The sequence below is a fragment of the Aythya marila genome (genome assembly GCF_965140915.1).
Source record: "Aythya marila genome assembly, chromosome: 9".
NCBI lineage: Eukaryota > Metazoa > Chordata > Aves > Anseriformes > Anatidae > Aythya > Aythya marila.
The window spans coordinates 23102961-23247139 of NC_139050.1; the positions used below are offsets into that span (position 1 = coordinate 23102961).

General features: G+C 37.3%; 1 protein-coding gene across 3 annotated transcripts; it reads left to right on the forward strand.

Annotated features, from left to right (window-relative positions):
* The first annotated feature begins 3677 nt into the window (after positions 1–3677).
* Positions 3678–57297, forward strand: BCHE (butyrylcholinesterase). 3 transcript variants are annotated; one of them, XM_082767405.1, is made up of 5 exons: positions 24740–25000; positions 28236–29757; positions 49029–49195; positions 51360–51487; positions 55391–55521. In XM_082767405.1, the coding sequence occupies exons 2-4, from the start codon at positions 28241–28243 to the stop codon at positions 51482–51484; spliced, it is 1809 nt and encodes a 602-aa protein (XP_082623531.1). In that variant the 5' UTR covers positions 24740–25000; positions 28236–28240; the 3' UTR covers positions 51485–51487; positions 55391–55521. The 3 variants fall into 3 exon arrangements, with proteins under 3 accessions (XP_082623530.1, XP_082623531.1, XP_082623529.1); XM_082767404.1 differs by lacking the exons at positions 24740–25000; positions 51360–51487 and adding an exon at positions 3678–3804 and having other exon boundaries at positions 55391–57297; XM_082767403.1 differs by lacking the exon at positions 51360–51487 and having other exon boundaries at positions 55391–57297.
* Positions 57298–144179: the final 86882 nt, after the last annotated feature.

The window sequence follows — 144179 nt, forward strand, 5'->3', positions numbered from 1 at the left end:
TCCACCAATTCACTTTGCAAAAAAGTGCAATGCAAAAACATTAAAAAAGAAAATGTAAAGAACTGGGATTCAGTTTCTTCCATTTCCCAATCTTTGTATTTTACTTTCCAGTTCTATACCAAATGTAAGAAGCAAAGAAAAAGTTTTGATGACAAATAAGGAAGTTTTTTGTTTGTTTGTTTTTCCTTTCATTTTTAAGGAGACAAATTAAAATATAGGTACATAGTTATAAACTTAGGAAATGCAAATTCTATCTTGGTATAAATAATCATAAATTCAATCATTTCAAGATCAGTATGAAAATCTACAGCAATAGAGGATATATACTATATCTATCTCAGCATTTGTTAATGTATAAACTCTTTTACTCACACTGGTATTAATTCTCAGTAGTCATAGGAAACATTAATGCACAATTTGTAGATTTAACACACTACTACAGTTTACAAAAAACACACTGAAAACTTGCTTCTAGTCAGTTTGGACAGGAACCCATCTTAATTTGATGATATCGTTACCAAAGTTTAAGAAAATAATGTAAAAGTAATAGGGGATTAAAAAAAATATATCTGGTGAATGCTTGCCAGGGGTAAGCATAAATAAAATTTCAATATAAAAAACATTTTATATATTTTTACTATAAACAAACATTGACAAATTTATGTATCTAAGCCTAGAAAATCAAATTGTCCTGTACTGCAAGAAGCTAGGATCAGATAAGCTGAATATAAAGCCCTAGTACAACACTTGGAGGCCTAAGTGCACATCAGAAAACAGGAAAGCAGTGGTATTTGTCCATGTAGTAGTGGTGAGACAGTTATTGGAACAGTCTGTTTAATTCTTCAGTCCAATTTCCAAACTGATATTGGAAATATTCAGAAAAGGATATGAAGAGGTCTGGAAAACCTATTTTCTACGGAAAAAATTAAGAAACTAAATCTATTTAATTATCCAAATACAGTTCTAAAGATTACTTTCATTAACTTGAAGTCAAGGAAGTACTGATATGAAAAATCATCTGCTGGTATGTTATTAAAACCAATAAATCTTCTGATCCATATATAAACTATGATAGTATCAATGACATTAGTGGAACCACACTATTGTGCAAATCAGATTACTTAAGTGCTTGTAGTTTATCCTCAGGTAAATTCGGTCAGTGACTGTAGTGCTTGTCTAAAACAAACAGAAAAACCAACAAAAACAACATATTCAGATTAGTCCCAGTTTAGAGCAGAATCAAAAAATTCAGGCTTGGATATGTGGACATATGTGGATATATGTGGACATAAATACCTGAAATTAATCAGATTAACAACTCTGGTCGGCTGGTAAAGGCTGGTTAAGATAAAAAATCAGCTTAAATTGCGTGAAAAAAAATACCACCACAAACTGTGAAATATTCTGACATTCTTCAAAACTGAAATTCTGTGTTTCTGCACGTTTGTATTATGTATTTAAAATAATGATCATGTTTTATTCCTTGCCGGATTTGTTTTTCTACTTGGAAAACATTTATTCTGTTTCTTGTTTACAGGGAATTTAGAATTAATGTGGTTGTTTTGGTTGAACAAAACAACCTTGACTTGTAATACACCTCATTTTATCATACCAGAAATATACAGTGTAAAAAAATGTACCATTAAGTTTGTTTATATTACTTAAAGAATTAAGTTATTTGATAAAAGAATTAAGTTAGCTGATAATTACCACATAAACAGATCAAGGATCAAAACTACCAGTGAAGTCTTATGAAGTGTGGGAAGATTATATTTCCAAGTTATAATACTGAAAGGCAGAACTATTTTAATGTATAGAGAAAAATAAACCTAATATCTATATGTGAAATATCATAGTCTCAGTGAATGTTTTTCACAAAGTAATAATCATAATTAGAAACTCAGCAGTCCAGATCAGTCAAGTAACACACATTTACCTCACATTAGTGAAATTAGTGAAGACGTCTTGGGTGCAAGGATGTTTATTTACATAAATCAAGCCATGTTTTTATTAAATACTGTAGAAATAAACAAAAATCCCAATGTAAAAAACAAAAAAACAAAACAACAACAACAACAAAAAAACTCTGCCTGGTTTCCTCTTGAGCTGGCACCATTTTTCTGTGCCAGCTTTCTTTGCAGAACGTGCTCACCTATTTGCTTATCAATCACATGCCTGCTGCACTCAGCTTCTCACAGGACTCCACTTATCACACTTTTGGTGTCCCCTAGCTGTTTTAAGAGCGGTATTACAGAAAGCTAAAAATGCATCTGTTATTTTCACGTCCTAAATTTAAATACCTTTAAATAAAAAACCCTGACTAAATCTGCTGGCACAGAACAGAATCATTCTTGAGCAGCAAATATCTGACTGAGTATAGCCAGATCTTGAGCAGGGAAACACTGCATGGAAGACTCAGGTCAGCAGCTCCTTTGGCTACAGCAAGGAACAAACTTGCAACAGGGATTAGACCTGTCCGAGCAGCACAGAGTCCTAGAATAAGGGACGGCAAGGAAGACTTGTCAGCATAGCTCTAAAACTGGAAAACATCCTGGTAAGAGCTAGAAGATCTCAGCATCACCCTTCCTGAGAAGTCTCGGAGTCTGAGTCGCCACCAATATTCCTTGTGTTATTTGTTAATCATTAGCCAAATTAGCTAACAGTGCTGGTGTGGCTGTACCTACTTCTGCTGCAAACACACTTTTATAATTTACCATGGAATGAATGATGTTTATGTTGTACTTAATCGATTTCAAAGCATCATAGCAGCCTGGGAACGATCATGTGAGCGTCTGGAGTGAGTCAGACATTATCTCCAGGTTAAGTGCCCGGTGTTGCTTTAGACGGTCAAAACTCAGGACATAAAAGTCTCAGGTTTAGGAGTTTATAAAGCATATGGCAAATACAGACAGGACAGAAGATACAATCTAGTGACAGCATGAGATTTACAACATTGCAGACTGGCAAAAGCTGAACAGTAGAAACTCTTCAACTTGAATTATTTTTCAGATATTTATTTTTAGAGTAAGATTTGATTTTTGATTCAATAAACATACAGAAACATGTGGTGTTTTTTTTTTTTTGTTTAGATTTGTTTTTGTTTTTGTTTTTGTTTTTGTTTTTAAAGATTGTTTTGTATGCCACAGCAGTTAGCTGACTGGGGCACTAGCAGAAAGACTCATTTCTCAGTCCCAGGTACTGAATTGACATCCCACATTCATACAGACGTGGAAGAACAAATATGAAAATTGAATAAACGAGTTTGATGACTAACCCAATATTATGTTAGATTCTTATACTTCTAAATTTCTAATTAAAGCAAGGTGGAATCTATCATATTCAGCTCAGATGGCAAATCTACTCTGTGAATTAAAACCGTGAAGTGCTTAAGGGGAGAAAAAAAAAAAAAAAGAATAGATCTACATGTCCTCATCCCAGTTCCTGGAAAAATGTTCAAAACGAGAAAAAAACTGCCTTCATATCAGCAGCTATAAAAGTACACTGTCACAGGCAAAGGTCTCAGCAAAGTAGGGAAGGCACAAATGTGTGATCAAAGCTGCGCAGAAATACACGTGTTTCCTTCAGTTGTTTGGCAATGTGTCGTTATTTAAGTAAATTATTTACATATAAGAAGTAGCATATCCTCTGAGTCACGTAATGCTCCTGGCTCCTTAAACTTGCTGCTTATCTGACAGCAGGGCAGTCGCAGATATAAGGAGCTCAACTAGTTGGCAGTCCTTGATTGGTCTGAGAATGCTCTTTGCTGAAGGAAAGAAGCAGTGAGACGGAAAATCAGCTCTCGAGGTTTGTCTTTTCTGCTTTGGTTTCAGGTAAAAGTGTTTAAAGCTGTGGAGGTGGAAGTTCTGATATTGTAAGGGGCAGAAGAGGGCAGTGATAGGAGCCTGGGCCTGTTTCTCCCACAGCCTAGGAGCTGGCTGCTGATCCTGCCAGGGCAGCCTCTGGCACCAGACCAGGCCTGCTCATACCTGGTGCTGTGCCTTAAGCTGTGCATGGCAATGGACAAAAGATATTAAGTTGGAAGCTGGGGGTCCTCTGCTGCAGGAGCAATTAAGTAATTACTAATGGCTAAAAATGTCATGTTGGTCCTTTCCATGTATTTGGTGTTGGAAATGAAAAGTGTGCTCTAGGAGAACAAAGAGCCAGTTAATTGCATGGTTTTACCTTACTAGAGTAGCCCTGCAATATTTCTGAATACATCTGGTTTTGGACAACCAAAAAAGGTTATATAGATAATTCTGTCTCACACTGTGAGGATGCAGGGTGACTCTGCAATGCATACAGACACACGAAAATGAGTTCTGAGGTAGTTTGTACCCAGTTTATGGGGGGTCACCCTGATTTAAATGGGTCTGTTGTGGGACTTAACAGTGCTGCAGAGGAAAAGACAACTCCTAAATTGGTTATGGTTAAAAAAAAATAAACATCAACCTTAAAACTGCACAGGAATATTAGAGTGAGAATTGGTATTAGGCTGAGTAAACCAAGTCAGAGGAACATTATGCATCAGTGTGGAATGAAACTGCATGTACTCTTTTCTCTTTAAAGTGTTAGCAGGACATCAAGGTGGAATTAAAATGTTTTAAATGTCAGATGCTTGCTTCTCGTAGCTCCCACCAGGAATTTTCCAATCATCAAAAATCCAGCCATAATAAATGCACTTACACTGCAGTTTGCAGCTATTTCTTTCTAGCTGATAATGCTGTCAGACAGCCTTTGTGCAACAGAAGAAATAGAGCAAACACTTCTCAGCTGATTTCCTGCTACTCCATTGGCATATAAGTGTTGGCAATAAGGGTGAGATGTATAATAAGGCTTCAGATTTAGTTTTCTTTGCTCTGCAGTCATGCCATGAGATAGCAAACCTCAGACCTTAGAGTTCTCCATTAGTTGATGGTGGCTTTGCTAGGTGCTGCACCTCTCTGCTAGGCTGGGGAAGACCTGTGATAGGAGGCTACTTGGAGCTCATCCTCAAGCACAGCTCATCAAAACGCTGCTGATATGCTGGAGATCTCAGAGTTAAAACTTACAGCAATTAATGCAATGCATCTAACATTTCACTGCTTGAAGTGAAGCACCAAGAAATGGCTATTCCTCCTTCACCACACAGGAGTTTCTTTCTTCTCAATATTTCCTTTCTCCCCTCCCATTTCTCCCAGCTGACCCCAAGTCCATCCACAGTCCTTCAAAAAGCACACGATGGGCTCAGACTTAGCTGTAGCAGGGGTGAAGTTAATCACCAATTAATGTAGTGCTGAGGTCAGTGCTGTAGGTAATGAGGCTGATTAACACACATGATCCCACAGCAGTGGTTAGCTAAATCTTTGCTTTCTTCCTTCTGGGATTAATCTCAGTTTATACATTTGCTCCTGGTCAGCCAGTGTTTGGATCCTAGATATATCAGGCTGGTCTGTCAGACAGCTTCAGGCTCCCTGGGATCTTCATCTTTTAAATCTTTGCAGAAATATTTCCGTACTTATACCACAACAGGTATTTTTAAGCCAGCATACTTGTTTTAGTGAGAACGAGCAGCAAATCTGCATTTCTATGGGTTCTGAAAAATGATGTTTCTAGGTTTTCCCAGCTGTAAAACTCTTAGAAAGGCTTTTCTTCCTTCTCTATGCCTGTTTTTCTCTGGCAGAAGTTTGATTGCAATTTTCTTTCCATGTTTTTAAAGTGACTGACTTTAATTTGGATGTATTTTTCCCCTGAAAATCCTTTCAGTCATTGTGGAATTATACAAAGCAGCTTTCTGCACAGGAAAAAAAAAAATCACAAAAAGCATCTGAGACTGTTTCTGCTGGGGGTTGTGTGTGTGTTTATGTGGGTGCACACTGTTCATGGGGAATGCTGCTGCTTTCTGTGCCGAGGCAAAGCAGTTTGCTTCCTACCAGGTGAAAGGGATACCGCAACACTGCAGTGAGATGGAAATCAGGCAGAAGGGTGAGATGAGAGGCTGGGTACCAATCCCTCTTGCCTCCTTTCCATGCAAAGACGGCATATTAGCAGACAGTCTGGTGATGGTGCTGTAACACCAATAATGCACAAATTAGGTCTTGATGCTCCTGGCCCACTCCAGGTCATTCAAGCCCTATTTGGCAGTACCTATCCTGCTTTTGCTTCCTCTGCTTCTTTGTTCCTGTTCCCAGAGTTTCTCCCGTGCAAGAAATGCTCTTCCCTCATTTCTCTTACCAGACTGCGAAAACAGCTGCAAAATAGATGGGGCTGCTGAGCCTGGAGGGAAGAATGGTCACTGGGGGCCCTGTAAACCAAGCAAGGAAGGCCAGAGGAATAATTCTAAGCAGTGCATTTGCACGTAGAAAAATAACTTTTCAAAAAGTAGGGGGTAGGGTGCTATTTGATTTCTTGTTTGTTTTTAACATCTTGGCTCCACTGCTTTTGATGGGCTGCTCTCTATCAGCCTGGTTTCAAAGAAACAAGATGAAATTTTAGGATTGTGAAGAAAAAATATAGATTTTATTTTCAACTAAGTATGTTACTCTACAATGCCAAACCCACTGTGGATTTGCTTTCTTTTTCAAATAAGAATGTAATAATACAGCAGCATGCAACTTACTGTTGTTGATGACTTCAAGACCTGCAAAACTGAGCCCTGTGCAAGTTCAGAGCAGCCAAGGAAATGTGGTAGAGCAGTCAGAAAGCAAAATTGTATCTCAGAGAATTTGCCCGTATCTCTGCACCTGTGTTCATCTCAAACTATCATACAAGCTTATTTTGTTTTGTAATGTCAAATCAAACAAAGTCACGTACTTGAGGACAAACAGTAACATTCAACAGCTCTTGTTAATTTAGGATAGATTGAGTGGAATAGTACAGAAATAAGGCATGAAATATAAGATATTGATGTACTTTCCAGTAATGATGCATATCTTTCTGATTCCTCTGTTTCAATAATGATGCTTTCCAGTAAGGTCAGAATGGACAAGGCTTATCAGGGTGGTGAGGAGAAAGTAAATTCTTTCCCCCCCCCCACCCTCCAAATCTGGTAGGCTGAAACAAGTTGACTCAGCTTAGAAAAAGGATGTAGATGATGCAGATGTCTCCTTCTTATAAATTTTACAGCAAATAAATATGCAGGAGGAGAAAAAGAAATATTGACATAAGAGAAAAGTGGTAACACTCAATAAAAATAGTTGCATATACATTTAGTCTGGAAATGAGAGTAATTTCTAATCTAGTGACTTAGATTGTCAAATGTTAAGAGCAGAGTAGGCAAGAAACTACAAGATTATATTTAATCATACAATGAGTGAAAAAATATATAATGATTTCTTATAACTGTAGAGGTCTGGATATGATGGACAGGAAGTCTTGAGAAATTTTGCTGTGGAAAATAACATTGACTTTTGCTAAAAACCATTTTCAGAAGGGGGAAAGAAAAGGCGAGCAAAAGCTATCAGTTTGCTCCAGCAAATGCATGCTTTTGAGATTATTACAGTTAGTAGGCCTTGAAGTTTAATTAAAGTATTCTTAACAGCTAAATAACACTAAAGGCAATGGACAAACTAAATTTCTAACAAAAAAAAAGCAGAATCCTCAGCCTTACCTTCATCAATGTATTTGAAAGTAAGAGAAAAGGAGATATTGAAGTTTTAAAAAAAAAATTGTCAACATATACATATATACAATTTTGTAGATGTCTCCATCAATACCAATAAAGATCATGGGTAGAATCTGAATTCCTTTCTAGGTAGAAATCAACTGTTGATATCCATCTGTTCCCCTGCAGGGACCCTCAGGACTCAGAACTGCTAATCTTGCATTGTGAATAAAAGGCAAATACTTTGCATGTGCCACACACAACATGAAATAAAATACAATTATTGACTTCAGCTCTACATTATTCTGAAAAGGGTAAATGTACTGTGTACGATGGGAAGCCTTCCAAGAACATTTTTAGAAAAATTAGATATTTTAGTTGGCCTACAGTAGGCAACGTTATTTGTAATGAAAACGTTACCTATTCGCATTCATCAATATGCATTGGCATAAGGGAACTGATTTTCTGAGATCATTGCTTCATCAGCTGACAATGAGAATGAAATGTTTGACTTTGCTTTCTGCCAATTCCCCCTGCCATGATGCCTTAATATGAAATATACCACAAAGCCAACTTTTTGGCTGAACATGAATCAATTCATGTTCTGAATCATGAGTATTCATTGTAGTTAGTATTTTTATCTTGATATATGTGCGTTGGATAATTGAGCCAGATTTCTCTAAATCAGTGTGGCCATAGCAATTTTTCAGCTTTTTTAGATGCTGCACAGTTGAAAGACTTTTGCTGGTTTTGCTGGTCAGAAAGGACAAAAATTGGGTGTAAAACTGTTTTAACACTTTTTAAAGATCTTGTTGCCTAGAAGGCATTTCTGGTTTGTTTCTTCTGAATGTTTTCTATGTTTTCTGTGATGTGGTTTAAACTCGATTCAGGATCAAGGGCATGTGAAACAACAGCAAACTTTTATTGGGTTTATCCTTCTGCTACTAGTAATCTGCAACACATTAGCCATTTTGGGTCACTTTTAAAGAATAAGCAGACACTGAGTTGTTGTTTAGACTTTTGTTTTGAGAATTAAACAGCCGTCACTGAATCCATTAATATCTGTACTGATAGATTAATAAATGTTCACCTGCATGAATCTTCAACTACCATTTTTTCCTAATTGGCTATATTTACTGGAAAAGTGAGTTTTATGCCATTTACTTCCATGTTGAAAGTCTGCCTAAATCCATGGTATGACTTAAACCTTTAGGTTTAAGACAGAGTTGACCTGGTATTTAAATAATCTCTGATGCTAAATACCATTCATTCAGATGCACTAGCAAATTCTTCCACAGCAGCAGCATGGACCCCACTTTTTTTTTTTTTTTTTTTTTTCAGTGTAAAAGGGGAAAAAATATTTTATCTGTTTTGCAGAGCTTCAGACTCACTGAATGATTTGAAAGAAAATTGTCTTTGTTCTGATTTATGAGCAATCACAAGTAACACAGATTCTTCCCTTGGGACATTTCTACTGAAGTGTAACCACAACGAGATTAAGCTTCCTCTTTGCATGCCCTGATAGTCTTGCGGGTACTATTACCAGTTAAGACATACAGACTCATGAGCATGATCTAAAACAAGCAAGTACAAGTATTCATTGCAATAGAGAAGCACATAAAAATTGCTGAGTAAGCTGGTACCACTTTTTACATTATGCTTGGGATTTAAAATGACAAAAATCGGTCCCAGCAGCAAGCCTTGGGGCACTCCCTTATTAACCTCTCTGTATGTCAAGAATTAGCTATTTTTTTCTTCTCCTTTGTTTTTCCTATCTCATGAACAGTTTTTAATCCATGGCAGAAAGTTACCTTTTACCCTGTAGTTATCAAATTTCCATAATGGGCTTTGGTGATGGATTGTGTCATAAGTCTTCTAAAGCTACAACTGAATGGTCTCCTCAGGACTTCTTTTATTCTCTATTAACTTTTTTTGCTGGCATTGAACAGATTTGTAGGGAAAGATTTTTAACCTTTCAAAATATGGGAGATTTTTACCTATTTCTTTATTTTCTAAATATCCTGTAATTTTATATTCACATTTATCACTCAGTGTAAGATACTGGGCTTGACGTAGCAGGAGTTACTTCTCAGATCAGAATTTAAAAAGTGGTAAATCTGAAAACCCTCAACATATAGTTACCTCCTTTCTGAATAGAAAGATACGCATTTAAAGTAACCGGATAGAAGCAGGCTACAACATTGCTATTGTGTTTTACCTTAGCTAAGAATCTGTTTGTATTCTTTGGGAGACTGTTTTGGGAGATAAATCAACCTTGTGGCATGTCATCTGCAACTCACATGTGATCCACAAATCAAGGCATTGCCAGCGCCCTGATGGGAACTGAATAACTGAGTTACATTTCTCATGTCTTGTGTTAGAATGAATTGTGCTCCAGCGTATTCCCACAATGAAAGAAGAGGTGTATTTTTCCCTGTTCTTTTTAATCTGACCTAAAAGATGTTTTTCTCTGAGTACTCTGTGGGAAGGCAGAAGGCACTGTCTGCTGCGTCCTTCAAGGAGGAAAGCAGACAGCATGGCAAAACTTCTCCAGCAGCTAGCAAAAAGTTGAAATGTAGCTGAGGAATTATCCTAAAAGATTTGTGAAAGTTAAGACAACACATAGGCAAATGCTTAGGGAGGTGGAATATAAGATTAAACTAAATCATCTCCAAGTGTGACTCTCAGTTATTTTGTCCAGGTTTAAAGACTTGGGTTCCTGGATTTTGTTGTTATGTAGAAAGCATAGGAGATATCATATCCTGATGGTCAAGAGTTATGCTGCTTTTTATATTAGTCTTAGAAGTATGAAATTAATTGTATTATGGGTAAAATTAGCAGGTGGTGGGCTCAGGTATAAACCAATAGGTACAGTTTTTCATGGCTCATAGTTAACGCTATGGATCTTTGAGCAACCTGGTCTAGTGGAAGGTTGCCCATGGTAGAGGGCTTGGAATTACATGATCTTTAAGGTCCCTTCCTACCCAAACCACTCTATGATTCTGTGATCTTGTTGCCAGATGTTCTGGATGCTAGATGTTTACAAGGCTTCAGAAAGTGCTTGAACAATTTCAGTGAAGAAAATTATCTCGGTGGCAATAAGATACAAAAATATCGACTCTCACTGAGACTCATTTTTTTTGCTGGCTGGGAAGTTTTACAAGCATCATTACATCTACTTTGTTCTTCTGCTTTGATTTTCCAGACTTCTCTGTCATTTGATGTTTTACCTTTGGACAGACTCAGCATGGCTATACACATTCTTTTTATGTAAAATTTCTCTTACTGAATGAAAGATGTTATAACTTCTCTACAGTTAACATTTCTTTAGTCACACAGAGTGGAAAAATAATTTTGAATCGCACTATTGTCAGGGTTGATCAGTCCTATAGAAACAAAATATTAAATTGAGTGTTGGGGAACTTGAGAGAAGGTTCTTTGAATACCATCTGTAAGAGATTTGAAATAATTAAATCTGTTTATAAGTTAGCAGGAAAAGAAATAGCTCAGGTATAAAATATCAGGGAGGGTAATCTGAAAAATAGTCTGTAAACAATACGGGCTAATCCAGAATTCAAATGATTAGCCTAATGCAAATAGCAATGCTGCTACCACTGGAAACAGACCTGATGGTCAGCATCTTGGCCAGCATCTGCCTATTTAAGGTGTCACCCAAGCCGTGTCCTCAGTACACTTGTGGTTTTTGAAATAATGTGTAACTGAAAAAACAAAACAGCCTATGTGTGTGTGTGGGGGGGTGGAATGCAGTAGTGAAAGTAATCTGCAATGACAAACATTAAGGAATGGGTTGTTGGAAACTGCACTGAGTGTAACATCAATTCATGGATCAGCTTTGCAGTGTTTGCGTGCTAAGCCTGTGCAGATGGGTTATTTATTTTCATACCTGAATTTCATGGCCAGAAAACACTGCCAGTGGTTTACAGAAAGAGCCAAAGTCCTATGAAATATACTGAGCTGTAAAATCAAGAGGAAAATGAGTCTGAGAGGCTTGTTTTGTTTCTGGTTTTCTAGGATCTGAGGGTCTTCTCAGTCAAATAACAGCTATCAAGCACGGTAGCGTAGCTCTGTGGGTGATGCATACTGCTTAAGGGCAACAGCACAGCCTGGTGGTTTATGGTTATTCTAATGCATCGGATCAGGTATCTACACAGGAAAATGCAGGACTTTCCTTTCCCCTTAAGCCAACTCATTGCCTGTACAGAACTGAAGCTGTTTCTCATTAATTCGTATGTAAGATACTGTTTTACCTCAGGTTTTCAGAATAAATAGAAAAGATGAGACTGCAAGGGTATTGCAAAAAGATGAATTAATAGGTCTCTTCCTTTCCAACATCTATGATTCTGAAACCTCGAGGCATAGTTGTGGCCAGCTAGTACACGTGTTTTTTTGCTGAATGTGTCTGAATTTTTGTTCCAAGATAATAGCCAGAGGCAGATAACTAAAAAAGAAAAGCTTGCAATATGAACTATGCAAAATTTAAAGAAAAAAAATAGACAAAAAAAAAAAAAGTGTGTTCAGGAAAAATAAGAGTTCATCTTGCTGGCTTTTTCTATAACAATATAGCCAAACAAAATAAATAATACATTAACATAAACTGAATATACAAACACCAATAATAATATTCTCTTTCTTCTGTGTCTTCAGAGTATGTGACATTGGTCAGTGTGTACCTTCTGATGTGACAGTGAAATGGAAAGGGTGCCAATAACATTAATTGCATTTGCTATTTTGCTTGATTTTTGAAGAATGGGCTATGTTATTCCTAGGAATGCAGCTGGTACTGTTATAGCTGCTGAACAAAATTCCTGAAAGCAATAGATAATTTTCAGTTCATTTACAGATCTTACTAAGTGGGTCAAAAGCAAATGGCTGTAGCTAGGAGAGCAGTGCCAGTCCAATGTTGGGGCTGGTCCTAAGTGTAGTTTCTTCTTCAGGCTCCTCAGCTGTGCTTAATTTGACAGAAAAACCCCTTGATGCTAGCCTGTATTGCTTTGAGAGAAAATATATCTTAAGAGAGGCTTATGAAGGCACTGAAAGGCTAAAGTGTTTTGAGCCAAGAAGTAGAATTATTTTTAGCAGTAAAGATTCTTACACCATGGTCACCACAAATAAATGTTCAGGTTTCTCTTTGGATACTTTAGTCTGAATGTGGCTGAAGTATGACTTGTAGTGAAGCGCTTTAGGCCGCTTGGTCATACAGTTACTGCATGTAAAGTTTTTTTTAAGCTCACGCTTAGGTTGCATTTATTTTAGTGTTGTAGCTGGAGTTGGGGATACAGAGGATTCAAGACCCACCATACTTCAGTGGAAAAGGAGATATTGGCAGCATACAAAGGGGTTTGAACTGCTTTGGGAGAGGCTGGTGCTGAAGCATAGCTCCTCCTGGCACTGAGTGCAAAAACACAACTTTATTTCTCACATACGTTTCCTTTTCATCACCTGAAAATGATAACACATTGGTTCAGGCACTGCCAAATACTTTGCTTGTTGCTCAGCTCACGCAGTAGGTGACAGGGTTAATTTCTGGACGGAGAGCCTTAAGTCAGCCATTTTGAGCTGAGGCCTCTCCATCAGGCCCTACTGCTGGGTGGTGGCTGGGGCAGCACAGCCACACCAGTGCTGGTGGGATCGTTCCCTCCACTTTGCTTCCCGTGCTATTGGCCAATACGACCCCATATTTTCATTTTACCAAAAGGAATTTGTCAGCAACAACTTAATTTATGGCTTGGGGACATCTGCCAATCTTGACAATTGAGGATCAAACGCCCACTCAGAGAATCAGCATGTACCCAGTATTCATGCTTGGCTATGAGAAAGCTCTTTTTTTCCATGTTAAATGAAGGGAACATTTATTAGTATTAGTTTCACAGTGCCAGTTGTGCCACCAAACTGAATGTTGTATCAGCATTTACAGTACATTTAGAGGGTGAATCATTGCCCTCATAGGCGTAACAATTCTGTAGTACAAATCCACTGTGTTGCCATATGTGTCCACCAAATTCTGTTCTTATTGCTACAAATTTTGTATCAAATCACTTAGGTCAGCTTAAATTTGGAGAGCAACAAAGTAAACACAATTTTTTGGCTGATTAACATGTCTGTGATTGTTGTAAAAGGGTTTGCTTCCTAAACTAAAGTGATGCAAACAGTCTGCCAAGAAAATGAGCTGCAATATTTTTGTTATATTTTTGTAAAGCTGGTTGTAACACTCAGTCATTAACCCAAGAATAGGTGGACACCTGGAAAGTAAAATTCAGATTACTTTTTACATTCATTGGATCTGTCAGACTCAGGCTCGAAATTTCATCATTTTCCTTTGAGCTAAAACGTTTGGTGTGTTTGCCTAATGTTTTTACTATGCAGTGTTGCAGATGTGGGTAGCACACATTGGCACCATTTGTCTTCGGAGCTGTTAGGGCTGGTATATCAATATCCATGATTCAGGGACGCCTAATATCATGCACTGTCAGGATGCAGTGTATCGCATTAAGAGTCATTAATAGCTCTATCCTGTGCACTGATATGATGTAATGTAACAGCTGTCCCATAGAGAAACTCTTAACACATCCTGTCAAAGTCAGACATGCTAATAACTGCGGTAGGCGCTGGCACACCGCATGGTGACAGTGCCAGCGTCCTGCCTACCAGCAGCGCTGCAGCAATGCCAGGCATATTGTATGGAGTGCTAAAAATCCATGCATTAACGGCTCCATTTTTACCGACATTCTCTTGTATGCCCTGCCAGAGACTGATACTAAATGAGATAAGGTAAGCCAAGATCAGACTTGTTTCATGCGACTTTGAGGCACCGTGGGGACAACCGAGCTGGCAGGCACATGCTTGAACTCCAAGCACAAATGACTTGTCCTCACTGCCTGCCCTCAGCCTACCTCTTGTTTTGCCTGCTATTGACATGCCATCTGCCAAAAACTCCAGACATCATTTCTCACTGACCCTATCTCAGGCAAACACCTCTGTTTCTCACTGCATGGGAAGGAGCTTCCCATAAACATTTAACACAACTCTGTTGCCATACATTCTCATGGCTACATGGTGTATGTGCTTGCAAATGTTACTTTGTGGTTTTCAGTGTGTGTATCCCATGTTTCTGCTTCCACCGGATGTCACTTTTCCTAGACTGAAAACTTTTTTTCACTTGGACTGCCCTTACCTGATGTGTTTACATATCCCACTACAATCATAATTGAAACTACAGCCGTGGAGGGAAAACCCAGTACAACTTTCTGCGAGAAAGGTTTCTTCTGTATAAACTTAAAATAAAATGGCCCTATAATAAATTCCAACAGGCCAATGGTAAAGACCTTTATGGCAGTAATAGGAAACACTGATTTCTAAATGCCACAAATCAGTAAATTAGTTGCTCCTTGGGCACCTGCTATGTCAAATGCTGCTTATTGTCACTGGACTGAGTGGTCATTGTGGTGTCACTAGCATCTCCAGCAGATGTGGGGGTTTTTACTATGGTTGGAGAATCTCACACATGTTGTTCAAGTGAGGTTTTTGGATACATCTTTATGGCATCTTTAGATGAAGAGGGAATATGTCTGTCTTTCAGTCACTTTACTGAATAATTACCCACCAAGGCACAGGAAGCACTTTTGTAACCTCTGCTGTTGAATATGCATCTGTAGTGGAAATGGCTAAGCTGGAAAATCGCCACTTAACTATTCATAAATCCTTGGGCTCCTGGCTCATGTTTTGGCTCAAGTGTAGCATACTGGATGGACAATAATATCCTTGTTGAAGTGCCCTTTGATAGCTCATCCCACAGCCAGAGATACCAAAAGAAGAGTTTGAAAATTCCTCCAACTTGTTTAGCAGGGGTTGTCTTCAGATGCTTAACCTGGATTGCTAAAGGGATAAGAAGCTCTTAGTCCACTGAACAGACACCAGCCCATGTAATAGATATTGATATTTCTTATAGATATTGATCCTATTGACTCATTAGTTGATCTTCCAAAACAAATGTTTATTTGTATTCACTCTGGCTCTGATCTGAAGGCTGTTATGTGCTGGCTGTGCACAGTCCCATTTTTTGCTTGCCAAGCAGATGGTCTTCCTGGGCTGGTTTGCAGGGACCAGCTGAACACATATGGACACAGGTATTGGGATAGGGAGGTACCCGTAGACACACCATGGCTGAAATAGCAAGTAGGGCAGACCAGCGGGATCAATGAAACAGCCAGTTATCAGGATGCAGCGGTATACAAACTGCAGGGCTACTTTTTTTTTTTTTTTTTTTTCTTTCTTCCATTTTGGAGAAGCTCAAATCTGATATCACAGACTGAATCCCCATTTCCCATGCTTGTCATGACATAAATCTAGGCACCCATCACTGAAACATCATTCTAAGCTTTGCCTCAAAATCTTTTGCGTGGTGACACAGTGGGATCTAAAAGGACAACAGTTTGTGAAGAATAGAAAAGAGCTGGATCAGTTTATTTACATTCCCTTTGGTCATACATCTTGTTTCCTGTCTGTTCTGGTACAGTTACCTCACAAACATTTCATACCTTGCCCATCTTCTCTTGACATAGCTTCCAGGTTTCTCTATAAAGTGCTCTGACTCTTGCTTTTCCTGTTTGTGCCCCAGTGCTTAATTTTTATACAGATTTATTGATTGTTTTTCTTACTGTTATTTTATTTTGCTGTTTTACTGCTACAATTAATATTTATTAGAAAAAAAAAACTTCTTATACTCTGTGCTTAAGGATGTCGCTGCACATTTTTTGGCAATGATGAGAACAGCTAACTAAAAATTGAGGGTGAGAATAAAAGGAGTAGGAGAGACAAGGCAGCACAAGAGAGTTAACAAATTGCCCTTCACTTTTCACATGGTTAAGTCCTAAACACTGGTAAATGCCCTTTCACTGGGGAGGAGAGTTCATATTTAATATCAGTACAAGTGTGCTTAATCAGAAAGGAAACACCACAGGCATCTGCATTTCTTTGTACGACATTTAAAATCTTAGGTAGTTTTCATCAGCTGCTGACAAGATGTTTTGCATGAACATGAAAGTTAAAATTACTTGAATGTCTTCACTGAGCAAACCTTAGCCATTGTACATCATTTCTCCCATGGCCCTGGGAAATGCGCTGACGTTTTATTAAAGCTATGATGTCCCTGCAGGCTAGGTAATGCTGGAGATGCTGAAAGGCAAACCATGTAAAACCTGCTTAGTGTGGTGAGTGCCTGCCTACCTGTGGGTTGGTGTTGTTTTTTTTTTGTTTTTTTTTTTTTTCCCCCATACAAGCAAGTTGCTGCTTTGGCAAAAATGCAGGCTCTTAATGCCATAATACTCCATCTGTGCCTTTGGAATCCATTTCCAGACCAAATCCTCACTACAACCTTTATTATGATTAATTATTGTGCACAGAAGATTCCCAGCTGCAGCGGTGGCTCCAACAACACGCACTGGCAGCTCCCAGGCAGAGAGCTCAGAAGTGACTGTCCTTCCCCATGGTACATCCACCAGCTGAGGAGCCCTGGAGTAGTTGGCAGGAACTTCTTCTGATCATTGCCTTTGTGACTTTTAGAAAATGCAGCCTCTGAATCCCAAAGGATGAATTCTGTTTACTGTGAAAAATGGATGGAAATGCTGCTCGTATTCAAGATTGCTATTAAAAAAAAAAAAAAAAAATCTTCAATTTTCAGTAATGCTTTGAGAGAAAACCTATAAAACTCAGGGATTTAAAACAAACCAATGGTGATGTTTTAATGCTCTGTGTGTCTGGATGCAGTTCAGTCTTCCTTATGATCTTGGGCACATCTTTTAATTTCCCAGTATCTCTGGACTGATAAATAGAAAGTCCTTCAGGTTGAAGACTGTCTCTGTGCATTTTGTACTGAACCTGCCTTCAGGCAAAAGGGAGAGAATGAACAGAGAATCACAATGTTCCTGTGACTGGTAAAGTGCCTCTTCTGCCAAACCGATGTGCACGGTGCCCGCCTGCGGTGCCACGTTCTACCTGCATGCACTGAGGTTTTCCTTTCCTGTTCTACTTGCTGCAACCCATGCTGAAGGAAAATCCACTTACAGATTGTTTTCAGTGTTAAAATGCTACTGCGTGGTATGTAGGAAGAGACTGGGAAAAGTCACTGTTTCAGGCTTGTATGATTTCTTTGGTGCAAAGATGAGAGGAAGAAAAGAGGAGTTTATCAGACAGGTCAATATACCAGGAAATTGTTTAGGGCAGAATATACTGGCAAGAAACTAATGGATGCTACTGATGAAGAATAATTCTCTCATGAAAAATGATGTTTCATAATAGTGGAACATCATTAGTGTTTCAAGAACACTGTTGGACTCAAAATTTTAATTTGTATCCCTACAAAGATGTAGGTGTGTAACATCATATCATATTGAACCTCATATTACTTTTAAGCTAGTTTCTGTACTTAACATGTAGTCATACAGCAAAACCTGAGGGAGTTTGCTGTACTTCACCCTAAAGCCACCTGCTCTGACAACTCCGTTTTTCAAGCAGATGGTATTGTGATGGATTACCCAATATTCCTGAATCATGGCATGTTCTTGAAAAAAAAAAAAAAAAAAATTGCACAGCTGTTTATAATGAGGGTTTCATGATTACACAATGCTTGCACATCCCCAGGGTGAAGGGGCCTTCTGTTAAAAAGGCACTCGGCCTGAGAAGGTTGCTGCTCTGAGAGGACTAACAGTGCTCAGCAGTGCCTCGGCTTTCAGGAGTGTAATAATCTCTGGACGCGACCCGATGGCAGAGGTCAGTGCGTGCCTATGTGTGTTGTGCCATGGGGTAACAAAATGAGCACAACTTCTTCCAGGGTCATCTGTTTTGCCTGAAGTTATATTTCTTTCGCAGAACACATAGACAAAGAGATCAAATCAGCTGTGAATTATAGGAAGTAAGCAAGAAATAACTCTGGAATATTTTTGAGTTTTGCTCTGATGCATCACAGCGAGGGTAAATCAAACACATGACCTGATGCTGACTAGCATCAGTGCTGCCTTCCCCCTACTTGAGCAGAGCTGTTGGAAAGGCACAGCCCGGCTGCCTTCAATAGGCGGGCTGCAGAAACCTCTCTCACCTCCTCTCCAATGCACTTCAGACCCATGCAGAGCAGTGACAGGTGGATCTGAAGTTTTACCTTGTGACAGACACCAAAGTTATTTCTACTAAAACCCATAGCTGTGGCACATTTGGGTGCCATGAGCCATTTATTGAAGAGTGGGCAAGGGCATGCTGAGCTTGTTTCCTCTATAACTCTCCACCGTCAGGTCCCAGCAGGTCCCAATGTAAGCCTCAGTCCTTTCATTCACATTTTCAGTGTGCTGGATCAAACTGAAATCTGAAAACAGCAGTGGCTTAAGCTAAACCTTTGGACACCAATATGGCTTTTTTCATGAGAGATATGTATCTCATCGTTACTGAAACTGAAAGATGGAAAATCATAGTAGTGAAAAGGCCTAAAATAAAGGGTGATAATTGAGACTTGGGAATAGTTCCTGCCTCCCCCATTCAAATTCTACTTAACAGACCCAAATGAGCTAATTTATGGATCAAAATTCTTAATTATTCACAGAGTTTCAGTCTGGGAGGATGGGTTATCACAGAGTGAACTTCATACTGCTCTTGGTAGGTGATTACCAGTAGCTAGCCTTAGTTTTCAGAGCCACCCATGTGTCATTTCTGCTTTTGAGAGTGGACTGCAAAGACACAACTATTTTAATGTATTTAATAGCTATCAAAAATATTTAATATCTGTTGAATATATTATCACAAGATAACACATAAGATATTTTTTTGTCAGTGAAGGGTCACACGTAAACCAATGTCATGCTTTGCAAAACAGCATGCTCTTTACTTGGGGAAAAAAGCCAGCACTAACCTCTAGCTCAGTCCTTGCAATCTCCAGATTCTTTCTTCTCCCACCAGTACACTGGGTGAGTTGCACCATTTAAGTTGGACCATTTACCTTACCTTTATCTTTTTTTTTTTTTTTTTTTTTTTTTTTTTCTTTTTTTTAACCATTTATCTGATTGAAGTCAGGAGAGGAAAGGCAGACTAATCTGAACTTCCTTGCTTCAAACATACCCACGCCAGCCTTGGTGGTGTAAAACACATTTTTACGTAATTTTAAATAAGTAGAGCATTAGTATCCATAGGAAAGTAAAAATGTAAAATGGTTATAGGCAATTGATTAATCATCTTCAGAAATCTGTGAAACCTAGCATGTAATTCAATTAAACTTACCATGTTCACACAACATTTCAGCTTTTTGTTAACGCTCCAGTTTTACCTGTTTTCTTACAAGCTAAAGAATGGTGCTAATGTTATGCAAGACATGCTGTGTATGCGTTAGTCATTCTTTACTTTCTTTATTGAATCTGATCCCTATATGAGACAAAGTAATGAGTTATGTAAGAATACCATAGGGGATTAAGAGTAAATGAACATTCAAAAGAAATAATAATAACAATAAAGCGTCTATCTTTCCACTGGCTGTATTTTCTCATTGGCTCAGATTTCTCCAAGAATATTCTAAAAGTGCAGACCATAACTGTGCTAATAAAGAGGAAATTATATTAACCTATAATTAGAGTAATAATAAGAAAGTTACAGCAGGTCATAATTGAAACAATAAGAGGAAAATATAATTATGTTAATGGCTTATATGAGTGTTAGTGTCTTCTATATACTTAATAAATTGGTATCCATTTTCATGATATGCATCTAAGACACCTTTCCTAATATTATCAAATTTCCCTTCGAATCAATTGGTTCTCATGACTTTTCTAACTATTTGTTAATAGAAATATTGTTTGAAATTTCTGCTAGTCTCAAACAGCAACTGAAGCCTCCTGAGCAGAGCAGACCTGTGTTGTGTTCACTGGCACAATCTGGAAATGCTCACCCTGGCATTGGGTGATGGCATTTCAGAAGGTTCAGACAGTGGAATAGCAGTCATCTCTGGAAATGCTGAATAGTTCAGGAGATCAGCCATGTGGATGATACCAATCTTCCCAGCAAAAAGCTTATGTTGAGACAAACCCCGGCCTCTCAACGGAGCCTCGATGTAATACCTGGATGGCATTAACTACATCAAGGATATTTTCATCTCTGCTTCATTACTCTCTCAGTTTTGGCAGACGCCTACTCCACCAGGTATTTTGTGCACTTCTATGGTGGCATTCTCATCCTAGAAGCTCCTCTAGAGTGAGACTTCTCTGAATTACCAGAATAATGACAGAATTTCAGACAGGTCTGGTGACCAGCTGCAATCAGTTCTAGCAAGACTCAGTCTCTCAACAGGTGAGAGTGTTATGGTGTCAGTGTTTTACATTAACATGAAAATTTACATATAGAGGTGTCACACGCAGATGAGATTTGCAGAAGAAATACAGGCAGAGCAGGAAGAACTAACTGTCCCAGGGTCACTGTATATGGACAACTACTGTGCAGAGATGCACTGTAAGTAGGGTAAACTCAACTTAAAATCAAAGGCAATTATTTATTTCATAATATGCATAGTCAAATAATGTGACTATAAGCCCCAAAGCTGAACATTAGTGGATCCGTGCTGCTGCTGAGCTCCTGTCTTCTGTTTTTTCACCTGAAGATTTCACAGCTTTTGGCTTCAGTGTTTTTGCCATTGAGTTCTTGAGCTGCTAACTGTCCCCATCTCAGCAATCTTACTCCTGTCTGCAATTTCACCTTTCTTATCTTGTACAGCTTGAGTTTATTTGTTTTCTTCACAGCTTTTTCTCACGACATAGCAGTTTTCTCAGAAGTGCAAGCCAAGGTCATGCAGCTGCTCTATGGGAAAACTCAGCCTGTGATTGGAGACAGACAAGCCCCCCAAGGGAGCTTACCAGAGCTGGAATTTAAACAAAACCTCTTCCTTTATTTTTTTCTTAAAACGGACATTTCATATAGTATAGCTATAATTTGCCTTTCGTTTCTTCTCTCAGCAATTAAAAAAAAAAGAAAAAAGTTTCCTACCTATACATACAATTTGTATATATATATTTTCAAACACTTCATGTGTGATATCTTTTATATTGAAGTGACATTTACAAAGCTTTTCAGCCCGGCTATTCTTATGGGAGCCCAGGTGCTCTTTCTGAGACTGTAAATGGCTTGGAAAGGCAGGGTCAAATCCAGAGCAGGGGACACTTCGCATGTGAACAAACCTTTAAAGCCTAGAGGACATCCTGGGAAAGGGGCCCATGGTTTCTGCTCGGAATAGCTGAGATGCATCATTTTTCAAACAGGTTTTTCCCTCGGAGATTCTCAGCTCTGTTAGGTGACTCCTGAGTATAATCCAAAATGTGCATCACTTGGGGTATTCGTAAAGGTAAACATCTGCTTCTGTCTAGGTAATATCTTGAAGGGCAGTTTAATAATAAACAAAAACATGACAAAACCATTTGATATTTCTATAACACATATTGTTTAAATTCTCTAAGCTTCTTAGGCTATTAAATGTCAATCTTTCCTAGAGCTGGCCTTTGTTTTCATTTCCTAAGAGACCTGGGCACCTCTTCCACCAAAATTCCTGTGTCAGTGTGAGATCTATTTCATATGTATGTGCTGAATGATGAAAAAACTCCTATCTTTGGGGGTGATTTTTTAAGAACTTTGCCTGAAATAAAGATTTGTATGACCTCAAAAAAGTCTGACAGATAGATGGACAGATAGATGGCTAAGGATATTTAAATGTATCATCAGTATATAGATATATATATATGCATATATACATATATAAACATGCTGTTCTATATGTCTGCTGTTTTGTGCCACCTTTCCTTTAAAACTCCCAAAGGAAAGCTGAGAAAATGACCAGTCTACACAGAATTACTAAAGGTATTAAGTGTATTTAATCTCTAATTTTCTCTCAGGTATTTTTAGTAATCTAAGGAATAACTAAAATAAGTGTTTCTTCTCACAGCACATGGTGGTGAAACTTTAATTTATATGTTAATTTTTTAATTAAAGGAAAAATCATAGAAGGGGGGTTACTTTTCTTAAAAAGTATAGCATTATATTTTAACATTGGACTAAAGTGTAGCAGTCAAGAATTATAACAGTCTCCACAGTTGGCCTCAGTGTCCCCATTCCCTGAAGACAGCCAGGTAACCCCAAGGCTGAACTGAGAGCCAAAACCAGCCATCCATTTCCCGCAGGGTCACCTTGTTGGAGCCCATGGGAATGCTCCACATTTTGCATTTAGTAACTGGGCCTGTGTGAGGGTGTGTGGCTGCTCCCAGAGCCTTGGGAAGCAGGGAAGGGGAAAAGAGAGAGAACAAGGTGGTGAAAGCAGATGTGGTACAACATGGCCAACTCTGGAAAAACGATGAAGCCAGAAAGAGAATTTTGTGTATGTCTTCTGCTCATTTTCTACTGCTGAAGACCATGATGAAGATTGAGAAAACAAGTTTGTCATAAGCATCCAAAATACCTTGTTTAAAAGTGGCTTCTAACAAGTTTTGGGGCTTATGATTCATTCCTCTGATGTCATGGAAATGAAGCAAATGTGTGTCACCTGGCAATGTTCCCAACAGAGGCATTTGAGTCAGTGAATGTGTGTGTCAGAGAAAATTGGAAACTGCCTTAAACAGCACAACTTAGTGTTTCCTGCAAGAAACTGCACCTGAAAAGTTTTAATCAGCTGGAGTTGTTTCTAGACTTGATTTCAAATTAACCCTGGTTTGTTATTTAGGATTTATGTTTACATAACTGCAACCAACATCTTGGCTAGGAATTCTGAATTTCAAACTAGCAACTGTATTGGACACTTCCATGCTAAAAATTCTGGGATTTATAATGTGGATTGGGTTTAGAATGGGATATATTCTCTCCAGTGGACAGGTCCCTACAATGCACCCATTGAATGTCTGATTCTGAAGGTAGATCATAAAATTACTGGGAAAGACCAAATGAACATGCTTTCTTGAGCATTTCCCTATTAAAATACTATTTCATATGCTAGCTTCTAAAAATCGTTTGTAGTCTTCATGTTAAGGTCTATAAACTTCATACTTTTTATTTCTGCTTTATTTCTGTTCTACGCTTTGCCAAATATTGCTTTTGTGTAATTGAAACAGAGCTGTAGTTTGATTAAACAGAGGGAAGTTAATTGTCTCGAGCTCCAGCAGGGGTAGCAAAGGCCTTGGTAGCAGCTAACCTTGCAGGGTGGGACAGTTGCTTTACCCAGAGCAGCCTTGTAGAGCGGATGCTGCCCGGGGCCAGGAGCCCTGGCCATCAAGGGATGGCCTTCTAGCATCACACAGTGGCTCAGGGGCATGGCTTTGACAAGACATTTTCTAACTGGGGTGTATATGATTTATTTATTCTCTCCCCTCCCTGTCTCTTTTCTGCCTTCATTTCTACGTCATGACATTTGCACTTTATATAAGCTCTCCGGAGCTGGCTCCGTAGCTTGTAGCAATGCGGGTCCTGCTCCCAGCTGGGGATGGGTCAGGCACAGATTCACAAACACCGTGGGCCCCTGCGCTTTGTGACACGTCCCCAGCTGGGCAGCAGCCCTGACAGCTCTGGCACGCAGTTTAGATTGGGTTGGCATCCCCAGCCTTGATCTCTGACAGAAACAATACTTTGCAGACTCAGGAAAAAGGATTATACTTGTATACTAAAGGAGTATACTCATACATTAAGAAGTAGGATGATTTATTTTTTTAACCCTAAAAAGAGAGAGAAAACTGTGTGTGATGCCATATGGTTACCATTTTTCACCCTAACATCATTATAGGACAACACAGACGTCTACAGTAGTCCTCAGATGGCCAGGAGTCAAGTAGTACCAGTGATGCTTGCCAGTTGTTGACATGTCTGTGCAGTGGACACTCCTCTTTTATCTGCCACAGTTGTTTATAACCAAAATAGTGACTAATGTTACAGTGAAAAGAAAACTGCGATACTTTAACATTGTGCTAATCTTGAGCTGTACATCAGCGAAAAAGAACAGGTAGTGTCAGTGTTCCAGGCATGATGAAGGAAAGAGGCAGGATTTTACTATATTTGTAGATCTGTTTATCTTCCCAGATAAAACTGTTGCCCTGTGCTAAAAACAAATCACTGCCTCTTTCCTTTCCTATAGAAGCTCATGCCTGATTTCCTCCAAAACGGGTTTCTCTCTGTAGCATTTCTCCAATGATACCATTAGCCTTTGAGCAGATGTCAGATACTAAGGAACGGCTGCCTGCAGATCAAGTTGCTGCTGCCAACTCTCGCGAGCTTTGTGTCAGAAACAGTTGATTATAATGTCAGTACTGTCCAATTTACGGGCTTAAAGCAGCAGCTGCATACTGCATTTTCCCTGAAGTATTCAAAGAACCTGACTCTTAAAAACTTTGTAGTTCTTGTAATAGAATTGGGGTAAGTGATTCTCTATTTACACGTCTCTGTCTGCCAGGGTAATTTACAGTTCAGCTTGATTTGCACGGGGATTGTGATCTTTTAAAATGTTATGCTCTGCCCATTTGTTGCTCTCTTGGGAAAACTCACTCCGCTCCGCAAATGGAACGAGTAAGCAGGCGTGTGTATCAGACCTTGGTATTATTCAAGGGATCCTGGGCTAAGTAAATTAAACTGAGCCAGAAATCACTTATTAATTCAACCATCTTTTCTATTTAAATAGTGTCTTTATATTCTTGTGTGTAGATTTTTTGGCTGGGTAAAGATTTGCAGGGAGAAGAAACAATCATTGAAATAAATTGAATTCCCTTGTGGAATAAGAATACAAAAATGTATTTTGTTTAACTTTTGATGGAGAAAACTACTACAGAAGCAGCTTTTTAATGTATGCAAATACATTATATGATATAAGTCTACTCGGTTAAGGTTGATGAGCTAAAGCACTTTTCTGCTCTTTTACTCTCATAGTAATAATCAAGGAATATTTGTTTTTCTCAGTGTGTTTTTCATCGTTGAGTTTGTTTTAATGCAGCATCAGAAACCTTATTAAATGTAATACTAGTCTTACACTGAAGGTGTAATTATAATCCTCTGTCCTTTGCTACTTTTGTCAATATTAGCAGAGTAACTTGAGACCCCTTTCATTCAGTGGTAGAAAACTTCTGCATTTTTCATGCTTGTTCTACTTCAAACTTTTTCTTTAAAATGCCTACTATCCTCTTGCAGAAACCATTAACAAGGTACAGAATTTAATTTGGAGTTAGTCTTTTTTCTCATGTAATTCTTGTGTAAAACTTTATAGGATCAAAAGTTATGCCTGCTACAGTGTTTTCATCCTCTCCCATTCTTTTCTAATTAACAGGGGAGGACATAGCACAATTAATTTTAATTACTATTTAGATAGTAAAAGCTTTAGGAACTGTAACCTCTCTTTTTTCAGTTAGCACTTTTTTTTTTTTCTTCATCTTAATGATGATGTTTGAAACCTCTTACTATTTCCAGCTTGTTGTTATTGTTCGTTCCTAGGCAATGCATTAGAAGTGAATATGGGGGGGGGGGGGGGGGAGAAGGAGGAAAGAAAGTGTCAATGAAACAATAAACATAGAAATTACCTTTCCCATCTGACAGTACTATGTAGTGGGTGCATGCATACCCAGCTAGATTCTACTATTTACCATTTCTGGGCTGACTGTGAAATAGGAGCAAAGAGCTTAATCCTAACCTAATTTTAACATATTTTTTCTCATCCAGCTCTTACAATTTATTTTTTATTTTTTTATTTTTAATCAGAATGAATGAAAAACCAAAAGGACTAGCACACAGTGAGGGGAGCTAAATAGCAGTCAAGGGTACGAGCCTCCCTCACGGGGACTGTGGGCTGCCGGAACAAGCCTCTGCTTAAACCAGCTCTGCGGGAGTTGCTGGACCACGTGGGTCATCCAGATTGACTCTTTACATCTGTAAAGTTTAGCATATATATTAAGCTTAGCATTCACAGGTTTCTAAGCACCAAGCTTACAGCTGGGTGGAGCATTAGACCAACTCTGAAACCTATTACCCCATTAACTGCCTTTTTTTTTTTTTTAATAAAAAGACAAGAAAGTAAGTGTTTATTTTGCTTAATTTTATCTATATTCTATCTATTTTTATGAATGCTAAAAATACCATCTCTGAAGGTTGTTTTCTGCATGTTTGATGCAGTTGGGATGCACAAAATGTTCTTTTTTTTTTTTTTTTTTTTTTTTTTTTTTTTTTTTCCTTGCATTTTCTTAGTTTATTTCTAACAATATGCAAACAAGCAAGAGAAGCTCAGATTAGGCGCACAGCTGTACTTTCCACAGAAATTAGCCTCCTTCCTTTTAAGGACACAAGTGCTTCTCATTAACAAAGAATAGCCTGTTTAAAGTAGCTGGACAGAGTACACTATGTACAACAGGGCAATAAGCAAAAAATAGAAGGAAGCTTTGTTGAGCATTTTCAAATATGTAAGCCATAGAAATTAGTTTATGTAAATGGTATTTTTCTGGCTTTTAACTTTTGAGAGGATGATCCTGTGTGTTTTTTAATAGTATTTGGAAAGGCAGTAGTAAATGGGACCATTAGTATAGGCTATGTAATCAGCATCTGTACCTTTAGCTTTAAGATAGTATTAATCATTACTTTGTAAAGTTCTTAGGAAGCAAAGACAAGAACATAAATTATGAGGAACCACCTATGTATATTAAAAAATCATTTATTTATTTTTTCACATTTGATTTTTCATTCTCTGTCATGGAAATGTGACTGCTTGTCATGATTATGATCGTTATAAACCTGGTTAAGTTGCTTTAGGGAAATAAGATCTCGATGTTTCATTTAGGTCTTGGCGTACCTCTGTATGCAGTTGCCCACAGGAGCTAATGAGCTGGCACTCAATTCAGAGGTACTTCATGTACTCCACTTGGTAAAACACTTTCCGATCTGAAGACGTATTAGTAATGAGTTTACAGCAATGCCATCCTAATGGTTTGCTTCAGCCCAGGCATGCACTATGACGTGAAAGCATAACTCAAAAATTACCTGGACCTGGAAATCCTTGGATTAAAACTTGGTTTCAAGTTCTGTTTCATTGTTTTTCGGATGTGTGGAAAAATCTGTGACTATTGATGTTTATAATCTCCCTCTATTGATCTGAGAATACAAATTGCCAAAGAACCCCCGAAGAATAACAGTTAATTGGGCATGGCCTTTTGTGTCGCAGATCATAAAATATTCTTCTGTTCATCATGCCAGTGAAAATGCAAGTGCTTAAGTCACCTGCTGGTGGTGTGAGACGTTGCTGGTATTTGGGAACAGAAGAGGCAAGCATCAGGCTCAACACATCTCAAAACATCTCCCTGCTCACTGCTGTGGATTTATATCAATAAATGTCATGATATATGACTTATGGCCATGTAGTCAGACTGCTTATTTTCTTTTTTTGGTGTGGTTTCCTCACTTCTATGTTATTTTAGTGACAGACTTTTTCTGAAACACTGTATTAAATACTAGATCCTAAACATAGCTTTTGCAACAAGGCTGACAAAAAGTCATGGTTAAAGACTGCTTGAGTTTTGTGCAGCAGCACTGTCTTATTTTCTGTGCCCTTGGGATGACCTGTATCCTGCTAATACATCAAAATAGTAATCCTGAATTTCTTTTTTTTCCTGTGTTTCAGGCATCATGATTTGGGTAAATGGTACAAATATCCATACCAGATTTCTTATGTGGCTTCTGCTCCTGTATATGTTCATCAGGAAGGTAGTGCCTGAAGACAACATCATTACAACCAAGAATGGCAGAGTAAGAGGGACGAACCTGCAGGTACTTGGGGGGACTGTGACAGCCTTCCTTGGAATACCTTACGGAAAGCCACCCATTGGTAGACTGAGATTTCAAAAACCAGAGCCTCATGAGAAGTGGTCAGATGTTTGGGATGCCACAAAACATGCGAACTCCTGTTATCAGGTTATAGATACAACTTTCCCTGGATTTCCTGGATCAGAGATGTGGAATCCAAAAACTAACCTAAGTGAAGACTGCTTATACCTTAATGTATGGATTCCTTCTCCCAGACCCAAGAATGCAACTGTCATGGTTTGGATATATGGGGGTGGCTTTGAGTCTGGGTCAACTTCCCTGCCTGTCTATGATGGCAAGTTTCTAGCCAGGGTAGAAAGAGTAATTGTAGTTTCCATGAACTACAGGACTGGTGCATTAGGATTTTTGGCTTTGCCGGGAAACCAGGAAGTTCCTGGAAATGCAGGTTTATTTGATCAAAGACTAGCACTTCAATGGGTCCAGGAGAACATAGCAGCTTTTGGAGGCAATCCAAAAAGTGTAACTATATTTGGAGAGAGCGCTGGCTCGGCTTCTGTAAGTTACCATATCCTTTCTCCTAAAAGCCATCCTTTATTCACAAGAGCCATCATGCAAAGTGGATCTGCAAATGCCCCTTGGGCTGCAATAACAGCATCTGAGGCCAGGAACAGAACAGTGGCTTTGGCTAAACAACTCCATTGTCCCACCAGCAATGAGACAGAGCTAATTCTCTGCCTCCAAGACAAGGACCCAAAGGATATATTGGAGAATGAAGTTTATGTCACAAAATATGCCCCTCTTTTACAAATATATTTCTGTCCAACTGTGGATGGTGATTTTCTATTGGACATGCCAGAAAAATTGATTGAAAACGGCATTTTCAAACAAACACAGATCTTGGTTGGTGTTAATAAAGATGAAGGATCGAGTTTTCTAGCATATGGAGTCCCTGGCTTCAGCAAGGACAGTGATGGCTTGATAAACAAAACAGAATTTGAAGCAGCTTTAACTCTGTCCTTTCCAGAAGCAAGCCAACTTGCAATAGAATCAATCATTTTTCAATACACAGATTGGGAAAATGAGCAAAACCCAGAACATTACCGTGATGCCATGGATGATGTTATCGGGGACTACAATATCATATGTCCTGCAATGGAGTTCACCAAAAAATTTGCACAACTAGGACACAATGCATTCTTTTACTTTTTTGAACACCGATCCTCAAAGCTCCCTTGGCCTGAGTGGATGGGGGTAATGCATGGTTATGAGATTGAGTTTGTGTTCGGACTGCCTCTAGAAAGAAGAGTTAATTACACCAAAGCTGAAGAAATCTTAAGCCGGTCCATGTTGAGGTATTGGGCAAGTTTTGCAAAAACTGGGTAAGTTTACAGTACTAAAGTTTGTTTGGTTCAGATGGTTAGATTTTTTTTTTTTTTTTTAATTTCACAGACAGAAAAACCTTAATTGTCTTGATAATGATTTGATGCCTGATGAGAATGATGAGAAAGGATTAACTGTTCAGCTAGCCATAATTCCTACGTTAGTTCCGATAAAAGCATCGTCTTAGTAAAATAAACTGTTGACGTGTAGCTTACCGTATTGAGTGAGCTTAAGAAAGCAATGTTTATCCACCTATGAAAATAAATACAAAACTTTTTTTTTTTTGCCATGGTAGCAGTTGGTACAAATAAGGTAATGGTTTCAAGTTTTAGAAACAAAATATTTTGAATTCTGAAGAAGACCTCAAAAAATACAAGTAGGAGTAAAAATTCCAAGTTGCTTTCAGATGTACTTTGCTCAGAACATGCAGGTATGTAACGTGGAGGTATATTTTATTCACATGATTAAATGATTTGGATTGCTGGATGTTCTCTTCAGAAAGCCTTATGTTCCCATATGTACTGTAAGTATAACCCTGAGTTTCACTGAAGCCAAAAACAAATCACTTGCTATTTCCATTAGGCTCATCTTTAAATGAAATATGTCTTAGCCTGCATAAGAAGCAAATAAACATAGTTCATTTGGACATCTAAAATGGTTTAAATACAGCCCCTCATTCAGTCTATTTATCTGGTGTCTAAGAGAAGAGTAAGACAGCTCTTGCTCTGCGTAGAGGGATTGTGGGGCTCTCTTGATGCAATATTCAGTTTGAAATGAAAACATTTCAGTGTGGTAAGAAAAACGGCAGCTACCCCTGCCATGTACAGAGTCTTAAGGCTGTAAGCCTGGTGCAATGGGCAGCTATCTTTTCTTAGAAGCTCAGTGCGTGTTGTTTCCTAATTATATATATAAACACCTGCATGTGGGAAAATATAGGATCTGAAACTTAATTCATACTTTAGAAATGTTTAATTAACTTTTAAAATCCTGCATTGCTTTGACTTCCATGGTGGGCTTTTCTTTTGATTTGTGAAGGATATGTAGCGTTGTAAAAACTGAAATCAACTTTGGAACAGGATCTCATTATTTTTCTTAATAGATTAAGAGATTAGAAATCAGAAGAGGCCACAGTGCTTGTTTAGTCAATGCTACCTCATACATAAACCAAAACACAGGTAGGACTTAAACATTTCCAGTGATGGAATTTGCAGCACAAATATTGGTAGGTTGTTCTAATGCTTAATTACGCTTAAGCCAGTTGCAGCTATAAAGAGAAGTTTTGTGTCTGGTCTGGACATGCCTATTGTATTTCTCCATTTTCCAGACGCTATATTTTGTTTGACAGTTTCTAAGCTTTACATTGTGATTTGTGTTCCATACAGAGATAATTCTAGGCTCTATTCAAATAACCTTTAATCCTTTTTCTTGTTAAACAAAACAGGTTATACTCCTGAGTCTTTCACTATAATGCATTTTTCCAAGTCCTTAAGTAATAACTGTGCATCTCCTCTGAAACTGTAATTCATCAACACCTTGTTGGAACTTTCTGTGTCTGAATTAAACACTGTCATCCCCCAAAGAGTCCTAATTACAGGTGTCATCTGTCCTCTATTTCAACCTGATATTCCCCTGTTTACTCCTCCAAGGGAAGTGCTATTTTCTTTGACCATGCTGTTATGCTAGGAGCTGCTGTGTGCCTGTGCATGGTGTTTAACTGATCTGCCCCAGTCTCATGGTACCCCCTTCTATGGTGGCTCTGCTTCAGCTCCGAAACACTACACATCATGGCTGGCACCAGCTTGTGGGCAGCTGAGCTGTGGCACCAGCTCCTTGCAACCCCTTTATGTTACATTCTGAGATGAGCTAACGATCTAGTTTTATGTGCATCCTTTTTTTTTTTTTTTTTTTTTTTTTTTTTTTTTTATTATTATTAACAGATTTACTTATGAGAATGATGGATTTTTTATTCAAATAAGTATTTTTATGTATATATATTAGTTACACTAACAAGTTCTATCCCTTTTATGTGTTGGATTTATAATATCCTTTTTTTTTTTTTTACCATAAGTGATAAGCATTTTAAAACTCAGAAAAATGACCATACATATGACTATAGTCATCAGAAGCATAATATTTTAATGCAGATTTTATTCTAATAAAGTCAAATAAAAATAATAAGAATCTAAGAGCTCTTTCTGCTTCTGTCTTAACTTGGAGCCTGATGGCACCACTCTGTATCAATTCAGAGTGAAAGACTAACACAGAGACAAGCATTCAGCAGGGGCATACATTTTGGAAATAAGCTCTGTGGTTGATTTATCAATGCCAAAAATGCATGCGATAGATTCCCAAGATGATGTCTGCACAATGAGATAGGACGAAACTTGCTAACAATTCCCGCATCGTGAAGACATGCTATGACAACACTGCTTTGAGGCTGGTGTCACTGCACCCTCAGCAGAGAGCAAACCGAGAGGCTCCTTTATAACATGCTGCAGCTTTACAGCCTGCAGGACTTTGCAATCAGCATCTTATACCTCCCATCCAAAAACTGCAGACTTTTCCATTAAGCAGAACTATTTATTAGCAGGAAAAGAGAAGTTTAGGGCTACACAAGATTCTGCAACACTATATTTACATCTCTGTGAACTACTACTCCCACTGGATTTTTTCTCTCTCTATTTATATATATAAATCTCAATTACCTGCTGTGCAAAACGGAGTATACTGTCCCTGTCACCCTGGCTTAAATTAGACAACATAAGGTACATTCAGGTTTAAGTTGATTTTACCATCAGTCTGGTCATCTAGTCTGATTATCATTTGCACTATAATTAGATTAGCCTACAGATCAAATTTCAAGTGGTTTCCACAGCAAACAGCAAATAATCCCTCCCTCTGCTTCCACCACAAGTATCAAAAACATCACTATTATGACCAACAATACAATTACTCAATTTACATACCAGTAAAAGATCTGATCACTATTAACCCATTGTGTGCCACTTTCCTCATCATCCAGACCACAGATTCCATACTCATAGTGTACAAGTAGTGGAGAAAAAAAAAAAAAAAAAAAAAAAAAAAGTTAATAATGCCAAAAGTAATAGCCTATTGTTGGATTAAAAAGGGATTAAAATGAATTAAAAGTGGTTATATGAGAAGTCAAAGGCCCAAATGCTCTGCAGGAGCACTTTCAGTTTCTTAGAAATACCTAATACGAATGGGGAATGCAGACAATTGAGTAGGAAATGGGAACAGACATCTCAGCCATGCAGCTTGAAGTTAGATGCTGGAGTTTTACACTAATATCTCCATTCAGCACCCAAGGGAGTAGTGGCAATTTTAGGAATCTGCCATATTTTTTCATGTTCTGTAATATCTGTGGAGACCTTGCAGAAGTACCCTTCACTGACAATAAGACACTATTTGGCTTGGGAACTATGGATGTAGTAACTACTTCTGCTACTGCAATAAAAGAAACAGGCATTGATATTTACCTACATAAATACAGTTACTAGAGAGCACATCATTTGAGATGAAAAAAAAAAAAAAAAAAGAAAAAAGGACTGGTCTGACAGTTGACATGGAGTAGCTTGAAGAAAGGACAGACTGGGAGGTCCATAATATTCCTGGTAGTGCTGTTTAGGATCAGCCCTTTGGATTATTTCCAGTGAATGCTAACTCTGATGCTGGCAGGTAGACCACAGGACACAGATGGACAACTCCTGTGGAGCTGCGGCTAAGTGGACTGGCTTTGCGGGTAACTTCCCCTCCAGTTCTACACTCACAGCATCTCTTCCTCTCAGAAATATGCTTATGATTTACTTCAAGAGCAGATCTAAGTAATCAGTGGTACAGATTAGCTTTTACACTCTGCAAGTATGTGCTACATGTGGAGAAAAATACTGTTCTCTGATTCACAGTGTTTAGAAGAGCCTTGCTCCAGTAATGAGTCTTTTATTCCCTAAGAGGTGCAGCCAGGTACTACCCTTTCCAGGTTAGAGTGCCTCTGCCTTCCAGAAAGACATTTGCTGGAGAGGCATTTTCAGCCTCTCCAGCATACTGCTATTTGAAGCCTACTGGCAGCTGGGCTCTTGCATCTTCCAATGATCTTTTCACTTTTAAATCAGATTCAACATTTTGAAGGAGAAAGTGTAGATACGTGGGGACAGCCCAACTGGTCAGTGTGTCACCAGTCTTAGGGTGGATGCTGATGTCCCTTAAAATGCAGAAAAAATCAGTGATCACCAAACTGCCAATAAGTCACTGAGACTGGAAGTCAAAAGCTTCCAAGCATGTCAATTCCTTTTCCATTACTTGGACAATTCTGCTGCTTCATTATCAATGCAATTTTTAATGATTGATCTTTCATTATCAAGCAATCTGACCAAGTATCCCAGCGTTTCCTATTGCTATTACCATAATTTCATAAAACACTTTTTCTTGGCATATACTTGAGAATTGAGAGAACAACACTGTCATTGCTTCCTCAATAATCTCAGTGAAGTGAGGGAGGAAAGAATGTTATTTCTGGTGCTTTCTCAGTAAATCAAGTATAATAAAATATTTGTAATATGAGAAAGGACAGATTGCAAAACTGATCTTCTTGATTTAAATTTTGACTTAAAATTATTCCATTTACACTGACATAGGATCTCCCCATCTGATTCTTGTTTTAAGACCAGTGGTAGTTGAACATCATTTACTAGCCTTAAAACATTTGATAGGATTCCAGCAATCAGCAAACTGAATATTGGTGATAGCAAAGAAATGTGGCTGAATTTTATTCAACTGTAAACCAAAGTGTGATATTAATACAATATGGAAGTGGGTGAATTAGGCTCAGTATAATTATGTTTGAATACAGGTAATGTTCATTTTAAAAATATCAAGTTAGTTTTCAGTGGCCTTCTGAATGTTTTCCAGCACACTTCATTTTAAGTGGAGTCCATGGTGATAGAAAGAATTTGAAATTTCTCTTTTTAAATACTTTTAAAATTATTTTCTCTGCTGCATTTTTGATGTTTTTGAGAAAGCTTTTGAAAGTAAGCAAGTGACACTAACAGGTACTATCAATCATAAACAGCAGAATGCTCTGCTAACTCTAGAAAGAGGAAGTTTTATTTATCAGGAAAAAATATATGGCATCCCAAATCAGTGGTTGCTAGGTTATGCCTTTTGCATTACTTTATTCATTAGATTTGGTAACTGTATTTTTTAGATATGAGTGACGTAAACTGACAAGGAGATAGACAAATCAGATGAGATGAAAACTCAAATAAGAATGTAGTGGAACATACAGAGATAATATTTTTAAGGCTTTGTGAAAAATGTTTCAGATAAAAGGAAACTGGCAAAACTTGTCTCACTGCCAGTTTTACAACTGCTGAAACAAATCTTTGCAGCTTTTTCTCTAAAGTGAAGCCTTTGAAATATTTCCTCCTATGTTTTAGGGGAATTTGTGAGGCTTTGATTGTCCCACTAAAGCTCTGAAGCACTTTGCCTGGTTATTATTGCCTTTCCCTGATGTTCCACTGGTAGACATATAATAAATTTCAGTGCTTTTGTTACCAACTTATCACAACATGTTTATAGATAGTAGTTTCAGAACAGTGAGAACAAAAACAACAGCCTCATAGAGAGTCCAGACGAGAGACTGAACTGGGGACCTATATCATCTATGTATGGAAAGGAAAGAATATACTGAAAAAAAAAAAAAAAAAAAAAAAAAAAGATAATATAAACCATCCAACCACTTAATTTTCTAATACTTCAATAACTAGGATGGTTTACTTACTACCAAGCCATTTTATAAGATATTTACTGTGGGTTGTATCTATTTCTGAGACTAGCCTACAGGGAAACAGGCTGAGACCTGGTGCTGATCCTCACAGGTTCCTCAGAGAGACCACTGCTGCAACTCAGCAGGACCAGATCCTGACTGGAACAGGTTAATAAGAAGATTTCTGGGTGTGAGGTAAAAGCTGAAGGAGTATAAACAAGGCATGAGGAGGGTTTCTAAAAATATGAAAAAAGACATGGAAGGATAGGTCTTACCTTCTCCGTATTAGGGAAAAGTAAAGCTTTTATTTTGACCCAAAAGAGCACATGCATTCTCACACACGTTCACAGAACCATTTCTGAGCTGTGAAAAAATATTGTGGGAATTGTATTCACAAACAAGAAAATGGTCAAACTTTAGGAAAGTTACTGCTTTTCTGTATCTGTTGCTTTACCTTCACCTTAATTTTTTGAGTTCTAAAAGTGACTCATCACTTTTCCAGTATCCATATATATTTCTTAAATTCAGAAGCAGTAATGGAAACAAGCAACACAATACATTTGGAAATAGTACATCATGGAAAAAATTAGTAACTAGAGACTCACTTTTGGCACTCATCTCAGTTTCTGGCTTGCAAGCTGACAAGCTGTCATTGAATTTCAAAACTGAAAACAGGAATATTTGATTCAATCATCTTTTGAAAATAGGCCTGGGATACAAATCATTTAGATTAGTTTAGTATTATTGCAAATATTGCAAAATTACACAAAGATGTCTTGTTGCTTTCCATATGTGCAGCAAATGTAATTCCATCCATACAGATTTTGTTCTCTACAAAAGATGAGTCAAATCATTATTTTCAAACACAAGATGAGAACGTCTATTAAGGAAATGTCCAAATATTGTAGGAGTAATTGAATGAGGCATAAAACTAAAACCTAAAACTATAACACAAAGCTTTGCCTTGGATATAGCACTGGCAATTCATTATAGTAAAGGGTAAGCTGTAATGCAATTGTCAGGAATGGAGTAGTAGGTAAAGAATCTCTTCCTGATGATGGAAGACCTAAAAAGCCTCATGATTTATTCGGTGGATTTCAATTAAAAATAAATAAATAAATCTGCTGCTATAAGATTTTTTGCTTTGTATAGAAAGCTGTATTAGTCTAGGATTTTAGGATGACTTCATTGGGACTTATCCACCCGAATACCTTTGTGTATCTGAGACTCCTAAAATGATTAGTAATGTAGCTCTCTAACTCAAAGATAAATTGCAGGGGCAATAAATCAGTTTCGTCATGTGCTCAGTTATCAAAGTGAAAATCACAGCTTGAAAAGACGGTAGATACTTTTTAAATACTGACAAGGTCTGCAGGATCAAAACCACCAGTGCTAATCCACAGTCCTGAGACTGAAGAAGGTGAACATCCTATGTCTGGAGATGTGGGCAGAGATACACAAACATGAACATACAGGCAGGAGAGAAAAAATGATAATGGGAATCTCTTTGAGGTGGGCTTTTGTAGAGCTAGGCTGCCTTTGAACAGAATAGGCTAGGCAGCTAGGCTGCCTTCAGGTTACCCTGAACAAGAAGAGAGGGAAAAAGCCACATCTCAGATGGGACTTATTCCTACTCTCGCGACAAAGAGATGAGTAGGAGAACCACTACCAGACCTGCTTCTCTGTTGTGCCCCAAACCCTGCAGGAAGCCTACCCAGGAATATTTTTTAGGAAGGGAGAGGGATGAAGAGGTACAACTGTGCCTCTATGGTTAGAATAAAATTATGGCATGCTTTCTACCCTCAATTTGGAGTTGGAAATAAAAACCCTGGGTGGAAATTAGCATTAGCATTTGTTGGAAAATATATAAGTAAAGAAGGTGGGAAAATAAAGGAAATACTAACAGATGCAAGAGGTTAGGTGAACAAGGAAAGATACAAAGCAATACACTTCAGACATTATCTAGGACTAGAGATTACTTTCCCTAAATCATAGCTGTGTACATGTAACTGAATGATTGCAGAAATCACTGTGAAGTTCTAATTAGTGTTCACCCATAGTTAACCCTCTTTTTAGGACACTTTTTCTGTGCTGCTTTTCTACAGCTTAGTCCTTGTTTCATCATCAAAAGACAGAAATTGAAGTTTGAAAGGTCTGCAAACCCCATTTTTCCAAGTGGCTCTGGAACATTAATCTGAAGTCCTACTGAGGAATTTCACATGAGGAATGGAAACCTTTCAGTACAAATTTTAATTTGCTACCCAACACAAGAGATTGGCTTGTTTCAGAGAAGTGGCAAAGGGGAGAAAAGAGGAAATGAGGAGCAGCAGAGGTTACCTAACACCATATTTTCAAAGGTAGTTCGATATAATGTTTAATTTTTTTTCGATCAACTGCAAGAGTAGTCAGTTGTGGGTAAAAGTAGTTAGCAATTTAGTCAGAGGATTTGTGATCTTCCCTCCCCACAGTTCTAGAAGCTGCATAAGTAGAAATCAGACATTTCATGCTCAAAGTTAATGATGTTACAAAATTATATGCTAGTACAGATGTAAAATTAAATCTGCTGCCATAATTTTCCTTCTCAGACATCCCTGGCCTACATCTGTATTCTCTACCTTTCTTTGAGGGAACATAAAACAAGTTCCTATTTTCACACAATACAAACTCCAAGGAGTGTTGCCTCAAATTTACACCAGAGAGATTATTATTATTATTATTATTATTATTATTATTAATCATTATTACTATTTTGTCCATATTGGAGCTGCTGTTCTGTGATTTTTATTTTAACTAATGAAGTGTTAAGTATCTGTCTCTCATGAATGGTATTTATTGTGTTTTTCTCAAGGAATAAGTGAATTTTTCTAAAATCGGAAATTCTCAGAGGTTTAAAAAGTTACTTTTTTTTTTTTTTTCCTAGGTATGAAGTAGTGTGCATACTATAATTCCACAAAAGCACTCTCAATTTTAAAGAGAAGAACTTTATCAGATATCCTCCCCTCTTCGCATACTATTTCTTTTTGAGATCATGACTTTCATGATTCTCAGTCCAAAAGTTTCTATTTGGACATCTCCCATTTGGTGCCAGAATGTAGTTTAAATCAGATTCGGAGGATGTTATAATGCTGGGACATAATATGAATGTGATGTGTTGAATGTGAAAAGATATATATCTCAACGTGTAGATGTCAAATCTACAGTGAATTATAACACACATAAGAAAATAATTTTATCATATATTTTTCTATTTTATTCTTAGATAGCCTAATGGTGGGCTTGTGAATACTATTACTTCTTTTTTTTTTACACTTTCCATAATGAAGTATCAGTAGTTCAGTTTCAGATGAAACAACACATATACATGCTACTGAAAATTGTCTGAAGGTTTCATATATAGGACTCTTCAATTTGACCCAGATTTCATGGCAGTTTAAGTTTGTGACTCATGCTTTTCCTACCATTTACAGAAATAAAATAGTGGTAGTAGTGGAAAATATCAAGAAAAATGTTACTATGATCAAGTCCATCAGGACACAATGAATCTAGATGATTTTACTTGGTTCAGGGCTATGTGGAGTATCCATCTTGAAAAGAAATCGTGATTAAGGCAATTACAATTGAAAACAGATCTCAAATATTATATTGTAGAATAACATCCACTACACAGCCTGTATTGAAAATGTAGTCTTTAGAGATAAGAAAAGCATCAAGTCTGTTTATTGAACAATTTCCGTGTGTCTGGGAATGAACTCTATTAATGGCAAGGAGAGTGAGAGATGGAAACAGCAATCATATACATATAAGTACAGCATTTACTCTTCCTTACAACCAGCGGGGCTGACAAATTTTACCAAAGCCACTGGGAATTTTAAACACAGTATTAATAGTTCCATGGAAATAAAAACATTTTTCTCTCCTTTTATGCAGTTTCTTTAGATTTGTCCCTGGGAGCAATTCTGGTTAAAATACTATGTAAGTTCAAGATTTCCCATGCCATGAGAAGGAGAAGTAAGGGTGTACAGGAGATATACCAGTTTTAGTGCACAACTAAAAGGACAAGTGCCATGTCCATTTCTGTCTACTTATTCTCTTATTTACCTTTGGTGGAAACGACTTCCTTCTTCAAAGTCCTAGTAGGATTCAGCACATTCTTCCATTTCCAAATAGTAAAACTAAACAAATAGTAAAACTAAAAGCTATTGTTTCTGCAGGTATTTCTCATGCTGGGATCTGATCCAGGGCTTTCTGAAAATAAATCTCTTCCATTTATGTGGTTTTGGGTCAGCCCCTAAGTTACTGATTCACCTCAAAAAGTGTTGAACTGGTCTTCAAACACCATACAAAATAACAAATCAGATGCAAGGCATGTTAAGCACAAGGAATAAAGTACTTCTGAAAAACTCTTTACTGCTTTATCTCAATACATAACCGAAGAAGTATAAAGGACTATAGTTATATTATGTAGGTATGTCATATTAGGTACTTGTCATATACAATATAAGGGGATTGTTAGCTAGAGTGAGTGACAAATATCTCTTAAAAGTCAGAATAAACCATACTTTTTGTATTTTGAAACTATTTCCACATTGTTTCCAAAATTTCACCCATTCTCCTGAATTCAATTTAACTTCAAATATTTTTTTCTTCTTGACAATGAAACTACATTGAAGATTATTCTGTGGTCATTTCCAGACTTTAATTTCTTTCCTTTGGCCAGAAATAATGCTCTCAACATTCTCAGTCTCTTCCTTACACCCTCACTAAAACTCTGCAGAACATGCATGCATTTGGGATATACCATCCAAGATACTGTGGGGTCTCTGAATGTCATGGGTTTAGGACTGTAGTAGAGACCTGCTGAGAAGCCAGGAGACACAGGTCTGACAGCTCTCACTCAGAGAGACTCAGAGGATATCAGGACAACAGTGTGCTCATTTAAATCAGTATGATTCAAGCTAAATTTAGAGAAATGCCTGTTCAGGTTTATCTTCACAGTTGCTCAGGAAAAGACATTTTACCTCACAGGTAACACTTAGGTAGAGTAGTAGGACTACTGTTCCAGACCTTGTATAATAATCACATCTCATCGCATGCTATAAAGACAGCAGAGTTTGGGGCAGCGGTTCCTGAAATAGCACCAAGCTTTGCTGGAACATTTTCACAATGCAGGAGACCTACGTGCAGGGGTGCTAGTGTGGGCCCAGGAGGTTGGAAATACTCTGCTGGTGTCTGAAGGGCTTATTAACTCTGGCTCGGCTGACCTGACTTATTATTACTGCTGATACCAGAGCAGAGTCCAATCCTGGAGCCAGGGATTTGAGGGACTGAGCTCCTAAATGCATTGCCAGCATGCCCAAAGAGCTAAGACAGAAGATCCCGGATCTAAATGTCTCAAATACTACATTATCTATGGCTGATATCTCAAGACCTTCCTTCCTTGTCAGTCCTTTATATATAGCAGGAATTCACAAATAAGCATGAAGACATGCACAAGCAAGAAGAATTTCAATTGGATGGGTGCTTCATGAGTCTGTTTTGAGCAGAACACAATAAGACCAAAAAAGAAGCAACAGCTTGTTGCTTCATTTCCTGAAACCGATATCATCTGTAATAATGCATACCAGGACAAATTATAGTTTAAGATTTAAACACACCATGGTTGTCACCAAGCTGGAATCTGGAAGGAATATCCTGAGCTTTATTTAGCCTGTGAAGATGTAAGAAAGCCTAGCTGTAAAGGTCCTCCTCCAATTTCTGTCAGTTAAAAAGCATGCCAGCTGGATTCTACAGGTTTCTTCAAGGATCAGCAGAAGAAATAATGTTTATCTTCAATATTACTTGCAAAGCAGTTTCCTTTTGCTGTGACTCAGAGGCACTTTATAGTCACTAGATAATGAACTCATATTTGTAATCTGTGAGTGAGAGCTGAGAACAACAAAAAATAATGAACTTTCCATAAACAACTGCTTGAGAAAAGCAATTTGAAGGATTCAACCCCGCAACCTCTCTCAAACTTGTAATACTTAATCATCTGAGTCTTTTCATTCAGTACCGTGGGAATCTGAATAAGGCTCAACAATCACATAATCGGGACCAATGATTTTCAAGTAACATTAAGGAACTATTAAATAACAAAGTTTTAATTACTACAGATTTTCAGAAGCTGGTTACTATTTTCTTGCAAGGATTAAATTCTAATAAACAAATCAATGTTTTAAAATGCAATCAGGATTTATTTATTTTCCAAACTCCCCTATTCTTCATACTGCCTGAAGAGCACAGGCCTGACACCTTGAGATTGCTGAGGCTATGAGGCTGCAAAGAAGCTTAGTGTATAAAACAGATAATCGTGAATGCTTTCCAATCACCCAGTATTCCACAGGCTGACAATAGCCCTGTCTGAGTTGTCACCTTTCAGTATGGTAGATTTTAGAGCTTGGTTATTATAAATGGCACCACTCAGACCTTTCAGCTGATAGATTAGATAGCTGTTGTCTTTCCCATTAGTCTAAAAGGATAAAGACCTTAAGAGGATATTTAAAAATAAAATATTAATCATGGCAGGACATTTGCAGAGGTTCCATCAGCTCAATAGATAGGATGGTTAGTGATTAGCTGATATTAAGGAATACCCTGGAGAGCTGCCTCAATTAAATAAAAACTAGCAAGGTAACTTGTTATGCAGTATTATGTACCAACCAACATCAAAACTAATGCATGTATTCATGGAGTGATAGCATGTCAGCTTTCCAACTCACTTATTTAGGAGTGACACTTCCCCTTGCCTTGTTATTCTAAATGAGCCAATCTGTAAACTTTAGATAATGAACAGGAAAGTGCCTCTGTCATCTTGTCTTTGCTTTGCAGTTTCTAATAGCAGAAAGCCTCAAAGAGTACATTTTAGTGTAAAATATTTTGGCACAATACTGAGATTTTGTCCAGGGAGTCCATCAAGTCCTCTTAGTGGATAGTAAATGATTAGCTGACTTGGGAAAATGTTCTGAATAACTGTCTGAATTTAAAAAATCTGAGAGTAAATTCATTATACTGAATCGTACATATGTGGCCCCAACTGGTGATGTTATTTGCATCAGATGCAATCTACGTATTCACACAGTGAGAGCCTTTTGGATTTATATAGCCTTCAATTGCTGAATGGAAAGTTTATGCAACAGTCTGAGCTTCAGGGGATGTTTTTACAGTTAGAATTTTTTTTACAGGTTTCCCATACTAACTTCTCTAAGGATAGTTTCCAGAACAGGTTCATTTTCTTTTTACAATAGCTAGGCCTGTTCCTCAGGTTCTTGAGTTGTCAATGCTGTGACCCTCTCTGGTGTCTAGTTAACAGTGAGCCATCTGAAACTAACAGTATGGTATGAAGACACCGGTGTTAAGCCAAATTGTTTGAAGGTTTGAGAAGATTCAGCAAGTACTTAACAGTAAGCTGCTCATCTTTTTAATAAGACTGGGCTGGAAAGTATCTGTTAAACTCCCAGCGCTAGGTGAGGAGCAAGGCCTTACACAGACTATTCCACCACAATCCTCCTGGGGACTGCACCACCACCCAGAGTTGCTGTTAACCTGGCAGCGGTTGTGTTGCGACAAGAAAATGAACACAGGTATAAATATCATGCATTATGGCCTTTGGAAATTATGTGAGATATCTGGAGACATTTGCCTGACTAATGCTGCAAACACTTCCTGCCCCTCGACCCTGAGCTCCACGAGCACGTGGGCAGCCCAGCACGCCTGGTGCACCTCTGATGCTTGCCAGCTAATTAGGAGTGAAAAAGAGTGAAAGGAAGGAAAACAACAACATGTTCTCTTCCAGGATGGAGGAAAAAAAAAAAAAAAAAAAAAAAAAAAAACAAAACAAAAAAAAAACTAAAAACATCTATTTGTTTCAAATGCTAAGTACTGAAAGGTATTTGTTTGGGTGCTTTGTTTAGTGCCAACATGATTAATGGAGGAGTTCTACACAGCGTAGCCATTAATAAATCAGTTGTAAAACTAAGATATATTTTTAGGATACAAATCTCATGGCCTTTCTTCAAAATGTATGATATCCTCAGTGAGATCACTTGTTGACTGAGGCATGGGCAGGAGGGAGTCATGCTTTGTCCCCATTACAGAAAGAGTAAAACGTTTGCCATAGCCCATCCCTCAGAAGAGCAATGAGTTGGAGGCCAGAGCTTTGGTGGGGACCTATCACATGGTGATCTTATCCAGGAGCCCTTACCACACTATCATTAAAAAAAAATAAAAATAATAATAATAATAATAATTTCATTATTATGAAATGGATATGTTTACTCATGGTGCCATTACAGCTTAGTCTGTGATATCATTTGTTAGGTGGGAACCTTGTTTCGGTTAGAAACAGTTTGACTTTTCTTCCCACCCCTTACTCATGGATATCAGCAGTTAACACTATAGCCCAGTTGATGTTTCCTTATCCTTTTACTCATTTTGTACCTTAAATTTCTCTGCCTTGTGCTATCTTACTTCTCTTTACTTGGCAGAAAATGCATTAGAAGAAAACAACCAAAATTTACAATGGTACAGAAAAATCTTTTAGTTGTGTACTTCTACAAGTGCAAACTCAAAATATATTTTTAATTTCATTCACTACTATTAGGTTTTATACCTGTGCTGGGCTGTTGCACAAGGGCATGTAGGAGTGGAAACCATGCTGCTGCCTCGTCTGTGCTGCTGTCCATGTGGCTGCTGAGAAGCTACCTCGGGTACATCCACACGAGATTTCATCAACTCCTTCTGTTGGCAGTAAAGATGTGCAGAAGCATTCCCCTTCCCAGAGCTGCCCTAGGGTGAAACAGTGGCAGTGTTTTTCTTACGTGGTGCTGAACTGACTATTTCCATAATTCTTAAAGACTTTGTTATGCCACTGTAGAAAATGCATGAGAGTCAGGGTTACTGCTGCTGTGGCATTCCCAGTTATCTGGGAGGCAGATCCCCCTCCCTGTTATCTTGTGCCCATGGTAACACAGTGTAAAATGGCATGCCATGAAAAACAGCTGATTGCCAGTACTACCTGATAGCTGCAAGGAGCCATGAAAGCTAATAAAAATGATTCACATTCACTCTCTCCTCCTTTTAAACCAACTGTTTAAAAGAAAAGAGGGCAAAATTGAGAGCGAGCATCAGCAGATACAACCCTGGTGAAGTCAATAAAGTTGCACCTAGCAGGAACAGGTCTCCATTTGATTTCAATTCTTACTGCACAGGGGAAGCAGAGGGTGCAGCGGCATTACCATAACCTTTCATTAATCTCAGCGGGCAGCTCATTCAGCTAACAAGACACATGCCAGCAGAATGTCAGTGTGGTGGTAACCTGCAGAAGGCACCGAGGAAGAAATTCTCTCACTGTGCACTGTCTTTGGCTGGGGTGGTTGCTGCTACTCTGATGAGAGCAGCAGAGAGGTAAGCTGTGCATGGAGAAGCCACCTTCCCACTGCTTCATAGATCAGGGAGGAATTGGATATTCTCTATGGGGTGAACTGGAGGCAAGCGAGCTTGCTGCGCTCATCTCAGAGAGGGTCGGATGGAAGCCAGCGGCAACTGAAGAGACAATTAAGAGCAATAACATGCTGCTCAGGGGAAATTAGTATGTGCTTCCTCTCAGGGAGCAATATCTCTATGAACAGCTGCAGCCAGGCAGAAGCAGTATTTGTCTGTGGTCTTCCAGGCAGGCCTATCTAGAGGAAGGGGCTACCAGGGACTGCAAGCAGAGCTGTGTTTCAGCTTCTGAATCTCTTAGTGAGGTTGGGTTGATATAATTCATCCGTGTTAGATAGCTAAAAGGATGTTTTTGTTGTTGTTGTTGTTTAGTTGTTGTTGTTTTCTCTAGAAAAACACACAAGGTGTTAACCTGATTCTTTTACAAACAGAGCAGCCAAATAGGAATAGAGTGAAAGCCTGGGACAATCTAAGCTAGCATGTGGTGCAGTTAGTGTTTACAACACTCATTAAGAAGGTAAATTATGCCTAAACCATTTTCCAAGACAGCTAGCACAGATTTTTATTATTATTATTTTTTTTTTCTTTATGGACTATATCAAAGTATAATGTAAACGTACAAAGGAAGCACTCTGTTAAATGGTGATACCACAGCAGAGTGAAAACAACTCAAAGTTCACTCCCCAAAATAAAAACTGTATTTTACAGAGACATTATATTGTATGTGCTTACAAAATAATAATAATAAAAAACTAGTTAGGTGTTGAATTAATTTTTTCTGGATGTGTTTGATAAGCCATCTGTAATACTGAATATTATGTTCTGCCTGACATGTCAATATTAACAAATATTCAGTAAATTAGTATGGTTTTCCAGGCTATATTGATCATATTAATGAGAATGGTAATGCGGGTATGTTTATTATGATTAACAGAACTCTGTTCAGGTTATTGCATTCAATCTGCACCAAATTAACATTCTCTTTCTGAGGTTTTTGAATAAGAACATAAAATATCCAGAAATTATCAGCGAATAAGCTCCTCTGAAACCCTCTTCACTCCTGCTTTGTCAAATCTTGAATGTTTACTAGGAATGAGTCTTGAGAATTGAATGTTATTGACAGTTATGGCTGTACAATACCCAAAGAGGGAGGGTATGATCTTAGTAACAGTAAACAATAACAAGCAAATTCCACTAAGAAGAGGATTAAAATAAGGCTCACGAACTTCAGTGGGAGCATATGTATGTGTGAAGGTAGTACACAACAACTTTAGTGGAGATTGAGCCCCCAAAGTACTCTGTTTTTCAAGTTAATGAGAAAATAAGTTTGGCTGCCTTAAACACATACCTTAGTGAAATAACTGAGTGAACTTCAGTACCACTGTCAGAAAGTAGAGAAAATCCAGCCTACACTTCAGGGCACATGTAAAGAAGAAAGAATAACAGAAATATTGAAACAAATTCTGTTTACATCAAAGTTTAAACACAAGGTTGTTCTTTTCTTCTTCTCTTCTCTAGGAGCAATTCAAATAATTGCACTTAATTGTGTCAAGACTCACTCCTGCACACATGGAAAGGTGTATAGAGAATAAGCTAGTTGCTTCCTAAAATATTCATTGAAGAAGCTTGCATTCTCTCTGAACAAAAGGAAGGTCTTCCCTAACTAGAGCTTACAGATAGGGACAGAAGTCTAAGAAATGATATTAGTGTTTGAAGAAGTAAATGCACAAGATCCATCCTAAGATGTGTGGCCCAAGCCCTGCATGATCATGATGCAATTTCAGAGATAGGGTTGTGGAGTATATTGGGTCCCTTTCTGTTTGGTGAGGACATATCTCACAATTTTTTAATTATTTAAAAAAAAAAAAAAAAAAAAAAAAAAAAAAAAGATAAAAATTTGGGCTTGGTCCAGAGACCATTGAATTTTACCTTTTTTTTTTTTTTTTTTTTTTTTTTTTTTTCTGTGCACTGCAATTTTCATCACAAAGTAATTAGCAAGAAGGAATCAAAAGTAATTGTGATAGGACAACAAGGTTATAATTATAACTCGTTCTTACCAATTAAAAATGATACTCCTGTGATCTCTCTGCTTTGCTATATCTGAGAACTGTATGTTAACTCTGGAAATTTTGAGTAGCAGAGCTAAAAAGGAAATTACTGGACATTTCTTTGAACAGTAAGCATTCTGGAAATGCAGAAAGAATGTCATAATCAGCAGGTTCACGTATTTCAAAATGCTCTCATATTTCTTTCAATAATTTTTAGTAAAATACATCTGTAGTCATTGTACAATCCCACACACACCTGTAAATTACAATGTGGAATGTCATGATTTATTTCATAGCATAAAAGCTGTTAAATGAATACTGACAGCACCATTAGTGTTCTGATCTTGAACTGAAGTGCAAGTCAGCTCTGTTTAAGTCATCGTTTTCATGAGCCACAAAGAAATGTGCAGTTAAAAAGGGTTCCATAAGTTAATCAGAACAAAATTAGTAAAGAAAAATCAGTAAAGAAGTGAGCCAATTGGGAAATGGCATGCTAAATCTCTTACTCTAAGATGATGTTTCTGTAAGTGGTGGATACTTGGTGTTAAGGAATCTGGAGTAAAGCAGAATGCTAAAACATGGGCCAAATATTTGACTTGTTCTGTGTGAACTGCTAGGTTTCCATATTATTTCAGTGGCTGAATCTTATGCTCTGACTGTTCCCACCTATGCCGAGTACCTTGTTCTCATACTTGGCAAGCATCACTCAAGTGGGCTTCACACATATTGGACTCCTGTCTGACCGCTGCCTTCTGGGAACTCTTGGTGAAAAGCAAAATGGAAGTAACCAAATAAGCTCACCTTCTACTGTTCCTTAATTTATCATGCCAAGGATCACCGACTACTGTTTTTCTGCTCTAAAACCCATTCCTTATATCATCTTCTAGCAAAGAAAATGAGTTCTGCTTGCACTGAAATAAGATGCTTAATTTGTCTTCTAACCTCTTCAGAGCTAACATAGATTTATTTTTTAAACAGTCCCAGATCACTTTTTCTAAAAATCATATTCTGTCTCATTTGTTCCCTAATGCAACATTCCACATTTTGTTCTTCTACACACTTAAACCTTTTTTTTTTTTTTTTTTTTTTTTTTTTTTCCTCTAGTCATGGAGATAAATCCTATAGGTGCTACATGTTGTCCTTTTTGGAGGGAAAAACTGGATCTGTCTGTTCCTTTGAATGTTAATCAGTCTCTCCCTACAACCTTACGAATTCTATTGTATTAGGAATATTTGTCACAACTATTTTAATACTAACAGCTGTGATCCTTTAATGTGTGGAGTGTGTGTTATAAAGAGCCAAGTGCTCTGTCGTTCTTCCCAGTTTCCAGCAGATTTGATACTGTTCATGTTTGGCACTCCACTAATGGAGCTCAGTGCACTTCAGGGAGGAACTGTTCCTTCTTAATGAGAAATAATTCTTTTCTCTCCCACTATAGATACCTCTGATCCAAAATTTAGACACTTCTGAACCTTTACTTGTATTTTTCATCTGAGTCATTTAGTCCAATCTGTTTGTCTATCCGAAGTGATCAGCATCACTGAAACTAAAACATGAATCACTCAACCCCCCAAAGTAATTTACTTGTTCTTAACTCACCCTCAATAATGTACAGCTTCTGTGAGAATCTCCAAATTCAACATGTGTAGCTTGTATATGGTAGTTTATTAACATTTTCCTTAGGTAAAGGATTTAAAATATAAACCATAATGCTTATATATTACTTTATATATATATATATATATATAATGAACTTATGAACTTAAACCAATTTTTGCTTCTTTTTCTTTTTTTTTTTTTTTCCTGTCACTTACAAAAGTGTACATCAGTAATTCAAGCTAACATAGATAAGCTGTTAACTGTTAAGTTAAAAGCCAACCAACCAATCAATTAACCAACAAATCCTCATCTGATGTGATAATTTCTCATTCAAAATGAAATGTTTCTCTTTTTCATTTAGAAATCCAAATGGGACCCTGATTAATGGAACAAGATGGCCAGTCTTCACCAGTGCTGAACAAAAATATTTAACATTAAATACTGATGCTTCAGAAGTGCTGACAAAGCTACGTTCTCAGCAGTGTCGATTCTGGAATACTTTTTTTCCCAAAGTTCTGGAAATGACAGGTAAAAATGGTTTTATAGATACTTTTATTTGAACTGCTTTGGACAAGGCTCATCTACTTGGTATTGACGTGGTAGTTCAGTTTAAATCTTTACATTTCTATTTGTAGCTCTATTTCCATGAGATTTTCAGATGTTGGACAAAACTTCCAATGGCATAGATTTTCTTGAGAAGCCTGAAGCCACAGTTTTTGTAAAGCCCACCAAACAGACTAAGCATTTGTACTTCTGGACTTCAAAAGGAATTGCTTTTTTAAAGTGATTTTGCAGCTCTGGAAATGCAATCTGTAGTTTGGAGTAAAAAAGTCTCACTTCAAAAATACGATACACTTTTTAAAGGTTAATTAGTAATTTACAAGCTTTCTGTAAGATTCAATTTGAATGTTAGTCTTAAAAAAAATGTAAACTTTCATGGTGCACAGATGATTCTTTCTGAAATAATTTGTTCCTTCCTAATTTGAACGTATAATTGTGTTATGGCTCAAATTTTATCCTCTCTCAATTCAAGAGATGTTTCTAAATTAAATCAAGAGAATAAAAATCAGGAGGTGAAATGAATAATTTATAAAGCCTATTCTGTGATTTTAAAATCATGGTATTCCAAATTATGGATGGATTTTAGGGAGGTTTCTCCATTTCTGACAATCCCTTTATGCTGAACCAGGAGAACTGAACAATTTTACACATTTTTCTAATCTGGCTGTGAACTCCTACTGAGTAATGTGTGCCTTAAAAATGGACTGTGCATAACCAAATGCTCCACGCCAGAGCAGAACGGAGCACATCACCAGACATAGTTCAACACATCTTGTCAGGACAGCAGAATTGTTTTGCATGATCCTGTGGTGTGAGAGATGATGAAGCAACACTGGATCTGCTGGGAGACATAAATATATCACTTTATCTACCATATTCAGTAATTTTACAACATAAATCTACATGGTTAATTAACCATGTGTATTCTTAGCAAAAATTAAAGAATCATTGTGCTTGGATTCTAATCTAGAAATAAAACAAGAGTATGGTTAAGTACCGCCGTTTTGTTATGTATCTACATCTATCAGTCCTTGAAATATTGTAGCAAAAATACTGTGGTTTTATATTTTATATGTTTCCTACACTATCTTATATAATTCCGACAAAGAAACATTTACATTTCTACTTGCGATCATGATATAGTACTTTGTACTGTAATAATTTTCTTCATGGAAATAGTATTTTGCATTTCCTTTTATGCTCAAAAGAACTGACAGGACAGTGAGTGCCATAAATACAAGTATTTTTTATCTTTTGAGGGACAATCTCTTCTTCTATAGAAATATTCTTAGATGAGCAGGGTTACTTTAACGTGATATAAGATGACAGAAAACAAGATGCAAGGAAATTTTGTCATCATTATTGCAATCTGTAGTTCAAGCTGCGTTCAGATAGACAAAATAGGACTACATCATTCACACATTTAAAACTTGAAGAAAGCAATCAAGCTGATTTATTTTGCAGACATTGAAAGGGAAATTCTAATTGATCCAAGTGGTCAGGGTTTGACATGGATGCACTTGTTGGTGAACCACTCGCTTAGTCAGTGACCCACTCATTGCACAAGCCATGCTGTGCCTTCAATGTCTTCTCCATATGTCATGGCCAAATGTATTCCAGCATCTGAGCGAGCATGCTCCTATGGCAGACTGGGTAAGACTGAAGCATTTAAATATACTAGAGAGGAAAATATTAGAAAATATTTATGGTTAGATCTTTTCCTCAAGCAACAAAACCTTATAGATACCCTCCCTCCTTCCCTCCCCCCCCCCCCCCCAAAAAAAAAGTCATGGTTGTGGGCTGAGAAAATTAATAAAAAATAAAATAAAAAACTCACACACTAACAGTAACAGCCACATATAATACCAGCCTTTATATTTCCACAGTATTTTATATGATTTTGGAAGATTTCTCAATGTCTTCTGCTTCAATTTCAATGTGAAAGAGTATAACTGAAGACACAAGTCCAAACCTGTGGTTTCAGGTTAAACTTGTTAAGAATCACAACCCAGATAACCCATACCTAGATATGCCTTATGTGGGCTCTTAAGTTCCAGGTTGACACAGTTGCACACAAATTTCCACCCTATTGAAAAGGGCTAACCACACTTAGAATACCCTCCATTCACAGTCACCCAAAGACAAGCCGGGAGCATCCAGCATTTAATGTTTCATTCGAGGGCACGAGCACCGGGACAACCACCACACCAGTTTCTGATGACTGCTTCTAAAAGAAACACACTGGAGGGACAGTAAACAGTAAGTGACTCTTAAGTAGCTTTTAGAGCAATCATATGTTAATTATAAAAGCATCTACGTTAAGACTCTACCTCCTTAATACAATTATTAATGCATCCAGAGCCCTACCTATTTATATACCTGTTTCTCTAGATTATACAAAGCTGCAGGCAGCCAAGTCTTCCATTTCTGTTCCATTGCTATTTTAGCGTCTAATACATATAGTACATAAATTTCCATTTTATTTGGTATAATTGTACCAGATATTATTTGGCATCATATATCATCTAGAAAAAATCAAACTTCAAAATAGCTAATATAAATACATTGTATTAAATAGTAAACGCATAAACTCTGAAAATATTTTAATATGGAGACAGAGAAAAGTTCAACCCCTTGACTAGTAATAACCCAAATCGTTGCATTTGCTATGATCCTCTCAACAGCATCTGTATTCTATAGAGCTAAACACTCAGGGTATTCAGACTATTAAAAATATGATGAATTAGAAAAGCCATCATCACAATTAGTTTTCTATTTCCATGGGGCTATGTGCTGCACTCATTATGCATGCAGAAAAGTGAATTAATCAAAAGTAGCCTCACCAATAGTAGCGCAGATACTGATAAAGTAAAATCCTACTCAGTGTGCCTATGGCAGCCATCTGCCTCTATAATCTTAATTCTTTCTTGCTCCAGCATCTTGCATCCTGGGTCATAAGAGGGAGAAGAGCCCTTACAATACTTTGCCTCCCAGGTAGAGCTATTGCCTTTTAGAAGAAGAAGAAGATGATGATGATGATGTTGAAGTCCTTCAAAATAAAAATATAATGTTTTGTTTTTTTAAAAAAGGAATTGATATTCAGAGTGTGTGACTAAAGATCATTTAATATGAAGATACTGAAGTAGAGATACTATTTATTTGTTTTCTCCTTTCTGAAATCTTGTGTGGAAGCTATCACCATGAGAGACTACAGTGTAAACTTAGTGTTTATCACACTAATGAATCAAGAAATTTGCAGGGTACCAGCATCTATGAGCTGTTGAGAAGGACAAAAAATAATAACTCCTATTTGTCATCCCTTATTAATTATACTGTATCATAACAGCTACATGGCCTTTGTCCCAAGTTTAATGTTAATACTACAAAAATAAATTCAAGATTAGCACTTTATTGGCATATCTAGCAGAGCAACAAATGATGGTATGGAGATAAATTTAACTTTGCTATAATGCCTTTGAATTGAGGGCTGTATGCCTATGTGGAAAGAAATGCCAGCTGTCTGTGCTGACACTGCTGAAGAATAAAAAAGAAAAAAACAAAAAACAAAAAACTTTTTTTATGTTGTTTGGTTGTTTTTTTTGTTCTGTTAATCTGAGACCTTTCTAAGCAGTATGGTATGATTCACTGCCTCCTGAAATCTCTCCTTTTCTCCTTGGAAACTTCACTACATTCTGTATTAGGCTAATTGGTATTAGTACAAAGTTTGGGACTATCTTAAAGACTCCATATAACTTCACTGTAGCTGACTACTAGAGTATTGCAGGACTCACTACTCTGAGCTATAATTATCAGTCAAGTTGAATTCCCTAATCTTTTTCTATTTTATTTTATTTTTTTATTTTGCCTTCTAGCTGTCAGCTCATCTAAGTCATAGGTGGTTGCTTCAGAGAGATTGATGATGTTAGTGATAATGGGATGCATTGACTTGTGACTTCAATTTGGATCTTATCACTGAAAAAAGCAAACAAATAGGAATCCAAGTTCTTATTTCAGTGTTTTCCTTTCTCCTTTTTGTCTTTTAGATTCATAATGGTGGCTAGTCTAAATTTCTCATTGTCTGCTTTCTTTAGTTCACTTGCTTCTTCACAATGATCTTTAAGAAACGCTGAAATGTCTCATAATTTACACTCTAGACCAGTGACTTTTATTGAAGATGTCTGTATGATAGAGCTATTCCAGTTTCTAACGTCTTTGAGCAGAAACACTTTCTGCACATTAAGACTTCAAACACTTCTAAACCCGAATAATTAAAGAAGGAACAGTTTTTTGAATTCATAAGTGGAAGGTTTACCTGTATAAATAAAACTTGGAATCCATAATCCAGAATAAGTCAAGAAATAAGGTTTAGGTATTTCTCTCCAAGTAATACCAGTAATGGTTCATACATCAAACTACCAATCCATCTGATAATTAAAATTTGGCTCTAAGACCCTGGATAATTCTTTAAATTGAGAAACATGCAAAGATGTGTTCCGAGGGTCAGGAAAGTAAAATGACATGGATATCTTCTCCCTATAGTTCTGTGAATCATATCTGCATAGCTTAGTAATCAAAACATGCTTTTATTGTTACCAACATTTACAAATGCTCTTTGAGTTAATCACAACTATGGCTAGCAGAAAAAAAAAATAAAAATGACCTGAAGTTTTCTTTGAACTCTGATATAGCCAAGCTTATTTACTTCTTTGAACTGAGAGGAATTTGGTTAACTTTTTAATATTTCTTCCTATGTTTTTTCTTCACAATTTCACTTCTGGCTACAAAAAGATGTACAGAACCTCCCCAAGAAAAAGTATCTTGGTTTTATTTCTGGTCTCACTGGAACAAAGTAATGTAAATCTCATTTCAAAGTCTCATTAAATTGCCATCTGGATTTCCAGACCAAAAAGGTTTGGAAATGTTGAGCTGAACTGCAGATAAGCAACCAAATTACTGGATGCTTCTCCAAACTGAATCTCCGAATCTGTTAACTCTCTTTCCAGAATATTTTCTCTACTGATGTGTAAAACACAAAAGTATTTCATTTTCACATAACCAGCTAAACTTGCAGTGCTGGCAGATCATAAAAAAGGGGGAAAGGGTGTTTTTATGGTGGAAAAGGGCCTATGCTCTATTGCAGCAGAAGAACATAAAGTCAAAAGAGCATAAAGAAACCATGGAACTATTATCTCATGAACACAATTACCACATTTTTTTGGAAGCAAGCTATGTCAATATGGGATACTGAGATAATTAGGTGCAAAATGAATACAGGCAATCATAGATCATAAATGGTTTCTAAACTTTAAGAAAAAGTCTGCAACTGACCCAAAATAATAACTCATAGCATGTAATGGACCCTGTATATTTTATCTTTCCTTTAGTAGTTGTATGTATTGTTCCTGCAAGGTCACTTCATTGCTCTCTAGGGTTAATTACCTTCTGGGACTGGAGGAAGTGATCCCTGTCCATAAGATACTCTGGAAACTTTGCAAAATGATATATTTTTATTATTCTTTTCATCCTCACCCTCTGCTCTGAAGCCTATAACAAATTTGGCAATAAATATTGCCTTGGGACACAGGATTAGTCAGCAAATGCTTTATATGGGCTAGAATGAAAAAGAAAAAAGAAAATTTCACATTGACATTATGCATATCTTGCAGTGCCCATCTCCGAACTTGTATCTCTTACACATTAAACATGCAGATTTATTTCAAAGTACAGTGAAATCCTGGCCACCCATTGTAATCCATTGAAACTAATGGCAATATTGCCATTATACTTTTGGAAGTATGTAGGCTTCACTGTGGAATATATTGAACCAAAGTAATACTTTGAGGATTTCACAAAAAAGAGGGTTTGTGTCATTAAAATTACAAGTTTGATGGACAGAATATTATCCAGAAGCAACAACCCCATACCTAAACATCTTTATCACCCGGAAGTGTGCCTGAATGACATCTTTGCAGGCCTTCCTTCCTGATCTAAAGATAAAGTGTTAGTCACTGAATTTCTGTCATTCCAGGCTTGAGAAAAAGAGACAAAAGACCTTCCTATAATATATTTAGAGCAAGTGACATTGATAATCAAAATTATTTTTCAATTAGCATATAAAGAGATTCAAATTTAGATTAGTGTAACCCATTTCATGTTTTACAGGAAATATTGATGAAGCAGAACGAGAGTGGAAAGCAGGATTCCATCGCTGGAACAATTACATGTCAGACTGGAAAAATCAATTTAATGATTACACTAGCAAGAAGGAGAGATGTGCAGGCTCTAATTAATATGTTTACCCTTTCCAGTATTTCCGTGTTACTGTTCATCAAGGCAAGTATACAGGTAGCTTTCTAACACACCTAGCATTAAATATATTATGCAGACTGAAAAAAAAAAAAGTTATGGATATAATTTTGATTCCCCAGATCTTTCATTTATATTTTACCTCATATCTCAATAAACAATATAAGGCATCCGTACCCTTTGAAGCTTCAGTGTGTTAAATAGGACTATAGAGATTAATGTCTGAAGATTAATGATGTACATATAAACACTAGCTGCTTAAATTCATACTTCAAAGATACAATGTAATCTGTTATAGAAAAATGGATTTTTTTATTTTATTTTTTTTTTAGTAGAAATAGCAGTGGTTTATAGCATTGCCATGCAAAACACAATCATTTTTGATCTTTAACTGCAATGCCACAGCACTTAAACCTTGCTTCAGACATAATTTAATTGACATAAATATAAAGAGATAACAACTTTGCTGGACACACCAAATGATATTTGCTTGTTAGACCAAAAAGTTTTAAGATGCTCATTAAAGCCTGAATCATTGCTTCTTTATGGCAAAATCTGTAGGACTAAGCCATAGTAAGAGGGTATTCAAACTATCTATTGAAGACTTAAATCATCTGCATTCTCTGCAAGTGCAAAGGTGAAATAAGCCAGAAAAACAGACTTGTGCTTCTGCTATCCTTTTTTTTTCATGGAGAAAAAGCTACAGATTTACAAAGTAATACATTCACAGCTTTCCCTGCTCAGGCACCCAATTGTCTTCACCAAGTCTCTGCAATGGAGGTAAGCTCCAATTACGAACATTTTTGTCCACTGAGTTGTCTCGCAGTCAAGAGACAGGCCCATATTTACTAGAACACAAAGGATAAATTTTTATACATCTAGAAGAATATCAATCTGTTCTTCATCAATCTAGCAAGCTCATCAGAAGTCAGCCATGAAAGCCCTGCTAAAGAAGGCTGGGAAGAACCTCACTATAGAGGGACATTGTGATGTGGTGTGAAGGATGCAGCTATTTGACATGGTCAAATGGGCTTCAGTTGTCATACTAGTAGGCGTCTCCTCAATGGCTTTCTACCCACTCAAGCCGACTCTATCAGACAGTCCTAAAAAGGAACTTCAGATACCTTTTTCTCCTATTTCTCTGCTTCTGGATGGGGTTGCAAGCTGTATGCTTCAATAATACTTTAAATAGCTGCTTTTTACTGGCCCATCTGGGAAGAATAAATGTCAAAAATTTGATAAACATAAGGAGTATGTAAAAGCAACAACCTATCTCATAAATAAATTATTCTGAAGCTTTCTGTACAAGTAATAGGCTTTCAGTGGATCTATTTTCTGTTCTAGTGATTATGAGCGCTTGCAAAATTCCGTCTTGAATTTAATATACTGAAGAGATCTAGATAAGAAACAGGGTGGTCTCTTTTGGCAGTTAGTTTGACCACATGGGATCCTTACACACACACACACACACACACACACACACACACACACACAGACACACACACACAAAGATTTATTTTTGCGGAAAAGCTAAACTCTTCAAAAGATGATGGCTTATTATCTTTTCAGTTGTTTCTAAGAGAACACAATTATTTCCTGTCTTTTTAATGGAAAAACATCTTTACCACAGTATTTCCAAAGACTACAATTCATCATACGCAGTTAAAAAAATGGTCATTTTTGAGCAAGCTAATTAAAATTTGAATGTACCTAGGATTAAAAAGCCCTCTTCATACACCACTTCATGTTTATAACACAAGTTATTAGCTTGGTATGGAATATCCCTTTGATTGGTTTAGGTCAGCTGCCCTAGTGATGTTTCTCTCCTCACTTTTTTGCCCACCCCCTAGGAGGGTTAGAGAAAGGCCCAACGCTGTGCCACTGCTGCTCAGCAGTAGACACAACACTGGTGTGATAACACTGCTGTTCCAGCTACAAGTACAGAGTACGGCACTGTATGGGCTGCTGCCGGGAAAGTTAACATTCCAGCCAGACCCAGTACAACTACATACATTAGCATAGTTACTGCTATTAATAATAGCATGGAGAGCTGTGTCATTCTATGGTGTATTGGCTATCTACTGGATATTCCTCATACTGCTGATAAGCTTTGGAAAAAGTGACAGAAGGGTAAACTTTCTGTCCAACATGAGCTCATTCTGGATCTCCCAATTTTACTCACTTGGTGTACTTCATAGGTATGCTGGGTACTTGTCTGCCACAGTGAGCCTCAACAGCTGCAATAGCACATAAGCTTATTTAAAAGCAATATTTTTCTTTTCTGATATCCTCATTTTAGTTGTATTTCACTATCTATCTGTCTAATCAGCCTAATCAGTGAGAAAAAAAAAAAATCTGAGCTAATTAAAATGTACAAATAACCTTTGGGAAGGGCAGAATCAAAGAAGTCTATAAAATATTTTGCTGTGAAGGTGTCTTTATATGTGGAGTCAGCTAGGAGGGTCTATTTGAAGACTAATACTCTCCACAGCATTTATAACATGTCTGTAACGTGTTCTTAAATAGGAATTAGGATGGAGGGAAGAAGAAAGAAAAGCAGAGTAAAATAAAACTTAAACTACTTTGAAGTGTTGTGTTACTGATTTTCTTGGTAAGAATAAATTGATAACTTCGTATTTTTCATATGCTGGAAAATAATATCTCAATTTGTTGTTCATATGAAATCAATATATTATCTAGTCATATATTCATAACCCACACTTACACAAATAATGTAAAGCCTTAAATATGTAAGTGGCTAAGGTAATAAAGAACACAAAAGGACCAGTCCCCATTGCGGAGAGCTTAAAACTAAAGGTCAAAAAAACCTGTGTAGGAAATTGTTTGAGGATACTGTGTCATAGCTTAAAACAATTACATACTAGACAAATATTTCATCCAGACCTCGCTGAAGATGTAACATCGCTAATTAATATTTTCACTTGGCTCAAAAGAGACAAGAGACTAAGGCGCTCTGTGAAACCAGAGAAAATGTGTTGATCCTTTCTTCCCATTCCTGATATCTGAAGCAAGAATTCTGAATGTAGTCCCAGAGTTGGTGAAAGATTATAAGAAAATGAACTGCACTGCCAACAAAAATGTTGGCATTAAATCAGTTGTCATTAGGTTTATAAACTAACAGCATGCTGCTTAAATTACAGACATTTCACACCTATTTTGGAGATAGTTATAAGAGGGCCAAAGTCAGAAATTTCCCAGCAAAATTCTGTTTAATTAAAACCACTGACTTTTGCATTTTAAATGTTTTGTCTAAAGGAATTTGGGTTAAATAAGCTTTCAGTAAAGTTAAGTGTTATTTAAATGAAATTCCATTTGTGTCCCTCCTGGAGTATCAAAAACCAAAGGAGTTGGGGTGCACAGGATGCCTGGCCTGGGGGCTCTGCAGAGCTGGTCCAGCCAATGTTGAGGCTTCCTAGCTCGAAACAGTGGCTCACAGTCAACCAATGTTGTCTCTAGCAGAAGCAAGCCCCCTGCAAGTTTTCCAGGCTTCCTGACAAACATTTTACACTTTTAGCTTGGACTTTTGGGACGGACATTCAGGTCTTGCTGTCCTAAGCCCTGGCTGTCACTAGAGGTTTATCATACTGATAAAGCCAAATTCCCTCTAAGTGGAAGCCTGGCTTTTTGGCCCTCTATGGTCACTAGATGATTAGCTATTTATAGAGTAAAGATTACTGCTCTATAAATATATGGATATATGCACAGAATTTAGCTCGGCGTGTTGTGCAGACACAACTCAGATGTGTCTGCAAGGAACAGAGGCAAATCTCTAACAGCTCATAGTTGCAAATATGTGTTTGCAACATAAGTCCATCTTTCATTTTAAGTAGAGTGCTGGAGAAAAAATTATCTCAGGTTCTGACAGAACTGTCAGAAAAATGTATATTTATTTCCTGATGTACAAGCTTAATATGACCTCTGGCCTCTCTAATGTTCCTATCAGAATGGATCATCAGGAAGCGATTCGGCCCATTGTCATATGCAGATATCACATAGATAATCTGAACATAATATTAACAGTGGGGATATATACATATTTGTCTCTGTCAACATCATAATGCTGTCTTCTTCCCAGGCATGACTACATTTCATGCATTTCTACTGGCTCAGCACCAGTTCTGCAACATCAGCGGCAGCTATTTAGAGGGGCATAACAAACGTCACCATGCTTCAGTTACACCTGCAGTGTGTCCAGCTAGTAAAGAGCAGCCACTGCCAAATTCCAGCCTGTCCACTCAGGGTTCCTGCCCTTCTTTTCCCTGCAGTGGAAAAAACACAAGCATTTTTGCCCCAGAATAATCAATAACTGAGTGGCTTCACAAGGGCCACAGTAGTCCTAAGCATCCCAGTATTTCTGTTCTGATAACTTCAGCCAAAAAAAGTCTTCCACTGAATTGCAAAATGGGTTTAGGAATTTGACAGTGATTCAGAATATGGGGTGAGGAACGAGACCACTGCTTTGGCTCAGGCTTGGGGGCTGCTGTGGAAAGTGCTTGTGCCAGCTGACTACTTTCTCACTATATTTTCTCTTCCAATCAGTGGAACCATGGGCATTTGCCAAAAACTCAGACTGCTCTTGGCTAGCCAGCAAGTCTAAACCAAGCACCTGTGTAACAGATATGTGCAGCTGTATATGTTTACCACAGCTGATCCATCTGTAGTACGCACCACATGCCAGTTGATTTACTCTGGGTGGACTGAGCAAGACTCCATTAGAAAAAAGTTCCTGGCTGAAGGACAAATATTTCTCATGGCTTTGTTTTTATTTCTCCCCAACTGCCTGAGGTTCTAGGTGGGTTTTCTATTGCTAGCTGATTACTGCTGTGTGAAAGTAAAGAAACTTCTTTTTAAAAAAAAAAAAATCTCTAGCAAAATGGAAAATTTTAGGCTATTTCAATACCATATCTTAGGGACCTACAAGAGTTCTTTGGAAACGGTGTGTGAACATGGTTAATATTTAACTGCCTTGATTCTATTTTGTGAGCTGAGAAGACCATTCCTTTAAAATTGTGTTACAGATTTCAGATAATATGCATCCACAAACACATAACATACAATTTAGGTCCAGCAGAAATTGCCTCTTAGCAGTATATTTCCAACCTTTGCAAGCAACATGGACTTGGAGAAAAAGGCTTGTATGTTATGGTTTTTGATGGTTTTTGTATTTTCAACATGTACCTTTTTAGCCTTTACTGAAGAATAAAGTGATCACAGGACTTTCTGCTATAAATTAGCACCTCAGCCAAATTAGTCATTCACAGTTAAAAGTTCAAAAGCTTTTATTCTGATTTCAATTGTTTTAGAACCAAATTTTATGAACAAACATAATTAGCCATTTTTAAATGCTTCATAAGACAAGATAATTCCTTCCTGACCCCTGCTGAAATCTTGAAGTATGAATACTGATTATCTTGTTTTAGCACGTAAACCTTCCAGCATTTCGTTGATAAACTAGATTAGTTGCACTCATAAAAACTTTAACTCATAGACTTAATGACTACAAAGCAGTGATGTGAATCTACAATTAGCACAGGTGTGAATTTGAGAGGCTTTTAATTGGATTGCAGGTGAGATTAAATAAGGCTTTTAGGCATGCTGCAAGCATGGGTTGGGGGGTGGGTTAGTTGTGTAATGCTTTCAGTGGGGTTGGGGGTGGGGAGAGGGTTAGGAGGAAAAAGGAGGCTTAATTCTAGCATGAAGTCTGTTACATGAAAGTCAGTGATGAAGATGGTTCCTTCCTGATAGCATCACAGTGGTATGAGAATGCTTACACTGGCTTTGGGGTTCTGTCTTTTGGCATTTACTGAGTCAAGCCATTATATATATAGCCTTGTTTTTAAAAATACTGTCATTCTGATCAAGGATCTCGAGGTAGCCTGGAAATTACTGCTGTTTGAAAGGTATCTAGTCCCTCAAAGTTTATATACATGCTTGGAGAATATCAGCTTCTGATCTTTTCAATTCTGCTCCATTTTAATACATGCCATGGTTGCAGCAGCTAATGTTTTAGCTACTATTATTAGAACAATGTACAAATGGTGTAGGTGGTTCTTGCAGTTTGGGAGTGCTGTGGTTAATTTCTTTAATTTATTAAGTATTTATAAGTCTTCAGTTATACTGAGTAGTGGTAAAAGTGTGTAGGCAGAAAGCAGTTATCTCCACACCTCTCAATCTTCCGAATTAAATTCACTCTTACAGCATGTCTAATCACTTCAGGGTACCTCATCATCCTCTCTATTACAGGCTATGCAGCACCACTCCTTGCAAAATAGATACATTCCAATGGAGTTTTCAGACTGATATTATTTTATTATCTCATATGGGAGACAATTAGGGTATTAACCCAGAGAAAGAAGCAAGAGATGTGACCATTTATCAAGGACTGTTTAGAAAGTAATTCAGATGGACTTTATTGAGGACAGTGGGAACCAGCTGGAATTACACATCCAAAGTGATACTTCTGAAATATTAAACTTTTCCCACTCACTAATTACAGATATATAAATTTTATAGATACTGCTAGCTGAAGTTCTATTAGCCATTAAATAACATGCTAAATATGTGTTTTACATAAGGAAAAAATGAAATACTTTTTTTTTTTTTATTTTTATTATTTAATTAGTAGAAAGAATTACAGGAAATAAAAAAAACATTGCTTAGTTATCTTTCAGCATATTTTTTATCTGGGCATTAATCCCGTTTCACATTTCATTTTCAGTGCTATGGTAATTTGGGTAGTTCGTTTTTTTTTTTTCCCATTTTTGATGTCTGAAAGAGCTTGATCTTGTAGCTCTCACTGCAGTTATAATTTTGATTTCAAGACTGATTATTAGAAACCAACTATATGCTTATATATACCTGGTTACCTTGGCACAGTAGTATTTTTATATTGCATTTCTCTTTGGGAATGACCTCAGTACTCACGGTATTAGACTGTTGGGTGACTTTCAGTTAATTGAAGTTTTGTCATTGCCTTCAGCAGAAGTACAAGACCTCCTTTGACCGACACCTTCAATCTTCTTTATCGCTTACTAATCTGGGAGATATTTACTATATAAGAGAAAAATTCCATACCTCAAAGTCTACATTTTTCACGGAGTTCTCTTAGTGATGAGCTAAATGGGAGAATGAAGCTGTGGATAAACTATGCTTATTTGCTCTTCTTTGCAGAGGAAGATTCATTTGATGCTAGCTGAAAAGTCCAATAATTAATTCCCTTTATATTTTACGTATTTATGTTCTTTATCTCACCTGAGCATCCTCTGCTCCCCACCAGCCTACTGTAATTGTAACGCAAACCTGATCTGCTGCAGCAGTTCCTATCTTCATCCACACTGAGATACAGTGTAGGGATTATTAAAAATATTAAGATCAGTAAATCCAAGAACACCTTTCTGGAGAGGGGCACTGACAACCAGCTACTGCAGGAACTCACAAGCTGTGACAATCCCCTGTGAGTCCAAAACAGCAAAAAGTGATCGTGGTTAAAAACTCAGCCTACAATGTGCTCTTCTTACTTCAAGAAACTCTTTGGGGTTTGAGCAATGTAATTTGATAATGCTTCAGAGCAAAGAGAGCAATAAAGGAAGGCTCTTTGTATTTTCTTCCCTGTTCCTGGGCACAAAAGCACTGGATTAACAGGGTTTTAGTTACCTCAAAGAGTGGTAAGATAGCAATGTGCCAGCTGTAGCAGGACATTAAGACCATAGCCCAGTGGACTGATGGAAACAAGACTCAATTCCCCATTCAGGCAGAATGGTCTTTTGGCAAGACACTACTTCAGGGGACACTTGGAAGCCCCTGGATCCCTGTGAGCTTTTCACTGATTCAGTCTTGCCCTCATTACCAGTGACTCAAGTGTGCTGTAGTATGGAAATGGTCTACTGTTGGCCACCTTTTGAATCCTTTGAATAACAGGGAATAAAACTTGCTCAAAGCAATGGAGAGGTTTTGGCCAGGATGTCACCAACTCCAGAATAAGCTGTATAATTTATGTTGATATAATAACAAGTCTTTTACAAAATCCTTGAAAACCACACTATATTTTATTTTTATATTCAAAGGAAGCTGCTTTGAACATGTAGCCATCCACTGAAGCCTGAATTACTTTTCGTTCCCTTTTGTATTACAGTTAGAAACTCCTAAAAACTAGAGTACTATGGCTGTATCATGATTTCATGGCATTTGATGTTCATAACTCATTTATAAAAATAGATTAGTCCATTAAAGACCTTGTTAATAGTGGTTCTAGCAAAGCATACCTTGTCTAAAACATTATAATTATCGGTCAATAATTCCTCTTTAGTTGTCTATGTTACTACTACTTTATTTCAACTCTTGGCTTCTTACCCTTTGATCTGCTAATTATCTTTTTACCCTCTGATCCTCTTTGTGATTCCTTGGCAATTTTATCCATTAATTACAGTACCCATGTTCCCTGATTTCTGTAGAATGTGCATTTCTTCTGACCTTCTTCACCTGTCTTCATATAAACACTTACCATCTTTCTGTAGGGTAGATCTTCTGTAAGTATGTATTGATGGGAAATGCTATAGTTAAAAGTATCTTTACACTTTTCTTGAAATTTTTTGGACTTTGTGAAAATGTCTTAATATTTTGTTTTTGATAACTTTTGATGGAAATGGGCACTCGACTCTGATAAATTCTCTGGCACTCCGTCTTCAACAAAGACTTAGGATTTATTTTATTTTTTTCAAATATTAATAATTGTTGGTTGTATTTCAGTCCTGTAAAAAAAGTAGATTCTGCTATTTTTTGAGTATGCAATATAAAAAATATATTGTCTGATATAAGGCTTTTTGAATTTTATATGAACACACAACTTGTGAATTACTGAATTGTCTGCATTGCCAGTTTCTTAGTCCCTTCTAAGACAAATGTAGACCCAGTAAAACTTAAAGATGTTTTAGAGTGGTAGAATTTTAGCAAGTTAAACTCAAGCTCTTAACTTCTGTAGTACAGAAATGATATAACTAGGGGATGGGGAGGTTTCTGAGCCTGGGAAGTGACCATTTGACAACTGGAATGTCACTTTTGCATTCAAAATCTATATTTCTTTTGTTTGCTGTGATCAGATTATCTTATAAGAGTTAAAAAAAAAAAAAAAAAAAAAAAAAAAACAGTCAAATTTTCACAGGCATTGTCTGATGCTGCACCAAAGTCAGGGCAATGTAGCCGTGTTACAGGCAGTACTGCAGCATCTGCTTGTGGGGGGAAGCAGGACTATGTGAATAAGGGTTTTAGATTCAATATGCTCCATTTTAAGATACAAAGCTGTGCTGCTGGTTCAAATGGATGCCCTTTGAGATGGTTTCTCACTGGGGAGGTAGGGTGATTGGGTGGAGTTTGAGTCTGGGAGCAATGAGGAGAAGCCTCATGTTGGGGCCTCCTTCCTGTTCCTGTCTCACCCAGCTCCACTCTTCCCATGGGAACACATGATGGGTCACTCCAGAAGCTCACTCACATATGCCTCATTCAGTGCCATGCTTTTCCTGTGAAGTTTCCTCCCCCGCTCCCGCCCCCACCCCCCCCCGCCCCCACCCCCAAATTATCCATTTTGTAACGCTTCCAAATAAAAGTTTGCTTCACAGAGAAAAGCAACCAAATGTAAGCAGTCTCTTTTCAAAAATCACACAAAAGAAAGACACATTTGGTTAAAACTCCCTGTGTCTCACTGTGCCCATCTGTGTTGTGGGAGTTCATCCGTTAATATTTACCTAGCTTCTTAACCTCAGACAGAGCAGATTTAGTTCAGTACTGTGGGTCTGAGAAATCTTAATCAATAAAATACAGCAAAACACAAGCTTTACAATTCTAAGTTTTATACAGTTTTTATGCGACACTTAGCTGCAAATGCTTACTTAGTCCTTCTGCCAAAGCTACCAGCCATTTAAATGAATGATCCTGTGGTGTGTCCACTCAAATTAACTCAACGTCTTATTCCAGAGAAACCTCTGCAGAGCTGCCAAGTAGCCATCATTTAAGCAATACTTTTTTTTTTTTTTTTTTCTCTCTTTGACCTCATTTCTGCTTTAAAAATGATGGATTTAATGCATCTTGTCTTGTATAAATAATCTGTGCAATTGTTAATATGGAGGATTCATTTTAGCTTCTTCAGTGAAGAGGGAAAAAAAAATCTCATTTTCTGTGCATCCAAATCTTTTTGATCACATTACTCTTATGAACTGTAGATATTGCAGAGGAAAAATAAATGTTACAGAGTAGAGATATCTCCCTCTAAAATCCTAAGAAAAACCCCAAGAAATAATATTCTTCTCTTACAGTTGTGAGAGTAAACACACAAAAGTGTGTTTAGTGAGTACAGTTCTAGCTAATCCTACTGACTTATTCTTCCTTTTTCCTTTAAATTTACCTGATAGAATATAGGTTGCCATTTTTTCACATTAGTTCTCAAATAGTTCACACTTGCTTGCATCACAAGGCATTTAACAGCTTTTCAGTAATGTGATTGTTCAATTGTCTGAATATTCCTTGACATGGAAAAGTGAAGTACAAGAGAAGCCTGAAATATCTTGAAATACAGTAGGCCATTTCACTGTAACTGAAGCAAGTAATGGAGAATTTGTTAAATAAAATGTAAAGAAATGAATTGTGGTTTGCAATAAATAAGTGTACTGCTTCAAGGGTATTTCTATTTGAATTATGGGATTTCTCATTCATTGTTTGGGAATCAGGGCTTATCTGCTTGACTTCACTTTATAGTCCCCTAGTCAGGTATCTTAGCTGCTTCTGAGACACACTATAATTCAATACTATATAGAGAACCTCAGTTCTTTGATTGTAGATCTCAGATTTGCCAAACATAACCAGAAAGATAGTTAGAACTGCTGACAATGCTGTTTTTCCTTACTACCACCTGTATTGTATAGGAAAACTTTTTGCTGCCTCTTTTGGTGAAACTCAGTCTCTTCAAGTATTTCAAACAGAGCAACAACATCACCAGCAACCAGGTTAAATAGTTACTGGATTTGTGTCTAACCTGAAAGTAAAATAGCAAAAGAAGAAACTGATTAATCAATAAAGTCTTCAAAGTGAAGAACTGCCATTTCTCCCTGTCAAACACCCTCTCCTTTTGCTTTTGTGTAATACTTATCCCATTCAATATTGTGGTTATTAAAATTCAGCAAACTGTGTAATGTGAACATCTACATTTTTTTTTCTACATCAGAATTAAATTATTTTATTAATATTAAATATTAAATTATATTTTTCAATCTCCAATTTCAATCCAAATTCACTTAACCAAAACACTTAGGTCATTTTCATAGAATCAAGAATGGCTCAGATTAGAAGGGACTAAAAGCTCATCATTAAAGCTCATCTAGTTCCCACCCCTCTTCCATAGACAGGGATGCCAACCACTAGATCAGGTTGCCCCATCTAACTTGGCCTTGAACACCTCCAGGGATGGGGCATCCACTACAACCTCTCTGGGCAACCTGTGTCTGTGCCTCACCACCTTTACAGTGAAGAATTTCTTCCTAATATCTAATCTACATGTAAATCTATACTCCTTCAGTTTCAGATAATTCCCCCTTGTCCTATCATTTTCTAGCTGAGTAAAGAGTCCCTCTCCATCCTTACAATTTTTATTTTTTTTCGTTTTTTATTAACAAGCAAGCAACCTCTCTCTTTTTCTTTTGTATTCCACTAGCAAATTGCATCAGGTAGTTATCAATGACTCAGTTATTTTACCCCTTTCCTTTCTCAATTTTCATCTTTATATTGCCTGTGCTGTTTGTTTGGTGTTTTGGAACCTTAAGAAACCCACAGGATTTCTCTGTGTTATTTTGCTTTACCATTAAAAAAAAAAAAAGACGGGATAATTTTGCATAATGGTAGCCAGCCAGCGTGTTTCCAAACACAGAATTCATCTGCAGTCCATTTCCTAACAAATACCATTTTGCCTTTCATACTACTCCCAGTTGTTTATAACTATTAAAGCTTCAGGCAATCAGAGCTTACCCCAGCTCTCATATTCACCCTGTTAACTCTGAACAACAATTAAAAAAACAAGATTTCAAGAAAACTTTATGATTTTATTTACAGACATCTTTGGATTTCATCTCATCTTTCGATTTCATTCTCTAAGATTATTTGCTGAAAATAGGTTCAATATTTTGCACTAGAAAGCTTATCTAAAAGTGATTGAAGTCAATGAAAGTTTTTCAGCTGATGTTTGTAGGGTTTAAACGGAACCCTCACTCAGCAGCTGAGGCAGCCCCTCATCTGTCATCAGTACTCAATGTGCAGGTTATGCCTTAATACACATGCACAAATAATAATAATAATAATAAAATATGTATTTATAACTCAGATGAATGTACAAGTAATACCATGTCATGCATGCCCCCAAATTGCAAGGCTTTGTTGACTGTAACATTCACTGCAGGAAGATTCAGAAAAGCCCGATGCCAGGTCCAGTATTGTAGCATGCAAAATTGGATTTCTGATCATCACTGGGCACAGACATTTGATATTGTTTATCACTGAACTGGTTAGATATCTTTCCTTGTTTTTCTTCCTATGTTTAAGCAATAAATTTTGCTTCAAATGAAAAAGGTCTTTAACTTTTGTACAGTAGTATTTTTCTCATTACAGCTTTCTTATTCATGAATTTAAGATCCAGTGGTCTTGCTGCCTCTGCCCTGAGATCAGCTAATTTTTTTTTTTTCTTTTTTTTTTTCTTGCTGAAGGCAGCTAAAGAGGAAGCAGTCTTTGAATGTGCCCATTAGTTCAGTGCCTCAACATGAAGCACACCAGAACTGAAACATGACTATGCCAAGTGCCTTTGAGGTCACACTAGAGAGAACGTCTAGCTAAGACCAGTTAAAAAATTGGCATAAGTCACATCAGAAGGGGTTCCCCATATCCAGTGAGGGGCACAAATTGTGTAGCACCCCAAATATCATAAGGTTTTGATCAGTTTTTAAAATCTCTTTGCTTTCTAGTATAGCCTTTGGTCTCATTATTCTATTTCGACAGTAAGATGTAAATATATAATTTCTGTCAACTGAAAAATAAACCTATAACTTGGGAAATACTTGGAAATGTTTACAGATGCTTGGTAACCCCATGAAGACTCTCGTGTCCCTCTGAATTTAATGCAAGTTGACACTGAATTCAATGAAGTGTGAATTTTCCTCTCAATTCCACTAGCACTTTTCCTGGATTTAGTATGTCTGTAATTTCACACTGTCTGTAAATAGCATTATAATACAGCCACCAACTCAGCCACAGCATTTCAGTTGAGAAGGTAGAGACCAAAGTCTTTTGTCTTTATCTGCTTCCAGTTCACATCTGCAATGGATAGTGTGGATCGAATGTTCTTGAAACTTTTATTTTACTACTAATTGGTTTAATTTATTTTGATTTAATTTATTTCTTATAATCAGAAATGGTGAATCAACCCCTTCCCCCCAACCCCAAGGGAAATACTAGTAATATGAGGGCCTTATAAACAGGAGAGATCTCAGCAGCTTCAGCTTGCTCCTGCAGGGATAAGGCACAGCCTCACCAAGGGGTGATATGCTTCATCTTATTTAATGAACAGAGACAAAGACACTGTGGAGTCCAGTGCATTAGCTGACAATCCTATGAAGATCACCAGCTTTGCAACAGTTTCCACATCACGACTTACGCTAAGATTGTAAATTGTAGTTGTGTAACAGTAGATTTAAGAATATGATTTTTTTTTCTTCTTTCTTTTACTTTTTGGTAAGTAAATAACCATCAGCAGGATTACAGCAATCCAGGATCATACACGGGATGGACATTTTTGGACTTTAAGGCCCCCTTGTTCCTTCATAACCAACCTTGCAGATCAGGAAGGATAAGGTTTTAGCTTGTTATCCTTCTAATCCTATTGCAGTGCTGGCTGCCCTTGACAGTTTTCAGGCAAGCAGGTGCCTGGAAGGAAATGGAATCAGATATCTAATTACTGGTTCTGCTGTGCTCTGAGGAGTGATGAAAAGAGTTATGCTGGGGTAGTTGCAAGTGGGAAATGGAAGGCAATAGCAGAAATGCCATTGCACTGGGTCATGTACAAGAGTGAATCTGCTCTGGTAAAAGCATCTCCTCCCCAGCCTAGCACAGTGACAGACTGGTCCCTTGGACAGCAAATGAGACAAGATTTCAGAAAAACATGAAGGTGCTGTGCTGGCAGGGAGCAAAAGTTCAGTGGTGCTTCAGAGTCTGAAGACAAGGGAGCTCATGTGGAACTTAATGTCTCCTGGCCTCTGTCAGGAAAACTTGATGACCCTCACTAAACTGTTTTTCTGTTTCTTAGATTCAACAAGCAACAAAGTCATATTAAAATCAGCTGACTTATGTTGGTGCTTAAAGCTACCCACAAATGTAAGTGCTTTGCTGAAATAGGATGGGCTTAAGCTGAAGCACTTTGGTGCATAAAGTTCTGAGTCAATATTAACTGGGCTGTGTAATTTCCCATCATTTAATACGAGGCACCTCCTTGTGCCTTTAGTCCAGAATAGTCTTTTACATATCATTGGGAAGACTGTGCTCATTCTATGCCTCACTACATATTATTACAAAATTATAATGCCACTCTATAACTTTGCTGCAGGGAGAGATTCAAACTAACACAAGAAAGCTGGCCTCCCATACCGATGAACAAATATTTTAAAGATATCTGAATATCCATCCGGTACCATGATGCAGCAGCCCTCAGAGGATTTCTGTTGTTTATCTTAAGAGAGCTGGAGTTTTAATGTTTAACTATTACCACCCAGTTCCAAAGGCTGCTCAGAATTTTAGAAATTTAGTTCTGAGATCTTTTATCTTATATGGCAATTGTCATTACTGCCTGATCATGTTGTTTACACATTTCACACCTCATATTATATAAGTTTATGGACTGTAGAGCAATCTATGGGAAATATTTTGCATGTTTTTTTTTGATAACAAAATTTGCAAAAACTTCAGACCCACTTCTCATCAAAAAGCATTACAACATAAAATTAGAGTCAGCGCTTTTTAAAAGCCCAGACTGCTCTGCACTCTTCAAAGCATGAGAACTTCTTCAAAAGTACAATAAACAGTCAGACTTTCCCTCTGAGCCTGATAAAACCTACTGACGTCTGCAGGGAGCTATGCTACTGTAGGAATATTGTACCTACTCCATCACTGCTAGTGTTACATATACAGTCCTAGAGCCAGCTTGAAAATGTTCAAGCAAGATAATACCAGTCTGTTTGACAATAACCACTTCTCTCATGTAAAATATCTATGTAGAGTGCATTACGTGCTCATAACAGATATATGCGCAGCAGTTTCTTTTCCTACTCTGAAACAGTCTGTGTGTCTTATTATCTGAGTGACTACCAAATATGTGGAAGGAAGGTGAGAAGAAAAAACAAGGAAAGTTGTAAAAACATTACATGCAGTCTCTGAAGAGACAGAAATAATTCTGTAAAGATTATTCTACCTTGCTTCATGCAGTCCCAACCTCTATATTTCAGTGCCAAAAACTACTTTTGAAAAACAAACTGGCATAATTACAGTACAGGGGAATCTATATGAAATGGCAAAATGTCACTATAAAGAGAGAAACTGGGAATAACACCAGCAAAGGCATAATAATAACAATAATAATAATGGTATTTTTATACTTATACAAAGAAGAATTTGTTTGTAACAAATGGAGAAAGAAAAACTCTGCTAATTAAATTCACCACAGAACTCTTCTGCTGCCCCGTGCTGTAGATTAGGAGTTTAGCTGGGACATTCACAACGTGTTCCATATTATTTGCTGAGTAACAGCTCTCTGGGTATTCAGAATTTATGCAAGACTTTAGATTTTGCTTAGAACTTCTTTAAAAAGCTCTGCATTATTTTAAAGGGAGAACACTATGGTAATATAAGGGTTTGCCTTTGCAGCGATTGTTTGAAGGACACTCTCCAGAACAAGTGAAGATAAGCAAGCAGGCTCATAAAAATACCAAAAAATCTTTGGAATTTGTAGAGCTCTGATTCTCATTCCAATAATAAGCAATAGGAAACAAAGAGGAGAAGAAGAAGACGCATTTTTCTGAGAAAAGAGTGTTAGTAATGTGTGAACTGAGAAAACAGCTCTTCTGTTTGTGTGGACGCAGAGCCAAGGTCAGGCTGGCCTCTCAGTTACCCTCCAATCCCAGTAACTCAAGAAGCTGCAGGTTTTCTTAAAGTCCTTTCAAGCAGAGATCAGTTAGCTCCACAGCTCCTTTCTGGAGTGGTTTCTGCCCCCTCCATGTGCTGTGAAAGCCAGCTGCAGCATTCTTTCTTCGACACAGCCCTGTCAGGGACAACCCTGGCTGCCCTCCTCCAGCCCTTTGGTCTTACACTGAGAACAGGAACAGCACGTCTCAACATGCACAAGGACACCTGGGGACCCTCAAGTCCCTGCTTGAGCTATCACATCATCCCCATGGGCACTACCCCTGCTTCAGTCTGATACAGCAGGAGCGGAAGAAATAAAAATAAGATTTAGTATTCCTAAGGTGCCATATGCACAGTGTGAATACCATATGAGTGTTAAAATCAGAGAGAAGAGGAAGTTGTGCAGGTCCTTTATTTAAGAAGTGGTAAGTGGACCTTTCTGTGACTCTGCCTGTCCTCCCAGCCAAGGCAGTGCTGTGGCATGGCCTGCCCTGATGGGCCTTGGCCCTCCCACTGCGGGGGAAGTCCCAGTACTGGGAGACCTGGCCTTGCCAACAGAAATGTGCTATCACTACCGCAGGAAAGGCCTGGTAGTGATTATTTTCTCTCTCTCTCTCTCTCTCTCTCTCTCTCTCTCTCTCTCTCTCTATTTATTTATTTTTATTTTTATTTTTTTTTTTAATATAGCTAAAGCAGGCAAGAAACAAACAAGCAAACAAAACAAAAAATCAATTTTATCAAAGATGAATATGGAAACAAAATTTTGCTAGCCACTAATATGTCGCATTATGTGCAGATCAGGTATATCGTTGTCAGAATTGTTAAGTTAATCATTTGTTCTGTGGTCTGTGGTCACGGTCAGCCCTGCTGTGGGCAGGAATGCTCATCTCTGCTGTCAGTTCTGACAGGGCCTCAGCCTCTCCTTGGCCTTCTGCTGTCTGCAAGGTTGTGGTAAAGGGGTAAATATTGACCAAGCTGAAAACAGAGGAAAACAGAAGCAAGGAGAACTTTGACTGTCAGAACATGCATTGAATTGAACTTATCACAAAATTTTCCAGACGGGCAGAATATTCATCATTCACAAATTGTCTGTATGCAGCCTGGGCCCAGTTCCCTTGATATTTATGTATTCCCATTTCTCTACATCTTGATAGATTCATTTCTGCCTACCTTTCATGCATTTCAATTTCCATAACATTTTTACATTATATATAAGCTATTCATAGTCTGCAGCAGGATAGCTAGATCAAGAAAAGAACAAGATTATCCTTGTTACTCCTCAAAACCAACAGAAATAACATTTCTCTCTCTCTCTCTTTTTTTTTTTTTTTTTTTTTTTTTCTTTATCGTGGACTGACAATGTAAGATAAAAACAGAAACACAGCAAGTATATTCATTTTTCTCTCTCTTAAAGCTAGATAGAGTTCTTATGAAAAGTCCTCAATGCCTTCTAGCTGGTGGAGCAGTTTTGTCTAAAATATATTGGAGACACTTGTTACCATTAAAGGGAAAAAGAAAAAGCAAAGGCAGCAATAAAAATGCTGACAATAACATAGTGCCTTAGTCCACTGAGATTTGGCAATAATCAATATCTGGAGCCCTCTCTAAAAATACTTTGGTTTTTGGCAGCTTTAAAAATGTTACTTCCTATAGGTTTAGATCTTGTCTAAGATTTAGGCAAGTTGAAAAAATAAAAAAAAAAAAAAATTTTTGAAAAATTACTGAAAGAACAATGAATATTTAAATCTTAGAAATTAACAGAATGCCTCCAGCTGGGCATGAACAGACAACATTCTAGATCTGCAATAGCACAGAAAATCAACAGGATGGAATCCATGGTTATTCCTGCTGCAAATGTAGTATCAGTTGTTCTATCTTAAGGCAAGAAGCAAAGTTTATTGCAAACACTATGACCTTCCTTTTTCACAGCTGTATGAACAAGGGGTGTCTCCACTGAAACCTAGAAAATTATTTTTACAGAAATGATATTTCTGTAATTAAAAAAGTGTTAAACTTCAGTAGGTCTGTTGAAGTACAACATTGCAACATGTTTGTTTTATTTCCTGTTTGGTACAAAGGGTCAGAGAGCATCATCATAGATGTCTAATGTCCTCGATTAAGTACAACTAACTAGTAAGCGAATCTAAACAGTACTGTTTTGAATTACTATAATTTAATCATTGTTTATAAAAGAAATTTGAAACATTTAGACTAATTTATCAGTTGTGGTACAAACATTTCCCTTCATCCTTTCGAGCCTCAATATAATCTTCACTTTTGGAGTACTGGAAACTTTTCTTTGCTATATTTCCCCATAGGGAATCTATGAAGAACTGCATGGGATCTTTCTTCCTCTTAAGAACACTTAATAAGTATTTCTAGGATCTCCCCCTGCACCCTTACAGAGCTCCCTTATAGATATGATGAGAATGATTTTGCAGGTGAGTTGCAAAACTGTTCAAGGAGCACTTGAACAGAAAATAATTTAAAATACTACAAGCTGTTGACATCTGAATGAAAAGCTTTATACCTCTAAACCAGATTGGGAAAGGGGAAAGGAAAAACATTCCTTTTGAGTCGGTGTGTGTGTGTGTGTTTTGTCTTGTTTGTTAGGTTGGTTTGTTTTTTAATCTTTAGTAAAATTATGTTTAATCAAGAAGAAGAAGAGATGACATATGATTTCCTCTTCTTTTGTGAAGTACCCAGAGCTAAGTTTCTTCCTACTGAATGCACTAGCTGTCCCTATGTATTTTCATATTTCTCTTTATAATTGTTTATAAAATTTATCTAAATTAGACTTGTTTTAAACAGTGTTTGAGAATGGTGTGCTAAACCTCCTCAACAGGGTTTTGGGTGAGCTCATGAATTGTCCAAGCAGAGTTTATTGCAGGAATTGCAGGCTGAAAGTGTCTTGTCTTCATGTTCATTAGTGCAAAATACCATGTATATTCGAATGATGATGATGATAAAACTTTGATGACAAATGCAGGATAGGAAACTTAGGTGAAAGTAGCTTTAAATTACAAAAAGAGGAATGTAGGAAGAAAGACATGGTTATTTGATCCTATAAAACATGATGTTCTTTTTCATACTTATATGGAACAGCAACAGTTTTTAATATTCAGCAATTCACTTGATGGTTGTCAAACATTCCAAAATAACCAATCCAAAATCCCTAAATGAAACATCTGTGTATAGTTCTTTAGTGCACGGATAGTCACAAAGATACAAAACATGATGGGAAAACAGGAACCATTAGCCATCAGAACAATCTATTTCATGTTAATGCTTCAGTTGCATGACAGGATACTGATATCTTTGCTTCAGATAATGTTGTTTTACATTTATATTAAATATTTATTTACATCAGATAAATGTAAGTAATATGGACAGTGAAGACAATGAAGGCAACAGATTGGTACTTTCCATATTTTTTAATGCAGCTGTTTTTTACCCCCCCACCCCCCATTTTTTTAGACTTTAAGGATGGAAGGTGAAGAAACATGGGGTTTTTGGGAAAACAAAGTTCCCTTTAAACTTTTTTCCCACTACTTCCCATATGACAGTGATCTTCTTTTGGTTGTAATGTTATTTAGTTGTAACATAACTTATTCTGGCAGTAATGCCAGGTCACTTGTCTCAAGGGCCATATACTTCCTAAGATGCTGCATACAATAAATACTAAATAAATAAATAGCCTAGGTATAGGTTATACTAAGCACAGAAAAGCTGTCCTATGTATACCCTACAGTTGCCTCTAGCTGGCAGAAGTCTAAGAAAATAGGTCCTTTTTAATGTCTTGATATCTATTTCCAAAGTCAACCTGGCAACACTGGAAAAGAATACAAAAGTTGAAAGATTAAAAATAATATGTTAAAAAATACTACTAATAAATAATTGAACTTCCATTTCAAACACATGAGTTCTGCGAAAGAATTTGTCTTCATGGCTCAATCCCAGCACATTTAGGAGAAATTCTGGATTGCATCCTCCTCTCTAGACCACCTCTCCTGAACAGCTTTGGAGATTTACAATTAAAGTGAGCATTTAAAGTGCCTGCAGCTCATTTGGGAAAGAGAATGAGAGGGGGAAGTGAAAAAGTATTACTCAGTTGGGGATTGTGTGTTCATGCATAGATAAATTCTTTTAACAAAAAATTAATTGGTGTAGAGTTACACTAAACAAAATGAATAATAACAGGGTTTATGAGGCCAACAAGCACCAAGTGGCAACTACTGTTTATTGATATTTCCTAAAAACTCCTAAAATCACGTGTTTTATTGCAAGATAAAATGCAGAAGATGCCATAATTGCTACTTTTAAAAGAGATATGGGAAGCACTTTGCCGCCAATTTGTCAGAAATGTGAGCTATATAACTATATAGCTACAGTTACCATGGTTGCCATCTTTACAGTGGATGCTCTCACACTGGCAAGCAGAAGAGGGACAAGCTGCTAAATAGTAAAAAATTCCCTCCACATCAGGGAACATCATGAGAGGCTGCTGGCTCCAAGCAGCTGTAATGGAGCGGGCACGTCTTCACCTGCACAGGTGCACCTGGTGGGGAAGGGGTGAAGGGCCAGTGATGGAGGATCCATGATGTCCATGGATGTTTGAGTAGCTGCAGTGTGGGTGTTGTGTGTAGACCGATTTATGAGTTGTGCGTCTCATGCAAATCCTTTGGAAAGGTTTTTTGAACTTGACTCTACTGTTTCTGCAGTCTGGATGATCTCTAAAAAAGTCTCTTTTGTGCTTTCACATATAAACTCAGTGAGTTTTCAAGTCTCATTGCATTCGAATTGTTTTATATATATATATATATATTATTATTTGTTTGTTTGTTTTGTTTTGTGTTTTTTTTTCCTTTCATCACTTGTGAATTTGCTAAGTAAAAAAATAAGCTTATTCAACTGTACCCAAGACACTTCAAAATGTAATTGTTGTCCACTTGACATCAGAGAGACTGTTCAGTGAAAGACAGCAAATAAATAAATAAATAATGGTTTTATAAAATCCACTGAGATTAATAAGATTGATTGACTTTGTCATATACTTAGTTATACCAAAATATTTGTAAGCTTTGCAGAAGATATGCTAAAACCAATTGTTATTCTAATACATTCCCGGAGGTAGGCTGTTTTCCAAAATAGAAGTACAATTAATCATTATCAGCATAAAGAAGCTACTGATATTGTACATTAAAAATATGTTAATGTTAATAAATAAACACTCTAATGTTGATCTATTGAATGAAATGTGGTGAATAAATTGTGCCTTACCTAAGGAGCAAATTTACCAACTCATGGATACAGCACACTATTTCGGATAAAACTAACATTCTTAGCGAATGGAAAATGTTTTCCTGAGATGATATTTTCACCATCATCCTTTATCTTCTTTCAAAAAAACAAGTGAAAGGCTCTGTGTACAAGGAAGAACCAAAGATTCAGCTTTGGAAGAAATATTACTGGATGATTAGCAATGAGAAACAGTGTAACAGTATCGTGTGTCTTTACTGTACAAAAATACATTTCTCATAATAACTTTAATAAATTTACATAGGACTGTTTATAGGGATAATTCTGAGTAAAATGGTTATTTGGGATTGTTCACCTTTATCTCTGTCTTTCCCTAGCAGCTATATCATTCTGCCTGATTAATTTGAGCATGTATATACTTCTAGTCCCTGCACAATCACTCTTTTTATCTACAAAACAGGTTTCCTGAACACCGATAATTTCAGAATTGTTTCTTCACACATTTGTCTCCGTAAAACATTAGTCAGACACCAATAGCATCTATGCTAAAAAATGAGTGCTGAAGACCAAGCAGTACCAAAACAAGCTTATTTGAATACAACACTTAGCAGAACATTTGCCATTCATTTAATGGTGCTTTCAAGGGTCTTGGTTCCATGATGCCACCATGACTCATTACTACATTTGTGGTGTAATGATATTAAATGACGTTGAAATGTTCATTTAGCATGAGCACTTAAACAAATCCACAAATTCAAGACGAGTCACAGATGGAGCTAAAAAGATAGAGGGGAGGAACCTCAGATGAAATAAAACAGATGCTGATTTTTACACTTAGCTAGTTCTAAGAGATTATTTTTTGATTTCTGAGCAGTTTCTGTAATCCTTATATTTAAAATGTCTCCTTACCCTTTTCCTTCCCAGTCACACTTGTGATTTCTTTTTAAATAGACATAGATAAACTGCATGTTCTAAAAACTCAAAGCAATGGTGAAAAAAGCTAAGGGTGGGTTTTGTTTTAGCAGTTTATCCTTGTGTAATAAGGTTGAGAAACAGGATTTATCAGATAAGCTCTTGTCGGCTCCTATTTGATTGCTGGGTTGCATGTGACATGGAAAGATTGGACAGTTTTTTAGTAATCAGGTTTGTCACAATTTTGTGGAAGGATTTGCAGTCTCTGGCTGTGATGCTGATGAGTGCTATAGATGCCAAAGGGTTCTGGCTTTGCATCCATTATACACAGAGACAATGTTTGGTTTTGAAATAATTTCTGTGCTTTGTGCATAATCTCATGACATGGAGAAGATTGGAGGTTCAAAAGCCTCTATTTTCTTTTATTACTTTTATTTAAGGCCAGAAATTTTGTATGACCAGAAAAATTCTTAAGCCACAGTAGGGTCCATGGTTAAAAGCACCATGAAAAAAAAAAAAAAAAAAAAAACAACAATATTTTCCAAAGTTTTTTAACATACTTAAAACATAAGAAAGAAAATTAAGTAGGTGATGGGCAAGATCAGTAATATCACGCAAATACATCAGTTTAAATCTCAGTAGTTGGGCAGCAGTGGTTTCTGCTGCAAAATACAATAATACGTCATTCGGTGACATTTTGAAAAGTGCTGGATGGAAAACAGTCTCTGTGCTTTTGCCAGATTTTATTTTATGTAGGCCTATTTCTGATTTTGCTGACTATATATTAAGCAGTGTTGACAGATAAATACTGATGTTTTATTTTCGTGGAGATTATAGAGTGGCATGCTCTAAGGTCTGGTGAAGTAGATTACTTAAACCACTATTACTTCTACTGGATTTTTATTATTATTTGGATTTTCCAGAATCATCATCTTGCTTCGGCTGTCCTTTCCCTTCTGTCAACCCTGGCAAAAAAACTGATAGCCAGGTGACTTGCCTGTATAAAATAACTTTTTCACTTCCTAGGCTGTTATTTCATTCCAACTTTATGGTTAAGAAGAACAAAGCAGTTTGGGCCACAGACACCTGTCTGTGACCACTGCACAGCAACACAACAGAGATTGTTTCTTGATGCCTTTTCATGAGCTGGATAAAACTCTTACACTTCTTATCAGCTTGACTCCTACTCTTTACAGATAAAGTGAAATAATTAGTTGCTACAAACTAATGTTGTTTGCCCTTTTAGAGGAAGGCCAGTTATGATTTATTTTTTTTTCCACAGATATTTTTTGAAAAACTGCATAATGAGGTGGGCATAGACCCCCTTTGAGAAACTTAGTTCTGCCAGTGGCTTTCTTACTGCCTTTTGCTTTGTTGGTCCTTTTGGATTCCACCTGAGAAGTGAAAGTATCGTGCCCAAACACTACGATAAAACTTTTCCCTGTGTTCTCCATGATGGAAATGTTAGTATTCTGACTAAATCCTCCAGATGAAATGGCTTTGAACTAAATGGATAAACATTTGAAATGTTCTTATCTGGTTAAGGAAGCTTTGACATAAATTTCAATAAGGAAAAGATAAAGCTCTAAGGCCATGTGTGTGTCTCTGTTTTCATCACAAAAACAATTTCCCCTCCAAGTCCCTGGTAACCATGATTATGTCGCAGCCTTCTCTGCTGGGAACAGGCCCATGAGCTCCCAGGTGGCTGTGGAGTATTTGGTTAATTTAATGGCACTTTTTCTGAGTTCAGTTAAATTGATGGGGTGTGACCACGTTGTCCCTTCCATCAAAAGCTTGGTATTCAAGGACTATGATGAAGGACTTACCTCCAAACCAGAGAGTTGTATAGAGCCAAAAAAAAAAAAAGGGTAAATACAATAGCAGATGGTTTATATCAGCTTGACAGCATCGTTTTTGGCCAGCACCCAACACTACAAACTTCTGAGTTGGAAGTTGGAGCTGCTGTTGTTTGAAGTTAGGAGCAGAGGCTCGGGAGACTCTGTAGCTGATCCACACGTACGTGGCAGGGGCATCTGACAGCAAGTGAGAGCCATGGTCCAGTCAGGTCAGTGTCAAAAGAAGGTGAAGAATGACTTAAGAGCAGAGTCTATATTCAACTAGGGAGGCAGGAATGGTATTTGAAATGAAAATAGGAATGGACTGATCATGAAGGGGTGCCTAGAGAAGTTTCATTTACACTGACCTTTTGAGGAAAGGCTAGTTAGAGACCAGCTGCAATCATAGTCATACCAAAATCCGAAATTGTTTTAACTTACTGACCAAGCACATGCTTGTCCCAGGGTGGACAGGTTTTGAGCAGTCAAGGTCCTTGCATTAGATACAGCTAACAACATCCTCTGAAAAGAAAGGGATCTCTGTCAGATTTGATCTTTTTTAATTCTTAGTAGTTCATGGAGAGGAGGAATATATTTCATTTAAGTTCTCTCACCAGAAATGGCTAGATAATAAAACCAACATAAAGGAAAACCAAGTTCAAGTGAAATATATACAAAAAGGGAAAGGGCAGTCTCAGATTTATGAGCAAAGATTTTCATTGGAAAATAAGACTTTGTCTTCAGGTGTGAAGAGTCTTTTGCTGATCTGCCTCACACATATCTCATCACCAACATTGTACCAAAAACATTGTCATCACTGAAGCTTCATTGAAGTTGGAGCTGTTTGTATTTCACCTACATTAATTTTGTCAGTCTTATGGAATAATTAAGTAAGAAGCTACATGGGAATTTAAAGGTATTCCATCTTGAATTGCAGATAATGGTGTTTTGCTCCCAAAGGAAAATGTCATCTTTCCTACAAGATTTTGAGGAGTGTTCTTCAGAAAACAACCAAATAAAACTCTCTCTCTCTCTCTCTCTCTCTCTTTTTTTTTTATTACTTTACTACTTTTTTTTTTTTTTTTTTCTTTACTAGTCTCTCATGAACAGCGTTCTGAACTAGCACTGATTATCCCTGGCTTTTATTTCTGGTTCTGCCACTGAGCAGGTTCTGCACCCCTTTGCCCACTTCCTGTTCTATTCTTTCTCTACTTTTTTTTTTCTTTTTTTTTTGACTGCCAGCTCTCCAGGTCACCCTTGCAATTTATTTGCACAATTCCCAGTTTAACAGCACCATAATCTCAAATGAAGTTATAAGCTGTGACCGTCATGATAGCGAAGAATTGAAAATGAATTGAGCTTTCCTAAGTGATATTTCTTGGGTGAAGCAGAAGTAGCCAAATTTGTCTGCCACTGCTCCACAAAGGACACCCTAAAAATTAGACACAAGACAGTATAGGTAACATTTACAGTTCCAGAACACAAATGTAATGTTATTGTTTTCAAATACATATGGAAATCAAGAACGAATTAGAACATACTGCTTGAAGTAGGAATGAGCCAGGTATTGTTGCCATTACCAGAGTTTATTTTCCAGCACTATGAACTTGGATCAGTAAATGACAGTTTGTTAAGGCTATTAGAATATGTACTACACTGCTGGATTCATGAATGCATTGTGTTACTATTAATTCCATTGCTGTGAATGCTCCTTTTCTTGTTTGATTTGTTTGTTTCTTTTTTTTTTTTTTTTTTTTTAGACTTGGCCAGCAATTAATTTTTTAATCAAGATTCAGATACAGTGTCACTACTGGTTCAGGTCTAATAATGAGCACTGCATGACTACCAAGAAAAATGGCTGTTTGCTTGCCTTTTTGTTCTTCTCCATTCATATTTGGCAGGTTAATATTGTGTATGCAAATTTTCATTTGGACTGTATTAGTGTACAATCCTAAAGTTAAAAAGCCAGAATGTTTTGAATTCCAGTAATCCTCAACTGTACTCAATACAATAGGCTTTCTAGTTATACATTAAGTAATTATCTCTGTGCAGCACTCTAGGTGAATTTCAACACAAGCACTCTAATAATGTAATTAAAAATGTATAAAGGAATTAAAAATGAATTAAAAGAAGATCATACAAAAACTTTCAAATCTGGACTAGATTTACGCCCCTCAGTTTTAAAGGACCTGCAGTCAGAAGATTAAGAATGTTTGGGATGCCACTAAGACTTCATGCAAAATAATGTAAGCTTCAAATCAAGCAAAAATTAATAAAAATTCTTCAAATCTCCTGGGGTCTCATGCCCTGAAAGGCCACTTTTACTTTGCAAATAGAGATACCATGCAAACAAATTTTGCTGACAACAATGATTGACACTATTTAACAGACAGTTGAAGGTGGTAAGAAATTTGAATATTTTGTACCTGAGGTGGATTCCTAGTGTAGGAGGGGATTCAGATGTTGATTTGCCTCAATGCAGGATAGTTTTGTGCGCAGGCAGGCAGCCAGGTTGACGTAGCACCCAGCAAAGCTGGCCCTGCCCATGCTTCCCATCACTTCCAGCTCTGCAGATATTCCCCCCCACCCCCCACCTAAACAAGCTGGAGCCCTGACACACTCCAAGCATGCAGAAAAGCATGATGTTATGTTTCATCCTGCTTTTTACACAATCTTCTGCTCCTGCTCTGCTCTCCTCCAGGCAATTCTCAGCCACACATGGAGCAGGGACAGCCCTGGGGCACCCCACGTCCTGCAGACAGCTCTGGGGAGCACAGGCATAACAGGCTCTCTTGTCCTCCTGCATATCCTTCCCAGCAGGCATGGATGGAAGCAGAGACATGGCTTTGACCTGGAAGCACATTTGGTGCCAGCAGAGACCATGAGGAGAGGGCTTGCTGCTTTCCTTGACACTGATTGCCAGGGAAGCCTATGGAAAATAAATAAATGAGGATAGGTCAACTGTGTTAAAGGATCTATTTTTAATTAGAATATTATCAAATATGTTCCTAAAGTAAACACAATGACCAGTTTCCTCCCTTTGTAATCTGCAGTAGCTCAGACACATTTGGTTTGAAGAAAACGAACAAGCTATTTTTTAGTTCTGCCAGGCTCCTGTCTCAGGGCTATATACTTCCCTTCAGTGCTGTGTGTGCTGCATTGTGAATTGAGGACAGTAAAGGACCGTGTAAAGGACCACGTATACAAACAGTTGGATTTACTGAGAAACTGCCAATAATATCAAACATCTGTAATGAAACACTGAAGTCAAAATGCACTCCTAACTGATGTGTTCATGGAGAAGAACGTGGATAGTATAGAATATTATTTACCATCCTGGACATATTAGTTTTTCTGTTGCTGCTCCCTTCCTTCAGGTATCTCTGTGAATCCACTGGTTATTGTGTTTATTTGTTTGCTCATCCTTCTGAGATATTTTCAGGACGGTCTGCCCCTTCTCTCTGCTTTTGTTTCTACTCTGACTTTCTAAGGTACCTGGCATATTCAGGCAGAACGTCTTACTATGGTTTTGGTGCATTGGTACACCTAGTTGGATTAGGATCATTGTGATGTGATACACTTAATCAGTAATCTAATTAAGAAGAATATAGGGACACCAACTCCAAAGTACTTAGTGCAAGTCAATACTTCTCTAGCAGATCTTTCTGTGTAGAGTCACCCAGTGTGGACTCGGTGCTAGGTGGCCCTCAGCAGTGTTTCTCCTGGACATTGGCAACCCACCCTTCATGCACAGTTTTTCCTGCTTGTACTCTCTTTGAAGAGTCCGTGACCTCTTTTATGCTTCCTTTCCTATTTAGACAGACCCCTGGGTGTATGAAATACAAGTCATTTAATAGATAGCAGATAGGCTTCTAACCTTAGGGAATCAATCCTAGCCATGCAAGATGATCTATTCCTCATGTTAAATTCACCCTGAGGAGAAAAGCCCTACAAATCCTCCCAAATCGCTTCCTAATCTGATAAAATGTTCCTGTCACGGACTTGATTTTGTGTCTTAGCTAGTAAAGAGTGCTCCAGATGGAAAGCATTGCTAAATTGGCTTACTTAGAATAATGACAGTGATAATGAGACCTTGGCTCACCTGGAGGAGAATGCTCCAGTGCAAAGATGTGGCAGAAACAAGCAGTGAAATCTTGGAGCAATTTTATGTTATATATATACATACGATGACCTTTAAAGACTTTGACTATTAGGGAGAAGTTATGTAGCTAAGCAAGCAGGGAAAACATATGAATCTGAAGAATTTTCCTCTGGAAATAGCTAATACATTACAGGCAAAATAGGCCCACCACTTTTCAGCACGTTATTCTGACCATGTTTCCATTTTGTAGCTAGGTAAAAATCAGCCTGCCATGCATTAAAACAAAGTGTGAGATAAATCTTCTTCATCAGGAAAATAGCAGTGTTATTGTGCAGGCAAAAATGAATCTGTTCTGAAGACGATAAAATTGACTGAAGCACAAAGTAGTTTGACAAGCCTTGCTGTCAAAGGGTAAGGCCTGTCCAAGTGTAAGACATAGGATAAAACTTGAAAGAATAAAACGGGGTTATGCAAAGAGGGTTTATTTTAAAGCTGTGCAAAATATTTTGGTATCAAATAGATAACGAGATCTGTAAAAGGGTGTAAGTGGTGTTAGATTTATCAGTAAAATGCTGAAGTAAGAGAAGATGTGTTTGGATGTCCTGGAGAAGACGCTTGAATGAGGAAAAACTAGGTTCTGACATTGCCAGCATTTAAATAACTCTAACCATGAAATATCAAAGAGGCAATTGTAGATACCAGGCCATGAAGACATGAAAAGCTGATGTGGATAGAGAGAGACTTGGGGATGATCAGAAGTAGAAATGTAAGCAGAGCTCTGTTATTAGCTGTGTTCAGTTTGTCTGGGCAAAGAAGTGGCAGACAAGAGGCTGCAGGAGCTGGCTCAACCAAACAAGGAAGGGAAAATAAAAACAAAACAAAAGGTGGAAGAAATTGGGCTAAAGGAAGCCTGCTGATGATGCGTTACCTTATACTTGAAGGATTTTTTACCTCAGAGATAGTTCTTCAAAGTCATCTTCAGCATTTCTTCCATTCTTACATGGAAGAATGATCATTTACATTTTTACTATTTAGTATTTTTAAAAGAAAAACAGTAGTGAACTGCACATTGCTCTAGACTGACTTTCTGACCTTTTAAGCACTTTTTTCATGGTGCTTAATATCAAATTAAAAAGTGGCTCTTACTTTGCCAAAATCAATGGATTTCTGAGGTATTTCTTCGGACTGTTCCAAATTGTGTAATAGAAAAAATATTCTTGTGCACCATGCATACTGCTATGTCATTTCCTAAGTTTAATTCAGTGAGAATTCAGAATTCTTGTCCAGCTGAATGGCTAGGAAAAATCATGGGAAAAAAATCTCTAATTTCAAACATTTGAATTCTTTTTTTTTTTTTTTTTTTTTTTTTTTTTTTCTGATATCTACTATGTGTTCAAGAGTATAGTTGCTGGGTGCCTTTACAGGCTGAGCACGCTGCCCTTTCCCCAGCAGAACTCTTTGTCTCCCACTGAAGCTAGGTTATATTTATACATGAGTTTGTGCCGGACATGCTCCCAGTGCAGAGAACTTCTTCCTTTCTCTCAAGTAACAGCATTTCATGACTTCACATCCCGAGCTCGCTGCTTGCAGATAACTCAGCTAGATGAGTCACGATTATGCAAAGATATTGAACCTGCTGCCTGCAACTTTTATTTGTACACCAGGCATCATTTCAACTTTATTGCTCCCATTTGCTTTCTATCTCTAATAACAGGCCTGCCTGCAAAACTGACAGAATCCGTTAAAACACACAGTTCATTAGTTCTGTTTTGAAAAGCATTGTAAACACTGAAAATACATCTCAGACATAGATGTCTGGAATTGATAATGAAATTATGGTTCATTTTAGGGCAGAGGGAATCATAAAACAGCTGTGAATGTGGAACTTCACTCCCTGGCTTCTGCGATATTAAGAAAGTTCTCGGATAGAGTGCCATTAATTAGGAGTGGCTTCCTTTTTGCTTTCTCTGTAGAAGCCTCTCAGAAGCAGGACTGTTTATCCCAGCGTTACTATCCTTTTTCCCTCTTTCAGCTTTAAAAGCAAGGCAGTTTATATTGGATGACAGCCTGAGAACAGCGCTACAGCCTCAATGTGTTATAAGAAATTAATTGCCACAGGTTGCTGCATAGTTTTCTGTATGTTTCTACACAATACCATGTATTTGATATTCCTGGTTTGGAATACAGGAGAAGTATACAAACAAATTTAGACTCAGCTAACAAAAACCTAGAGAGAAATGAATCATTACTTAAACATATAATTTACAAAATGTTGGTATTTCACCTACTCAAAATGCGGTCTTTGTGTTTTGTCATTTTGGAGAACAAGTCTAAGATAAAATGAGCTTTACTGCATTTGCTGCTAGAAAGGCTTTTTTTCTTTCTAAGATTCTTGGAGAAATAGGAAAAGATTGTTAACATGACCAAGTCAAAATTCATTTTTAGATACATATGAACTTTAGTAGAGAGAAGTTATCATATTCTATTCTCTCATCAGGAGGTTTCCTCATTAGTCATATCAAAGAGTTTATGAAAGGGAAGATCTCTTCTGACTGCTTTCTACATCATTTTTAACCTAGATTTATAAACCTCAATAGACGAAATTAAGCTTGCATGCTCATCCCTCTGTTTATTTTCTATCTGTACTAGTGCCTTTTTAAACCATTAAACATTTATAATGAAAATTAACAAAGAGACAGGGTTCACAAAGTTTTTTAGCTCCTTCAGATTTCATAAAAGCAGAAGCCGGAGCAGAGGGGAATTATTAGTGCCTGCACTGAGAATGAAGATGGCCCTTTATTAGACATCAGAGAGTCCAGGTGGGTGTAAAATCTCACCTTTACAAGCTCAGCTGCTCGTTGCAGACTCCTGACCAATGTCAGGAAGGATGGATTTTAGCCTGGTGTTGTTACAGTTCAGTTAACATTCCAGGAGGGGAACAAATCTCTGTCTGTAGCTGAGTGTACTGGTGTACCTGCAGAGCCTGCTGGGCCTTCGCCCTGAGCTGAACAGGAGCCCCCATAGGGTTGCCTTGGGCTTTTCCTGAGAGACTCCCACTGAGAAGGGATGTCAAACATGACTCAGGGGCTTTTGTCTACTGAGGAATTTGGGTAAATGAAAGTATCCAAAAGCAGCCTCAAAGTACTTCTGAGACCACGTCTTCACACTTTACCATGTTTGGCTACTTACTGCCTTCATGTGAATTCCTGTAAGTAAACTACTTACAATAGTTTCATTTCAGTACTAAAAAGTTGACAAAAACGTGTCTTGAGTGCTTTTGAGTCAAGAGATTGCTTTTCCATATATCTTTTCAGTGAAAAACATAGATTCCAAGATCTTGAATTCCACTGAAGGAATGTTAAATCCTTTTCTTCACATGAAGACTTCCATGTGTATTCATGATACAGGGCCACCACAGGAATAAGCACTTGGTCTCTACTCATCCTATCTTATGCTTCCCAAATCCCTTTTCCTAACAAGTTAAAGTGTCTTACAACAGTCTCAGAACAGCCAAACTGGAAATGTCTGTTTTTCTGAGGATGGGAAGGAAGTGTCTGTGAATCTAGATTTATGTGAAATTGCCTGGATTGCTAAAATGTATCTACAGGGTAACTGGTCTTTCTAAATGTGGAAACAATGATCATTGGGTTATTTTCTCACTAACTATCTGTATGGATTGAGTACTTGATTGTAAGGTACAGTACAAATAAATACACCTCATCAGGTTTTCTGGAATAATGGTATCATTAGAAAATTGAGTTGATTGCTTCAGCTCATATGTTATTGACCAACACTCTTCCTACTGAAATAAATACAACTTGATAAAAGTTACTATCAATCTGTGCCTAGAAAAGACAAATGAATAGTCAGCAGGGAGAGCAAATTGCAAGCACATTTAAGTAATAAGACACAGCAGGACATGCTATTGTTAGGGTAGACACCCTGAAGTGTCTTAATGTGATTATAATGTGACTTCCTAGAAAAAAAATATATATAGATATATAACTATTATAACTATCTTAGATAAAATATTATCAATATTCTACAGGGTAAAATGAAAGCCAAACAAATACATTTTTATTTTTCAACATGTATCTACAGTTTTTAGTAGCATTTTAAAAAACAGTTTTGTCTAAATAAATAAATAAATAAATTGTTCTTGGTAATAATATTCAGTGTGTTACAGGGCCATTGAAAAATACAGCTCTTATCCTTAGGTTTAGCACAGACACAAAGATCACCATGACTAAGACATAATTTAAAAAAAAAAATGTTGTTAAAAATATATATAGAATTATTTTTTTCCTTGGTTATTTGGGTAACAGAATGAATATTGCTTTATGATATAGCTGTAGTTTGAAAAGAGATTAAATGTATCATGAAAGATATTTAGAGCTTTTTTCAAGATACAAAAACAAAACAAAACAAAACAAAACAAAAAAACAGGGACGAGCGGCTGGTACAGCAGAAGGTCGTGCTGCCACCCAGGTATCTTTGCAGTAAAATGAACCTGGGCTGCCATTGTCAAGGGAGATGTTCCTTTCTCTCTGTTCTGCACTGGTAAGACACAATTGGAGTGCTGGATCCCAGTGCTTGAGTCCTCAATATTTGAGAAAAAGGGATATACCGGAGCAAGTTCAGCAACAGGCCACAAAGGTGATTAAGGGATTGGAAGAAGAGGCTCAGTGAGTGAATTAGGGTTCTTCAAAGTTCTCCTTGGTAGTGCACAGTGAGTGGGCAAGAGGCAACAAGCACAGAGTTCAAGGCCAGGATGGATGGGGCTTTGGGCAACCTGGTCTAGTGGGAGGTGTCCCTGCTCATGGCAGGGGGATTGGAACTGGGTGGTCTTTGAGATCTCTTCCAACAAAACCATTCTATGATTCTGTGAAATACAGGTGTTTCTGTTTACATACGATGATTTTATTTATTTATTTTATTTATTTATTTATTGTGGTGAAGGTGGTCATCAAAATTCCAACCTGCTCTGGCTGCCCCTGTGCAGCAGGGCTTGGACCAGACGGTCTCCAGAGGTACCTCCAACCTCAGCCACATTGTGACTCTGTGATGTGACGAAGCAAGCGAACCCCTGGAGCACCTTGATTTCCAGATGAGTGACTGAAAGAAATGTTCTGTGTGAAGTCTACCTCAGGGCACAGAGTTTCCACTTCTAACCTGCATGTCTAATGGTATAACGTGTAGTCTCTGCAACGAAGAAGTTGCATTGTGACTTGATAAGTCTTCTTGATTTTCACTGGTAGTATGTGTAGCTTTGCCTTGTTCTCCCTTCTGGGTTAATTTAGCCTATTAAAGACCTTATATATTTTACAAGACTTCTCTACTGGTGCATCTCTGTTATTGAACATATCACATATTCTAAAAAGAATAACAGAGCCAAGAATTCAACATCCACAAGCTTTATTCTGGCAATTTTGCTTAAACTTTATATTAAAACCTGTCATGGAAGCTTTAAAAATACATCAGTGAATCATTTTTAGGTGAATATTTACTTTATGTGTTTACATATTTAAACATGTTTTCATTAAAGAAATCCAAAATGACTAAACTTGCTGGATCATTTTTTATTAATAAATTTTTAAAGCCTACACTCCATGAAATTGCTTGGAGCCTTAACTCCTCCATTACCACCAGCAGGGACTGAGGATTCATTTTCAAAACCTTAGCAGAAAAATTAAATTCACATGTGGTATTTCAGGTATTAATCCACACAAGGATGTTCTTGAATTTGGCAGACACACAGCAGCAAAATGAAGCTGACATGAGTTCAGAATGACCAATGATTTAAAATTTGGAGAAAATAATAAGACAACTTATTTGCAGAGACCGCCTATGCTCCTGTTTAGATTTTTCACAGTGAGTTACTTATCAACTTAATAGAAATGCTGACACACACAGCCTTAACTCCTGCTTCACCCAGTCACTGCTCTAATCTAATTGATTTGTGGTTGTTTCCTTGGATGAAGATATGAAGTGGATGTGCTTTCCAAAATAGCTGCAGTTCTTCTGTAGGACAAAGAGACTGTCCCAGAGGTACCTGTGATTACATGATTAAAACAGATTTTTATGATTTTTTCTGTGCCTGTTAAATGACAGTGCATCATATTTTACACCAGCTGAACTGCAGCTTTATGAATAATGACAGCATTTTCAGCTGATAGTGCCCTTCCCTGACCTCTGTGGCCAAGAAGTTATTCCTGCATTCACTCACTTTTTTTTTTTTTTTAAATACTGAAGAAGCAACAATTTCTATGAAGTATGTCAGATAATTATATTGTCTTGTGTTTAATAATTATATAAATTAGCATATAACATATGGAGTACTCATACCGCACTAAATAAATAAAGAAATAGCAACAGCTATGAATTTTCTTCCTTTTCATCCAGCTTTGTTATGCTGAGAAAAACAATCCATTATTGTCTCCATTGCAGGGAGAAAGGAAACAAAAGCAAAAGAGTAAACTTAATAATGAATAACTTTACTAAAAGATGCATGTTTATGTCATGGCTAAGATTTGCTCATCAGTTGAAATACAGTTTTGGTCCTGGTCTGCTAGTCCTTCCTCTGCTGAAGCAGTATTTCACCAATACCTTTTGGGGTGTGGGGAAGCAACCTCACTTTGTCCTGGGGCAGAAGAGAGGCAGCATGGCATCTGCCTGCTGTTCCAGAGAGATTTCAGCTGTAGCATGTGTCCCTGCAGAACACTTTTTAGTGGGAATTGTTAAAACGCAGACTTTTAAGATGTATCTTTTCATTAGAAGCTCTTGCAGCTTTGCTAACCTGGGCTGTATTAACTGGGAATGTTACTGAGCAGCTGTCCCTGTGCTGATGCACCACTGATCCTACACAAACATTTAAAATGTTCTCTTCCCAGCAAGGGCAGGTTGGGGAACCTGCAGCAAACATATAGCCTCTGCTTGTGGCAGAGGCTGGCACCCATAAGGGGCTGATGTTAATGCTGTCTCCTGAGCAAAGGCTTAGTAGGATACATAATATCAAAGTCTGAAAAACTTGCAGAACAGCATGGATAGGTTTGGCAACTGCTCTGTAAAAATGTGGCCATGACAGTAAAGGTCATATCATGAATGCAGTTTCATATTGAGGACTTACTATCTAGGTAGTAATGTCCTCCTTACTCATTTGGTTCATTCTGTCATTTTGGTTTTCCTGAATCAAATGATCAAATGTGTGGTTGGATATTTTCTAGTCAGTGTTACTTTCTACAGCAAAAAAAAAAAAAAAAAAAAAAAGATATTCTACAGTCAGTGTTACTTGCTGTAGCAAACATTTATGAAAGTCTGAAACTTGATACACAAATATTTGAACATTTTCCTACATCCGTATGGTGAATCACATATATAAATATATTCTGCAGTCTTAGCAAGTAAGGATCCATTTCAGTAAATCTCCATTTTAGAAAAACTCAGTCTTTCTCTAATCAACTTTCTCTTTTAGTTTCCATCCATATGAACATTACAAAATTCAGTAAATAAAGAGTTCAGGACTATGACTAGAAAAATAGTTTCCAAAATCATTTTGAAACATTTCTAATCAAAACCAAGCGAGAATCATAATCAATTTGTCTTATGGAAATTTTCATTAAACTAATTTTTATTTGTAAAATACATTCTTGTTTGCTTCCCTTTTGAAAATGTTTGAAATGAGATGCTTAAGGGCAATCAATAATTTAAGCCACAAAAATGGTTCCACTCATCACTTTGCAAGGAATAAGGTTATTATTATTATTTATTTTTTTCTCAAGTGAAAGTTGTTAAAAGTGATAGGCCTGTACTGAATTCAGCCACGAGATGTTTCAGTTTGACGGTATCTGTACTGTCACAGGAAAGGAATCACATTTCAAATGTTTAGGGATCAAAGGGAGTGAATGCAGTCATGTACGCTCTATATTGGATTGTTATGGCTTATTTCATTTATGTAAATAGTGGTAAAGGAATCAAATCACTGAAATTGAAATACCTTATTCAAAAGGCTATCTTGTGGAAATAACATCAGATTATAGGGATGGCAAAGGATAAAACTCTATACCTGCTAGTGTAGTGCTTAGTAGCAGTGAAGGAAGGAAACAAGTAATAATCTAGGCTGAAAAGAAATGTTACAAAGATAGAAGTCATCAGTCTGAAGAAATGCACCTCTCAATTATAATGATCAAGTATGATTTGCTCTGGGAGAGTACAGAGGTATAATATGATCCCCTTGTCAAAATAATCATTGTCTACCATGGCCATTGCTCTTTCACAGTTCTTTAATGACAATGTGAAGAGATCCAGCCTCTAATTTAGACCTGTAGTACTTGTAAAAATGACAGCTAAAGACAGTAGATCTGATTAAAGAGATTGGCAGCTGAAGCCCAAGGATACTTTAAGTATTAGTCTACTTCAACTTACCAGTAACAAGATGCTCAATGGTGCCATCTCCTTTTGCAACCAGCATGTAATTTCTGTTGTGTGCTTCCAGCAGTTTCACAGCAAAGCAGATGGAGTTATCATAAGCAGGTTAAAAAATACAGAGTTCAGGATTGTCTTATTTAATGCTAAATTCAAACCTGTGCAAGAGAAGATGTTTTCTCCCTACCCTTGGGAGCAATTTATTCTCAGAAGTCAGTTTTTGGGTCTCTGGGAACACTGGGAAGTGCAGGTAACCTGCAAGCAGATGATCTCTCTGCTGAGTGATGGGGCAGACAATGCCAGCAAAGCCCCCATCTCAGGGTCATCTCAGCATTAAGGTTTAATTTTCTTTTGTTTGTCTGTTTGCTGTAGCATGGTTCAATAGTATGGATATCCACCCCTAAGTAAAGCAACCATCAGTGCTGTCTTCTCTACAGAGATAAAAGTAATTCTAGTCTAATTATGCTGTTATAACATGGCAATAGTACAATTTGGGTTTGCATTGATGGCAGATTTATTTTTTCACCAAAGACAAATAGCTACCTCTTTCCCAGGCATAGTCAATATTTTCACTTAGCCCATGGCTTCCCAGGTGCCTTCTTTAATATCCTCTGCTTTTTGGGTTAGGGTCTGGAAGATTTTTGGTGATGGCTAATTCATTACTTATATTTGTATCAGATAACTGTGTATGGATGGACAGTCTTTAAAAGAACACGTGGGAGTGGGTAAGCAGGTCTCAACTTGGTGCCCCAGCTGTACCACAAACAGATTTCCAACAGCTTGCTCTTTTCATCTCTAAATCACAAATTATCCATTAGCATCTGTGGGGTCCTTTTGCCAGTTAAAGGTCTCCAGATCCCGTGTTTTTGCCAGTGAATGTGTTCCAGGACTGGATGTCCTCAGAGGGTTTGTTTTTCATCAAGGTAAACTTTCTGACAATTTGGGTCTTGACCAGATGAGACAGGATATCTATTTTCCTATTCATTGGTTTTGGCCTGTGATATAATGAATAGCTGGCGGGGACAGGGCAAACAACTTCATCTGTGATAGGATTCCTCTACTTCTTTTTCCCATCTACAGGAAGAGCATCAAAAAAATGTCCTGAAATGTGTGTAGGATGGAGCTGGGGCAGTATTTCAGCATTAGAACTGTCAGTGCCACCTGGGCATTGTAGGCACTGTGCAGCAGCACCAGGTAGGAGGTGGCAAGACACCGTCAAACAGATTTGGCTCCGATTCTGACCCCTCTTGATAGTGCTGTAATCTGCTGAGGAGTTTTCCTCTGGAACCTAAGCACCAATTTGTTTTAAAATCTATCACTGTCACCAAGAAATTGCAAAGCGGCAGCAGCCCCATTACTGCCTGACCCCGTCGTATTTTGTTCCTGCTGCTGGTGGAGGCAGACGGCCAACCCACAAAACTCTTGGCAGCTGGCAAACAACGGCGTCATGTTCACAAATGCTTTCTTAAAATCCCTATAATATTTTCTAGCCTTTATGTTTAGTTTTATAAAATGACTTAGCATACTTATGGAGAATGAACAGGCAGTGGATTGGGCCGTCATTGGCCCTCACACTAGAAAAAAACTGTAGTAAGTTCTCAAACCTGTCCTCTACCTGCCAAAAGACAGAAGAAATAAAACAACAGGTTCTTCAGATTTCTCAGAATAATTTTCAGATATTTCAGGTAAGGAACCGTATCCTTGGATACATATGCACTGCTTTTAACTCTTAAAGCATCTTTCACTTCCAAATACCGAAGCACTACACCTTCTGAGGGATGACAGACATTTTTTTGAGTGCCATTTGCACTACGTTGCTTCATTTACATCGGTATCCAAACATCCCCACAGGCTTCAGGTCTGTTTGAAGGCTCGCTATGAATGGAACAGCAGGCATACCCATGGGTGCTTCCAGATGCCTTCAGGAACTGAGAACCAAGGACAGCTCTGTAGAAATCCCAAGGAAAAAAAATGTTGGTTTTGAGGTTCACTTGTCATAATCAAAACCAAGTACAGTAATTGTTTTCATCAATAATAAATCCTTTCTCTCTAGAGATTTCCAGACTAGTTTTTGCAGACTCAAATATTTGATAGTTCAAATAATCTTTTGATAAACAAGGAGGCAGTTTCCTGAAGAGATGATGGTCAGGCTGGCTCTGCTCTACTGAAGTCAACGAGAGCATCCACTACTGACTTTCAAGACATTCCTGCCAGGCCAAACACATGCTTTTAAAACCTCCTTCTCACTTTTCAGTTGCCTGTCAGCATCCTAGCTGCCTATTTCACGTTCCTGACATTTACTAATATCTCAATAAAAGTAGCCTCAAAAAATACTTGAAATTGTATTTGGGAGCTTTACATACAAATAAAAGGCAACTAATATTTATTACTATATAGTGAAGTATGTGCATTTCAATGGCTCGAGAACCAGCTGAAGACCTCTGATTTGTTATAGGGCTTGCTTACGAGAAAATCTAATTTTATTTCAGCTTTATCAATTACCTAATCCCCTTCACATTCAAAACAGTAATTTAACTGAAATGTTCTAGATTAACTTCATAAAAAGCTTCTGAATAAGTGCATCTTTCCTGCACTTGAAGTATTTTTATTGCCCACTGTAATGCAGCCTCAAGTATTTAACCACTTCAGGAGTAACTTTTGACAGTCAGCCACACCAGGACATTTATTAACATTAATATTTCAATAAAACTGGATACACTAGTATTGCCCTTATTGAGAACAATATGGCCAAGAATAATAACATCTTTATTCCTTGCGTATGGCTTGGGAGTGTATATATAACACTGCTCTCTTCTCTGATCTTTTTTGAAAGCCAAGCTTGCAAAATCAAATTTTTTTCATAACATGGTAAAAATATTATAACATTAATCTCACTGAAAATAATTCAATAGTAGCAATTGATTATTTCTGCTGGTATTATACCTTGCAATACCAATCTGTGGTTCAGTAGAGAGTTATATTTTTGGAGAGTAACAAAGCAGACATCCACCTCATTCCAGCTATAGGTATTTACCTGTACCACAAACCTGGTGGAGAAAAAAAAAAAAGAATAAAAAAAAAAAAAGGAGGGCTTTTTTTAGATTTCAAAGCAATAACTGCAAAATGAATTTCACAGCCTAAAATATTCTTCCTTTATGTCAATGCTATGGATATTTTATCCTAAAATAAAGGAGATCTATATAAAACTGCAGAATGACAATCATATTCAAACACTTTGTACATGCCTATCCATCCATCCGTCCATCATCCATTAACTCATTTTCTTCTCTACTGTACATCTGTTATAACTGGCTGAAAGATATAAAACTCCCAGCCACTGCCAAGTATTTCAGGAAGGGTGGTCAGCACATCTGAAATACATTTACCATCTGATAAATTGGTAAATGACTTTTTTCATGTTAAAAGTATAACAGAGGAGGTAATCCAGAATAATTCTATTCAATGCTTGAAATTAAGAAAAAGCTATGAGAATTATTTTTTTGCCACAGGCATTGAAATATAAGCATCAACTTGGGAACAAAGCACTAGTGTGAACCTTTTTATGGGGCATTTTATAGTTTATACTGAGGGTTGATGCTGATAAGCACAGCTTTGGTGATTCATGTATACCTGCAAGGTGTAAAACAGTGAGCACAGAAAAATGATAATGAGAGCAAATGTTGTTTTATGGTCGATCTCCTGCCAGATGCCCAAGGCTGGTATTAGAAGTGAAATGTAGCACTAGAGTTGTCTTCGAGCTCCCAGACACATCACCTACTCTTTGTTCCTCCCCAAATCTGTTGTTACTCTGCCCACCACTGCATAACCACAAAAAGAAAAAAAAAATCCAATGTCTTGCAATGACATTCTCACTTGTTTTAAGCAAGGACATTGGCTGTTTTCGGAACATATTTCTTGTGTCTGGTGGCCTCCAGTGCCCCACCTTCAGCACCCAGAGCCTGAGAGCTCGTCTGTCTAGGAAACTGGTTCAGCTCCTTGTACTCAGCGTCCCATCATGACCTTCTGCATTTGTGCACCTAGCTACATAACACATAAAGGAGCCCAAGTCTTTCTCATTCTTATAATGCAGTACTGCAATTCTCATTTTGAAAGATTTTCCCTTAAATCCAGGGTTTACAGGATTTTGTAAATTAGCAGGAGCACATACCCTTTCGGTACGTTTTTCTGAAACTGAATTTTTAAATAATCTTTTTTCATATGTCAAAAAGATTCCAGAAAAGCCTAACTTAATGCAAGAGATTTCTAATTAATGTGCAGTGGGTTAACTTAAAGTAATTCCTGGTCTAATAGTGCCTATGAGCACTATTGAGGCATTATGGTGGGTTATTTTTTGTCTTTTTTTTTTTTTTTTTTTTTTTTTGTTGCTGCTGTTTTCAGGAGAAAATTGAAATAATAACTTCTCTATAAAACCTTCATATCTACAACTTCCCACCTCATTTGGTTAAAAACCAGTAGTTTTATGACCTGTCTGCATCTCTCCTGAAGTGGGACTAGTAAAAGGAAGTGATACAACTTGCCCACTGTTTCAGCATTAAAAACTATTATCTTTGCTACTACCATCTACAGTCAGCACCCGCTTTTAAGAGACACAAGAGCATATTAATCAAGAGCAAACATGAATCTCTTCTGCCTAAGGGTTCTGTGTAAAAGGGTAAATAATCAAAAGGAATGCTACAGCTGATTTATATTTCTTTATGATGATCAAAGACAAATGGACTCCGATTCAGCAAGGAATATAAATGCTGTTTGAAAACTTACTTTTTTTTCTGCTGAAGATAACATTGAAAAGCCTTCTCCACTGAGCTATATCTAGTTTAAAATCCATTAGCTAATACTGCATGCCCTAAGGTTAAAAAAGGAGTAAAACTCCAATGGTGAACAAGACATTTCAGATAGGTTTTTACACATCTCCTAAGTTTTATGCATCCTTCTCATTCCCTAGCTGGAGATAAATAGATTTGGAGATATCTGACTTGTTTAAATAGTTCTTGGTGTTTCAAAGTACCTCATACATAATCAGCTAACGAAGTACATTTCTCTTAAAAATTTAGCAACTCTCCCTCCTCCCCAAATAAATAAATAAATAAAATGGCCCACTTCCTGGAATTAGTTTGGTTCCTTTTGGGTGGTAGGGAAAAGGCAGGAGCCCAGTGCCCTCAGAGGGGTCTGAGCTGAGCCCCCAATGCAGTGGGACGAGTAGGCAGGGCGAGCAGGTTGGCCTCAGGCACCATGCTGCGGCACACACGGGCTGCTCACTGCGGCAGGCGTTTGGCCCAGACACCAGAAAGCAAACCATCAGCCAGGAGAGCTGCAGAAAAGCCAAAAAGCTGTTTTTTAGAACTCAGTGATTTTTATGGTTTTTAGATTTTGGGGGTGGGAAAAGGATGCTACTAACACTGATGGTTAGAGGAAAATAAAACTGGTGGAATGGAAAGGTACATACTCCTCCAGTGCTGGATGTTAAATAGTTTTAAAACTTTTATTACCAGCAAAGCAAAGCCAAAATATTCCACAAAAACTTCTGCAAAGCATCTATTTCAAGAAGTAAAACAGTATGCCAAAGCTTGCTGTCACTATTTTACATTAGTAGGCCATGTACTGTTAAATTTATTTCTGCTTCTTGTATTTTCTGCTCTGTTTAACCTCAAGCATCCAGAACCCAAAATTTTGTAACTTTTTTTCCTAAGATCTCAAACTCCTCTCTTCCTTGCAAGTGCTACATCCTGCAGTACCCTGCAGCATCTTTCAGGGCGATGTTCTACTCTAAAATCTTTTTCCTGATTTTGAATAACATTATTTTAAATAATGCAAAACCATTTGAAGCTAGATAAAAATCATTGGAAGAATTTATTAGATTTTAGGCCCTTTAGTGAAGGGATTGCTCTTATCTGATTTTGTATTGCCCCTAATAAAAGGAGAATTTTGACATTAAAATAAATAAATAAATAAACAAGGACTGAGTTAAAGTTAACCAGTCATAGTCATACATTCTTTTGGGAGAATGGAAAACTAGTGTAATTCCAGAAAAAGAGCATAATCTTTCCTTGATTTCCAAGTGGACACAGACAGAAAAGTTGCTAAAAATGCATGGATGCTCACGTAAATCAGTGGAAAGCAACATACTTATGATGGTGATCAAGAAAAATAAAGCTGTATATCCTGTGTAAATAAATAAATAAATAAATAAAAATACAGAATGGGAGACATGATGAACCATGAAGCTGGGGAGTCATTTGCAAAGAAAGCTGAATTAGTTATCTGGTGACCAAAATCCCACTGTGTTCACTGGTCAAGGAATCATTTTGAAAAAGGTCAAGACACCTTCAAAAATAGGGCTTCATATTCTAAGACATTTTTTTCGAGTCATAAAGCATTCCTGGCCATAAAGTTCTGTTGCCTATCCATCCTTTCTGAAGATGGTGACATTTTCTGGAGATACAGTGTTGCCCTAATTCTGCTCCCATTAAAATCAACAGCTGATTGATTTGGAATGTGAGGAGACCAAAGTAAATACCGGATACTCCAGAAAAATCTCATTCGTAATGTGTATAGGGGTTTTCAAGAAGATATCAGTGGATCAGAGACTTTGCTATAAAACGTGAAAGCAAACCGTTACTCAAGTGAAAATTATGTGCACAAATGTATTCCATGTTTAAAATTGCTGCATGCCCAGGAAAGTATGGAAGCTGTCTGGGTTGGAATACCACAGTTTTCAGCTCTAGTGCTCAGCTGCCAATTTAACTGTGCATATTTAATCAAGTGCACAATTGTTTAAAGTGCTTCATTTAAATTCTTCAATTAATTAAAAAAAATCATAAAAAACTCTTGTAGAATTATTCTGCCTTTGCCAAGAATAATTAAAACAATTTAGCAGAAAGAACCTACTAATTTTCCATACTCAGCATTCTTAATTCACCATTAAGCTGTATATTCCTATATGAAGCCAACTACTTGATTTTATTTTTCAATGGATGAAATCTAGAACACTTATTCACTGCATCTCTGATCTTTCTTTCTTTCTTTCTTTTTTTTTTTTTTTTTTTTCTCTTGTTTAGTTTTAATGGAATTGCATTTCTTTGCATCTTCAGTAGAACACTGACAAATTAAAGACCTCATTTTGCTCAATAAGTATTTTTTAACAGATCAGTTTCTCCTTTGGATGTTAATTTAATTCATCTTTTCTCTTTCGTTTTTGCTTCTCCATGAACAATGAAAATGGGACTAGTGCTGGATATGGAAAAGTATATTAATCAATGTTTAAGGCAAAACCTTAGCAGATACAAATATACAGTAGGTATTTCAAATTGCTGCCTCACTTTAAAAAAAAAAAAAAAAAAAAAAAAAGTGAGATGTAACCTAATTTTCAGTGAGAACTCTGAAATGCAGATCCATATCATTCTGGGATAGACTAAGGGGCAAGGATATGTGTTTTCTCTGGTGTTCTGGTAATCCCTCCGAGGAGCAATACCTGCAGAAATTATGACCAATACACAAGGGGAGAGCACCTTTCCTGTAGAGAGGAGCAATTTCACCTTGCTTTCAGTCTGTGCCTTCTCAAGTGATTCCTGATGTGTTTGCAACTATATCTTTAAATAATACATGAACTTCCTGAAATCAATGTGAAGATGCCTATTGATTGCAAGGGTCTTATGTCTAATCTGCATCCTACTTTATTTCAAATTAATTTCCAAAACTGTCTTCAGTGACAAGAATTCTCTAACTAATACATGAAATCAAATATTGTAAAACAATAAGCATTTCAAACACATTGTAAAAGCACATAGGACCTTTTAAGTGTAAAAAAAAAAAAAATTTTGTTGCTTATAGACGACTATTTATTGGATGCCTTCTTTTCATTTCTGACCTATTATATTTATTTTAAGTCCTACATCTTAGCCTTAGCAGATGTTATCAGTCCAATCTTTCAACGATTTACAAACAGTGCCATGGGGTCACTTAGCAAAATGGTAAGGAAAAAAAAAAATCTTTTTTTTTTTTTTTTTTTGGTCCAGCTCTTTAAAATAAAAAACAAAAAAGAAAAAAATAAAATACAGTTTTTCTTCAGTTTTCCTTTTTTATTGCCCAGCTCTTTCTGATGAGAGTGGACTTTTCTGCCTACAAACTTTTCAGTTTCCTTGAGGTAATTTGGCATCATATATTACAGCTGGGAGATGGAAAAAAGAAAATGAGTTCAAGGGCATCATTTAAGAAAATGTCATGCAATCAAGAATCATCTAGTGCACCTCCCTAAGGTCTGGTCAGCTAAATAGCCCTGCTTGTTTATCAAGCTTTTTCATACAATACTGAAGACCCTATAGCCTCTTCCTCCTTCAAATGAATTCTATAATGCCTGAGCAGAATCACCTTCTCTACAATTTAGGCCCACTGATTGTTTTTTGTCCTACTCTCTATGGACAGAGCAAACAGGATTTTCCCTTCTTCATTTCAACAACATTAAAAAAGTAGTAATTCAGCATGGCTGTCCATTTTTTTATAAATATTTTTGCCCTCTTTATAACGGTATTGTATGTGATGAACACGGAAAGTCAGTGTTAGTCATGGTTTACACTTAATTTTTTAAATGTCAAAATCACAGCACCATATAAACATATGAAAATCTAATGGATATGGAAGACAAAAAGATAAAAAGGCAAAAATGGATATGGAAGACAGTATTGCTGCATTAAACTATGTCAAACGTCCTCCATATTCTGTACTACTTGGGAAGCATTGAAAAGAGGTATTCTGTGCCTGTTACTTAAGACTACTTGTGTTTCAAACCCTAGATTAGGAATTAATTAATTTAGAAAAAAAAAATACAACTTTCAACTTCAATCCTGTATACTTCATCTCACATTGATAAGGACCTAATTTTGAGGAGCTTTAAGTTAATTATTTATTTTTAGTTCTAACACCCATCCTAAAGGTTAAACAAACAACTAACCTTGACCTAATCATCCCATACTAGGCTTCAGATCTGAAACAAGGATGTAAATGTGCTGCAAACTCAGCAAAAGGGAGATGCCATACAGCTTCTTCTACAGAGGCTGTCTAAAAGTGTCAACCACAATGAAGTTATCTAACCCAGATTTTATGCTGGTTTGTTATGAGTGAGAAATGCCTCCAGAGACTGATCCACCACTGCCAGCGAAGAGATGCCACACTGTTCACTAAAAAAGAATTACCATTGTGCTTTGTAAAATATAATGATCCCGCAGCCTATTTCCTCTTGTTGCAGTCAAACTTTAGCCCTTGTCAAAATACCCTGAGGGTTAATGCTTTAATTTATTCACTCTTAAGGTATAACTGACTCGTTCCTTCCATCTCATATTCCTCCCTGCCTCAGTATATTTTAAGATGACATGAAATTTCTCATGCTGTTTATTTTTTATTTATGTATTTTTTTTGTAATATCATTTATTGCACATTTGTGAGGAACAGCCACCTGCTCCCACTGGGGAATAGGCTGATGCATGGATGACAGATCCTAACAAAACTCTTGTAGAAGATAAAAGTAGCAGTAGTTTCCAATCTATTGCCTGCTACTTGTTGCTCATATTAAGATGCTCTACCCTGTGACTCTATGACGGGGACTCAGAAATTCACAGATAGGAAATGTAATCTTTTAGCATACAAAACATTAAGTTATTAAACAGAAAAATTCTGCTTACGAGTATTTACAAGTTGGGAGAGGTGACCTTGTGTTTAACATACTGAGACCAGGAGATTGGGATTTTGTTCTCCATGACACATACTTGTAATATAGTTTTAAGTAAATCGTTTATCTTGCTATGCATAAATTTCACACCTGAAGCATAGGTTATAGTAGCAATATAAAGTTGCAAAACACTCTCTGTCCCTCCCTGCCCCTGTTCCTGAACATTTTAAAGATGCTCTCTTTTACTATATGTGCATATAACCCACTAGCTGCTGTTACCAGCAACTTGCAGAACTTTTTCAAGATAGCTGTTTTCAAACAAAAAGTAGCAAGGTGGAGGTCTGTTCTCATTAACACCGTTATATGCTAAGAATGAGTAGAGTCGAATAATGTTTAAAATGACCAAAATGAGGGGAAGGTGGTCGAATATATTTGCATGAATTTAAGGTTATTAGCGTAGGTGTCTGAGGAGACTGAAAGGTCACCTGGAGGCTGAAGCATGTGGAGGATTTTTGGAGCACAGCAGTGCTTGGCTCTGGCAGTATTTTAAATGCTGAAAGCAAGGGGGTTGCAGTTTGGACCTGATTTTCTGTAGTCTACACAACAACAGAAATTATATACCAGAATAGCATTTTTTTTCCCCATCAGCATCTTCAGAAGCTGAACAGTAATATGTCTGCTGTGATTCCTCTTCAAGCCAACCAATACACGGTGCTGCCGTGTTCCTAGCCAGGTTGCTGGAGCACACTGCTCTCAGCTGTGAGCAGGCCGCTTTCAGAAGAGTGGCTTTGGATTAATTTGTTGGCTCCAGAGGACTATCATACAGGTGACACAGCAATGTGGCCAAAGCTGACTGAAGCTCCAGTACAGCAGGGAAACATTTGCAAGGGCAGTCAGGGAGGAGGGAGAGGCAGCAGCCGGGTGCCGTCCCACGATCCCGCAGCGCCCTGGCACCCACCCGAGCCTTGTCAAAACAACAGTGTCCAGCCGGGCGCAAGCAGGATAAAAATAGAGGGAGAAGGGGGAATGCAAAACATTTTGCCGTCACAGCCCATGAAGAAATTGCCTGTGTGTATTCACACAAGGGTGTTTCTCTGTTTCTTTCACTGCATTTTTATTTACTCATGTTCTGCATGCTAGCCATATCAGGGGAACTGCAAGCACCCATGGTTCCAGGCTATCGCAGCTCAAATTTGGGAGAATACAAGGTGTTGGCTCAATATGGGCTCCCCCAGATGCAGCCCTGCTTGGCAGATTTTCTCCAAGACCATAATCTGGATATGCTCGAGGGCTTTAACAGAAGAGATCCACCCTGGGAAGCATTGCAGGGGGAGGATTTCATCACTGAGACTTCAAACTGATGCTGCTTTTGTGCTGGAAGAGGGAGATGCATATCTGCGCACAGACATACCGCAGGCTGTGCAGAGAGATGTAATCATTATTCTTAACAGGAGAACTGGTAATATATCTAGCAAACCTCTTGTGTCTGTGGATCAGTTTTACTATCAACGAGGTGTATTTTTGTTAACTGTACATGTTAACTTTCCAAAATAATTAAATTCTTTTTTTTTTTTTCATTTGAAAATGGGCTTCTAATATTTGCAAGTTCTTAAACATTTATGGATAAACTTATGAATCTGCAAGCACTTGCAGATTTCCCACGAGAGGTTGAATCCCTATATTAAACATCATCTGGTAACTGCAAGTATCAAAATTATTCCTACTCTGCTGAATCAGCCTAAGCTTGTCATTGCATCCAAGAGAAGTGGAAAATTAAAGTGAATTTCATTGCTTCACAGCTTTCTACATGAAGAAGCATGTAGAAATGAACAGCACATGCAAAATTAAAAAAAAAAATAATTAGACTATTATGTTCTCTGGAAATGGTTTCTTGTGTCATCTTCCGTACTAACCACTATTATGTATTTATTTTTTATTTATTTTTCAAAATACTTTGGAATGAAAAGAAAACAAAATGCTTTCTTAGGTTGTGATGGCACTTCTGGACTCCAGTTGCAGTGATGGCACATCCAGTGCCACAGAAAAAAAAAGAAAAAGAAGAAAAAAAAAAAAAAAAAAGAAAGAAAGAAAAAAAAAGCTTAATCCTTGCTGGTAAGGAGAGATCTAGCAAAGAAACTCTCAACTTACCTGAATTTTTCTTAGATGAGTTAGAGCTTTTGGTAATGCACTGTTTTCTAAATGGGATCATGAGAAGCAGTGAGAGGATAGACAAAATGTGAAAGATGGGGAAGCTCCTTTTCATGCTACCTTGTAATTATAGATGATTCCCTTCTTTCCATCTGGTAAAATGCCTTAAGATCTTATGTGAGTGAAAGGAAAGATATTAATGCAAATTTAATTCTTTCATCCAAAAATACTTGCATCTAGAAGTGCTTTTGGGGAATCACAAAGCTTGAAAGAGTCAAAATATCAAATATTCAATTATTTGTGCTTCTGACATTTTGTATATATGTTAATATTTTATTCCTCATATCGTTTTCTCTCCTCCTCTTATCTCTTTTTTCCAGTCTCTCAGATGAATGTGGATGAAATAAAATGCATTTTAAAGTGCTGTTGTGAAGTTTTCACAATATGTTCTTCTTCTGACAGTCTCTTGGGAGGCTTTTTCTTGGTGTGTTCATCAGTAGGGACAGGAAAGGAAAAAAACATCTTTCAGTGTTATTTTGTAGCTCCTTTTCCTCTCCCTGATCCCTGTAGCCGGTCTGTATTTTGCTTTCTCCCTTGCTTTTCTTTCTCACTTGGTCTGACTCTCCTACCATTTATGATGGTTTTACAACACTGCCAGCAGGCTGATTTTGGTGTGCTTACTTTGATTTCAGGGTACTTACCTCATATAAATGGGTGTGTAAAAAGCTCTACACTTCAAATAAGGGCTTAATTAAATTTCAATAGATTATTTATGAAAGTCCATATTTTTCTGTTGTAGAAAAGATATTAGTCTCTTGTGCTGCTTTCAGAAAAAAAAAAAAAAAAAAAAAAGGTCTTCATTACTCATTTTTTATTCTTTATTGCCCAGATATTTCTATCAAAAATGAGCTTTGAGGAAGATGTTGCTCATTCCCTCTTTTCTCATTTTGCTTCATATAACAAATTCTGATTTTTCTGTGCTGAGCCCAAGTCTCATCTCAAATACACCCTGAAGGACTGAAGTATAGAGGGTTCCCCCAGAGCAGACCCCTTCCCCACAGCATTTCCAAAAGGGAATCTACACGGAATATGTCTAAAAAGCAAAACAGCGCTGAAGCACTTGGATGCCTAGGGTAATCCATTCAGGACTAGCTCCTGCTAGGTATGAATTGTGATATAGGTTCTCCAAGAAAATGCTCTTATTAACTTTGACTCAATAATATGCTCTTAGAGTCCTGATAGTGTGTGACGTTTACAAAGAGGTTTGGTGTGGTTCAGCACCAAAAGCAGTCAATGCTTTTGAAGAAAGTTTTTGAAAATTGATTGCCTTAATGTAAGCTACACTGAGGCATCTCATTTAATGGTCTCCTTAAGTACAAAAGAGGACATTGGTTACTCAGCATGGCATCAAATTAGACCTTTTATGAAGACGTTTGAATGTAGACACATAGTTTTGACTTAATGAATCATTCTTGCATACCCCTGGTTTCCTTGCTCCTGGGGATGGTTTGGTTCCATCAGTTTGAAGACAGAACTCTCAACTGCCAGTGAGTGAGATTGGGAGGAAGTTTGATTCCTGCCCTGCTTTTATTTAGGCAAGAAAAAACATTTTTCAAGTATCATGAGGAAAAAAAACTAAAAAAATAAAATAAAAAAAAAGGACAGGAAAGTGACAACATTAACTTTTAGAAGGCTAATTGATCTTGCTTCATAACTTCTCTCTGCTCTTCTCTTTAGTTCAGGCACACAGAGACTGTATTTTTACCCATCTGGTTGATAGCTCTTTCCTTTAAATTGGGTTCTTTTTTGCTTGTCTTGTCTGGAAGTTTAGAAGAGCAGACTACATTCACTTCAAAACACCATTTAAATATGCAAGAGTTTTATCAGCAGAAAGCCTTCATTATTGGAAACACATGAATATGAGCTACTAAAGAAACTCAGAGAAAATGCAAGAGACAGAAGATGAGGATTACTGTTACACTGCCTATCAGTGATGCTTAAAGGATGGAGAGATTAGAGGAAATTTAAATAATGTTCTGTCTTTGGCAGAATACATGCTGTGTAGGGATGGAGCAAAGGTATGCAACTTAAAAGCTCTACAAACTAGTATAGAATTTAAAGCGCATTTTTTATTTAGTAGTTTATGGATGCTTCTTTCCACTTCATTTTATAGCCTGGCAAGGTATACCATTCCTTACGTATTCTCTGCAATCTACTATGACCTTTTTTTTTTTTTCTTTTTTTTTTTTTTTTTCTTTAGCCCATACTAATATAATGCTACTTACTCCCCTTTTTGCCTTAGGGTTTTGGAGGTGTTTATCTTTTATTGTCCTTATTTTCTAATCAAAAAGTACAACCACTTCTTATATCAAGGTATGTGTTATGTTTGACACAGATGCAAACATATATGAAATAGTTTATAACATAGGAAAGACAAAAGTTGAGAGTTAGGGCAAAGAAGGATAGGCAACAGGCAGGGACCTTCTTATTCCTAACTCTGTGAGAAGTAGGATCACTAACCTTAGACAATTCATTCAAACTCTACAACTCATTTTCCTCCTATGTAAAATAAGGCATGCAAAGGCAAAACGTTTATGCCCACAAACTATAAAAGCTCTATATATGATTATTATCAACATTATTCTGTTGTGACATTAACCTTACAAATATCAAATGAAATTTTTTTTCATAGCATAAAAAACTAGCATTGTTTCATCTTAAATAAGGCCTCTGTTATCTTCACTTTGCTAATATTTTTTTCCCCACTTTGTATGATGTGGAGTCAAAAAAGAGAGCAATTAAATGACATAACATGCTTAACTTTGTACACTGGGGTAATTTCATGAAAAGTAAGAAAAATAAAACTGAAGATTAAACATCAGGACATCAGATAAAGTACCACAGAATAATCCCCAGGGATATTTCACCACATGGGATTCTCAAACAGGTCTGGAAAATTGACTTTGGCATCTACTCTTGGAAAAAAAACATGGCTAGCTCACACAGGATGGGCTGGAAAAACTTCATCATTTTGTTTCCCTGTTGTGTGTTGTATTGTTCTCAGAGACACAACCATGCAAGTTCTTTCTGCTTGCAGTTGAGGTATAAAAAAGCAACATGGAAAATATATTTCTTTTATTGCAACCATTATTTCCAGTTCCCTTCACACCCTCTTACAGCCACTTTGAAGACCCTAAAACATGAACAAGCTCAAGGGCTGATTTAGAGCCAACAGAGAGTTGTGAGCAGAGAAATCCTACCTTGCCTTCTGACCAGGGAGAATATACTTCCTAACACTCTCACTAGAGATTGCTGACTTCCAGAATCACCAGTATCTGTCCTGACAATATTTATAAAAAAAAAAAAAAAAAAAAAAAAAGCTTTGTAACCACATCTCAATCTTGGTTATAGTAAATGATACAACAACAGCTGTTTCCTCCCAATTAGTTGCATCTAACGGAGCCCAGAATGGGATGTGGAGGCAGTCCTTTAAAATGAAGACTTCAAAACTAATGGAGTGAAATACGGCAAGGTGTGATTAATTCTTTGGCAAACATTTTTCTTTATTAGGGCTTTAATTAGATTACTTTCTGAATTCTCAGTTAATAAATATATTAATATTTGATATTTATCTACTGCCTGGTACCAATAGCTGCCACATTTAATAGAACTTCCCTAGAACCATATTTTATCTGTTTTTATTAGCTCTGTGCTTTCCCAAAGCTAGAGTGGGCTCAGACAGGCTTTTAGCTGATTTCAGCATTTTACTGTATAGCAGTCATAACAGTACATATTAGTACACCAGGGTGCCAAGAAAATCAGAGCCCTATTATGCTAGATGTGCTTTTACAAAGAAGTGTACAGCCCTATAGAGCTAATATCTAAATCGAAGCCAGACAAAAAAAAAAAAAAAAAAAAAAAAAAGAGTGAGAAAGAGAGAATGTATAAAAGTCCACACTTTGTAGAGTTAATGCAACAAAGTATGACAGCAGCAGGAATCAAAATATGCATAGTAAGGCTTTGAGTTCATCTCAAAGTGTCCTAGAACAATTCCCTGAGGAAGATTATAATAACAAAACAGTTTACTCAAAGGTTGAATTCACAATGAATTTTCTAACATAATTTGATGGTGGAGAATTGCCTGGGTAAAACTAGAAACATACAGAAAAAATCCAGACAACCTGTGAGACATCAAGTGGACATTGCTGTCTCCACTCTCATGAGTCGAGGATTAGAAAAACAGACTCATTGCACTTGTTTCTTTTGTTTAAAAAATACAATTGTAAAATTCTTAAATCCTTAGAGGCTTCTAAGCTGAAAAGCTTCTGTCATTTATGCCTGAAACCTGTAATAAAATAGTTAATTGCCATCTGTGGCATCAGTTATATCAATAAAATATTTTCAAAAAAAATTATTCCAATGTCACATCACTTCTGAGGAACCCATGAGTTCACAGATGTGATGGTGGAAAGTGTGTGCTTCTATTTGATTTACAGGCTTCCTATAGACTCAATACAACATTGAAAGACTCTGTTCCCTTACTTTCACAATATGTGTTTGTTTTTTTGTGAATGTGCCACATGCATCATATGCCTTGTAGTACTTGAATAATGTATTTAGAAGAACACTTACTACACTGGAACAGCCTGAGTTTGACATCTACTCAGTAACTGTTGTAAAAGCTCACAAAGATATGATCAATTTACCTTTTTTTGTTATTATTACTATTATTATTATTTTTAAGGCAAATATTTAAACTGTTAGGATTCTTGAACAAGATCATTTGCATCTGTTGCTCATGAACAGGCTGAAGAAAAGGTTTGATTTTTCCCATCATTCCTGAGAATACCTGCTCAGAATTATGTAGACACATATATCTGAACATCACAAATATTCACAAATAGAGGAAAACAGGAAGACTGGAAGACCACATAAACTAAGAGTGTTTTATAAACTAACAATGGCCTATTCAGTTTTGTCTGGTGAAATTTTAACCTAAAAAAAAGTTTCTCTGAACTCTCACTGTAGATTTTTTTTTGTGTGTTACAAACTTCAGAAGTAGCCATGCATTTTCCATTGTCAGCAGCTAATAAACTCCGAATTACTCTGATACTTACCTCTGCGTATCATTAATGCTTCTGTTTTGAGAAATGTCTGTTTTGGATGGAAATTACTCTTCTCCTGCCTAGCACTCTCCTGGTCACCTGGATATTTTTCACAAATACTTCAATTTTTGTTTAATTCCCAGCTTGCATGTTGATGATCTGATTTAGATGCAAACTTTCAACACAACTTATATAATTATATTTTGTTACTTACTAAGGAAATTGAAGAGATGTTAATTCATTAACAGCTATTGTTATAGTATTAATTCATTTAATACCACCACATGTACCTGAACACATTTATTTTTATCAAAAAGAAGAGAATCTCAACGAGAATTTTCCTGTTAGAAGGAGGGAGGATATAAATACTTTCACAAGAAAACTTTTCACAAAGGTTTGCTGTAAGTTTGATCTAAAGCAATGTGCAGCAAACACAAAGAATAAGGAGGAATATTCTTAGCAAAATATAAACCAGGCTCTCCCTGTTTCCTTGCTTGGTGTCAGTGGAAGTATGCAAATACATCCCAGGCAAAGAAAGAGCTTATTATTTCTGAGAGAGAGAAGGAGAGGGATTTACTAATTTCAGGTCAAGACAAGCCTCTGACTGAGAATGCATGTAGGTTTTCCTAGGTCGTTTGATGGCCCTGTGGGCCATATTAAAGTGCCACTTTGTGAGAAATTGAAAAGTCATATATATATATCTTGCGTTATTGATTTCCGAAATGGAGTGAGCCATTTAAAAACAGACTGTAAAGCTGCAGCGATGACAGAAAATGCTGGCTGAATCTCCTGACATGGCTGGGAGCTAAATGCCATTATTACATTGTTACTAAATGGAAGAGGGCTGAAATACAAGAAATCCAAAGTACAAGTCAGTCCAGGATAATTAGGAGGATGAAAGCTGATGCCTTGATGAAAGAAGCTCTGGTGAAACTAAAATCAGGTTTTCCTTGTCAGATGACAGACAATGAAAATAGTTCTGAGACCAATTTAATGATAAACATTCAGGCCAGCAAAAATGCGGTTGACTGATGGTTTCTAAGCCCGACTGCTCAGACACCACTGAAAACCCCAAGTAATTGCAGTGAGGTTTAAGGAGCTCCTCTGTCTCCTCTGTCAAAGAGCAGAAACTGCGGACCAGCACATGTAATGTAAATACAATCTGTTACAAGATGTATGCTACACATAAAGAGAAACATCTGTTAAATATGATATCCTTAAATGGCTACAGATAGGACTCATAAACCTCACCTCAGACTTCTTCCAAACTGTAAAAGCTGTTATTTAGATGAGCAAGCCAAGTGAGCATCACTGTGGAGGAGCAGAGGTGAGAAAGCCAGCAGCAGACAAGCAGCTTGAGGGGTCAGGGCAGGTCCAAAACTGGAAAAAGTGAAATAGCTGAGAAAATGTTGGAAGTAATTAGCAATGAAGTGGGACAGAGGAATGGTGAAGCAGAAATTCAGAGAAAGAGGAAAGAAAAAAACATTTGGGAGTGAAGCATGTAAAGACATTTCTCAGGAAAAAGCTATTCAGATCATTTATTTCTGTTCAACACAGAACATCCTCGCTGTTATAAAGCATGATGACATTTGCTCCATTGTTAAATTTACAAAAATATGCAGTTTCCATTTTTAAACATCTAGTTTTCAATACCCAGGTATATTCTACCTGTTGTAATGAAACTGTTCAGCATTATGACAATCTGAACAAGGAAAAAATATAATGTTTCAGTGCACTAATTAGAGGAACAGCTGCATTACTATGAAATTGGTTTTCCCTGATATTGATAACAACTATTCCTGTTCAGTTCTTGCATTATGTCATAATGTGGCATGTTATGTCAAGCTGTAACTGTCAGTGAGGTTTTAGCTAACACTGTTCATGTCACATTTATGGCAGATTGCTACACAGTGTCCTGTACAGTGGTTCTGGTGTTAAACATGATGACACTTGAACACTGATTTACACAACCAAGGACTTAGCCTTTTCTGTTCACACTCAATAAGGTCATTCTTATTCTCTTAGATAACCCAGAGAGAAAGGTATTACAAGGAAAAGTTTAGCAGATATAGCAACATTATTTTGAGTTTTTACAAATAAGTTGATTTTGCATAAAGCTTTGTGTTCTTTGCTCGTATTCATACTTAATGACAGTTGATTCCTCTCTTTTATTGAGCAAGGTTATTTTGAACAGCACAACAGTTCAAAAAGTTTCAGAAGAGGACTTTATTGTAAACAGTCATGTGTCACTGATGACAAGACCACTGTATAATTCTCATACATTATCTTACAAGCTGTCCCTTGATGTCTCCACAAAAGTCTAAACACTGTCGGCTTTGATTGCTTCTATTTACAAATGGTCTCTGCTGTTCCAAAGTTTAAATATCTTCTACATGCTTGGATTTAATTTACTCCAATAAATGAATCTTTTCAATAAAACTATCTTCTGACTTATAAACATATGAGGACAATCCAAAGGCAAAAGAAGTTTTATGTGTGCACTCCCAAGCACAGACCATCATCCACCAAACACTGTGAGCCTATAGGCCCAATGGGCCTGCTGTCACTGCACAAGTCCTTCCTCCCTGCTTTTGTATTTTCCTTGTTGCAAGGCCCCTAGTTCCTCAATCCAAACCCAGGTGGTATATTCTTTAACATTGCCATTTGGACATGATGCAACTTGGAATGACTGAACTTATTTTTTGCCTTCTGCAAACCCAAATTCCTAGGGCCAATTCCTAAGTCTAAGCCCAATTTCCTGCCTGGTAGAGTCGGCCTACAGGCTACGGGCCCTCCCCTCTGCCCACATGGGGACAGACCACTCCTGAGCCTTTAAGATTTCCTTCTTGAAGAGTGCCCAGCCTTCCTGGTGTGCTGGGAATTGCATCTTCTTCACTTGTTCAGTATTGCTTTGTTTTCTTCCAAGTAAAAAACTATATGAATTCATTGAAATTACTTCCTATATTAATGGCTTTGTCTGAAGGAACTGTGCTCTCTGCCCCATACTGCACTCCTAGGAAAATAACAGGATATATATATATGTATATGTATGTATATATAGTCTTCTACAAACCTTTTTGACCAAAGACGAAATTGTTTCTCTTCTGTTTCACAAAAATAGCTGTCATACAGATGCTTTTCACGGACAACATAACATGTCGCTTATTGTTATCTTTGGGTAAGGAAGAGGCCTAATAGCTAATAACAGAAAACAATGTGATCTTTCCCTAGTGTGCAGTGCCATTGCTTTTCTAGTCTGTCAGTCAGACTTGTGTTCAGGAAAGCATTTTGCCTGTAGCTTTTCCACCACAAATAGAGACAAGTCAATTCATATTGCTGATATAATAATATTTTCCCAATTCCACTACATTTTTAATCAGCAAAAAAAACTTATTTTTTTTTTAAGGAAAAGTCCCAAGTTAATGATTTCAAAGTTTTACAGAACAAAATGCATTCATCTACTTTTAAAATGTATTATAAAACTCCTTCAACCTTTTTAGAAATCCAAAGCAAGTGCAGGTTTTAATTTCATAGGGAAACCATTAATTTTACTTTTTAATTCAAAAGGTTTTAAATGCTTTTGTGAAAGCCACTCCAAAATGATTTCCCCTGATTTTTGAGATCCGATAGTTAGCAAAAAATCAGTTCTTACTATTCCTGTGGTTATTGGAGGATCTCTTTGTTATTACTCATATGCTTCCAGTTTCATTCTTCTGGTTTGAGTAGCAGTTAATTATTTTATCAAAAAACGAAACAGACCTTAGCAACAAAGTAACAAAGAAATTCAATGGAATGCATTCACTCAACAGGACAAAATTTCTGAAGCTTGAAAAGTTCCTGTGTTGGAGAATGAAACACTGCTAATAAACTATTGTCCTTGAGAGCAACTGGGAAAATAAAGAGGAAAAAAAAAAAAACACTTTGCTGTGAAGAGGTCTTTCATTTTCTTTCCAGTATATACTGCAGCAGCATATGAAAAAAAAAAAAAAAAAAAAAAAAAAAAAAAGTGCTTCTTGACACATTAACAAGATCTTTGAAGAAGAAAGCATGCATGTTTCATTATGATCCTGTTGTGATAAACGTTTAGATCTATTCTTCTTCAAGGACTTTCAAGTGATACTTGAAGTCTAATAAAAGTGAAGACTTGCTGATGGGGTTGGAGTTTATAAGGAAAAGAAAGCATTGGTGTCAGTTGGATCACCTCCCCATCAGGGTTTACATTCTTTTCTGTAAATATTGTAATTTTTTTTTTCTTTCCCATAAACCTAGTGAGAAAAAGATTATCTTTACTCTGTAAAATTTGTGATTCATTCTTAATGAAGGTACTGCTTTGCTTGGCACACAGCCTAGGAAAAGGACTAGGAAATGACTTTGAATGTGCATAAGTGACATTCCACATTTTGCAGACTTATTACATCCTTCTTGATCTATTGCCTTTTGTCATCCAGGGTCTCATCCTGAAGTCCTTACTAAGGGAAAATTCACTCTGACTTAAAAGCTAAGCAAAGCCCTTATGAATAAATCACTTGAGCTTTTGGTGTCACTGCTCAGTGAAACAACCTTCCTGCTCCTTTCAGATGCGTTGGTAACAGGAGCGTGTTACCAAACTTGGCATTGCTGCCAAGGAGTGTTCCAAGCTCTGCTCCTGGTTGCTGCCTTTTTGCAAATTCTCTTCATCAGTTCACTGCTTGGCTTTTCCAGATTAAGTAAATTTACAGTAAATGGTTTAATCTCTATATTTAAATATTTAAACCATTTGTCCTATCCAGGATTTTCCTCTTATTAAAACAATTACTATCAAAAAGAAAAACTAAGCTAAGGAGAAAATAAAAATATTGTAAGGCGTATTTTACCCTTACTGAAGCAGATTAAACAAATGCTGCATCTTGCTACTACAGATATGAATGGGTTTTATATTGTTTAAAATATGAAAGAGATTCTTGAGGGTGTAACAGAGGGCAGGCAGCTTTCATGTTCAAAGCAGCTGAGGAGGTTGTCCTTGATTTTTAAGTAATGTGAAATACTCTTACTGTCTGATGGAAATAATGGAGGTGATAAGCAGATATTAAATTGTAGATTTCAGTGAAAAAGACCAATAAGCTTTTATGAAAGCTCTACCAAGACTTCTACAAATGTATTAACAGAAACGACAAATCATTTTATTGTAAGTGCTTGTAAGTAATTATCACAGGAACTATTGCACATCCTTATTTAGTTGCCATGTTATAATTATTTGAAAGCAAATATGAGGACTTGCAAATTAACAAACTTTAATTATTGTTTTTTAAAGCTCAAGTATTTTTCCTTTCTTAAGGAAAGAAGGTAAGAGATGTAGCAAATTTTAGAGAAGTTGACAGATGTTTTCTTCTACACTCTAAAATCAAAGAAGATTTCATATTAAATATTTTAAAAACAGAAGTGATATACAGCAATTTTGTAATGCTACTCATATTGACAATAACTTTCAGATGTACAGTTTAACAGCTTATTGTTTTCTGCCCTTGATTTCCCAGAAAGATTCACACTTGTTTCTCTGAAAATGTAAGTCTGAGGATAGATGTGAGTGCATGGGGCTGAGATGAAGAACCCACCACTGAAGTTCAGTACCATGCCACAGAATATTTTATATGAACTTGAAAAACTCTTCCTGCACCTCCGCTCTGTGTCTGTGGAAGTGGATGGTGATCATTTTTCTTCCACGTTTTATGTCTTTCATTCAGTCCATGAGATCAAGTATTAGTATATGTCCCTTTATGAATTACAGCACCTAGCACAGAAGAGCCAAAATTGCAGTTCATTCTTTCAGTAGAAGTAATGTAAAGAGATTCAGCATTAGATTATTAAATGTAATGTGTCTATAAATGAGTGAAATAATTTCCATAGTAAGCATCTTTATTTTCCTTGGGAAACTTTACAAGGACATTCAGAATCACTGATGAGCAATGGACACAACACTAAAAGACCGATAATATAAATGAATGTCAACATAGACAGATGCCAGCCAGGTTGCCTTAGATGGCTTTGTTTAAATTAAAAAGAAATATGAAATAATTTAAAGCTAGCATTTCTGCTAGATAATTCTTTAGAAAATTGATTAGTAATCTCACAGGCTACCCTTTTCTTTGCCTAAATAATTTATAACTCATATCATCTATCTACAACTGAAGCATAGAAGAGCAGCAGCAACCACAAATCAGGAGCTAGATAAGATCACAGAGTACTTGCTCATTAAAAAAAAAAAAAAAAAAAAAAGAAGACTAATTCTGGGTTCTGGCATCATGCTGGGGTAAAGGAGAAGTTATACAGAGACTGAGGTGTTTTTCAAAGGTGCAACTCCTTTGCACAGTGATGTCTTAGGATCTGAGAATGTCAATAGAGGCAACTTATATTTTTTAAATTGCCCAGTTGCAGTTACCAGGAAAAAAAAAAATGTAATAGAAGCAATTTCCAGTGTGAAATGTGAAGGAGAAGGCTTAAACAGTTATAGAAGTGCATGTTTGGCATCTCCAAAATGAGATACCTAAGGGTTTGATCCTGACGTTTGCTGTTTAAATAGATATATATTACCCTGACCATCTTTATATGAATATAATTGTCATATATATTCAGACTGTTTATGTACTCAGAGATAGATCTTCCAGTCTCACAGGCTGATCATCTGGCAGTGATACTGTTCTTCTTCCTGGCCAAAACACACATCTCAGCTTTCTGAGTACAGAAACTAGCAGAGTTGCAAGAGACCAACAGCTTTTTTAAAACCTAATTTCTAATTAAAAGTTAGCTGTATCCAATTCCTGGCATATTCTTTAAATACTATCTATATACTTGTGTATATAGACAATATTAATTTTAATATTAAGCCATGTTCTCAGCATTGTCTACCCAGAATTTGTACAAGACACAGCCAAGATGTAACTGCATGCTGACATTTTCAGCTGAGCCCTAATCTTAAGTTTTGCTGAACAGCCTCCTGCAGCCTTCCATTACCACAGCAGAACTTCGAAATTGGACTAGTGATGGCTTTTCTGATGAGAACATGATGTGATTTTTATTGTGCACAGCCAGCTATAGAGTGCCATGTTACACTGTAACAGGTTTTAATACTTATTTTTAATTACAACTTTGCAATAAGGAGTAGCAATCAATAAAGTAGTCTCTTTTGTCTGAACTACATGGAGACGATGTCCTTCATTCCTCTACGGAGTATTTCACTAAAACAAACAAACTAACTAACTAACTAACTAACTAACTAACTGATAATAAAAATATGTGGAAACCTAAGATTCCTCCTTGAAAAGAGGGTGTAATATATTTCCCCACTGCTCAGCAAATTTTTAGGTAGTTTAGGTTGATTTTTCATCATTTTTATTTTCATTAATGAACAGAATGGTTTAAGCAGTCTCTTTAAAACATTCCCTTTCATGATTTCTTGCAAAGTGTCCATGGATAAGTTATGATTTGCATATGCATTTGCCATTTGTCATGCCTATTTGATGAAAATCATGCTACAAGTCAAGCCTTTGCAGCAATTTTCATTCCATATAATCTCCTCCAAGTTTTCTGTTTTCCTCTGTATGGATATTTTCCATGTCATTGTCAGCATTTTATGAACCCAGACATAGTAGAAGGTGGGCAGCAAACCCGTGAAATGGTGAGGGCAATGGGAGAAGGCTCTTTCCCCACCTTTGCACCATCCTCACCTCTGCACTTTGAAATACTGGGATATAGGAGGTAAAAATGCTGCTCTGGATGTGTTGTGCAGGTGAACTTCATTAAAAACAAAGAAAGAAAGACAATCCTCTACAGTGCATTGCCATCCTACAGATTCATTTGTGCACTATGTCATTAATCATTAGCAATAGATATAAACAGGCTAAAAAAAGTGCTATAAGCCAAATGTTACATTCTCCCTTAAGGCTCTGCTTAGCCTAGCAAGTTCAGGGGATTTCTGTCAGGGGATTCCACCCAACTGGCAGCTTCTCCTCACCCTTCTACCTTCAGCCAAAACTTGGTAAGGATTTCAGCTGTCTTTTGTCTCCTCTTTGGAAGGCCATTTCTGAGCTTTAGAACTTAATGTCCTGATAACCATGACTCAATGTTTGCTTAAGAGATATTCAAGAAGAAAGATGGCTATGGTACAACTATAAAACTATCCTAAGAGAACATACTGCTACCAAACATGAGAAGTTCTCTTTCGGACTGAATTTTAACAGATTATTTATTTTGTAGATTAATATTGTCATTTTTATATTAATTTCTTTAAGGATTCTGGAACATCTTATTCTTTTCTATATTCATTTTTCTAAATAGTCTTTTCACTAAGAGTACACTTTTCTTCTCCATACTGAACCTGTAGAGTTCAGCATATCAGAATTTTTGTCTGCATTTGTGGAACAGAAAGATCTGTATTTTAATCATGGCGTGTCCCATGGTGACAGCCACAAGATCCAAAATGGGCAGTGATTTCTTAGTTTATGCCAGCAGCTATATTTGCTATTGTCCCCTTCAGTGACAGTTGTTCATCATGAATTCTTTCTCTGTTTCACAGATTTAACTCAAAACTGTCTTTTGCCTCAGTTAAATGGATGGTTAGAAAATCAATGCTATAAAAATCCATCTCTGATAAGATTATCTCAAGAACATGCCACCCAAATGAGCAGATCCTTTGTCAGTGAACCAGCATAACTGTAGGCAATGCAGACATCTCCAGAGAAACTGCTTCAGATTTATACTGTCATTGGTCCTGTGCAAGACTAAGGCATAATTATAGTCCTCCCCCCAAAACAAAACAAAACAAAACAAAACAAAACAAAATATGATCAGTTAAACTTTCAGATTAGTGTGCAATTAGAATAAAGATGTTGATTAAGATTGGTAAAGAAGCAATATTTTCCAAATCAAATAGCATTCCTGTTATATTACCCCAGTATGGGGGGGGGGGGGGGGGCCGAAGGAATTGGGGGGTGGTTGTTTTTATATTGAACATCTCTCATTTTATTTAAAATACTTTCTTAGGCCAAGGTAGTACTGGAAGATGCAGCTCAACATCACAAGGATGAAAAAAGGTGGTTTGCTGCTGGTTTTTGTTTGTTTGTTTGTTTGTTTGTTTGTTTCCTTTCTTTTTCTAGATGAGATAGACTACAAAATTTATCCAAATGAAAGTTACGTGTTTCATGGTTTCATGTAAGGCCATATCAGACATTACCTTTTCTAAAGGTTAATAAATCAAGGGTACCTAAAATAAAAGCAGGCAAAAAAACAAAGGCTCTGTTGGACAAGCTTACTTCACAGAAAATATAATAAACACATTAAATCTGATATACTACAAGCAAAATAAAGATTCATGTTTTATTCATGGAATCATCAATAGTTTCAGGAGACTACCAGCACAGACAGATTTTTTATGCCACATTAATATTTTATTGTTTTTTATGGACGGGAAAAATGAAGAGCAATGATAAAATGGTACAAATAGCATTTAAAAGACAAAGGAAGAGGGATTTAGAATTAATAAGACTGAACAGAAATGAGAGGAAAATGATCAAAATGCACTGTGCAGGTTTAGGTGTCCTGTGTACCCAGGGTTTCCATCCAGAGCTCAGAAGGCTTAGCTGGCCTTGGTAGGAAGCTCATTGGACTCGGCTCTGATGGTGCACAAACTGGTGTTCAGAGAAGTGACTGGGGAAAATGAATGGTCAGAGGAAAAAAAAAAGAAAAATAACACACATTATCATATCCGAATCTAACTAAACTTTCTTTCAAGAGAAATATCAAGTGAGCACCCAGAGCAACATGCTGAAATCCAGGAAACTGCCTGTCCTGGCTCCGCTGCTTTTCTTCTCCCTGGACCATTTCAAGATGCATTTTTACTTTGAAATGGGTCTTCTTTCTCCCTCAAATGTGTTCCCTCACTCGGAGCTCAGGTGCCTGTCTCTGAGCTGAGCAGTATCTGTCTTGTTCCCACCACCTTGCGGTTGCTGCAGTAGTTGCTCATCTGTCAAGAGTGACGTAGCCACAGCAGCACACAATGTTATGAACTGAAAGATGTCTTTACTTCTTGAAAGATCACAGCCTCTTCCAGCTTTGAACTAGCTTTGGTTTCTCTGTTTGGTTTTGGTTCGTTGTTTTATTGGTAGTTGATGTTTGGCAGGTATTACAGGTATTACACCTGGAAAATTATTCTAAGTCCCTACCTGCATTGCAAAATCTACAGCCAAAGCTCAATGGAGAAATAGGCAGTTTCTTCTAATCAGCCTGGCAGAAAGTGTATCAGGGAGAAAAGAAAGCAAGGAAAAATCAAGTGCTTTGTCCAAGATCATGTATCTGTATCACTGCCACAGGAGACCCAAGCTGAGATGCGAGCTGTGAAGCTCACTGTGCCAAGGCATACACAGAGGCACTGACCATCCAGGAGAGACCTGGGCACCATATCCAGGTGGAAAACAGGAAGCTCCTGAGATACAAGCTAGATGCAAGAATCAGCTTTATTTCCCAGAAGCTGCATTTGCTCCTGATTTATGCACATGTAAGGATGTCTGTATACAAGATTTTCCAGACCTCAAAAGTCTCTTCACATTATCTCCCAAGTAGCAAGCTGAGATGATTTGCATATAAAATTTATGGGGTAGGTTCTGTGGTCTCCATTCATTACATCACCAGATGATTAAGAAGGCCACAATGTAGTCTGTTATATACTCTGTCATGTTATAGCCTTTATAAATGTTATCTCTGACTATATATAACCTGTACTGTGCATAAAGAAAGCACTCCTGAGTGTGTTTGATCTATGAAATGTCACTGCATGGGTGAAGCCACACCTACAAGATATAAATGTGCTGTACTCTGCCCTTGCAGATAAGTTTCTGCAGGAATATTTTGTGCAAGCACAGTCTGCTGTTGTGGAGTGGGAAAATAATTTCCAGGAATTCATAGACATAGGCAAATTAAAATGATTTATTTAATTATATGAAGACAATTGATCCTTGAAGATTTATGAAATACAGTAATTAATTAGCCAAACAAGTAACTCCATAACATTTGCTTATTTTGCTTCTTTAAAAGGGTTCTGCCAAAGTTACTAGATTCACAACCTGTCCAGTGTGAACCAAACCAAGGCACAACCCAAACTTTCTGTTCCAATTTGTTTTAATTCAGCAGTCTGCTGATAAAGCTACTCCAAATTTACACTGAGGAAACTTGTGGCACAATTTCTCCCATGACTAAATCAGTTTAAAACATTTTCCATAAAAGATTTAAATGTTTTCATCTCCATAAGCATAAATCCATCAGCAACTTCTTAAAACTTTTTATATTCTTAAGGACGTGCTTGTAACTTCATCTGAATTTATATTTAAAGAGGCAAAATTCTTAAAAACGTTTGAAAATACTTGTTCTTTCTCCACAGTTTTTCAGTAGAGTAAAAAGATAAGCTGAAATAAATGACAATGAATTAATAAAACTTATTATATTTTAAATAATTTAAGGATTAGGACAGTCAGTGATAATGATTTAACTATAAAGGCACCTTGCTAATTCAATAACACGATAACTATACAGTGATCCATGCATATCTTTGCAAAGAAAAGACATTTTCTTCTCAGCCATCCTTGTGCACACTTTGGGCTCTACTGGGAACCACTTCAGTCCCAGAATTTTAACATCAAATGCACTTTACTCCAGCACCACTTATTACACACTGAGTGAGCATGGGTTATCCTTGCTTGCGGAAAAGATGCATCTTATATAATTGGCCTGGGAGAAAAGGCATCCAGTCTTCTGATAACGGATCAAACATGGATTAGCTCCTAGCCTGAATATGGGTCCCTGGTATACCATCCCAAGTTATTATCTCTCAACTGCAAGGAAGAATTGAGAGACTCTCTGTGAAGAGAGGCAAAGTGTGCCTCATTCCAGTAAAGATGTGATTTTCTTTCTGAAGACTTTCATTTCTTGTATTTCTTTGACATGGTAAGGTCATATGGGATTTACCCAGGCTTAGGGAGATGTGGATAACTGCATTAATTTTGAAAAGATAAATCATGTTATCTATTTGGAGAATTTTAATGTAAGCTGCTTTGGACAGAGACCACCTTTTTCATGTGTTTGTAAAGCACTTTAATTGAGTGCCTTATCCGTGACCAAGGAGCTACAGCAACAAGATAATACAGAGAGTAATTGGTGTGTGAATTCTCCTCTTCTTCAGCCTATGGTCCTGTTGTTTCCTCTGTCACTATCTCTTACTTGAGGAAAGATTCAATGCCAGTAAGGTCAGGTTCTCCAATGTTATGATGCTACCTCTGAAATGAACCTCCAGAGCAGATGTTGCTCAAGAAATATGAATAATATCAATAAATGTAGTACCTGCCTGTGCTGCAGTTTAGAAGGTGCTTAGTAAAGTTCAGCTCCTAAATGTAAAGGTCCTTTTTATCCTATTAAACTTGAAGACAGACTGCCCCAAGAAGCTGTGGCTGCCTCATCCCTGGCAGCACCCAAGGCCAGGCTGGATGAGATTTGGGCAGCCTGGGCTGGTAGAAGTGGGGCACTGGGTGGGCTTTAAGGTCCCTCCCAACCCAAATCAATCTATTATTGATTCAATTTATTTGGCTTCTCTGAAATATTAGAACTGCTTCATATATTGCTGCACTACTTTACTAATTATAAAGCAGCCATATATCTCTTTCTTTTTTGGGGTGTTCCAAAACAAGTTCCCAGCCAAAGCTTTCCAGTTCAATTCTCCCTGAGCACCAGAAAAGAAAAAAAAAAAAAAAAAAGTGGCAGGAAATTTGAAGATAATCAATCCAGTTCTTCTGTACATGTATATGAACGCAATACAGCAAGCTGAGTATGGTAAATTATGCTGTTCAAAACAAGATGAAAAATCTTACCGGGTGAAACTGTAGATTTATCTTCACAGGCAGAATATTACACTGCAGAGTATCACCAGATTCTTGGAAGACTTTTTGAGTGTCTCACATAGTCAAAATCCAGAAAATTACACTGAATATGTTTATGGTTTAATCTGGAATATCAGTTACATTTGCAGTACAACTCTTCAGATTGCTGCAGGTTTTCCTCCTCCAAGTCCAAGCAGTAATTTAGACATAACTAAGTTTACAAGGAAGTGTTTAACTTTTAAAAAAAAATCTTATCTCTTTAGTGATTCTTTGTTTTCCTTCATGTACTTTTTTTTTTTTTTTTTTTTTTTTTTTTTTTTTTTAAGTATTATCTAGTTCTTGCTTACTTGAAATATATCATTGCAAGGTTTGTGCAGCTATCATCCTCTTTTCTGGTTCATCCAGCCATGTCCAAAGTGGATTTCTTAGATACATCAGTCAGTACAGGTACTTTTCTCTATCAAGCACATAGCTTAGTTCATTCCAGGCACTGAGACAGATGATATAAATATGAGCTGAGCCAGGCAGTATAAAACTGCCTAAAATCCTTCTGAGGTTGTATAACTTCATAACTCTCCTGAGGTTCACTGAACAGTCATTTCTCTCTTTCTTTCTCCTTCTTTTAGGTGGGTTTAACTGACATGACCAAAACTCATTGCCTGGAAGTAAAAGGGAAAAAACCCTACTGTATATTTTACAGCTAGGTTGTAATTGGAGAACTGCACTTTACTAGACCTGCCATAAAACCCCTTCATTGACTTCTGAGCAGTGAAATATATACAGACTTCAGATGGAAAAAATAAATAAATAAAAAAACAGAGGAACCATTTCCACAGTTGGCATTTAGGGCTGTATTGGGTCTTTAAAATGAAACCCTGAGTAGGGAATTGATTCACAACATCCCTCAAAATACCAAAGAATTATGACTCTTCAAGGTCTGGAAAAGGAAGATTTGGAGCAGTTTGTACCCTCCCTAGTATTTATAGTTTGTTGTATGATGAGACTTCTTCATAGTTGTCCAGAAACTTTTGCGGATGACAGAAATGTTTCATATTTGGTTCTGTTCAAGTTCAGGCATTATATTCAGCTATGAAAGTAAATGCTTATGCAAACAGATAGACAAAACTACAACCAATACCATTTTCAAAGTTAAATTCCCTTTGTTTAAGTTTTAGGCATCTACATAGCTGTGGCTGCATTTTTCAGCCATCAGTAATAATTTCATGTTACCATACAAAGGCAGGCTATGTATTGGAGGGCAGGAAAGGCTAAGGTAAGTTCCTGGATACAAGTACTAGAGCCTGAAAAATTGTACATACATCAAGATTTGCAACTTTTTTCACACAATGGGTGTATATTTTTAGAAATAAGGTTTGTTTGCAAGTTTCTGATAAGCTTTTCCAAAGAGAAAAACAAATGAGTAGATTGTTCAGCCTGACCATTTATTTTCAAGTGAGCACATAAGGTCACGGGGTTAGAGCAGGCAGGGAAAACTGTATAAAAATAGTGTGGCCTACTTGCCACTGTACAGAACACCTGAAAAGGAAAGGAGCATTGCTCAGCCTGGGTTACACTAACACACCTGAGCAGGATGACTGTAATGTGTGTTTGCATCTGAATCAAGGAGTGAAGCCTGTGTAACAATGTTGCGCTCTCTAATTAGAGAATTGTGAATAATAGTGGTAATAAAAATGGTGTCATAAAAGGGTAAGAAAATCACTTCCTTATGATAAAATATATCTCCATTGGGGTCAGGTTTAGCTTTTGTGGACTGACAAAGAAATCAGTCTCAGTAATTTATTGTTAACTGCCTGTTCTTCTGATCCTGAAATGTCTTCCCCGCTCACATACATATTTCTAGCTTGTTAGGATAGCAGCATGACAGTACAAAGGACTGCGATGTATGTCTGTGCATTGCAAGCATAACTTTTAGATGCTCTGAGTCAGGTTTTTATAATCAGATAGCCAAGCTAAGTAGATGGTTATGTTCTCTATCTTCCCCAAAAATAATAAAAGGAAAATAATAAAAAGAACGTCTGCAGCAACTCTGGATGCAGGGAGACTCTGCAAAGCTCTTTAGAATTCTTAAAGTGTATAGGAAATATCTGCTGCTTTTTTGTCTCATGTTCCTCAAAATCTGATCAAATGTTAAAGATGATCTGAATTTACATTGGGGAAAAAAGCACATACTTCCGCCATTATCTCCTTTTCTGCTTCCTTATAAATCCAAACTGGATAGCATCCAATTTCTCATCGCAACTGCCTCTGGAAATGAAAGAGAGCCTGAATAGAGAAGGAGATGAGCTGCTTTAAATGCTTTTTTCATAGTTCTTCTCACTGCTATGAAAGCTTCATTAAAAGCTGCAGCTTGCTTGTTTTCTAACTCTTCCAAAGTAATAAGCATATAATTGTCCTGAAAACTTGGGAGGAGTGTATCACTGCAAGCCATTATGGCATCATTTTATTTCAAGGTCCTTTTGCATTTTCTTGGGAATCAGAGACCTCTGTCATTCACAAATGAAGGCAATTCAGAAAAGTGTCTTTTTAAAGAGGACATTGAAAATTTGCAATGTCGATATGTCTACATAAATTACTTCTTCATGGACTATTGACTGTGAGTTCGTGTTTTGTAGCACAACAATTATTTTGCCTTTTTTGTCTTCTAAACCTACATTCAGAACATGTCAGATACAGTGCTCACTACTAACATACTAGGAGCCCTTTTGTATTTATTTTGATTTGCTGAGATGGAGAAACATGAGTAATGATGAAAAAAAATGTGTGATGCCCAGAATATATTGTGGCCTACTTCGAAAAATCAGCTACAATTCTAAGATCCACACATGCTATAAATTATTACACAGGGGTCCTTCTAATATTTGCTGTGGTGCAAAACAATCTTGCCTGCAGATGATAATAGCTGCCCTTTTGAAACAGCTGGGAGGGATCTCAGCACGGATAGAGGCATGCATTTGAAAACATTGAGGGCAATATATTCAAAGCTCGTAAATCACCCTCCAAAATGACAGTCCTTCAGTATAGTAACTTGACTTCATGGATTGACCAAATTCAATCCAATCTAATCTCGTATTTACTTATAAACTTCCATTTCTGAAGTGCTGGGACGTACTCTGTATGCATTATGGAAGACAACACTAGACTTCTGCACTGCTCAAGGCTGAAGTTTGGTGTTATTTCTGCCTTTCCCCACCTATGTGGGGAACACTATGTATTTCATAGGTGGGGAAACATCCCCAAGTATCCCCATGTGCAATGTGATGTAGAAGAAAAGTAGTATTCACAAGATTTTAGATGTGTAGATAGTTTCCACCTAAAATGTGAAGGAAATTCTCAGGGTAAACTAATTAGCTAAGTAAGCCTTGTGGGAAAGCTGAGAAAATATTTAGAAAGTCAAATATGAGTTCTATTAAAGTGCAGGTATATTTCTGTAGAATACATTTCCTGCATTTTTCTTACTTGTATTTCCTTGTCTACTTTATGTCTGCAGCATTAATTATACTACATAAAATCACAGCTCCCAAGCAGTTATTCTGGATCGCTGTTGCATCTTCTTGTTTCCTGTTTACTTCTGGGATTACAGTGAAAAAAATCCCTTCTAGTTTATAATGAAATAGAATGGACTCATCTTTCATAAACACAGGAACTATGAATTTTAAATGCTTGTTTGTTTGTTTGTTTGTTTGTTTTCCACAGATTCTTGATAGCATCTGTTTTAAAGCCTTCCCCAAGCTAACTCCACACTGGAGTTCAGAAATGGGAACATATATTTTCATTTGTTAATTTTCTTCTACCAGTTGATAAAAATAAATGGGTATTCCAGAAAAAAAAAAAAATTAAAAGTAGCGAGGCCTAACACAACTCTTGTTCCAACTGAAGCAGTGGAAATTTTCTGGCGTATTAAATAAAGATGGATAAAGGCCTGTGGCACGAAAGTCATTGCTTTATTTTATTCTTCTTTCTTATCAGTAAAGACCTTGCAACTCAAGAAATGTCTTTAGGATTTTTTTTTTTTTTTTCTGATTGAAGAGCTTCTTGACAGGAAGAAAAGAATATTTACAACAAGTGATACAATGACTTTTACACCCCATACTTCATCCTAACTCAGATAAAATATCCACAGAATCCAAAGACGAATCTCACTCTGGAAATGAGGATGGAGAATGTTTCTAGAAGAAAATATGGAGCCACTTCTTCACCCTACACCTCCCTTTCCTTCCTTTTTTTTTTTTTTTTTTTTTTTTTTTTTTTTTTTTTTCCTGAATTGCTGATTTATGAACAAGAAATTCCCCAATAGAGCTAAGCATTTGAGATTCTACATGTAGGTGAAAGAAATCCCAAATTTCTGACTTACTTTACTGAATGTGAAGGATGTCCATACAGATAAGCCAACACAGCTGGGTAGGGTGTTTTAAAATGAACTCCTGAAATCATATGTAGTTGTGTTTTTTTTTTTTTTTTTTTTTGGATACAGGCTGAATTTTACTTCCCTTTGTGATTAATTTCAAAATCCAGAGAGGAAATGAATGAAATGTTTGCCTTGCTGTCTGTGTGCCACAATATATGAGGTTTCATCAAAAAAATCAAATATTTTCAGGTAAAGTAATCTCTAGATACTTCCAGAAGCAATTAACATTGTCTGGTTTTCTAAATGCATTCTGCCCATGTCTGTTTGTCGTGTGAACTATACAAATATTATTTTCAGGGTTTCTGGTAAAGCTGTGATTGCTTGTTCCAGAGTCACTGAACTGATTGGATAAGGAAAGCTTATAAAATATCTTGGCATTGCTGTTTGGATCTAGGACATTTTGCTAGTGGGCATCACTGGGGTCTGAGCTGGGTAAGTCTCTCTTGACACCAAATGGGGGAAGAGAGGAGAAAGACAATCCATCCCAGAAAGGCTGGCAGACTTGGGCTTTGTCAAGAAAAGAATCTTGAATTGTGGCCTACGGTCTTTTTTTTTTTTTTTTTTTTTTTTTCCATTCCCTCATTGCTGACCTATAAATGCAAGGACAAGAAAAAAAAAAATACATGACAAGTTTCTGGAAATTTTAATAAGAAACAAAGGAATATTAAAAGATATGACTCATTAGCACAAGCTTATCAACATCCTTTTTTATTTTCCTTTTTGGAAAGAAATTTGCAAGTTGTTTTTTACCAGTTGCAAGAGAAGGATCTGATGCTGAAGAAGAAGTACTTAAGTTGTATACTTGAATATTTATTAGTACAAGAAGCAACCTACTGCAATGTTCTGGCTTCGTGTCACATTGGATTCGCTTATGTAGGTACAACCTGTAGGCAGCTGTTACACCTAAGAAACAAATCAGACAAAGAACTGAAAGACACTAATGCAAACCAGCCCTCACCAATGATATGCACAGCTTTCTAAAGAGGCTGCTTTGTTTTTCCTTTGTGCTCTGCATTTTTACTACATTTTGGAGCTTTAGCAGCTTACAGTGCATGAATTGAATGTGGCTACATATCACTTTAGGTGCATGAGAGGCATGTCTGATGTGCGTATATTTTATATAATTTAAGTGTTTCTGAGGAATGTGAGCAAAAGCTTTCTAATTCCATTTATTGCCTTGCAAATTTATAGGAATGAGATAATTATATAAGTTAGTATTTTAATGAGCCAAATAAAAATGAGAAAGAAATATGGTATGATAGAGCAGTACAAAAGAGCAGGGCTTCTAATTGTTCTCAGGCCTAGCTAAGTTCCTAACCCTTTTAATGTTCTCATAATGTTTCCTGCAACAAAAGTAGCATCTACTGCTTCAGTATGAGACAATTAAAAAAAAAAAAAAAAAGGCAAAAAATTTAGGAGCTTCAAATCTCTCTGCCTCAGAACTGTCAGTTCTGGCCTATTTTCAGAATCACTGAAAGTAAAAGGAAATTATTATGTCCAGTATTTTTCTTATAAAGCTTCTGTATTCTGGGAGTTGTAGGAGCCCATACTCACCAGTACAGGAAGAAGTGCCAAAATCTGACATGAAGGCTAATAAGGAAAGTCATGTGATACCTCCATCACCGAGGTTTTCATATGAGGTGATTTAAGATCCTTAAATAAATGGAATTGATTAAAGTGAGACAGAGGCAATTGAGCCACCAGCTCCTCCAGAGCAAGGAAAGGAAATAGGTCAGCAAAAGGAGGGCAACACTCCTTCGCTAGCTGTGAACCTCTCCAAGGTCAGAAACAGCTGCCACAATGATAATGAAGAGGTCCATAACTACACAGCACTTATTGAGCAGCCACCTCGTCCACAGGTCCAGCTTCCAGATGGTGTGTCTCAGCCCCAGGACCTGAAAGCACACACTGGAGATGACTGGAAGTCAGATGGTCCTACTAGCTGTCAAGTAGAGAAAGTGTCCCCAGGAGATGAGTGGCAGTTTAACAGAGCAGACTAGACAGAATAAATGCCAAAAAAAAAAGAAGATAAACAGAGCAGATGTGGAGCAGCCAGCTCATCATTTTTCTCTTGTGAAATTTCTATGCTGTAGATCCAATTAGCCAGGAAAGGAGCAAATTGCCATTCCCATTCAGACTTCCAGGTCTGGGGAAAGAATTGTGCAAAAGATTAAGGAAGATATGTTACAAAGAATGTGAAAAAGAAAAAGAGGATCTTTATGGCACACCTGCAGGTGATGCATATTATCATCTTAATGACTTCAAAAACTCTAATTCAGAGATAACTAATTATGGGATGTATTTCCTTAGGCTCCACAGTTCTGGATCAATCTCTTGATCCAGGGCCCTGCCTCCCTGTGAGCTGCCTGAGCACCAGCATCAGGCAGGTCAGGAGACCTGCATGCCTTGCACACACCCAGCTCTCTTGCCCAGATCTGGGGAGGTTTTGGCCTGTGGTATGATTTTTACAGGTTACCTACTTTGTAATACCACCTGTAACCCTTACACAACACCTAGCGAATACCTGCTAATATGTTCACAGATATTAAAGAAACATCTATGCACTGAGAAATGCCCAAAGCCATTCTTAATGACATAGCTCTAAATTACTCCTTTTATTTACAAACACACAGTTCTTGGTCAAGATCTTTGAATGTATCTAACTAACAAAGCATCACTGTCAGGCTGCCTCTTCACTAATCCTTCATGTCTCACACCAATATAATCCAATTTTATGGCTTCTTTTCTGGATACATTTAGGCCTTCTAATCTGTAGTGAGATTCACATTACCAGATCATATTAGCCAAGCACCTCTTTTCTTACCATATTCTACTGTTTGTCGCTAACTGTAAGGTTTTGATTCCAGTGTGTGACTCCCAGTCTTCATTGTGTGCACTGTCTGGGACAGCTTCCAAAGAGCAGAAATTCCAGGATTTACCATGTGTGATGGCAAAAGAAATCTGGAGGCAAAAACCAGGTGCTTCCAGGACCTCTCCACTGCAACCAGCATAAACAACTTGGCCTAAAATCCTGTATCCCTCTTGGTGTGACACTAGAAAAAGTAGTGATCACAGTGCACCCTCTCAGAAAAATCCCTTTCTGTATTTCCTGAAGCCTTTGTGGGTCTCCAGGACATAAAGTAGGTAATGCTGGGTGGGGATGGTGTGTATGTTGAAAAATGTACATGTAGCTAATGAACCCATCAAGGTAAAAATAACTAAAAGTGCAGAGTAAGGCAAGCTGGGATTTAATGACTTTATGGGCTCAGGCAGAGGCTATCTATGGCTATAAATGTGGGGAAACAGAAATGTGTGTGTGACAATGAACCAGAAAAAAAAAAAAAAAAAAAAAAAGAAAAAAAAAAAAAAAGAAAAAAAAAAAAGAAAGAGGTTTAAGGATTTTAATTGCTACAGAAGATGGAGACCAAACTGATATAATGAACAGAAATGGAATCATAAAATTATGAGACAAAATATACTGGCCAGCATCAGTTTCTAAAGGGTAAAAAAGGCACATCCAGAATTAGTTTGTTGTCTTCACTGAAAACAACCCAGAAGGTAAGTGAGGATGTCAGCAATATCCCTTGCCCTCTACCACACACAAGTGATCTTGGCCAGGCCACTCAGGCACACACCTCTCAGTGCTTCACAGTACACGAGGGCAAGGCTGAATAGGTCCAAACAGCTATCTGAGAGACCTTTTTTTAAGGTTTTGCATTTTGATATTGAGTTTTGCTACACTGATTTCCTACAGCTGTGTTACTTCTAGCTGTCTTCTTATATCATATTTCAGCTTAGCTAGGAAACATGCTCTGTTAATTGGTTCATTTAAGAGATTTCTGTCAAAAGCAATTCTTTAAAAGACAGAATTCCTTTGTACATTTGAACCTCTTCTCCAGGAAGAACACAAAAATATAATAAGCTCAGAGCAGTTCTGGTTACAATGTTCCCCAAGAAAATCAAGATATAAGCAACAGAAATTACCATAGCAGAGTTTGTGAAAAGAGTATAAATTCAGTAACATAGGATATTTTTAGTATCACATATATTTGCTATCATGTTCAATCTATGATTTTAGACTGGATAACAGATCCATTTTAAATGAATTGTGCCTATTTTTATATGTTTTAGAGAATTGCTCTACCAGTTTATGTATTATTTTAAAATAAAAGACTTATGCCTTATGAGTTCACATGTTCATTATCTCCATACATTCAATTATAATGCCTTCTGTGACTTCTGCTTTATAATTTTGTTAATACATCAGAATTGTTTTATATCCTCTAGCTATCAATAGTAATTTTGAAGCAAAGCGTGAGCATTTACTGGATTATTGCAAAAATCAGAACACCTAAACCCCTCAGTATATGTAGTAATTTTACACCTCTGTGAAGATTTTAGCCCTTTGTAGAAAGTCTGTATTTATTCTTTAGCATTCAATGCTTTTAAAATAAAAGATTGATGAAAAATTGTGTTACTAAAGACTGCATTGTCCAATGCATATATCTGGTAAAAAACTTCTGTGCACATTATTCTACAAGAAAATAGATTCTTTGTTTGTTTATTTTTCCCCCTCCTTCCTAATTATTGGGTTAAGTCTGTACAGGGGATTGAGAGAAGGAGGCTCATGTGGTTGGGATTTAGAAGATGTCATAAATTGGAAATCAGCTTTTTGATGATCAAGAACACAGAATGAAAGGCAAGTTTGTAGGGGGAAGAAGAAGCCCTTGAAAACTGTGGCAGCTGATTAAGCTGGGTAGAAATGTTGCTAGGAACTTTACTGCTAGGTCACCTTTTTTTTTTTTTTTTTTTTTTTTTTTTTTTTTTTTTCTTGGACAGTAAAGGATATAGGAAATAATTTGTCCCAACTGAGAATATTTCACAATAGTTACTAGTGTAACAATGAGTAGAAGTATAGACTGATCAGGGAACAAGAGATATATAATTATCAAAAATTGCTCTTTGGCAAAACAGCTGGGGCAACTTCTAGCTTTAGGTAGCTGATCTTCAAGACTTTTGCAGTTCTATAACTATTTGCATATCAAAAGCTGTAATTTTCCTTGCAAATGAATGGAAATTTCTCTGGCTGAGCCCACCTGATTTTTATTTTCTCTAGTAAGACTCTTCAGTCTCTTGTATTAACTCCATTTTTCCTTTGATGTAGGCTTTTTACTCTAAATTAGAGCCATTTTTTTTTTGAAATAAATGCAAGCCCCTTCCTCCATTTCTCCACATCACCCTTAAAACTTTGGCTGCTCACTATCATATTGCTCCTTGACTTATAAAATATGTTTTGTTGCATGCTGACAATTCAGTAAGCATTGCTGAGCATGTTGGGGAATAGGTAATTATACTCAGTAACACTTTTTCTCATTCTAGAGTAAGAGATCTAGTAGCAGAGTTTTTCTGAAGGAGAGGCTCTAATAAGATTTTTTTTTCTTTTTTTTTTTTCTTTCTTTTTTTTTTTTTTTTTGTTGAGCAAGACTTATTCTTCTTTATCCATCCCCTTTTAGAAAGGGGAAGACATGAACAATATGCCTTGTTTGAAGATTTCTTGATTATTTTAAATATAGCTTAAATCTTTGTGGATGCCATGAAATGGTCCACATCCAACTAAGTGCTACCTCAGAGGGCAACCAGAACGTTTTTGTTCCTAGGATGGTATGTGCAGATGAAGGAAGCCTGGGAAAACTGAACACTTTGAAACAGTATGCCTTATTATTCAGTAGCTACAGATTTTAAGGGAGAGAATAAATGCAGAATTATTTTCTTTTAATTCACCAACTTCCTGTGCAGAAATTTAGAGGATGGCTCACATTTTAAATATACATATATATATATATAACTGTATCCAAATTCCATTAGTTGAGTATGCTCTTTTGTGGCTAACTGTCTTTCTACCCCTGCAATATTAATCTCTCGTGAAAGTGGAGAAAGAAACCGTATAACTCTTCAGATGCTGATGATCTATTTATTTATTTATCACCTTGATGAAGCAATTAGGATACCGGAGCCTCTGATAAATTTCTTGCTAACATTACAGTGCTTTGAAGTGTTTTTTTTGTTTGTTTTTTTTTTCCTTAGCTGCACACATGCTGCATACCCTTTCTGGCTGCTCTTGTGAGGCTATTAAATGATTTTTCAAGAAAATGCCATATTCTTTACGGTTGTCATGTTCATACATATTGATAAGCTGACTAGCTAATCCCCCCTTTGTCAATTAAATTGAGTGCAAGGGGTGGGGATGAGAAGAGCACCATCAGTAACCTGAAATGAGAAATGAAATAAAAGCATGTCATTTCTGGTAGAGCATCATTCACGGGAGCTTCGCTACCCGAGAATTTTCCTACACCGAGCCGCATTTGAAGTGAATGACTCCTCACTCTGGTCTGTGAATGACCATGAATTATCTACTAAGCAATGGGAAGACTCAGTTCCCTGAGTGCTTGATTACATATTTCAGGTGATGTATGCATGTATACCAGCAGTTGGTGGCCTTAATCTTATAGAACATAATAATTAGATATTCCTTTTCCTGTTGTGTTTGGCAAATAAATTGCTATCATCATTACCACAGATTATGGAAAAAGCCCTGCAAATAGAACATCTGCTTTTAATTAAATACATGCAGAGATATTTCAACACATACCCATTAATCAAGCTTAAACTTTGCTTTTCACTTCTTTTAGTTAGTCAAACAATTGTTATAAAAAGATGTACTTTTTCTTCTCTGCAGCAGTGGTTATAAATTTACAAAACAAAAAAGAATTACTATCCTGGAAACATTAAAGACTTCTTTTTCTTATATATTCCCTCACTTGTGCGATTCATTTTGGTCCAATTTTCAAAACGGGTGACCAGATATTTAAGATAACGCAGTTCGGGCTGAATGTCTCTAAATCCAACACTTTTAGAGGTTCATCACTGCAAGCATCACTAAGCTCATTGCTGAGGAAAGAACAATTTGCCACTGCCAGAGGCAAGTGCAAAGCTGATTTAGGAACCTTGCAAGTAGTCAGAAGAGGGGAGAAATGAAAATATTTTCTGTCTCCAGCTGTTCTGAATTTCGTCATGGTTAGCTGAATAGTCAAAGTTGAAAATGCTTTAAACACCAAAGGGGTTGAATATCTTAAAATTTAGGGTCAAGTTGTGCTAATTAGGTAACAATTAATTTTGAGTGACCTCTAGTGGTGTTTTCCCACAGTTTGCCTTCAAACAAATAACTGGGATCCCTATTCATAATGGAATTTCAGGCTCTATATTTAATAGTGCTTTCACAGCAACAGAGCAAATTGAATATAGCTAGATGGGTATGCCACATCATAGGTTTGCTTTTCTGAAAATGATCTGATAACCTGATGGAGAAAATCAAAGTGTTCTTTACGTATAATTTTTGTTCATTGATTATTCTACCTAGCACAGCCGTACATTGCAAGGCACTGCACAATGCATGAGTTCATTGCACAAGTAAGGACAAGTGTGCCTGTGCAGCAGTATGACTGATATTACCCAGAAAATTATATCATTTTCACCAGATGTAGGCACAGTGTTATTAGCTTTAATCAAGACTATATGGGCAATAACAGCTGTGATGATGGCTAGATCCATCTTCCATGGTATTCCTACGTGAAGCAGCTATAGCAAAGCCACAGTAGGACTGCAGTCACAACTGCAGGTCATGGTCTGTGGGCATGCACTGTTTGGAGCTGTTCAGGCTGCAAACTGAAGACCAGAAGAACAGAACTGTGATAGAAAAAAAGTGAGGGATTTGCCATCTCTGAATGAGGCTTTACGGCTCTAACAGCCATTAGGGCTTTCAGGCGAGGTAAACCATGTTTTATGACCCTGACATTTGAGAGTGCACTGTTTATCAGTGGGTCAGCTGCATTCATTGGGTCGGCTGTCAATGAGCACTTTACTGTGATTGCTTTTACCACATTCTGATGGGAAGGCGAGACAGTTATTAGCTAATTGGCCATCTTGTGCACAGAGATCTGTACAAATGTCAGTGGCTCCATTTCTTTTCTGAGCCTTTGTCTCAGCTCTCCCTCACACCTGGGATTCTTCCTTTGGTATGTGAGCAATCCAGATCTCTCATGCCAACAACATAGCTGGTACCCAAAGCAGTGGCGAAGAGTCACTGGAAGGTGAGTCACATCCTCTGATAAGACACAAGACTACCTAATAATGACTGAAAAAATCCCATGAGATGGTTTGTAAATGTGGGAGAACAAGCCCAGCTGTCCAGTCTCAAAGGGTCAAGGCTCACTCTCCAAGAGAGATGTGGATATGCATATTAATGCCTAAGTATTTTAAAGTGGTTTAGAGAGAGGCTGCAGAGACAGCCTGGGTTTACCTGGGATGGTGTCCCAAACACACAAAGAAAAGATAAATAGATATTAAATCACAGGAAGGTCAAATTATTTTTTCAAGATAATACCATGCAAAGATGGAGACTGTGGGAGTGATCTGACATTCAGGCTCCCTGCATGGCTGTACCTAATTGCATGAGGTGGGGCTTTATGTTAGCTAAGTGCAAGTTTCGGTTAAATGAGGCAAATCTTATCTTTTCAAATGCTTCATAACACCAGCCAGGCAATAAATTGATCCCTTCCACTTGTGCTAAGTTCTTGTCTTGGGGTGAATGTTGAAGCACATCCTAAGCAGAAATGCTCAATGTTTGTTCTATAAGCATCAGGGGCAGTAAAGCATCTCATGTATGCCAAAGACTTCAAAATCAACAACCAACTAATCATGGACTGTAAAGATTTACTGTGTTCACAATTATAGTCCCATAGCCCCCTGAAAATTCACAGTAAAATGTATGAGTTAGTTCTGATGTACAGATTTGAAGACTAAATTTGCACAGGTACTGATGCAGGGTTTATCAAACATAAATAAATATTCAAATATCTTCCTCAAAATGCACCAGATCTGTAGAACCAAATGTGACCTGTCATGTCAATATTAATTTTCATGAATGGTCTTGAATTAATGTGAGACACAGAGAAGTCACGTTTTATCTGCTTGCCCTATGTGGAATGCTTTCTGATCAAGATTCCTGATCAAATTGTAACTGACTGACAGTTTCCTTCACCAAAAAGATTTAAGTCCAAAGCCACTGTTAGAATATATGACATAATTATTCTGCCTAATGGAAAAACATTCATTTTGATAGCAGTCTTAAATTATTGCTGCCTTAAAGGCAAATGCTTTAGTATATTAAGGATTTGGAAATTGGCTGATTAGTGGTGTAAATCTTGAGCAGGGAGGGCAAGGAAAGCTTGTATTTGAACCTTTATTTAATTCATCATTGAACAATTTGTAAGTATTTAATCTTCTCTTTATTTATTTTTTAATTTTATGTGTACATATCCTGCTTGTCTTATGGTCTGAATTTTTATGTTTCTCATTTAATTAAAAATATTTTAGCCCTTTTTTTTCAGAGATATAAAGAGATATAAAATAGGACTTTATGAACAATGCAACTGGTTCTAATAAATACCAAAAAAAAAAAAAAAAAAAAAGATATTTTTAATCTTCTTAAGGTGGAAGTATTACTGTAATTAAATTTGGCCCTGTTGGCCCTGTGAGGTAAAGGGTTAGTTATTTTAAAAATACATTTATTAATTGATAGCTATTTCCTAATAATTATCCTGTTTGTTTTTAAAATCAGTGGGAGAGTGTCTGTAAATAACTGTCTAGGTGCTAGGACAAAGATGAAAACCTTTCAAAACACACAAGAAATAAAAAAAAAATGTCTCTATATCTTTTGGGCAATACAAAAGTAATTTGAGCTCTCTCCAGAGAGCTCAAAAGACTTTTACTTACAGCCAATGGTTAACTTTGGTGTGACATGAGTGCGCACACAGTTCTGTGGCTATCTGCTCGCTGTGCCACAAAGGGAGAATCACAGTTAAGTACAGGAGCAGAAGCTCTTCAAGTGCAATTACAAAAAAAAAAAAGTGTTCTCTCTCATGTTTATCCACTTCTCTTAGGTTGGACACTTCTCAGGAAGCACATAATCTGAATCTCTTTTTTTCAGTTCAGTTATGATCTAAGTATGATGGGCTCAGTTGAATCTCTGGGCTTTCTTAGGATCCAAGATGATAGCTTTCCAGTAAATAAAGTGGACTTTGGAGCTGCTTCTTCACAAAGATTTCTACTGTCTTCTCTCTCTGTTTTCTGGGGACTTTTTTTTTTATTTATTTTTTATATTATTGTTCATCAGAAAAATAGCAATGAAAGGAAGATTTTAAAAAGCATTCTTAGATAAAATAGCTGTCTATCACAGACTTTCCAGTTATATGAAAACAGAGAAATATTTTGAATCCCTCTTGTTCTTGAATAGTATATTATGCAAATGCTGTAGAAAATACAAATATGTAAAGGAATTTTTGCTTATCAATAAACTTACAGTTTAATTATTTATATTGTAGTTGCAATGTTCAGGCTTTCTGCAAGGCAGTGAGATGGATTCTTAAGTCCCTATAAAGCTGCTGCAAAACATTATGTGTCTACCACAAATTCGTGAATAGAACAATTTAAGTCACATCTCAGAAACCCACTGGAAACTCTGAATTTTTGGCACACGTTAAATGACTGTGCTTGTTGTTATGGTAATTCTATGAAAAAGACTCTCAGAAATCAATTTGTTGTTTGCATGTAATTCCCCAAACTGAGAGAGAAGATGTTGGGTGGGTGAAGGAACTGCCACTAGAGAAGCTGTTGAGCTCAATTTAAACCCACAAAATGTACCAGCATTTAAAAATCAATGGGCTTGATTGCACCATGCCCAGAGGCTGGGAAGAAGTGAAGATGCTAATGGCACAGCTTGGACTACCTCAAAGCTTATCACAGTTTCTTTTAGAAACTGTATACTAAGCCTGCTAAGGGAAGGAGCACAGCCTGCATTTACTGTAGGACATATAGAGGAGGCTGTTGGTACCCTCAGATGTGAGCTGCTGAAGTCTAAAAAATAGACAAAACTTGTAGCTAGGTTAGAAAGCAACACCAATGGAAAAGAAAGAGTTAAGGTCAAATTTAGCAACCCAAAAGCTATGCTGAAGAAAAAGTGCTCAGAACATTTAATAACTGTACTGAACATGGGAAAATAAACGATGGAAAAGCAATAGCAGGGACTGGAAGAGTGGGTATGATTTTACATATGGAAGTTCATGTGTGAGCTGCACTCAGTGTATCCACAAAAAATCCCCAAGCCATTGGATTCTCTTATAAAACTGGCAGAGGGAATAGAGTTTTCCAAACTGCACTTGTCCAAAGCCTGGCAGCAACACAGAAATAAGAATGTTAAAAAATAATAATAATAATACCAATTCTGACTGAATTCACACATACATACGTGCCTATTGAAGTATGAAAGATTACCCTGGGGGGGAGCCAGATACCTGCAGGATTTCAAAGAAGAACGGATTGAGTCCTGCAGAGAATAAATAGTATTTTCTGGTTTTTGGATGACATACTAATACCTGGGGGGAATTCAGAAGAATGTTTACAAAACCTTGAGGAAATTCCAACAGGTTACAAAGCTATGCTTTAAAATGGACAAAAATAAGCTTGTGGGTGTGGGATTTTTTTTTCCTCCTCCCTAAAATCAGGTTCCTTACCTAAGCTTCTAGAATAAAACATAAAAAAATAAAAACTATGGAATATGCATATGTACCTCAATGTTGCACAGTTTATATTGCTTTTCAGCAGCACTGGGAAAGAGTAAAGATAAAAAATGATAGTAAAAAGTTGCTCTTGGTGCCAAGATGGGACTAAGGTGGCATTTGAGCACCCTGTAGCATGTGAGACCAAGGGGAGGAAAAACTTCTGCCAGTGCCTTCACACTGCACATCTTCTGCACGTTTGGCTGGACTCCCAACCGATTCCTCTGGTAGTAGCGTTTGTTAGAGACGAGTTTCCTGAAAATATCTGCATAGCTCTCCTGGGGGATGTGGTGGCCCCAGGAACACTTGTGTGCACTTCTTCCTTGGCCCCATCCAAAGCCCTCTGCAGAGATCCTGGGGGCCACTAGAGGCCTTTGGCTGAGGTTCTTCATGCCTCAGGCCCACAGGGGCCTGAGAGGCCTGCATGGCACAACTGCCAGTGCAGCCTTGTGCTCCCAGCCTTCAGTTTAGCAATTGGGAGGAAAAGAAAACATTATTGTCCTCGGTTAATTGCTTCTTTGTGCCAGGATACTCTTCAAAGACACTTTAGTCTCAAGTGCATCTTAGCAAAGAAAAACCCATATTACTGATTTTAAAACCCCCTATTTCCAACAACCCAGATGAATGAGTTCAGTATAATAGAATATTCTCCACCAAGTGTCTCACAAGCAAAAGTGGGATGTAGAATTAGTTTGGGGTTTGGGTGGGATTTTTTTTGTGTGTGTGTTGTTTTTTAAAGTGCTGCTTTAATGAGGTGTTTAGTTTAGCACATTTGGCTCCTCCAAATTACCTCAAGGGGATTCATATGTTAACGAACTACACAGCTGTTGTTTGTGAAACCAGCCTAGCACAAGCAGAGCGTGTTGTGCAAAGATTTAAATGCTCTGTTGGAGAGGTCACTGCACTCTTTTGTCTGCTATCAGCTATTAATAATGATGCTACTACTTAATTTTAAACACTAAGTTTTTTTTTGTTTGTTTGGTTGGTTGGTTGGTTGTTTTTTTTTTAGCACTAAATACATTCCAGATAGGTTGGGATGGTTTTGAATGCTTGGGTGGAGATAGGCAAGTTGAAATCAAAGGATGACCTGATTTTATGCAACTGCTGACATATTTTGGGGTGGGGAAGATTGGCAATGAGGTTACAGGCTTTAATGGTGGTGGCCTGAAGAGGCTGTGGTGAGCAGAGCTAACGTTTGCAAGGATAATTGTTGTATAAACATTCCCTGATATGCTTCAAAAGCTTTAATTCTGAATTTCTTAAATTAGGCAGGCTTTGCTTCTGGCAAGCAATAAACTGTTTTCATTTTAGAGATGTCACTTTACATTTAAGGAAATTAATAACTGGGAAAGAAAAAAAAATTATCCTGTTTGGTAAATAAGTGCAAAGAATCTATTTCTCTTATTTTTAATTCAAGTATCCAATTAAAATCAACAGGACACCTCATTGAACACCCCCCCAGATTTTTAAGGGCCAGTGTGACAGAATTTATATGCTGGAGGAGGAATCCCAGTCTCCACCGTCACACGGGAGCTGTACTGGCCAAGGGATGTGCTGGCAACGCTTGGCTGCCCCTGGAGCCTGTTTGGCTGCCGCAGACACAATTCGGCATCAGAAGCCCCCTGGGCAGCAGGTTGTCCTCAGGCCTTGGACTAGAGACTGCTGCTTTCCAGGCTACTCACACATAACACATCTCTCACAATTCTGGCTCACAGATCATTTAATCATTTAAATATTTGGGTTTGATTTCCTTCATGTGCTTTATCACTGAAAATAAGTTCCGTGATTAAGCGTTAACATCAGAGCAACCTCTGCCGGCTGGTGGAGACAAAGCTCTTCTCTTAGCAGCATAACACATTAAAAGAAGATTTGATTTTGATATGTCTGCTGTTCAATCTAGGCTTTTATTCTCCCTCAAAACCATTAGTATTTAAGTGCAAGAAATGATATTTTGCCTAGAACTTAGGTAGAATATAAAATAAATGTACAACGGGAACTTTGCCAAGTTTTAAGAACTCCATATTGACGCTGCAGTGCTGACAGCAGCAGCTTCTGGCAAAGTGAATGCAAACACAAAGAGACTTCCTTGAAAACAAAGCAAGTATCTTCATCACGGCCTCCATGACACAGTTCTGACAATATAATTAAGTTCAAAGAACAAAGCCTTTGCCTGGCTGAAGACAGAGGCTACCAACTATCATTAGTTTTCTTTGAAAATTATTTCAGAAAGATCTGGTCTTCCTCAAAGAGCCCTTCTAAAAAGAAAACAATCCATTTTAGGGCAAAAACTAATAAAGTTTTATAAATATCCTATTTTTACAGATGGGAAACTGAGGCACAGAGTGTCCCTGAGACCCAGCTCTCACAGATTATTTGGCTTAGAAATAACATTGAGGATCAGGGCAAGCTCACTGTCCATTGGAGGCACCGTCCATTTTTAAGATTTTGGGTCACTTTCCATCCTGTGCCATTGCAACTACCTGACAATGACGACAGGGTTGACAGTTAATGTCACCTACAGTATTTGCATATCTAATGGTCATCTGTCCCCAAGGAAGAGGCTTAAAGTTTTCAGTTCATTTAACACAGGCTATTGAAAATTATCCATGCACAAGCTTTTTACTTAAGCACATAAGCTGTATGTGAACTAGTAAACTCGATTGCTAAAGTTATATTCACGATTTCCAGTTTGCAAGCCCCTCTTCTGAGCACTTGTTGAATGGGAATATACTGAAAGTGTGGGATTTTACTTTATTTTTTGAGGCTAGCTCTATATAATGGAAATGTGCGGACACACTGTTATAAGGACTTTATGATTATTCAATGCAAAGACACTTGTGCTGTAGCGAATAAGAGGCTGTTTCCTTGCACAGCATGGAACTAGAATGACTGCCAAATGGGAATGAAGTCACCTTCCATTTCAGGCTCATTTATCTAAAAAAGATGAGTTTTCCTGTGGATTTGGATTTGCCACACGTGTTGGCTAGGAAACGGTTGAGAAACCCAACATTTCTGGAAGGTGGGGAACTTGGAAATACATTTAGACCCTTTTGCCAATTGTTTAGCCCAGCCAGTCATATTTAGCTGATGAGAAATCCTCTCCTCCAGAAGATAAGCCTTGTGCCCACTGTAGCTTTGCAGCTCAGGTAGTGTTACGGCTATCTCCTAGGACATGACAGGACTTTCATTGGGAGCTAGGAAGAGTCAGGTTGGTAATGGGCCAGAAGAAACTACTGATGATTCCAGGACTTCCAGATACTTCATCTTGTACATTTATGGATTTCCCAAAATATATATTATCAGAGATTAAAGGTTGAGGAGGTCATGGATGGATGGAGGTGTGTGTGTTCAGTTAGATCACCAACTTTCCTCAAAGTAGAAACCCCTAGCCAAGAGAGAAGGATAAAAATATTTAAGCCAAAAAAATTAAACTGTTTATTTTTTCTTTAAGTAATTAGAAATTGTATTGATATTTCTATTGATAAAGCAAGCTAAAAGCTAATGACATAAGAAAACTTACAAACCCTATAGAACTTTGTAGATCTTTAATGTTCTTTGAAGTTCTTCAGATGAGAACCTTTATAGTGAAAAAGGTGCAAAGTCATCTCATAGTCATTTTACCTATACAAACATCTTTTCATTTACAAGAGCAAACATTGACATCTAAGACAGCTGTTAGACCCTTGTACTTAAATACTACTAGCTCACTGATGCATCACCACTGAGGTAGGGTGTCATTTTTGATGTAAACAAACAAACAAACAAAAAAAAAAAACAAACAAAAAACTCTTTTCTGTATCAAAATGGAATTATTGTGCAGCAATTTAATGACATAGTTCTTCCTCTTTATGAGCTCCGAAAATATCTCATTAAGAGTTTCACGAATTACGACAATGACTTATGCTGACATACTTATTTGTTCTCATCTCTGAATAAATCTGCTTGACAGCATTAATAGAACAAAGAAGGGGTTTCCCAGACTGTGATTCAGCACATGCTTCACTCCAACACCTTGACATTATCTCCAGCCCCAATGTTTGATTAAGCCAAGGTATGAGATGTACTTCAGACAAGCTCAGCTGAGAGCCGTGCACGCCACGCAGTGCTAGCATGAGAAAGCTGTTGAAATGTTTTTCCTTCTCTCTCAGATCTACTATTTCAGCACTCTTCACCATCTGGTGAAACACTTCAAAGAAGAAAACTGTCTTGCAATGTCTAATTTTGTCATGTTTTTGGAACATTATTTTAATGATCTTTGTGTCATTTAAGTATGATTACTTGTCCTCCAAGGCTTTTCCTGTTTACACTTAAATAGTGTTGGAGCATATCCAGAAACACTTTAAATGAAATGGTAGAAAATACTACATTTTTGTTATAATAGCTTAAAAGCATCGTTTACAGTTTGGGAACGTAGCTGGCACTTTGCATTCTGGTAGGGTTTTTTTTGTTTGGTTTTGTTTTGTTTTGATCTTATTGTAGTAGTAGATAAATAAAATGAATTAAACAAGCATAATTACCAGTTAAGTTTTACAAAATAGCAAAGAAATAGAGGGCCTAATTCAAAAGGGTGGTAATGGTGTAAATAATTAAGTCAAATTGTTTTCATTTTCATGCCGCATATTGTTTCCTTCAGCCCGTAATGGTACAAGGCAAAGTATACGCAGTGCTAGAGCTAGACAAATAATAGATAAATTTATTCATAAACACTTTGTGGATTTGTAATTAGAAGTTCACTGCCGCAGCTTTCACTAGTCTTTATTTTTTTGATCCAATTTCTGTAAATATTTGCATGATTAAATTTCTGCTTAGAGAATGCCGACCGGCGCAGAACACACCACAGAAGAGCTATGAAACCATCTTCTCATCTTGGCTGAAACTGCAGCCACGTCCCCAGCAGTGCCATTGCCCAGGTCTTCATCCCCAGTACAGACTGGGCCAGCATGGTCATCAGCCACCCTGTGCCTGGTGGAGGATGTGAGGTAGTGGGCTGGCATGAAATGGGTTTCCCTCTTTTCATTGCTAAAAACCCCAACCAGAACTTTTCCAAACAGCAGACGCTAATGACCTGGCAGATGTTACCATCAAACCCACTGAACCTCGGGGCTCCCACAGTGATTCCTGCCAGACAGTGGAGGCTGGCAAATGAAGTGACTGTGCAGGGTGAGGGCAGCACCTCATACAAGATGTGAGTATGATCAGTGCCCACAGAGCAGGGGGCTGACATGTGGCATCGCTTCAGCTCAGTGTTGGTCTATCCTCAATGATCACATTTCAGTGCAGAGCTGTGATAACCTGGGGAGGCCCAAGAGATCACTTGGGGGTCATTGCATACCACGGCAAGCCTTCAGTCACTGAATAATGATACTGAAAAGAGCATTTAGAGCAAGCACCACGTCGGCAGGTCCTAGGCTTGAATCTGGTTTTGGAACTACCTCTTGGTTTAGTTTGAGTATAATATAAATATATTAAAATTAAAGTTTTGAAAGTGTGAAGAGATAGAGAAAGGTTAAAGCTATTGGGTACATTTGCCATTCAGCATGCTCTAAATGCAATCGCTTTTAATGAAATTAGAGACAACACTAGAATTACCTGTATTTCCTCAGGTTAGGGGTCCTTATTCTTCCCCGATGCATCCTCGCAGATCCTATTATTGCTACTAAGCTATAATGTGAGCAGCAGCAAAGATAGCAGTACGGTCTACATCTCTTGCTCACAGGTAGCCCATGCACATTGGTACCTTGATAATTGCATGAGCACGGCATGCAGCACTGAGCTGATGGTCTTGTGCCTGTGCCCAGGCCCAGGGAAGGATTTGTCATTGACTGATAGATTAAAATGAGTAGGACTGGGGTTCGAACAAGAGGGGCGTTTGAGGAGGTCTGTTAATTCACTGCTTGTTCCTTCGGCAGCCCAAGGGAGCTGCAAAATACGTGGTGTTTTCCTTCACCTCTCGCTGCAGTGGAGCATAGCTTCTG

Bases quoted from the DNA above. Each gene is read 5' to 3' on its own strand.
- BCHE (XM_082767404.1), top strand. From the start codon at position 28,241: ATGATTTGGGTAAATGGTACAAATATCCATACCAGATTTCTTATGTGG. The intron at 29,758-49,028 runs GTAAGTTTACAG...TTTTTCATTTAG, and splicing joins GCAAGTTTTGCAAAAACTGG to AAATCCAAATGGGACCCTGA. The intron at 49,196-55,390 runs GTAAAAATGGTT...CATGTTTTACAG, and splicing joins CAAAGTTCTGGAAATGACAG to GAAATATTGATGAAGCAGAA.